General features: G+C 40.1%; 2 protein-coding genes across 4 annotated transcripts; one reads left to right on the top strand and one right to left on the bottom strand.

Moving 5' to 3' along the window:
* Positions 1-4,635: 4,635 nt before the first annotated feature.
* Positions 4,636-11,144, bottom strand: LOC144013285 (uncharacterized). 3 transcript variants are annotated; one of them, XM_077511932.1, is made up of 5 exons: positions 10,916-11,144; positions 9,792-9,939; positions 7,069-7,550; positions 6,896-6,964; positions 4,656-5,443 (listed from the first exon to the last, which is right to left on the bottom strand). In XM_077511932.1, coding segments are annotated over exons 1-5 (831 nt in total). In that variant the 5' UTR covers positions 11,047-11,144; the 3' UTR covers positions 4,656-5,442. The 3 variants fall into 3 exon arrangements, 2 of the variants coding, with proteins under 2 accessions (XP_077368057.1, XP_077368058.1); XR_013282197.1 differs by having other exon boundaries at positions 4,658-5,443; positions 6,834-6,964; XM_077511931.1 differs by having other exon boundaries at positions 4,636-6,964.
* A 4,343-nt stretch (positions 11,145-15,487) lies between these two features.
* On the top strand, positions 15,488-100,742 carry skia (v-ski avian sarcoma viral oncogene homolog a). Its single transcript, XM_077511927.1, has 7 exons — positions 15,488-16,837; positions 91,164-91,280; positions 91,681-91,796; positions 93,131-93,405; positions 93,493-93,812; positions 95,483-95,713; positions 97,372-100,742. The coding sequence occupies exons 1-7, from the start codon at positions 15,926-15,928 to the stop codon at positions 97,564-97,566; spliced, it is 2,166 nt and encodes a 721-aa protein (XP_077368053.1). The 5' UTR covers positions 15,488-15,925; the 3' UTR covers positions 97,567-100,742.
* The last annotated feature ends 11,012 nt before the right edge of the window (positions 100,743-111,754 follow it).

Genomic DNA, 111,754 nt, shown 5'->3' with positions numbered 1-111,754 from the left:
TCTTGGTAAGCTTCCGAATCGTGACGAAAAATCAGATTACGAATTAATAGGAATCGAGTTGTAAGGCATAAGTCCATAATTTACACCATTCAATTAAAAAATATATATATTTTTTTTTTTTTTCATTTAACTTACTGGCCGCAACCCACTTTTGGGTCCCGCCCCGCCCATTAAGACTGCACAGCGTGGTACACACCGACTTGACAATTTCCGAATAAAGTCAGCAAACGATTGATTGTTGTCAGATCAGCGTGATTCTTCCTAATCAGTCTGCTTGGAAACCGATCGGTGGTTGATCAATCATAAACATCTTCGATATTTCCCATCTCAAATCCTTCCATGTGCGGTCAAGAGTGAATTAAAAATCCGTACGTGTAGATGCGCCTCCGTATCGTTTATTTAATATTGCATCAAAAACGGTCCTCAGCAGCACAAATATGCAAAAGCTCATTTTGTGCGTACAAGAATATATTTTGATGATGTTTCAAATGTTCACCGCCATATAATTGTGCTCAGCCATTACATATATGGTTAGTTCATTCGATATCCGTGTTTGTTTGTTTTTTTTGGTGGTGTCAGGGCCCATCAAAAGAAATGAACATGAGCACTCTTTTTAAATACTTTCTCTTATATTGTTATGTTATTCATAATTAAATAATATACAGCTGAACCGCTACGATTGGACACAATTCATTCTGGGACGCTTTGATGTATTTGAATTTCTAGAAAACTATTCACATCATGGATATTAAAATAAATTGATCCATGCCATCAAGTTCAAAATTCAAGACATAATTCACGTCCATTTTTTAGATAGTTTAGGTTTTGGGCGGAATGACGGCAGTTGCAAACATATCTGGAATGAGAACGAAAGTCACGTCATTTGTCATCGGCAAAACAAAACAAAACAAAAATCTCGAATCTACAGGACAGTCTCAGAAAATGAGAATATTGTGATCAAGTCCATTATTTTCTGTCATGCAATTAAATAAGCAAAAATGCCATAATTCTAGATTCATTACAAATCAACTGTAATATTGCATTGCAAGCCTTTTATTGTTTTAATATTGCTGATTATGGCTTTTTTTTTTTTTTTTTACTTGATCTGAGGAAATATTCTAATATTTTGAGATAGGATATTTGAGTTTTCTTAAGCTGTGTAAGCCATAATCAGCAATATTAAAACAATAAAAGGCTTGCAATATTTCAGTTGATTTGTCATGAATTTATGGCATTTTGCTTATTTAATTACATTACAGAAAATAATGGACTTGATCACAATATTCTCATTTTCTGAGACAGTCCTGTAGATTCTGCGTGATATGGCACCAAAACCTTCCGAGGCGTTTTTCCCCCCACGAAGCGTTCAACGAGCTCCCTCGTGGGATTGAACTTGCAAGTTCCGATGTGGTGTGGAAAGAGCAAAAGTCGTCTCGCAATCGTGTTTTGGAACGCTTCAGCGGTTTTTGCATTTGAGCCGCGACTGCGCGAGCATCTGCAGCCGCTTGTAAATTTCGCGCCGTCTTGTGGGACGAGGCCTTCGTTAGGGATTGCGCAACATTCGAATCCCCTTTTGCACTACGGAGTCACATAGATGTCAAAAAGGCGTATCCATAAAAAAAAAGAAAAAAAAAGGCGCATCCGTGATAAACGTTTCGTATCCCCAATAGTAATATTTCGTATGTTTGTGTGTGTGTGTGAATTATTTTTTTCTCGTGGCTACGACTCCTGCTGTGGGTACGAATCCAGAACATGCAAATTAGGATGACATCACAGGTGAAACTAGTTGAGCCGTGATTCCTTCACATGTGCATGTGCCAAGAAGTTTTTTTGTTTTGTTTTGTTTTTGCATGCGCCAAGAAGATAGAAGATCGCAAAAATTTGTATTTGAAAAAATAAGAAAATAAAAAAATTAATTGGATACTGACGTTAACGTTACCTGCTGCGATGGCGCTTTTTATTTAATTTAATTTCATGATTAAAAAAACAAAATTCTATCACATAAATTGGATACCAACGTTAACATTACCTGCTGCGATGGTGCTTTGTATTTAATTTTATAAAAAAAAACAAAAAAAACATTTCCATAAAATAAATTGGATACTCACGTTAACGTTACCTGCTGCGATGACGCTTTGTATTTAATTTTATTTTATTAAAAAAATAGATAAATAAACATTTCTATAATATAAATTGGATACTGACGTTAATGTGACCTGCTGCGATGACGCTTTGTATTTAATTTTATTTTATTAAAAAAAAATAGATAAATAAACATTTCTATAATATAAATTGGATACTGACGTTAATGTGACCTGCTGCGATGACGCTTGACCTGAGCTGTGAGAAGTCCCGTCCAAACATTTTGCGCTTACGCCATTTTTGCAATCTTCTATCTTCTTGGTGCATCCAAAAAAAAAAAAAGAATTATGGCACAGGTTGAGGAATCGCTGCTCGACTAGTTTCCCCTGTGACATCATCCTAATCTGCATGTTCTGGATTTGTATCCACAGCAGGAGTCGTAGCCACAAGAAAAAAATTCATACACATTTTTGACACGAAACATTACTATTACGGATATGAATTGTTTATCATTATATGAAACGTTTATCACGGATACGCCTTTTTGATCGGGATCTTCCGTCATACTTACACTCGTCGTTTTGGATCATGCGAGCTGATCTTTTCACTTGTTTTCGTTCTCAAACTGTATGGGCGGAGTTACAGTTGTAAGCAGAATCATCATGGCGGGTGAGTCCTAACTTTTATTTCCAAACACGCAAGCGCGCTCGGAAGACGGACCGGCCCAAGGGGGTCCCGGGCTGGAACGGCGGCGGCGCGCAGGTGCCAGAAATTGGCGGCGTCCGTGCGAGCCAGATGTTGTGAAGCAGCTCTCACAAAGCCAAATATTTGGAAAGCAATAATCTCCCAGCAGCTTTTAGTTTTTACAATGAAAAAACAGACAGTTACCCTTCTGAATAGTCAAATATTCCGACCTCAATGAAACACTTTGCTTCCCAAGTATCAACAAAATGACATTAAAATGAGGTATTATCATCGTTAAAAGTTTTCAAGTAAAAGTATTCTTGAATACGGAATTGATCTTTACACACTATTGTGAAAATACTGATCACAACTGTAAGTACCAATTAAGCCACTGACAGCGTCATTGATTACACGTACAAAATATTTGTCTTTTTTTCATCCATGAGTTTTCTACAGGCCAAGCAAGAGTGCAGGTCGTCGTCCGTTTCCGTTTTTAAGTGATCTTCAGACGGCTGCAATGCATTTATGATCGGGATGCGCGATAATATCGGTGGCCGATCATTATCGGCAATTATCAACCGATTTGATTTCAAACAGATAAACCAGATAATAGAGAAATCCGCCGATAATTATCGGCGATTATCGACCAATTTGATTTCATACAGATAAACCAGATAATAGAGAAATTTGCCAATAATTATCGGTGATTATCGACCAATTTGATTTCATACAGATCAACCAGATAAAGAAATTTACTGATAATGAATCGACAATCATCGCCCTATTTGATTTCATACAGATAACCAGATAATAGATATCGGCCGATAATTATTGGCAATTATCAACCAATTTGATTTCAATTGTATTCAAATGAATTTTGCAAACAGTTATCGGCATACTTATCGGTTATCGACATCGGCACTTTCTAAAAGATTGCTTTATCGGTATCGGTTGAAAATAGCATTATCGTGCATCCCTAATTTATGATCAAGTCAAAGTTTTTGTGAGTTTTTTGGAAGTCACTTCTAGCCGAGTGCTTCACTTTTGGAACTCCCAACACAAACACGCACAAGCAGGTTTTTTTTTTTCGTTTTTTTTTTTTTTTTTTTTTTTTCCCCCATTCAGCCAAAAGCTCTTGTGGGTTCTTGGTTGTCATAACTTCCACATGCTGACAAATTGTTTGTGAGGTTCTTCATTTTCAGCACATGCTCGAATGTTCTTTTATGTTTTGTTGTTGTTCGATGAATGCAGACTTTAACGCTTGACATGTTTTTTACTCATAAATGGTTTGTTCCATTTGAGCTTTCAAGGGAATTGAAAGTGTCTGTTGGCAGCGGTATTGTAAATTGGAGGTGAATGTTTTGTTTTTTTGTGCAATGTTCTCACTATTGCACCTTTTATGTCCGTCTAAATTCGGAGTGAGCACAGTTTGGTTGACGGGCCAAATACGGCAAACGTCACGTTTGCATTGAAAACGAGTCCTACAATGTTAGCTGCAAGTCTCCCCACCCCCCCCCCCTCAAATTGATTCATTGAACACGTTTGTGTTGTAATATGAATGTATTTAGCATTAATTTATTTGATTACATTTGTTGATTTCATGTAATTAATTATTTTATTATTAAATGAACTGTTTTACATTGACACTTTTTTTTCCGATCCTCATCTGTGAACGCATCTGTCCATGTTTAAAAAACAAAAACAAAAAAAAAACCTTATCAAAATCATTTCAAAGCCCTCTGTTAATTCTCCATCAAATCAAACACTTCATCAAAATGAGGTTTTTTTTATTTTTTTTTAATTGCACTTCCTTTCCAAGCAAATTGCCTCACTTGGCTGAGACGGATTTGATGAAATGTGACCCTTGATTATGATGTGAACCACATAATAGGATTAATTAATGGATCCAGAGTCAAAAGGTTCTCGTTTAGCTTCGGGCCTTTGACATGCAGCAGTTAAGCTAGCACGGGCAGCCATAATGAAGCAGTTGGAAAAACACTGAATAGACACTTGAACGTTTCAGCAATCTTGCTCATCTCATTTTTTGGAGCGTTTCTTCTCTTGGATATTCGGATGACTGAAATATCAGCGAGGACCAAAAGAACAACACTGTACGTGGATCTCATTTTTTAAAAACAATAATAATAATAATGAAGGACACGTCTCCAGATTTGTTTGAATTTCATGCTGGTTTGATTGTTTATTTTTCTTCTCAGCATCTTTGTAAATATGTGTAATAATTAAAAATACTGCTTTTCTGTGACTCCATCTCTCATTTGAACTTGTATCGCTTACAAAACACGTCAATGATTGGAAACGTTTAAAGTTTCTCTCGGCTTCAAAAGACGGAAAGTTACATTTCGGCGAGGCTGATTGTGTTGTGGAGTCGTGACGCGATACGTGAATCATGATCAGACTTTTATTTGCAGTCACTCGCTCAAAACGTTCTTGAAGGTCATCAGCGCTTTTACTTGCTTTATGAAAACCTTCGTGACGTTGTGAGCTTCGGCAAAATCCATTTTGGATGAAAGAACAGCACACTTCTTTCTTTTTCCCCCTTTCGGTTGAATCGCTTTCTGCAAAAATGTCCGATTGGCTATTTGGGTTTTCCATTCTCTGCCTGTCGCTCCGATGTGCTCATTCGTGAACGCGTCCATCAACGCCGCTCACACAAAATCTTGAAAGAAAGTAACTCAAAGTAATTAGCAATTACATGATCAGAACTTTTTGGCTGATGAGTGAATTTGAGAAAAAAAAAATACATACATCATGATTTGATCAGAATATGGAGTAATACATCTACTTAAGCGATCGGTGCCATTTGCGGGGGATACGAACCGGACCGGCCAACGAATAGCCCCCCAAAAAAAAGAAAGAAATGCATTTAACCCCAAAAACTCTTCAAAAGCATCGATAAACATCGACGCAATGTCTTGCTTCACTGAGCTGATCAATGACATCATTGATCGATTAGGCAAATAAAGACATTACATCACCATTACATCCAACCGATCAGATCGCCGTAAAGTCGACAAGTACGGTAAGATTTTCTTAAAGGCTGAAATAAAACACGATAAAGTAGGGCTGTGCAATTAATCGAAATTCAATTACAATTTCAATTATTACACTCCACGATTACAAAATCAGCATAATCGTTAAAAAAAGATTCATACTCATTTTTTAGTTCTAATTAATACATTTGCACTTGTTTTTAAATTTTAAAATAACTAATTTAATACATTTTGTTTCATCCAAAAGGAACTTCCATAATTTAAGTGTTTCAAAGAATTTTATTTCTCTTAATATTTATTTGTATTTTAGTTTTTGTTTTGTTTTTACGTTTAAACATTTTTTTTGTTTTGAACAAAAAAAAAAAGAAATTACTGTCCTGCACAGTGGACGTTCTGCACTTCAACTTCAAGTTTTTGCCAACGGAAATAAAAATATATATTGTTACAAATATATAATAAATTTTGTTTGGTCAAAAATGTACTTGCATAATTATAGTGTTTCTATTTTTTTTTTTTTAAATTGGTCTTAATATTTTTAATTGCTTAAACTTTTTTTTTCTTTTTTCACTAAAAATAAACAATTGTTTTAATAATCGTGATTCAATTATTGCCAAAATAATCATGATTATTATTTTTTCCATAATCGGGCAGCCCTACGATAGACAAATAATATAACTGTATATGATTACTATAATAAGATAAGAAGTAATCATTGAGACTTACTGTATTATAGTATGAATATACGGGACCAGTGCTGCACAACATGGCACGTACATACAAACATACATATTGCGATCGGTTGGAATTGCGACATGTTCAAAATGACACGTAATAACTGAACCGAATAATTGTCGCATGCTATTCGCTGCAGGAAGGTGGCGAAATCAACTGGTGTTTATTTTATTTTGCTTTTCCAAACATCGATATTGGCTTGCCAATTATAAATTCTTCTAAATTGTCTCCTGTTAAGTTTTCAGAATTTCAGTAGCACCTTATGACAAATGTTCTTTCTTCAGACAAACGTTAATCATAAGAGAAGCCTTGAACATCTCTTGCCTTTTGGAAGTGGAAGTAACATGAAAAGTCGCGCGGGCACATGCGGGCCGCTCGGAGCTCACCAGCTCATGTCCACGTTCATCTCCGACAGACACTGAGCAAGATGGCCGTCGCGCTCCAACTGGGAGGCCCTGCGGGCGCACAGGAAGCTCACAATTCATAGAATCAAACTTTTAGAAATGAAACATTTTGAGTTTTGATGTTTCATTTGTTCCTTGTGGACGTCCCAACTCACCCAACAGGGAAGAGCAGCAAGCACATCGGGCAGCTACTCAACGTTTCTTGAGCTCCTTCTGTACTTTTTGCGTCACTGCACTTCTTTTCTCCGTCCTTTTCAGTCTCCATTCGCTCCTCAATGATATTTTCTTCCTTCTCGAGAGGTTGACTGTCCGAGCAAACGACTCGTGCCGTTGGTCTGTTTTCCACGTCCTGTTTTACATCCGGTTTTCTTCCTTCTTTTTCGACACGCGACGGCCCGGCGACGGCGTCGGGAGACGTCTGATCTTTTTCGGAGCGAGCGAGCGCAGTCGCAAAGTTGCTCTTGCGCCGCTCTTGCTGGACGAGAGAGGAGAGCGACGTGTTAGTAATGTCCAGTCCGGTTTCGGTCCGCTGGGAAGAAGTGGCCGGGAAATCGGGACACTGTTGGGATGCTGGAGGCGGTTGGGGGGAGGGAGGAGCCTCTCCGTTCAAGTCGCACCGGCGTTCTTCATCCAGCTCCTGTGGATCAAGATGATGATGATTCCATCTGAAGTACCCACACACTATAACCACCACTCATACTCACAGTCAACACTAGGGATAGACCGATTATCGGCTGGGCCGATTATCGGCGCCGATATTCAGCATTTTGAGAAATACCGGCATCGGCCATTTTGAAGAATCATATGGCTGATAATAGATCCATTTAAAAAAAATTTTTTTTAAGTGTTAATTTCAGGGAACTAATTTAAATGTAAATTTAAAAAGAGAAATATCGGCATCGGCCATTTTAAAGAATCATATGGCCGATAATAGATCCATTTTTTTTTTTTTTAAGTGTTAACTTCAGGGAACTAATTTAAATGTAAATTTAAAACAAAAAAAAAAGGTTTTATTTTCATTTTTGTCGACCCTGGGAACTCTCTGCACCTTCTGTTTTTGATTGAAATTAAAACTAAGATAAGTAAAAATTTAATACTTTGGATATTTTGAAATTTTGGAAGACTTTTATTTTGTGTAGAAAATAATTGTTTGTTTTTATTTAACTTTTGAAAACATGCTACTGCGCCTGGGAGATCCCACAACTTGTCTATTGACTAAGATTTTGAAAAAAAAAACCAAAAACCTTAAAAATATTTTATTAACCATAAAAATTTCTCAATGAACATATACTTTAAAATAAACAAATAAAAATTTAAAAAAAGATAAGAGCTGGAGTTTGTATTTTTTCCAAATTTTGATGTCCCTTTTTAGTGAAATTGAATATCGGCTCCAAATATCGGTTATCGGCATCCTTCACTACTAATAATTGGTATCGGTATCGGGCCCGAAAAAACCTTATCGGTCTATCTCTAGTCAACACCGAGGGACAATTGGGAGCACTCAATGAACCTGCTATGCAAATCTTTGGAATGCGGGAGGAGACCAGAGTACCCGGGGAAGACGTCAAATTACTCACCTGTGCAATATGTGCATCGCAAAGACATGCAAGTTTCATATGGAATTGTACGTTTTGTAGACTTTGACCAATCTGATGCAACTTTGTATGGCCATCCAATAGGTGAACAATATCTGGGGGCATTATTAACACTAAATAACTTTCAAAAACGCAAATATAAAATGTAGTGTTTTTCCGATACCGTTTTTGGCTCCCGATACCGATACCCAGCTTTGCAGTATCGGCCGATACCGATACTTAAGGGTTTTTTCCCTCAACATGAAAAAGCTGTCCTGCCACTGGTTCAGAGCATTCAAGGGCCAATAGGATTTCTTAGATCGGCATGCAGTGATCATGTCACATATCAGTAGTGAATGTCGTGCACGAGCAAGACACAAGATGCTGCATCCAAAATCCAATATTCGCGTTGGAATTAACGGTATCGGCATGTTACTTGTGAGTAGCCACCGATACCGATACCACTGTTTTAATGCAGTATCGGCACCTCTGCCGATACCAGTATCGGTATCGGAACAACACTAATAAAAAGGTAGCACTTATTACAATTACTTAGCTAAGAATACGTTGAACCTGCTCATTTTGTTGCATGGGGGAAAACAAATCTTTCATTAGATAATAAAGTAGAATTTCTTTTGGTACATGTTACACACATATCGCATGTTTTTCCAATGTTGTACAGCCCTCATTTAAATGATATTTTTGCTATTTCAGATTTTCACTTTTGCTGTTTCAGTCACAATCCAACTGTTGCCCAACCCAGGACAAAAAAAAAATAATAAAAATAAAAAATCACTCTGTCATCTTCCATGTTGCACATGCTACACGGACTTTTGTGTTCCTAATAAGAGCTTCTGTTGACCAGGAGCGTACGGTCAGAAATCCTTTGAGCGTTTTATGTCAAATTCATCTATTGTAGCTACTAGTATTTTATTTTTTTTATCATTATTAGTATTAATTAATTAATAATAGATTAATTATTATTAATTCATTGATTAATTTTATCAGTCAAATTGTCAAATGGCTGTCGTATTCCCAATAAAATGAGACCCTAAAATTTCTTCAATAATAAATTCTTGCCTATTAAATTATAGTTCATGGAATAAGCATTGTTTACTATGTACACTTAAAAAGGTTCACTTTTCTCTAACCACGATGCCTGTTTTTATTTTTTTTTACCCTAATTTCTGCATCAGAAAAAAAAACGAAAGAAAGAAAAACAATTTGGGTGTCATTTATATGAGAGTCTAATCAGTCCAAATGACGGCATTCTCCACAAAAAGCATCGACGTCGCGTCACATACTGCAGCAGATGGACGAGGAAGATCAGGAACTGGTTCCCAATGTTGCTGGTTCAGGTACGGCAGAGCGGACTTGAGCGTCGACGCCCACAGAGCTTCGGCAGGAGGGAGGTGCTCCTTGGTCCACCACGGGGAGACGCAATCTGTTGACCTTCAAACCACATTTCTCAAATGAGCTACTTAAATGCATTTTAGAACGAACAATTATGCTCTTTTAGAAAGCTACATCAGCAGTTACCGAGCAATTTCCTTCAAAGCTGATACACAGTAACAACATGCACATGAATACGCTCAATAAATATTTGCGACATGATATATAAGGTATATTCAATCTTAATATAATAATAAAACTATATATATATACACATTGTTCGTCTCTGTGTGCCCTGCGATTGGCTGGCAACCAGTCAAGCATTTCAGTAGGTTGTGTGAGAGGAATATATATTAAACGCAGCGGAAGTCCTTTCTTTACGTTTTTCCAAGTAAAACACCGGCTGGACAAAAAGCATTAAGTAACCCTAACTCAAGCCGCAGCGTAACTTGGTGACATGTTGTATAGTAAATGCACATAACGATCCATCTATTTGTCATTTACTTATTGATTATTGCTTTACCATAATAACATTTTGTTAATATGAAAGCTTTTAATTTGAAAGTTTTCATTCATTTTATAGGATATGACGATTCGTTCGGCCAATAGGAAGCTGTGTGGTAGTCATTTGACGTATGTAATGGAGCCGAGAAAAAAAAAAAAGAAAAAAAAGAGGCACCCACTCTGTCTTTGACAGGATGTGCTTCAGTACTGTTTGTAAGAGCAATTGAGTTGTATTTATGAACGGATTTCACTAGTGTGTGTGAGCAAAAACGTTTCAGTACTGTTTATAAAAGCATTTCAGTGGTGTTTATGAGCATATTTCACGAGTACGTATGAACACATTTGACTAGTGTGTATAAGCAGCAAACATTTCAGTGGTGTTTATAAGAACTTTTCAGTTATACGTGTGAGAGCTAACGCTGAATTATGGCCCAGACGGCCCCTCATACAATGTCACCTAACTTTAACCACACATGCATTGTTTCATTCATCTTTATCAACGTACTTTTTTTTTCTTTTTTTTTACACTTACCTGCTCACATTAGTCTTCTTTGCTGCTGTACGTTTCGTCTCCAGAGAGCCACCGGATTGACTGGAACTTATTTCTATAGTATCCTCGACGAAATACTTGCGTTTATTCATGCTTATTTGCCCGTGAGACATTGCACAGACGCGCTGCCATTGCCTTCACATATTCGCGCGTTTCTCGACTTCCTTGTTTGGGATACGACGTCACTGAAATCTGTCCAATCCGACACCGTCTATTTCAGAGAGAGAGAGAGAGAGAGAGAGAGAGAGAGAAATTTCTGGTTACACTAGTCAAATTTTGTTTTTGTTTTTTTTTACACAGGCCCTAATTATTTTAATGGTTATCTTCAAATTGTCAATTGTCATGTGACTTTTTTTTTTTTTTTTTTTTTTCACATACACCGCTGTCACAGACTGTGTATATTCAGTCGTCCTGTATTCTTTTGTTGCAATCACGTGTGACGTGACCTTACAGGAAGTGATTTACTGTATTGAACCCAAAATAAAGCATGGACGTTCCGAAGTTTGTAACGAGTCATAACAGACTCAAAGAAACACTCCTACATTAACACAGACACTTGACTTAACTGTTTATTAAAACATAACAGCACGTTATTCAGCCTGTGGATCACATTGACAGCCATTGAGCACATACTGTATGAACAAACATATTTGATTGACACGTGAAGGTCGAGCGGAGCGTGTTTTCACTCGCCCACCGTATCTGAAAGCCGGGAGGAGGTCTCTATAAGCTAGTATTTGGGCTCTCATATATATATTAGGGGTGTTTAAAAAAAAATCGATTCGGCGATATATCGCGATACTACATCGCCCGCTTCTTGAATCGATTCAATTAAAAAAATATCGATTTTTTTTTTTTTTAAGAGCTCAGAATTGTTCATTCGGTAGTCTTACCGATTCAACATCTTATCATCATTGCCTTTTTTTGTGTGTGTGTGTGTGTGTGTGTGTGTGTGTGTGTGTGAATCGATTTTTAAACTTCCATTTTTAATGGAAAAATATTCAACAAAACGTCTGACTTCGGGTTAGGATTCACACCTTGAGCATGGAAGAATGTTATATGAACAGAACATTAAGCCTTAATATTTTATTTTAATGCTGTTCAAACATGAAACAGATTACAACCTCTATAAGACTGAAATTTCAGATAAATAAATAATACATTTTCATATAAATCTTACACTCTACAAGCTTACTGATTAGTATTTTCTAAATTTGAATGAAAAAAAATTGCAACAATCGACTTATAAATTCGTATCGGGATTAATCTGTATCGAATCGAATCGTGACCTGTGAATCGTGATACGAATCGAATCGTCAGGTACTAGGCAATTCACACCCCTAATATATATATATATATATATATATATATATATATATATATATATATATATATATATATATATATATATATATACAGTTTATTTATTTATAAATTTACATTTATAAATATATAAATATATATATATATATATATATATATATATATATATATATATATATATATATATATATATATATATATATATAGTTTATTTATTTATTTATTTTCAAATTTGGCAGGCTTAACAACACTTTTCACACACACGTACAGCATTATGCCGCTCTCTCTTTATGATGTCCTCCTCTCCATGTATGACAGGCTACACAAAGAACACCAGAATGCAACTACGCTATAATGCTCTGGTGGAAATTTAACAAAATAGTGGTGGGAATTTCTGAGCCCTCTTAAGTTTTTGGCTACCAGATAGGGACAAATGGAGCTTGGCTAGGCTTATGCAATGGAAAGGAAAAGGGAAGACTTTGAAAACAAAGGAGAAAGGGGGTTACTAGCAAAAAAGGAAAACAGTGTTATGGGGCAACCTTCCACTTTCAAATTTAGTGACCACATTATCTGGCAGCAGATGTATGAGATCGGTATTCCAGAAGGACAATTACAGAAGTGCTGGCATGAGTCGAGCTGTTTTTCGAGCTTTACAGTGAAACAGTCAAGCAGACCAGCGGCCTGGTAATGTGCTACATTATACATAGCGCTACTCTGAGAAAAAAAAAAGGAAAAAAAAGACAGCCAGCGCCAGGAAAGAAACCTGATGTCATTCATCCCATGTGATGCTGTTTGGTGTTCTGCTGCCATGGAGATGGTAGCGACGACGAGTAGAGCAAAAGCAATGTGAAACGCCAACAACCACCATTATGACCACTTGCACAATATAATAACCGACAAATGGAACACACACGCTCACACTTTTCCAATGTTAATAATGCTTTGTGCCTGCAATGAACGACCATAAAAAGAAAAAATATATAATAATAATAATAATAATAATTACCCTGGATTGGCTAGCAACCATTCAGGGTCTACTGCCAACTTCACAATACGATATCATCACGATATGAATGTCACGATACGATAATTATCACGATATTGTGGGGGCGTTGGCGATATTTAAAAAAGATCACAATATTGTAAAAAAGAGAGCTCATACTAAAAAAAAAAAGCACAATATTGTGCTTTTGTACACAACAGCAACGCATATAAACCACCTACAATCTCTAATAACAATATTGAGGCACTTACTTGCTAATGCAAGCACACATTGATCGCTTCACAAGCAAATTAGGTTCCACTTTATCTGACAGTTAGCATAGATTTTAAACTTAGAAGGCCAAAACATCCCTCATGAAAATTAAATTGCACTAATTATATAGCCACTAGAGGGTGCTAGAACTGCACAAATGGAAATCAACCTGACTTTTTTTTTTTCACAAATGTGGTCATTTTAAATATTGTGAACATGACGACGACGATATTGTGGCAGTTTTAATATCGCGATATCACGATATCACCTTTATCGTGACATCCCTACTGCCCATAGCCAGCTGGGATAGGCTCCAGCACCCCCCGCGACCCTTATGAGGCGGTTCAGAAAATGGATGGATGGATGGACTTTCGTGTCGAATACTTATCTGGGCAGACAGTTCTTGGAAAGTCTGGTAATTATGACAAGACAATTAAGGTTGATTGGTCTGACACGATCACTGCGACTGGCATCCTGTCCACTGCTTTAGCTGGGATAAGCTCCAGCTTACATGCAACCTAAATAAGGGGCAAGCAGTATAAAAATAGATGGATGCTTCGACACAGGCACATTTTCTTTTCAGACTTAAGATGGCATAGGATCACGAATCTTTGACCTAGAGTGCAAACCAAGGAGTCAAAAGGCCTAAAAATGCACTTCAATGGCCACTGCGCCCACGATCCACCGCAAACAATGAGTGCCCTTTGAATGACTGTCAGACAGTCCAGGTGATGTCTACCTTTCACCCAAAAGGCAACCTGGATTGGCATGCATGGTGATGGGCTCCCTGTTACTGTTTTGGGGTAGGGAGTGATCAGCTATACATTCTTTGATAAGTGATTAAGTAAAGTCTTGTCTTTAATAGTTTATTAATTTTAATATGATGCTTTGACACAGCAATTAGGTTTTACTATCACAATAACAACTGGATGACCAAACTTGTCAGGAGTTTTTATTATTATTATTTTATTGCAAGATCACTCTTCACTCACTATTTGCATTGACAGTTCACGTTTTGTGTCCAGTCAACATGCCTCAAGTTGCAGTGACAGCAGTGCCCGGCTGGGGGGCGCCACTAGAGCTGTCAACTCCAGTACTTCCCTTGAAGTTGAACTTGTCACGTTGAGTCACTTTGGTTTTGGTTATTCGTCGCCAACTTTCACTGTCACACTTCCTCTATTAACATTCAGAGAGAAACTGAGTGGAAGTAAGGACTTTTGAGTTCACAAGTCATCCTTGGCCAGTCACATCAGTCACGCGGATGTGTTCAAATCAAGTGGGCAGCCTAAAAAAAAAAGGCATCACTTCCTCAGACAACAACAAAAACATTCTCCTCAAATCCATATAACATCTCCAATCTGATGCCAGACATGAATTCCAAGCTGTGATTGAGGATCTTGTGCAGTTGGAAATATGAGCTAAGAATTCATTTCTGCGTCTCTTAAATAGAATCGAATTCTACACGGATAATTATTGGTATCCAAGGTAACTTTTTACACAATTCCTAAGAACACAGTTATGTACAACTATGTAAAACTTGAATACCGTTATTTAGTACAACTGCAGAACCTCTGATAGCACAGAAATTGACTTTATTTTTAGCTAGCTAGCTAGATAGATAGATAGATAGATAGATAGATAGATAGATAGATAGATAGATAGATAGATAGATAGATAGATAGATAGATAGATAGATAGATAGATAGATTCCTCTGCCTATGTGCAGGCCAGCAGCGAGGGGGTGGAGGCTTGTTCCTGGAACAGCCGTGCCTGCAGAGTCACTCACATTCCTGGCTGGGATTCAGTGACTGAGCCAGACACACAAACACGGAGGGGAGCGCGCGTGCGCGCGTGCGTGCGACCGAGAGACTCAGACTGGGCGAGAGAGAGAGAGAGAGAGAGAGAGAGAGAGAGAGAGAGAGAGAGAGAGGGGAGGGGGAAGAGAGAGAGCTCATCTCCATACAGTCACAGTGAACTGCGGGGGCCGACGGAGCGGTCCTCGAGAGCCGAAAGAGCCGAAAGTAGGATTTGAATCCAACTAATATTGACTTTCTACAAGCGCTTTTAATTTCTTTTAAATCGATATCTTTCGGAATTAGGCGCAGGGAACTTTTTGTGGGGTCTTTTTTTGAAGAGTTTGGAAAGCCAGACCCCCTTCTATCCGACATGGACATGGGAGCCGCTTCAGGGAGCCACTGACCGGCGTTCGTTCGCTCGTCACGGGAATACAAGCGCGAACTCGCCCACGGAGCCTTTTTTTTCTTCTTTTTCTAAACTAAATGTTTGATGAAGTGCTTCGGAGTTTTGGCCAATTCTCGGACGCGGTGGATTTATCCGTTTCAGGCGCGACCAGACTCTCGCGGTCCCGAGTCGAAGACAAGAGGGCTGTTCGCTGGTAAAGTTGCAGGGGGAAAATGGAGACTGTAAGTCGGCAGAGCTTCCAGCCTCATCCGGGACTGCAACAGACTCTCAAGCAGTTTCACCTCAGCTCTATGAGCTCTCTCGGGGGTCCGGCCGCCTTCTCTGCCCGCTGGCAACATGAGCTTCTCTTCAAGAAGGACGGGAAGGAGCCCGAGCCGGTCCTGCAACATCTGCCGCCGCCGGTGATGCCCGGGCCGCTTTTCATCCCGTCGGACCGTTCCACGGAGAGGTGCGAGACCGTCCTGGAGGGCGAGACCATCTCGTGCTTCGTGGTCGGAGGGGAGAAGCGGCTGTGTCTGCCCCAGATCCTCAACACGGTCCTGCGGGACTTCAGCCTGCAGCAGATCAACTCGGTGTGCGACGAGTTGCACATCTACTGCTCCCGGTGCACCGCCGACCAGCTGGAGATCCTCAAGGTGATGGGCATCCTGCCCTTCTCGGCGCCCTCCTGCGGCCTCATCACCAAGACGGACGCCGAGCGGCTGTGCAACGCGCTCATCTACGGGGGCGCCTTCCCTCCTCGCTGCAAGAAGGAGGCGAGGAGCGGCGGAGGAGCGCTGGAGCTGGAGCTCACCGAGAGGAGCTTCAAAATCTACCACGAGTGCTTCGGCAAGTGCAAGGGCTTGTTCGTCCCCGAGCTGTACACCGGCCCCAACGCAGCGTGCATCCAGTGCATGGACTGCAGACTCATGTACCCCACGCACAAGTTCGTGGTGCACAGCCACAAGGCGCAGGAGAACCGGACTTGCCACTGGGGCTTCGACTCGGCCAACTGGAGGGCCTACGTGCTCCTGGGCCAGGATTACACGGGCAAGGAGGAGAAGAGCCGCTTGGAGCAGCTCCTGGACGACATCAAGGAGAAGTTTGACTTCGCCAACAAGTACAAGAGGAAAGCGTCGTCCAGGGTGAGTTGGCGTGATTCAGGGGGGGAAAAAAAAACAAAAAAAAACAAAGCTCTGATCTGTTTTAACAAGATGTCTGTGCACGTTTAATTGCGCTCGTAATGGAGCTCATACTGTTAATCAAGGGAGTGGCACAAATAATGACATTTGCAGCAACTGTGATGGGTGGCTTCAGGGTGCATGTTTTGTTTTCCACCCAACGACCCCAAGAAACTTATTACTCTTTGGTCAAATGGAAAGTTACCTCTTGCTAATGCATTGGTCAAAAGTTGCGCGTGTGCGTTTTAATGAGCGTTAGGCCATCATTGGCAAGTTATTGCTAATTATGCCCTATACAAATGATGACACTAAAACACCTCTGGTGGCAATAAAGCCATTATTTGAAAGGGGAGCACCTCTCAGGCTCTGTTTTATTGGGCCTTACTGTAAATACAATCCCATTGACCAACAAATGCCTCACAAGGACTGTGTAAACAAAACGTCTGTTTCAGGTGAAAGGAAAGAAACAAAACGAAAGATGATATTTCATCTTCCTCTGCATGCCAGTGGAAAACCTTTTCAGTAGCTTTGATTTGTGTGTCGTAGTTGGAACTCTGGTGGCAGTTATTATGGCGATCATCGCAAAATATAAGATATTTCGCCGTGAGTGAGGTCGCATTGACGATAAATGTCAAGTATGAGCAACTTGACAGACGTGTATTATAATGAGACAACTGATGTGCCGGTAGGAGTTTGCGGGGAGGAGAAAGAGAGAAGTTTGTGTGGGAGATTGATAAAAGAATCCCACCCCCATCCCACCCCACCCCTCGGAAAAAAAAAGAAAAAAAAGACTAGTGATGCCATTTGCATGAACTGTTACACATGAATGGGGTTGATGAAGCGGGCTTTACAAGTATTGTGGTGGAAACATAATATGATCCCAACAAAGAGCAGCATTCAGCAAACATCGGGCCCGCCCCTCCCCCAAACATCCACCGACCCCAGGCCAGCAAGCCACCTCTGACACACACAAACACGCACGGTCCTCCCCCTCCCTTACTTTCATTTTACTCCAGCCTGTGAGTGGACTCGTGGGGCAAAACACTCGGTTTGATCGGACCGAGGAAGCAAAGTGTTTGTTAGCATCTCGTCTCTTGATTCTCTCTTTGGAACATGCGAAAGAAAGGGAAACGCGAGAGTCCCTTGATGTCCCAGAGAGTGCCAAAGTCCTGCCACGCATGGTGAATACCCACTCTTGGCACACACGTTCATTCGAGCTCGAGTGGGCGCACCTTTAAGGACCCCACTTTCGAGGGCCTCTTCTATTTTTCATCGAAGAGCCCACAGGGCACCCGAGTGTTATGCCAAAGGCTCATTTGCTTTTTAATCTGACTCCTTTATCCAACCACCATCCCCCCTAGTACCCTGTTTCAAGAAACGCTAATGAGGGAATACATGCTGGGTAGGAGTTGAGGAAAACTGTGAAACTTACGGCAACAGAGCTCCCCTTTGTCAGCACATTTAAGCGAAGACGCTTTGAAAATGCTTCTTGGAGCACGCGAGCAGAAAGTGCCAGACGACGACGACGACGACGCTGCTGCCTTATGCCTTTTTAGCTCCCAAGAAACAACTGACTGCCATCTGCGAGCTGTCGGCACGCAGCGGAACTGTACAGGCCTCTGTGAATATTCATGAGTCTGTTACAGCAGCGTTAGCAGCAGTCTCGAATGCAGACAGACACAGGAAATGATATTGCCACACTCCTCCCTTGCAGACACTCCTTTAAGAGCTTCCTTCCGAGACGCGCTTGCACAAGTCTCAATAGAAGAAAATAGTCCTTCACTTTCTGGAAGCTGAGTTTGAAGCTCGTCTTTTTGGAAGTACATTAAGGCCACATATGCCATATTTTCCGCACTATAAGGCGCACCTAAAAGCCTTCCATTTTTTCAAAAGCTGACCATGCGCCTTCTAATCCAGTACGCCTTATATATGGATCGATATTGAGCCGCAGCAGGTCTCGCTGTCAAGACGCTATCGGTGACCCTGCGCGATCGGAGATGCCGCCATCTTGGATCGCTGGCTAATACTAATACTTTACCTGAGAGAAAATAATCAAACAGCTGTTTATTCATTTTGGAGTTGTCAGAAAGCTGCTTTGTAATCTATTCATAAAGTTTGACTGACCTATCTGACTGTTTTGTTGACATTCCCTTTAGCACAACACCATCTAATGGATGCATAACGTAACCCCAGCCTCTACTTTAGCGACTTCCATCCATCCATCCATTTTCTTGACCGCTTATTCTTCACAAGGGTCGCGGGGGGTGCTGGCGCCCATCTCAGCTGGCTCTGGGCAGTAGGCGGGGGGCACCCTGGACTGGTTGCCAGCCAATTACTTTAGCGACTTTATATGGAACAAGTTTTAAAATATGTCATTCATTGAAGGTGCGCCTTATAGTGCGGAAAATACGGTATATAAAAATATATTTTTTAGAGGGGGGGGGGGGGGGAACTTTACGAGAAAAATCTTGCAATTTGTGACATTATAAAGTGGCTAATTTGAAAACAAAACAAAACAAAAAAACGTAAATTTATAAGAAATAAATTTGCAGATTTGTGAGAAAAAAAACTGCTAAACTTGCGAGAAATACACGTAACACATTCAGATGTTTGTGCCAATACTTTTCAGTCAGGTTTTCAAGTCACTAAATTGATGTGTTGAATCTGCTGTTGTCAGTCATTGACTTGCATTTACATAAAGTCTGCTAGCTTCTGATTGGTTAGTGTTAGTCAGCTGACAGGAGGTCAGGAAGTGTTGTCTCCGTAGCTTGCCATGTGTAACGAGTACAGTTTAGAAATCCGTCTCCATCCTGCCTTTTCATTTTATAAAGATTGTTCTATTAACAACCAATGAATCTTCACGTTATATAACTTTTGGTGGACAAAAACCAGTACCCCGTCCAGACAGTAGCTCCGCTACGTCTTGGAAGTTTTTTTCTCGCAAATTTGCCACTTTATAATGTCACAAATCTGTGAATTTATTTCTTGTAAATTTCTGATTTTTTTTTTTTTCTTGGAATATTACATGAGCTCTAGGAAAAAAAACTATTTCTACAAGGCCCTTGTATTTTTGTAATGAAAATACAGCATTTTTTTTTGTCAAGATAAAACAGCTGCGGAGATAAGCTAATGAGTTTGAAACAAGCGAAGTCTTTGTTTTATTTGTTCATTTTTCCTTTCGGACAAACCGAAAATTAAAAGAGCCGGCGGGAAGAAGCTGAAGCTTATGAATTCCCGCCCCCATAAGTCAGTAATAGACGAGAGTTCTCTCTGGTTTCTTGCTAGTTCACATGTGGGAAACACTCCTAAGCTGTGTGTCTAGTAGGGCTGCACAATATATCGAAAAAATATCGACATCGCGATATTGGCCTCCGCAATAAGTTTGATATGGAATTTGATGCTTTTATCTGAATTTGACCAGTCAGACTGTCAGGTTTACCTGTTTGACATGTATTAAACATGACAAAAAAGGAGACAAGACAGTTTGAGGAGAGGAACTGACTGATACAATTCACTACTGCATTCTCTGGAAAAAATAATAATAATAATCACCTCCTCACCCTCTCTTTTTATTTGGTTTCCATGCCCCAAGTTCCATGGGGGTTCCAACCCTAATAATACAAATGCAAAACATAGTTGGAACACGGTGTACTTAATGAAAATATGCACTGCCAATACATTGAGTTTGATTATTTTGCCGCATGAAAAAAATGCAATTCATACATTAGATAATGAAAATGTAATTTCTTTAGGTACATATTAAATATCGCAATAATATCGATATCGCTATATTCAGCAACTATATCGCATACCGCATGTTTTTCCAATATCGTGCAGCCCAAGTGTCTAGGACAAGAAATGACTTAATATGTTGGTAACATGAGAGTGTTTCTAGAAATGGAGTTGAAAGTTGTTGAAATGTTGCTTTGCCTGACTGCACGTGAGACCAGCGGTTGACCACGGTTTGAATTCCGGCTTGGGGTCTTAACTGCGTGGAGTTTCGCTTCTTTTGGATATTTGGCCTGTATCAAAAGGGGCCGCTTGTTTCAGGGGCGAGGTGGGGCAGTTGGTGCCGCTGGGGGCTCAGAGGAAGCCAACTCCCCAGAGGGGACAGCAGCCTATGTCCGATTTCATATGCAAGGCACAGTGTTGGCTAAGCCTGCTGACAGCCAGCCACGTCCACGCGGTGGACAGGACAACAGCTGGTGGCTGTGCATTTCAATTTCATGGCGGCAGAGGGAATGTTTCCATCCTCCTTTTTGCTGCAGATCAGCAAATGTGACAGTCGCAAACGTCTGCTGCAAAGGCTGAATTTGCGGTTGTGTGGATTTGATGCTGTTTTTTTCTTTCTTTCCTGTCATTTATTTTTCCAGGGAAATGGTAACATTTTGATGCTTTGAAAAGGAGGAAGCCACTAATTCAATTAGCTCTCAGAAATGAGTTGCACGCTTGACGAGGCCGTCAGTCTGTGTTTGCAGTGGAAAACCGTCAGTCCACGTTGGTCGGGAAACAGAAATAAACGCGTTCAAATGTATTTATGTTCAACATGATTGAAGACTCACTTACAGAAGGTTGGTTCGCTCCGAAACAAGGTACAGTATAGGTTAGTCATAGACCGGTACGCTTTTTTTCAGGGCCGATGCCGATACCGATTATTCGTCGTCAAGGAGGCCGATAACCGATATTTCAAGCCGATATTCATTTGCAGTAAAAGAGAAAATAATAGCGTAAAAAAAACAAACAATTCTTTTCATTTTAAACATATTACGAATAGACAGTTTTGTTTAATTAAAAATGAACAGAAATTGTAGGCATTGCTTTATGGCTTCCCATAAAGCAATGCATGAAGCCAGTGATATAGGCAAGGCAAGCATGCGTACGAGCTGTCTTGGATTGTGCTGCACGTGCGTTTCAGGAGCAAAAGAGCAAGTATGGAAATAACGTATTTCCTCCCACTAGGTGAAATTCCTGTCAGAATATTCATAATAACCCGCTGCTAACAAGCACATTCAGCTCACAGGGTCTATTCTTAAATCTCCGAAGGACCTTTAGCACGTCTCATTGGGATTATTGTACAGTACGAGCGGCATGGAAGGAAGAACTCAGTGACCTCCTCCAGGTGTTGCGTGAAAAAGAAGCTCCGGCTCAGTCAGATGGTGCAATTTGATGACTGGACTGTCTGCTGGCTTGTGAACAACACTTGTCACTTTTTTTTTTTTTTTTTTTTTTTTTGGTGAGCATTCAATATTGATGGTAGTTTACCGTAGGCGTTGACATCCAGCTTGTTTATTTAATGAGTTAGTCTTTGAAATATTCATCGACACACATGGTGCTAGAGCCGCAACTGCTCGACACGACATATCTTCCTGCTCAATTAACGCATTTTATAAATAAGTTTTTTTTTAATGTTCTAAGTGTCCCAAAGCCGTATTTATACGTTTTTGTTTTTTTTGTTTTTTTTTATGCTAGAGCATACAGAAGGCTTTGATGCAGCCTCTCAACTGCAAAGAACGGTTGCAGAAATGGTAGTTATTACACAAACGGCCAGCAGGTGGCAGCAGAGCAAAGGAGATCAACCAGGGCCAGCTAGAAAAAAAAGCTCAATTACTTACAATTTGAAATAGATTTGTGAAAACTGATGAAACTTAGCTCTTTTCTATTGCTAATTGCTGCAAAACGGAAACGGATAGAAACATACTTTTTTTTTCCTGATGAAAGAAGAGACTTTAATCTTTCTTTTGATAGTTTCCATGCTTTTATAGCAATTGAACACAATATTCTGTGGGCCTTGCAAAATCAGTCAAAATCCAGTCAAACAGCCGGGAGCGAACGGGATTGCGAAATATGAAAATGGCGGCGAGTGAATGAGTTAATCAACATGGTAAAGCCATTTCTTACCATGAAATGTGGACAATGTCCAAACATGCTCTATGGAAATGATAACGGCTGAGGATTACTCAGGATAAGACACAATTAAACAATTAATCGGTTCAATAATATAATGCTTGTCAATTCAGTTTAATGTAAACCGCCATGAAAGGGTGCTAATCTATACTCAAATTCAACAATTATTGACAAACTTTTGTTCTTGTCAGACATAATGTTACCATCTCAAGGCGTTTTATTTGGTTCAGACAAGGAGTGGTGTTTGGCTGTGCTTATGGGATATTCTTGGGCTTGGATGCTGGTTTTCAAGGGAAAAAAGCTCGCAGCCGCACGATGATAAACAACAGCAAAGCCAGCAACAACAAACTCAACCAACATGGTGGACAAGCTGTGGACAGGCCTTGATGAATAGTATGTTTTGCCGCAATTCCCAAGCCTTTAAACCTGGGGTGTCCAAACTTTTTTTGTTCACGGGCCACCGAGAGAAAATCAGGACACAAGGACCACGTAATGTTATGACGAGAAATTGTGGTTTAGTCCTAAAAAAATGTACATATATATATATATATATATATATATATATATTTATTTGCATATCTAGAAAAATGCTACAGTATTTAACTCATTCGCTCGCCGCCATTTTCATATTTCGCAATCCCGTTCGCTCCCGGCTGTTTTACTGGATTTTGACTGATTTTGCAAGGCCCACAGAATATTGTGTTCTATTGCTATAAAAGCATGGAACCTATCAAAAGAAAGATTAAAGTCTCTTTTCATCAGGAAAAAAAGTATATTTCTATCTGTTTCCGTTTTGCAGCAATCAGCATTAGAAGATAGCTAAGTTTAATCAGTTTTCACAAATCTATTTCAAATTGTAAGTAATTGAGCTTTTTTTTCTACATGGCCCTGGTTGATCTCCTTTGCTCTGCTGCCACCTGCTGGCCGTTTGTGTAATAACTACCATTTCTGCAACCGTTCTTTGCAGTTGAGAGGCTGTATCAAAGCCTTCTGTATGTTCTAGCATAGAAAAAACAAAAAAACGTATAAATACGTCTTTGGGACACTTAAGACATAAAAATAAAAACGTATTTACACATTATTGGGAGCAAATGAGTTAAGGATTGTAGGTTGTTTATATGCATTGCTGTAATGTACAAAATGTTATCCTAGCAGGCAGCGCCTTAACTCCTCGCAATCCTTGCAAATTCACGTCAGAACAAGTTCTTTTTGTGTCACCATGAAGTGCTGAGACTGCGGCTGACGACGCTGTATTGATATTTGAAAGGCATCACATCGAGATACGCTTAGTTTAGGCAAGTCACAATCAGCCTATTGTCTCCTGCGCGGCTGCTTTTTTTTTTTGTGCGTCAGCAGTCAAAAAGACTTTTGACAGGCACGATACGCATCATCTTCAAAATGAATTCCTTAAAAAGAGACTGCGGAAATGACATATTTTGCGACAGACATTATGCGTTGAAATAGTGTGTGAGTACGTTTTTTGCAGCATCAGCCCATTTGACAGCATTGCTGCCCCCCCCCCCCCCCCCCCCCCCCCCCACATATGTTTAGAAGAGCAGTCAGCAACACGCAAGCTTTCCCTCCCCTAATGAAGAGGTGACCCGCTTCACCCTTTGCCTCTATTATACGGCCGGCCCACCAATCGCGTGCCGCCGTGTAACTCCCACGAGGCAGATGGCTGTCTGAAAAACACACACACACACACACACACATACACACAAAACAGAATCCAACAAATTAACATTCACTGGCAAGTGTGATGTCATGGAATTAATCTTTGCATGGCGAAGTTGCACTCAGATTTGTGTTACATTCATATATATGCGTTGTGTTTACTGTACAAAAAAAACATGGATGCAACACGAGGGAACGGCTAACTGACTAAAGCAGGGGTGTCCAAACTACGGCCCGGGGGCCATTTGCGGCCCGCCGTCCATTTTTTTAGTGGTCCGCGACAAAAGCTAAAAATGGCATTTGACTCAGTTCAACGAAAATAAAAACCAAAAAATGTTTGGAGATGGTCAAAGTAAGAAGGGAGGGTGTCGAAAAACACGGGTGCTATTAAAGGTTATTTTAGTTCACTAAAACTAACGGGAAAACTAAAATTCAAAAAACAATTTCGTTAACGAAATAAAATAAAAACAAAGGTGCTTTTTAAAAAAGAAAACGAACTGAAACTACGTTTTATGTTTACAAAACTAACTCAAATAAATCTATAACTATATAGCAAAGATGTCCTTCGTTTTAGTCTTTGGTAATTAATTTAATGCATGAGCCTTTTGGGATGATTTTAAATGTGATTTTTAGTATATTTATTTTGATATAAACCGGAATAAAGACGTCGCACCCATGGTGTTTTTTAAATATTGCGCACAAGTAATACTCATTAAAAAAAACAAAAAACAAACTAAAACTAATACTGAAACTAACTAAACTAAAACTCAGCATTATTTAAAGAACTTAAACTAATAAAAACTAACAGAACTACCCTGAAAACGAATTAAAACTAACTAAATTAAAAAAAAAAAAAAAACTCAAAACAAAATAAAAATTAAAATGAAAAATTCCAAAACTATAATAACCATATTACAAATAAATTGGTTTATATACTGTAGCATTTTTCTAAATATTGCAAAAGCACAAATAAATGATTTGTCCAATTTGGAGGACTAAAGACAATTTCTCTTCATAACATGATGTGGCCCTTGCGTCCTTCTGATTTTCTGTATGTGGCCCTCAAATGAAAACGTTTGGACACTAAAGCATCTAAAGCATCCTGTGCCTCGTTTGGGTGCGTGATTGTGCATCAGTCTGGTCTAGTGTATTATTAGTGCGTGTGCGTGCGTGCATGCGTGTTTGCCGCCCGGATCAGCTGTAGGAGCTGCAGCAGGAGATTAGCATGAGCTCACTGCCTACTCATTTCCATCCCCATCTGCCTGTCTCCCACAGTCACACAGTCGTTCCGACCACACACACACACAAGCACACGCACACTAATGTGCAACACAACATCCGCCTGGAATAGTGTCACGTCACAACCCGGCGGTCCACGGCCGACCGTTTGGACAACGCTCCCGCCGATGGGCGCTTTTGTCTCTTCAATTGAGTCTAATTTTGGAGACGGCAGGTAGATACGAGCAGATGATTTTCCAAGCTAATGCTAAGCTACGCTAATCTCATTTCTGTCTGAACTGACTTGATTCGTCAGAGGACAAAAGCTGCCAAGTCAACCTTACAGCTTTGCAAAATCCCCCCAAAAAGTCAAGTGAGCGGATGGGCTGTTGCCAACTTGCGAGCAGACAGTCCCTTAAATACTGTTCAGCACTTTGCCTTTATCACGGTTTCATTTTGCGAAGCCATGGTGGGAGAAATATTTAGGTCACGTGCAGACATATTTTGTGTGACAGTGGATGGCATTGTAACATTTTGACAACTTTTTCTCAGTACTGGATTTCACTGATTTTCTAATCATAATTTTCACTCGTGCTGTCTTTATATATATATATATATATATATATATATATATATATATATATATATATATATATATATATATATATATATATATATATATATATATATATATATATATTAGGGGTGTTAAAAAATCGATTCGGCGATATATCGCGATACTACATCGCGCGATTCTCGAATCAATTCAATTAAATAAATCGATTTTTTTTTTTTTTTTTTTCAGAGCTCAGAATTGTTCATTCGGTAGTCTTACCGATTCAACGTCTTATCATCATTGCCTTTTTTTTTTTTTTTTTTTTTTTGTGTGTGTGAATCGATTTTTAAACTTCCATTTTTAATGGAAAAATATTCAACAAAACGTCTGACTTCGGGTTAGGATTCACACCTTGAGCATGGAAGAATGTTATATGAACGGAACATTAAGCCTTAATATTTTATTTTAATGCTGTTCAAACATGAAACAGATTACAACCTCTATAAGACTGAAATTTCAGATCAATAAATCATACATTTTCATATAAATCTTACACTCTACAAGCTTACTGATTAGTATTTTCTAAATTTGAATGAAAAAAAATCGCAACAATCGACTTATAAATTCGTATCGGGATTAATCGGTATCGAATCGAATCGTGACCTGTGAATCGTGATACGAATCGAATCGTCAGGTACTAGGCAATTCACACCCCTAATATATATATATATATATATATATATATATATATATATATATATATATATATATATATATATATATATATATATATATATATATATATATATTTATTTTATCTTTGTTAGTTTCAGTATTAGTATTAGTTTTTTTTTAATGTTTATTACTTGTGCGCAATATTTAAAAAACATCATGGCTGCATCTTTTGGTGCTTTTCTATTGGCTGCTGCTAGATGACATCACTTCTGTGACATATACTTTCAAACGTCATTATTCCAGTTTAGATCCAAATCAATCTACTAAAAATCACATTTAAAATCATCGCCAAAGGCTCATGCATTCAATTAATTACAAAAGACTAAAACGTAAACATAAAATGTAGTTTCAGTTAGTTTTCTTTTTTTAAGAAGCATTTTTGTTTTTATTTTATTTCGGTAACAATATTGTTTTTTGAATTTTAGTTGTAGTTTTTTTCATTAGTTTTAGTGAACTAAAATAAGCTTTAATGGCACCTGTTTTTCGATATCCTCCCTTCTTACTTTGACCACCTCCAAACATTTTTGTTTTGTTTATTTTATTTGAAATGAGTCAAATGCCATTTTGAGCACATGTCGCGGGCCAATGAAAAATGGACGGCGGGCCGCAAACGGCCCCCGGGCCGTAGTTTGGACACCCCTGTTTTAAAGCCTACACAAATAACCACAGATGCTAAGAATAATAATGTGATGCGGTCAACTCCCATGAGCTCAGGGAGGTATTGTTTTTCGGTGGGGTTGGGGTTCGTATCTGCACACCCGACCGGTTCTTCTCACCCCTTTTGTGTTTGCTATCAGCTGTGAGTCTATATGATTGTTAGACAGATAGAGGTGATGACCCCGCCCCCTCCCACTGGGTGATCAGGGCTCCCAAAGCGCACGAATCACGAGCTACTGCCCATTGTTTGTCTCACCCCTCCTCCATACTCACTTGCATCTATTTGCCTCTTTTCCTGGAAGCATCACGTTTCCTGCATAGACAAACAGTCAGAAAGTTGCGTGTCAGATTGTGCAATGCGCCAATTGCAAATTCATGCACAATGGCTTTTCCCCCACAGTTTTAGAGAGCATTTCATGTGATCATTGTTTTTTAATGGATTATTTTCCATTTTCAGGGTTTTTAACTCATTCACTCGCCGCCATTTTCACATTTCGCAATCCCGTTCGCTCCCGGCTATTTGACTGGATTTGGACTGATTTTGCAAGGCCCACAGAATATTGAGTTCGATTGCTATAAAAGCATGGAACCTATCAAAAGAAAGATTAGAGTCTCTTCTTTCCTTCTTATGAAGAGACGTTCGTAAGTCGAGGTTCCACTGTACTTCACAGGCATCCACAGAAGATATCGGTGACAGTGTCTGTTTGTTGCGGTGTGTATTTTTCCACCATTTTTCTGGCGTGATGTCCACAAATTTGCTGACCGATTGGTGTATTGAGTCCTTAATAGAACAGATCTCGACACCTTTAATTGCGGATGCCTGGACAGAAAAGTGAAAAAGTCAAATTGGGGCAATGATGGGGAATCTCAATTGACTTCTCAGGAATGAAGTGCTGGTTTATAATGGCCTTAACATCTTTCCTGCATCCTGCCTGAGAATTCTTCCTTTCAAAGTCACCCATCTCCCGAATTAATACGTCCCAGCCGGTGCTCGGAACAATGAAGCATCTATGCAGATGTTAAATAAAACAACACGCCGAAAGGTGATCCCTTCTCTCAGTGTCTCGACTATCTGCCTTCTTGGGTTGCTGCTGTCGCAGACTTTTGAAGTCAGTTCACTTTCATGAAATCTTCTTCTGTCCTTCCCATCAACCACATTTCTTCTTTTAAAGCAGGGGTGTCCAAACTACGGCCCGGGGGCCATTTGCAGCCCTCCATACATTTTTTGGGCGGCCCGCGGCAAATACTAAATATCATTTTTCAATGTTGTTTATTAAAAAAAAAAGAGGGTGAATTAAACATTTCTAGCTACGCAAAGACACAAATTTCAAGCTAATAATTCAGTTCCAGAAATAAAAATAGTTTCATCCACTTGTTTCTTAGTGTCAACGTCCAATTTGTGAAAACATCACATTAATTCATGGTTAATTATTAATGAAAAAAAAATGAAAACATCACATTAATGGTTAAGTGTGGTCAGTTGACGACCGATTGTTCTTGTTGTGGTTCAGAATGTCAAGTTGGGATTCAGCTGCTGCTCAGTGGAGAGGCGTAACTATTATAGTGGCAGACAGGGGTCACTATTTGCCTTGTGACTGTGAGCAGTTTTCAATAAGTAACTGCACATTATATCAACAATTTATAATTGCTTCATTGATTTTTACCATGTTTAACTCATTCACTGCCATGGACGGAAAAAGGCGTCAAATGATGCTTTTTTTTTTTTTGCTGGTCTGGCAATGAATGTGTTAATAAATAACTAAAAAAAAAAAATCAAAGCGGCCCTTGCAGCTTTCTATTTTTCTGTATGTGGCCCTCAGAGGAAAAAGTTTGGACACCCGTTTTAAAGCCTACACAAATACACACAACCGTAAAAAAAGACATGCACTTAGAACACTCTTTCTACTCAGTAGGCGAGTTCTCTACAGAACAGACAATAGACGTCTTCACGGCCGCGCCACGTAATTAATGTAATTTTAGACAAGTTAATGTGTAGACTGTGTAGCCACCAACCACCTTCAAACCACGATGAGCACAAAGAAGTTATTCTCAGCATCTTCCTTCAAAGAATCTCAGCCAAGGCCATCTTGAGCAGTCGGACATCTGTTTATATAAAGCTGACTGCCATTTATATACGTCTGCTGTCGGTGTGTGCGTGTGCGCGCGTGAGGGGGGGAAGGTTGGACAAGCCGACTTATCCCATGTGACCTCTGTCGTCTTCTCAAAGGGCTCATCTGTCTGCCCTGTTTAATTATCTTCCAACACACACGCGTGTGCACGCACGCAAAGGTCGGCGCTGCGGCTGAACTTTACCACACCATCGATACACCCCTGCCGTCACTTCCAACCCCTCCCCCTTCCTCCTCCCCCCCCCCCCCCCCCCCCCCCCATCCCCCAATTCCTTCGCTGGTCGTCTGCACGAACCTCTGCAGAGCATTAAACCAATTTGTCGGGCGTTTGTGCCGCTGCACATAAGTTACCATTTACCACTAGTGTTTCAACATGTTCACAATGACCCCCCCCCCCCTTGCACAATGTGACATATCATGATTGAGAGTCGCTTTTATAAATGTAGAAATAGCTTGCATACGAAACGGCTGAAGGGATGAAAGTTCTTGACGTATGAATCCCATCCTGTCCTAACGAAGCGTGTAAACGAGACAATAATTGCGCAACCCGGCACTGAAATGAACACGCAAACATAACAATCCGATTATAATCAAGCAAAACAAACATAACTTAATTCTGGTGTTACAACACACAGCTGATGCTGACAATTCTTCAACGCATGTAAAGTAGTGGCTGCGTTTACAGGTGATATACTTTATTATTATTATATTAGCAAACATAAATTAACATCTGGCTGGCCCAGATGCACTTTAAAGAGGAAGTCAACCCCCAGCAGCCTCACTGGTCTAAATGTGGCATTCTGGTTCATATTGCGTTAGTGGAATACGAGTCAAGCAGCAAAATCCAGCCATTTTTTTTTATCAATCTTATGGGGCGGCCATTTTGCCATTTGCTGTCGACTGATGATGACATCAATGTTGCTCAGGTCTCAGGTAACAACCAATCACAGCTCAGCTTCAGAAAACAGGTGAGCTGTGATTGGTCGTGGCCTGAGCCACTGAGCAACTGTGATGTCATCATCAGTCGACAGCAAGTGGCAAAATGGCCGCTCCCTGAGATAGATTAAAAAAAAAAAAAAACTTGTGGATTTTGCTGCTTAATTCGTATTCCACTAACACAATAGTAACCGGAATACTATATTTACTGTATTTTTCGGATTATAAATCGCAGTTTTTTTCATAGTTTGGCCGGGGGTGCGATTTATACTCTGGTGCGACTTATGTGTGTAATTAACACTGTGTTGATAAGTTCAACATTGCATCGTCTACCTCCCGAGTTGGGGGAGTTGTTTAAAAGTGACACCGAGGATGAAGATTTCATTGGATTTAGTGATTTGGAGTGAAACTGATAGTTTGCTAAACTTGTTTACCAAAGCAAGCATGTTCTTTATGCTAGAGTTATATGAATAACTTGTAGTGATGGGAACGAAATTCACCCACGCAACGTCGGGACGATAAGGAAGGGAGAGTTCCGGGTGGGAAGGTTTTGTTCTGTGGAAAAGGGGAGTTAGCCTGTTAGCTTCTAGCTGATTGGGGAGTTGCTGTGAAGACCTCAGAAGCTGACGTCAATAAAAACGCCAGCCTTTGGCTCCGCCCTTCAACACTCCGCCTCCGACTCCCGTCACTGCTCGCTACAAACTCTTAATATGTTACGTCGTTACTGACATTACCGTTACATGTCAGTCATGTGACGTTAGCATACCGGACGCTTATTCAGCCTGTTGTTTTATTTTAAATTGCCTTTCAAGATGACATGTCTGTTTTTGGTGTTGGATTTGACCAAATAAATTTCCTTCAAAAATGCGACTTGTACTCCAGTGCGACTTATATATGTTTTTTCCTTCTTAATGATGCATTTTTTGGCTGGTGCGACTTATAATCCGGAGCGACGTATAATCGGAAATATACGGTAGACGAATGAGGTTACATATACCATAGTATTGTCAAGAAATGTTTAAGGTTGACTTCCACTTTAATAAGCAGAGTTTAGACCAAATCAAGGTCCAAGAGACAGTCGTGAGTTGGCTTCATTTTCCTTGCAGCGAGGTTGTCGTTCGGAGAGGAAACTAAGCTGGGAGGTGGTGTTTAGTCTTGGCCCAAGGACAAATCTTGAGGTGTTATGTCTCGCTGTCGCTTTGTCTCTCAGCCTTTCACGTTTTCATGAAGCGGTTACTTCCCCTGCGTCACATCGTCTCCCCGACCATGCCGGAATTTCACATCTCACTAATTTCACTGTCAGTGGGCAAAGCCGTCCACTCAGGAAGCACCGTCAAACATCAGATTCAACTTCCTGCGACAATCAATACAATCTCCAGCAGACACACACACACTCACAACTGCATGCACACAATGCAGTCACTCTTTTCGTACGACGTATTTTCAAAATTCACACTTCATGGATACGTCACTGTTAGAAACATTGAAAAACAACAGCTGGATCAGACTCTTTCAAAAGAGATGTTCCAGAGTGACGTGTCGTCAGCTGTCCGTGTCCTAATCAATCAGCTGGATGATCATTTGTCAGTCAGCCGCCATCTTGAAGTACTTAGTGTGGAAGCTGTTGCTAGTGGAGCTCAAAGTCATCGTTATGATATATTATATAGTCAACAGATTTTCTAAGATGAGCACTAGGGATGTGACGATATCCAAACATCACGATACGATAATTATCACGATATTGTGGGGGCGTTGGCGATATTTAAAAAAGATCATACTAAAAAACAAAACAAAACAATATTGTACTTTTGTACATAACAGCAATGCATATAAACCATCTTACAATCTCTAATAACAATATTGAGGCACTTACTTGCTAATACAAGCACATATTTATCGCTTCACAAGCTAATTCGGTTCCCCTTTATCTGACAATTAGCATCGATTTTAAATATGGAAGGCCAAAACATCCTTAATAGAAAATTGAATAGCACTTATAAACTAGCCACTAGAGGGTGCTAGAACTGCACAAACGGAAATCAACCTGCCTTTTTGAACAGATGTGTTCCTTTTAAATATTGTGAACATGACAATGACGACGATATTGTGGCCGTTTTAATATCGCGATATCACGATATTGCCCTTATCGTGACATCTCTAATGAGCACAAGACCTTAGATGGCCCCCTCTAATGCTAAAAATACATGTTTGGGATGTTATCAAGTGTTGCAAAAAAACATTTTATTTTCATTATAGTTCACCGTAAGTCCAATAAATAAATAATAAGACTAATGTAATATATATTAAAAATGACCACACATTTTCAACTCTCACTGCCTTTCAGCATTGCTAATTGTCATTCCACATGAGTCTTCCAGCATTCGTTGTGGATAAACGGACGACTTAACTCATTCACTGCCTTTGACAAGTATACTTGTCAATTGTATTTTTTAGAGCGGTGCTAAATGGGGGCGAATCTGAGCATGCTCCACTGTAAATATCAAACTTGGAAACAACTTTACTGATGCCCAACCACCGGTAGATGACATCATTGCCCCATTTTATAGGAAATAAACACAGTTTCAGAGTCCATGGGAGAAAGGGCTGTATTTTGGCAAACCTACATTTTTCTGCTGTCAATTATAAAAGAACGGGACGGGACAAAAAGTAGGGAGTCTATTCTGTTATTTGGTAGATTCGGTTTATATATAATTATTGAATGTAATATCACGTGAGTATTGGAAATGTAAAAATGTTCTATAATGACTGGCAGTGAATGAGTTGATTCGGCCGTCGCTCCTTCCCTCTTTCCTCCCTATGGCAGTAATGAAATGATGGATCTTTGATGTCGATGGAGGCAGAAGTGAAGGCATGACCTCACAGCCACCTAATCACCGCAGAGGGACAAGCCGGCGGCTAATGCGTCCATTAGCCTCGCCTCTGACGGAAGAGAAACCAGGCGAGCTGTGAGGAAGGATTGAAAAGGAGGACAAGAATCTTCACAGCAATCAGTTCGGTCCCTTGACAGATCGATGCTTTAACTCGACTCCATTTGATCCACAGACTGTATATTCGGCTACTTTTGGGCATACTGCCTTTTGTTATTGGCCGATATTTTTGCATTTTTATCAGGAGTGTTGTTGACTCCAACTCAGTATTACGTCTGTGAATATTCTCAGCAATCAAGTCGTTTCATTCTCAGGTCATTGAATGAATCGTAACTGCACAGTAAATTTCTGTTTAGCAAATTTGACTCGATTTAGAGCGGGACCAAATTGACTCAGTTTGACTCAATTTTATTTATAACGCACTTTAAAACAAAGTGCTCAACCTTTGAGTGACTCCATTTGTTTTTATTCTACTGTCTTCCGAGTGTCTTCAAATACTCTAAAACAGAGTCTATTTGGTCCCTCTCTAAATAGAGTCAAATTTACTCTTAAGTAGAGTCAACTGTACTCTCCAGAATTTGCTGTGTGGTCTTCGAATCTGTGGTGGCTTACGACACAACTTCTCCCCCCCACATACAATGTCGTTCTTTCGTCTATTCCAAACAAACTCAATGATTTTGCCTCCAACAAATAACAAAAACAGTTTCTTTTGACTTCTTGCGACAGCTTCACTACCTTTTTTTTTTTAACAATTAAATGGAATATTAATAACAATTAACAATGTATTCCAAAAAAGGGCGGTTGAGTGGTTGGCACGTTTGCGTCCATAGAATCCCATCCCTCTCTTTATCAGGTTGTAACACTGGGATGACTGTCACATTGATCACATTTTTTGTCAATAGAAACAATTGACCCTTTTTTTTCCCCACTACTAAGACAGATGAGTACAGTGCTTGAGTAAAAATCAACAAACGAATAATTATAATAATAACAGCAACAATAAAACAGCCGATACATGTGTCCATAAAGATGAAAATGTACCAAAACCTGGGCGCTATTTGCAATTTTCCAGTGAAGTAGTGTCAGTTCCACAGACCACTGAATTTAAAAATGTCTGTTAATCGGAGCTAAAGTCAGTCGAAAGAAGTAAGTCAGAAAATGATGTCGATTGCCAAGGGGAATGATGTGAAATGCTTGCTAAATTCAATAAACTTGGACAAACAGCAGACCACCGCCCCCCCCTTTCCATTTAGAAGCCATGTGGTTTGACTACCGAGTTAAAGCTCTCCCTCCTTCTCCACACGTCTCTTTCGCACTTGCTCAGAGTTCAACAGTGGAACAAAATGTCCGGCTTTGGAGTGGAAAGTGCCAGCCAACTCGATTTTGAGGCTTCCCAGCAACCTGCATTGAACCAATGGGCCTCTTTGTGCTCTGCATTCACAAAGATATACGCCACGCTGAAAAACAACCAACCAAACAAACAACAAACACTTCTAAAAATGCAGGTGGGGGGGACCGCCTGAATTCATCCAAGGGGACCTGCCAGAATAGGAGGTTACAAATAAAAGCCAATGAATGAGGCCAAGGAAAACAGGAAGAACGTTTTCAGTGTGAACTGAAAAGGCCCCACGTGGTTGACTTCCCCTTGTTTCTCTTCGTCATCTAGCAGACCAATGATGGCTGGGCAAGTACATGGCCAAAGTACACGCTCACTCTCACCTCTAGAATAATAACCGTCCGATATGATGGCAGTTGAATAACATCTAATCAAGTTCACTTACGTCCGTGATCATGTAGCATTTCTTAGTCGTTCACGGTGGAAACAAATCTCAAATGATTCATTCATCATATTTTCAAAACCGGTCATTTCAGCATAACTGTGTAGAGTGTCAGACTGTTACATGGATTTCCAAAATGGGGACACGGCCTGGAGATACTTTGACACTCAAAGTTTTCTCAAAGTTTCCAGACATAAAAAATAAATACATAAATAAATAAATAAATAAAACAAAAATCATAACTCTCTTTTGAACTCATTTTTATTATTATTATTATTATTATTATTATTATTATTATTATTATTTTTTTTTTTTAATGGGGTGGGGCCAGGATCAAACCCACAGCTCCTTCTGGTTTGTGAGAATAGAGTATTACCAGTGAGCTAAACAGCTGGAAAACTGCCAAAGGAAAGTATTTGAACGCTCAGGAAGTGAAGTACAGAATCGCTGACCTACTTTATTCTTAGAAAAAGAAAATACTTTTTTCAATAAACAACAATAATAACATAATTAACTCATTCACTCGCCGCCATTTTCACATTTCGCAATCCCGTTCGCTCCCGGCTGTTTTACTGGATTTGGACGGATTTTGCAAGGCCCACAGAATATTGTGTTCTATTGCTATAAAAGCAAAAGAAAGATTAAAGTTTCTTCTTTCATCAGGGAAAAAAAAGTATGTTTCTATCTGTTTCCGTTTTGCAGCAATTAGCATAAGAAGAGAGCAACGTTTCATCAGTTTTCACAAATCGATTTCAAATTGTAAGTAATTGAGCTTCTTTTCTACATGGCCCTGGTTGATCTCCTTTGCTCTGCTGCCACCTGCTGGCCGTTTGTGTAATAACTACCGTTTCTGCAACCGTTCTTTGCAGTTGAGAGGCGGCATCAAAGCCTTCTGTATGCTCGAGCATAAAAAATAAAACAAAACAAAAAAACGTATGAATACGTCTTTGGGACACTTAGAACATTAAAAAAAAACAATGTATTTACACGTTATTGGGAGCAAATGAGATAATAACAAAGCCCACCATTCTTCTTTCCCCACATCTCTTGCGATCGACATTGGAGCAGTCGCGGTAACAACACGTTACCCTTTGGCTCCTTTTTGTTATGTAATGAAAAAAAATAAAAATACCTGAAGGTGATGTAAAAAAGTGGACATGTCCAGGCAAGGAGGACATTTGGTCACCCTTATGGTAGCCATGCTTGTTGTTTTGAACGAGTGTTCCAGCAATACATGAAAACCAACATTAGATTTTGAAACACGTTTGCAATTTGTTCCATATTTTCTGGATTCTGCATCGACCTCTGTGACTGGAGATGAATTGTTCGATTAGTCAACAGTGCAAACAAGGTTGAAACCGCCGAACAAGAGCGTTTTCGTCGGAATCACAAAATCCCTTGTCGACAAAAGCGCCTCTGAAGAGATAAGCGGACGCAATCTATCATGTTCCCGCCGCTCAGACTGGCCTTTATTGACTCCGAATATGTTTGTGCGTCTTCATACGGTGGCGCTAATGAACTTTGAGCCTTATTACGAGGCCTCAGCAGCCGCCTGCTGCGTTGATGATGTTTTCCGCCCTTGACCAAACAACCCGACTATTTCCGCCCAATATTGTTGACTGCCGGCCGTGCGCGAGGGCGTGTTGAACAAAGTCCCATTCAGGCGCTCGGGACTTCCTTATAAGAAAATAGCGCCGAGGTCTTTCCGAGACACGCTTAAAAATATTTGTGTGCTGTTTGTGCTGCAGAGAAGAGCCAAGAGCGACAACCGCTGACATTTCGATTTCAGTCTGATTAGGTTGATTGGGGAGTGGGGGGAGGGGCTTGATGCTGCAGACAGTCAGACACCACAGTAGCATAGAGAGAGGCAGGGAAAGAGCGATAATGGATTGACTTGAGAGCGTGTTACAAGGTGCCAGACAGTCTCGCTCGCTCGCTCTCTCAAAGTGGGCTAGCTGGAGCATTAAGGCAAGGCCGTCTTGCTTTCATGCTCGGAGAGAGCTGAAGCATTAAGCGAGGGAGACCAGCGGCGAGTGCGAGTGTGTGTTTATGCTCGCGAGCCTAATGCATGTGGCCCCGCATTATCCCGAATGCTGCCGCTGTGATTGGAGCGCTGATGTGGTTGCTAAGCAAGTGGACGAAATCAGAGTGGGGGAAGAACTGCTTTCCCGGCCGGCTTGGCCGCTGGGCCGGGCCTCAGCTAACGTGACTCAGACGCAACTTAAGATCAGTGGAAGAGTGGTGGTCTTGCAACCCGGAGGTTGTGGGTTTGATCCCATGCCATTCTGACCACGTCCAAGTAGGGGTGTGAATTGCCTAGTACCTGACGATTCGATTCGTATCACGATTCACAGGTCACGATTCGATTCGATACCGATTAATCCCGATACCAATTTATAAGTCGATTGTTGCGATTTTTTTTTCATTCAAATTTAGAAAATACTAATCAGTAAGCTTGTAGAGTGTAAGATTTATATGAAAATGTATTATTTATTTATCTGAAATTTCAGTCTTATAGAGGTTGTAATCTGTTTCATGTTTGAACAGCATTAAAATAAAATATTAGATATAGATATATAGGCTTAATGTTCCGTTCATATAACATTCTTCCATGCTCAAGGTGTGAATCCTAAAAAAAAAATAAAAAAAAAGGATCGCGCGATGTTGTATCGCGATATATCGCCGTATCGATTTTTTTTAACACCCCTACGTCCAAGTATCCTTGAGCAAGTTATCAGTAGGTGAATGAGTAGTCAAATGTAAATCGCTTTGAAGGCTTTTTAAACTGGAACAGCACAATATCAATGAAGTACCATTTACATGTACAGCAGCAGATGAACCTTAGAAATGAAAGGCGTGTAGATGTGTAGACTGAGAGAAAGTTCAAGTGTGTACATCCTGTATTTAAAAAGTGTATTTTCCTGAGTGAATCCGGCAGACAGCCCCTTTAAGGGAATAAGTTAGCTTATGCTACAAAGCTATATTTGGAAGTAGAACCCACCACTGGTCAATGAATAAGTGAACACGCACTTTTTGTGACTGATCTTAGATTGCAGAAAATCCCAAATACACGTTTTTGCACATATTTCAAGAAATTATATTCTCACAAGTAAAAGTACTCTGCTTGGGAAGTGAAAGCAGACGAAACTAGGGATGCACGATAATATCGGCGGCCGATAATTATCGGCAATTATCGACCTATTTGACGTCAAACAGATCAACCAGATAATAGAGAAATTCATCGATAATTATCGGCAATAATCAACCAATTTGGTGTCATACAGATAAACCAGATAATAAAGAAATCTGGCGATAATTATCAGCAATTATCAACCAATTTAATATCATACAGATAAACGGATAATAAAGAAATTCACAGAAAATGATCAGCAATTATCGACCAATTTGACTTCATACAGATCAACCAGATCATAAAGAAATTTGCCAATAATTATTGGCAATTGTCAAACAATTTGGTGTCATAAAGATAAACCAGATAATAGAGAAATTGGACAAAAATGATGGGCAATGAGCGACCAATTTGTTTTCAAACAGATAAACTAGATAATAAAGAAATTGGGCAATAATAATAATAGACATGCCACATTGGTCCATTTGTTGTGGTTGTGGATCATATCAATAAAATTCAGCTTCATGGTGCTTTACACAGTTTGAAACATTGCGTCAAGTTTACACAATGTTTCAATGTATTTGTACATGTTAGACTTATAGGAGGAATTGAGAGTATATTTGTATTCAAGTTCATTTTGCAAACAATTATCGGCTTACTTATCGGTTATCGACATCGGCACTTTCTAAATGATTGCTTGATCGGTATCGGTCGAAAATAGCAGTATCGTGCATCCCGAGACGAAACACCAATGCGAAGCTTTCAACCACCCTTTGTTATATATGATATGTGGTATTATTTTTAATTGTACCCTCTTTTGGTTGCCCTCCAATAACATCCATAATCCGAACTAAATTGTGGTATCTACAGTTCAGGTTTTAATCAATCCAAAGAAGATATAGTAACATGTTGATCGGTCCTGCACTCTGGTTACCTTTCGGCCCGTCTTATTTCTCAGGCTCGACTGTCCGGCCGAGTCGGACGTAAAGGTATAAGATGGCGGAGCGGTTCGGGTTAAGGCTCGGGTGCTGAACGTGGCTTCAATTAGAGCAGCAACCGCTAAGGTTACTCGTCAGCACCACACATTCTTGTCAGATTCGCGAGAGGTCTTGGGCCAGCAATTAGCCCGCGTTGAAGTCAAAAGGTTGTGACGAGTCGGGCCAGGAGGTTCCAACATGGATCCTCTTTCAACATGTTTGCGGCAGCGGAGGCGTTGTGCAGAAGAGTAAAGTGTCATCTACTTTTAGCTTTACACGTCGAGTGTCACATTTCCTAACCTTACGTCCAGACGACTGGCTCAAGTTTTTAACACTTGAGTGGAGATCTTACAAACACATGCAAACATTGAGTTCCTTTACATGCGGGCAAAAACTCTTTCGAAAGCCGAATATTGGCAATATTGGTGTTGTGCAGTGTAAACATGCAAACATCTGTTTTCACCCCTTTCGTAACTGGAATTCTTGTTCATATAATCACGTTCGGAATTCCGCAATTGAACGAGACATTGGTTTGCCTTCTGCGGCTGATGCTAGCTAGCTAATATTTTCCCAGCGAGCTTTTAAATCTTTGACCGCCAAAAACGTTTCATAACGATTAGTAAAATCACGATGTATGCTGCCATAAACGTGAAATGCCGTCATCCATTTCTTAGTTTTTTTTCTTAAATGGACGGAGCAACGTCTAAGTGCAGCGCTGCCTGGTCAATGGGTTGTGGAATCAAAAACACCACCTAACTATGGCCAGCAGATGGCAGCATTGTGTCTCTTTTCAATGGGCTGCTGGTGCATGGAATTACAATGAAATGTGACGGAATCTGACGGAATCTGATGAATGCTCGCAATTGGCGAAATGGCACTGTGGAGTTTTTTTTTTTTTTTTTTTCCATAACGTGTGGCAGTGAAAGAGTTCATAACGATCAGTAAAATCACGACTTATATTGCCATTAAATCACGTCAACAATTCTTTTTTTTTTTTTTTTTTCTCAGTGCAACATCTAAGTGCAGCGCCGCCTGGTCAATGGGTTGTGGAATCTAAAACACTCTAAACTATAGCCAGCAGATGGAAGCATTGTATCTCTTTTTGTCAATGATCAAAGCTTCTGTCACATCAAAGTTTTTCTTTGATAAGGTGTGGCAGTAAAAGAGTTAATAAGAATGCATAAGCTTTGGTGAATGTTGACTGTGCATATAGGAAAAAGCAAAGAGTTGTTTTGATCACAAATACGACAGACGCTAATCGCATGCTGTGTGTGCAAATGTTTTTGCATAGTAGTAGCGTTAACTCCCTTCGACGAACTATCCAATTTGCAAATATTGCAAGTTGCCCTGTTGTTAGCTTTTCTTGTAAGATGTCACCAAACTTTTTAGCTTGTTTGTTGTTCGACGTGCTCGTCATTTTATTTCGTTTTCGAGTCCCATCCCCCGCTAACCTCGTGTTTTAGTGTTGCGTTTGATGCCCGACTGTTTATTGAGTGATGATATGCAAAACTTGTAAAAACAAATATTCGTGTGTTTTGGAGATCATTCGGCTCAATCAGCTGTGTCCAAACTACGGCCCGGGGGCCATTTGCGGCCCGCCTTCCATTTTTCAGTGGACCGCGACATATGCTAAAAATGCCATTTGACTAAGTTAAAAAAACAAAAAAACACAGGTGCTATTAAAGTTTATTTTAGTTAACTAAAACTAACGAAAAAACTAAAATTCAAAACTACAATTTCGGTAACAAAATAAAATAAAAACGAAAATGCTTTTTAAAAAAAAGAAAACTAACTGAAACTACATTTTATGTTTACAAAACTAACTATAATTATAGCAAAAATGTCCTTCGTTTTAGTCTTTGGTAATGAATTGAATGCATGAGCCTTTGGGGATGATTTTAAATGTGATTTTTAGTAGATTTAGTTTGATATAAACCAGATTAATGACGTCGCGCCCATGGTGTTTTTTAAATGTTGCGCACAAGTAGTACACATTTTAAAAATATATATAATAATAAAATAAAAAGCATTTATTAAAGAACTAAAAGGAATCAAAGCTAACAGAACCACCCTGAAAACGAATTAAAACGATTACTTTTAAAAGCAAAACTCAAAACGAAATAAAAACTAACTAAAATAAAAAATTCCAAAACTATAATAACCCTACTACCATATTACAAATAAATTGGTTTATATACTGTAGCATTTTTCTAAATATGCAAAAGCACAAATAAATGATTTGTCCAATTTTGAGGACTAAACTCGATTTCTCTCCATAACATGATGTGGCCCTTGCGTCCTTCTGATTTTCTGGATGTGGCCCTCAAATGAAAAAGTTTGGACACTAAAACACTTCATGCTTATCTGTCTTTTCTATATTGTTCAACAACAATATTGTACAATTGATACATTCATAGGATATAATAGCCAATATTACACATTATGGCTGTTCTGCGGAAAACTCTAAAGAAAAATAATATTTAATGATATTAACTCATTCAATCCCAAAGACATATAAATATGTTTTTAATACTTTCTCATTCACAACCAAAAACATATTTATACATTTGTTTGTTTTTTTGTTTTAATGTTTTTTTTTTTTATGCTATAGCAAACAGAAGGCTTTGATATAGCTTCTGACCTGAAGAAGTCGCTTAAAGCAATGTCAGTATTACAAAAAAACGGCCATCAAGTGGCAGAAGAGTATAAGAGATCAGCCATGTTCCAGCAAGCTTTTTTTCCCCCTGATGACAAGAGAGTCTAATCTTTCTTTTAGTCGGTGTCCATGTTTTTATAGCACGAGAACATAATCTGTGGGCCTTGCGAAATCAGTCCAAATGCAATCAAACAGTCAAAGTGGGCGGGAGTGAAAGAGTGAATACTTGATGACAAGGTGAGTGTGGAAGTGTCCTGCGAGCCGGTCCCACGTGATGCCGAAGACGCGCGCGTTCTGCTGTATGAGCGCCGACGAAGGCCTCGCTCGTGTGGGCCTGACCTGATTCCGGCAGAGCATCGCGTGCCTGACCGGAGCGTCTCTCTCTTCTTCTCCTCTCTTTCTCTTCGGCATCCCCCCATCCGACCCACTCTGGCTTGCCCACTCTCCCCCTCGCTCGTCCATTCTTCTCTCGCTCTCTTTTCTCCCCACATTACAGTGTGACTCACCACCCATGCTGCTCAATTCACTTCAACGCACACGCGTGCTCCCACGCGCGCACACGCACGCGCACGCACACACACATTGGTTCTCCGGGCTTGCCGAAACCAAACGAACAATTTCACAGGAGCGACGCAATGGACAAAAAAGAAGGTTTCACTGTGTTTTAGGGCTCAAGAAAAACAGAATGTTGAAGATTTTTTTTTACAGAAAATGTAATCAATCAATAAATTAGTGGTGTGAATTGCCGAGTACCTGACGATTCGATCCGTATCACAATTCATTGGTCACAATTCGATTTGATACCGATTTGTCCCGATATGAATTTACAAGTCGATTGTTGCGATTTTTTTACTCATATTTAGAAAATACCATTCAGTAAACTTATACATGTAGACTGTAAGATTTGTATGAAAATGTATTATTTATTGATCTGAAATTTCAGTCTTATAACTGTATTTAACAAACAGGTTGTAACATTTTTCATGTTTGAACAGCATTGAAATAAAATATTAAGGCTTAATGTTCCATGAACTCATTTGCTCCCAATAACGTGTAAAATACGTTATTTTTTTAATGTTCTAAGTGTCCCAAAGACGTATTTATACGTTTTTTTGTTTTTTTGTTTTTTGTTTTTTTTATGCTAGAGCATACAGAAGGCTTTGATGCAGCCTCTCAACTGCAAAGAACGGTTGCAGAAATGGTAGTTATTACACAAACGGCCAGCAGGTGGCAGCAGAGCAAAGGAGATCAACCAGGACCATCTAGAAAAAAAGCTCAATTACTTACAATTTGAAATCGATTTGTGAAAACTGATGAAACTTAGCTCTCTTCTAATGCTAATTGCTGCAAAACGGAAACAGATAGAAACATACTTTTTTTTTCCTGATGAAAAAAATCTTTCTTTTTATAGCAATGGAACACAATATTCTGTGGGCCTTGCAAAATCAGTCCAAATCCAGTAAAACAGCGAACGTGATTGCGAAATGTGAAAATGGCGGCGAGTGAATGAATTAATATTACATTCTTCCATGCTTAAGGTGTGAAAGTTAGACGTTTTGTTGAATATTTCTTCATCAAAAATGGAAGTTAAAAAAATCGATTCAGCTGCCTATTGAATCGATTCGAGAATCGCGTGCTGTAGTATTGCGATATATTTCTGAATCGATTTTTTTTAACACCCCTACAATAAATACATGACGTGAAAAATGCACGGGATCTTATCTTTATAGCGCTATATAATAGCATGTGTAGCGTATTCAATGAAGTCTTGAGGCCCCAGTTTAACTTGCCAAGTTGCCACTGGAAGGTCGCCAGCTTGAAAAGGGGGAAGCGTGAATACTCACGATTGTCACGATTCAAGTTTCACTGGGCAGGTGGAAGGATCGTGCGCGTGTGTGTTGGAGCCGTAATCTGCAGCGGCGGTAGATTTCCAATGTGCCAAAACGTGCCCACACACACGACACACAGTCACCAATGACGTTGATGTTTAAACCACAAGAAGCTGTCGCTCGGATTCGTAAAGGTTTTATATTTTGCAAGCCAGCACCAACGGTCATGCATGCGCTTCACATTCTGCGAGTGTTGCGACTCCAAATCCAAGAAGCGGCGCCACGGTCCAGCTCTCACGTTGCGTCTGTATGGAGGACCAAAACCGCCACAATTCAAAATAAATAAATAAATAAATAAATGTCTAAAAGTGAAAATAAAAATGAATATAATTCCAAAATTCTATCTAAAAAAATACATTTAAATGGAAATTAATCTGTTTTTATTTTCACTTTTCAGCATTTATTTATTTATTTAGACATGTATTTAATTATTTAGTCATTTATTTATTTCGACTTTTATGTATTTATTTCGTCATTTATTTATTGATTGATTTATTTTGAATTTTGGCAGTCGAAATATTATTCAAATGAGGGGGCGGTCTGCTCTCACTTGTTGTGTAACAACTCAAGTCGCAAGTTGAGGTGAGACGGTGGACACGATCGTCGTCCATTGCTGGAGCTGCTCGCTCGGCCAATGACGGGCAGTTTGCAACGGCGGAGTCCAACCCAAGACGCGCTTAGGACCGCCCCCTCATTTCAATAACATTTCCACTTGGCTGTACGGCCCAAAACTACTAAATAAATGACGAAATCAATCAATAAATACATAAATAAATGACTAAATAAATAGATAAATAAGTAAATAAATAAATAAATACTAAATAAATGACGAAAAGTTAAAAATAAAAACTGATTTATTTCCATTTATATGAATTTTTTTAGATATAATTTTGGAATTCTATTTTTTAGATTGATTTTTATTTTCACTTTTAGTCATGTCTTTATTTTGAATGTTGTCAGTTTTGGTCCTCCATACGTCTTTGTTGCGCCTCATTCCAAACATTCCGGAAGCCGTTCGCCCGCTTCATCTTTCCGAGGTCCTGTTGTTGGGAGGGATGATCCAAGGCCTGTCGTCCCCAATTACCCAGATGTGGGCCTCTATCCCTCTCTCTAATCCTCCCTTTCTCTCTCTCTCTTTCTTTCCTTTCTGTCTTGTGGTTCGGACACAGAAAGATAACAGGGCATCAACATCATCGTTTGCGAGTCTTATATAAGGTTCATGAAGGTACATACTTTTAGATGCTGTCTAATCCCGCCGTTTTTCATCAACTCCTCTTTGATATAGTGTCATTTAAAAAACCGATTCGAGCGGGTATCATTCGTCAAGGTGAGCTATAACGACCGTATCGGTTAGCAGACTCCTCAATCGACACAGAATCCTTCGATACATTGCTTGTAAAGCTGTGGACCGGCTACGAATCGGTTGCGTGTGTGAAGCTTTATTGGTTTTCATCTTTTATAACAAGCGCAAGAGCTCTGCTCGTTTTGTTTACATTTCAGTAGCGTCGCTAGTCAAGCTACTTCCGTGTTTTCAGAGCTAGCATAGTAGCGCTCGCCGACGCTTCATTCCCTGGATGTTGTAAATATAACGCAACGACACATGATGCAACTTTTTTTTGGGGCCCCCCGTCAACGGCGTGCAAACGTCACAGCCGGATGACAACGTACAACTGGAGACAATAGCAGAAATACGTACGTCACCGCGTTTCCAATGGCCGTCAAGTCCACTTCTACGTTCCCGTGTTGACCCCGAAGAATAACTCCCGTGACTCTCCGATGCAGGGATTCAAACTTGACACGGATATGTCGCAAAACAAACACACCGGCGCCATCTAGCAGCTTGCGGCTCCCTGCCAACGTACGCAACTTGGACACGAAGCAGATAAGAGAATTGAGACATGGCCGCAATTATGTCATCAAAGTCAAATCTGTTGACCAACATGAACAATCGGGATTGATTGGTGATCATCGAGTCTCAGAACTTATTAAAAAACATCATACATTAACCAAATACAAAAAGGAATGTGACAGCAAAAGAAAAAAAAAATGTTGTTAAAAAGGGAGGGTCACTTTTGGCAATATTTTTGGATATATTAAGTGGTTAAAATGTGTTTGATTGATTTATTTTTCCCAAAGGTGTCTTGATATTTCTTTTGGCTGGACAGTAGATTTATTTCATGTCTTAAATGTTTCTGAAATACTTTGCACTGTGCGCATATTTTGTTCAATTGTGTTGGTGTCTTTTTAAAGGTGAAATATTTATATTTCAAATGAAATTATCAGCCTTTTTTTCCCCTGATCCTTATTTTGAATAGAAAAAAAATATATATGTGTCAAAAATGACTAATAAATACTTTAACTGTGATACATTTGTCAGCGATATTGCCCAGGCCTTTGTTGCCATCGATTTAAATAGTTGATTCAATATATGAAAATATAGAAGACATTTTTTGTTGTTGTTGTTGTTGTTGTTTTTTTTAATGTTTGAAGTAGGGCTGGGCGATACGGCCAAAAAAGAAAATCTCGATTTTTGCAGTCATTCAGGACAATTACGATTTTAATCGATTTTAACCTAATACATCCAACAAATGTTTATTGAAAGGTTTCATTTATTCAAAAAATAATTCCTGTGCAAAATGTTCAGACATCAGTAATGTATACTGATTCGAGATGACTTTTAACATACACTTAACATTCATAGTTTGTTTGCCACAATTAAGTAGTTGGTAGCTATTGTAAACAAACTCAAATTTTCAACGATTCGATTAGTTTAAATGACGCTGTATCGAATTAATTCGATTAATTGCCCAGCCCTAGTTTGAAGATACCGTAAGAATTTGTGGTGTTTTATGATTGTCAACAAGCAATACATGACAATTATAATTTTGTTTTGAATATTGAAATGAATCAAAAATTGTATCGCTCCGAAACTTACTCTAACCGTTCTCTGAAAGATATTTTTTTTCGATGACTTCTCTTTAGTGGATGCAAATGGAAGCAACAGGTAGCGGCCTCAAAAATGTTTTGTATCCGTTGGAAATCCAGATGGCAAAATCACGACATCATGTGCTCATTTACTAAAAAGCAAAACAATCAGGCAGGCGCGGCACAATACTGTACGCATGCTTCAAATGATTTGCTAGGTCGCATATTTCCTGTCACGATTGGCCAAGTCAAATGATGTTAAACTCATCTGCATTATTTAAGGAAAAAAAAAAAAAAGGCACAGTTTTGTGAGATGGAACAAGAGGACATAGAATGTGCCAGCAGGACGTTTTTCCACCCACAGACTTTCACCTTGGACGACACATCATAAAAGTTTATTGCTTTGAAAGATATGGATGCTTTTTGCTCTCATTTGAGAGTCATTTCCAGGTGCAAGTCGTCTTTACTGTCTCACGGGAAAAAAAACGAAGGTCGGCAGCGGCACCCAAAAATAGTGACGTACCTGCACGGTGGAAATGTACTGAAATGCTGATGTGGTGACAAAACCAAATCCGATTCAACTGATGCTTTCCTTTCGGCATCGTGTTTCCAGAGGAGCCGCACTTTCCTTACCTGGCATTTTTGCGCACCACCTGCATGGACTAATATGGGCGGCCGACGAGGCTGACCGATGCCGGTTAGGTGGGGAGAGGACAGACTGCCACCAGTGCTGCGTCTTTAAAAACTCTCCCCAAGCTGCTTTTCAGATTACCAGGCCTGCAAACTAGGTAATCGCCCCTCAGCACGAAGGGGGCTTATATGCCGACCGCAAAGTACACACAATTCATTTCCAGCGCCACCTCTCCCTGCTTGCCGCTTTAATCCGATTCTTGCTTTTTCCGTTTTGTTCGAGCGGCTGCTGCTGTTGTTTACCGCCCATTTGCGTTTTGGATGCACGTACGCGTGCCAGTTTCGTACGCGCGAGTGCCGTGTTTACTCGGGCTGGGAATCTTTGACGGTCTCGCGATTCCATTCGATTACGATTTTTGGGTCTACGCTTTGATTCAGAATCGATTTTCGATTCAAAATGATTTGATTGACAAATGATTTGTGCTTCAATTTACAGATATGCACAACATTGTCATGATCGACTCCAGTCTGCTTTGCGAGACAAAATGACAAATAGAGACATTAAAGTGTCTTTTTTTTTTAAACATTTATTAATTTTGTATTGTAAGTGCGAGGGGTGTGAATTGCCTCGTACCTGACGATTCGATCTGTATCACGATTCATAGGTCACGATTCGATTCGATACCGATTAATCCCAATATGAATTTACAAGTCGATTGTTCCGATTTTTTTTTTTTTACCCAATTTAGAAAATAGCATTCAGTAAACTTGTACATGTACACTGTAAGATTTGTATGAAAATGTATTATTTATTGATCTCAAACTTCAGTGTTATAACTTTGAGCCACTGCATTTAACAAACAGGTTGTAACCTTTTTTCATGTTAGAACCGCATTGAAATAAAATATGAAGGCTTAATGTTCCGTTAATATAACATTCTTCCATGCTTAAGGTGTGAAAGTTAGACGTTTTGTGGAATATTTTTTCATCAAAAATGGATGTTAAAGAATCGATTCGGCTGCCTATTGAATCGATTCGAGAATTGCGTGCTGTAGTATCGCGATATATTGCCGAATCGATTTTTTTTAACACCCCTAGTAAGTGCCTTTTTCCACAAAAACAGCATGTGGGCTACAACTGCCTTTTCCCCTTCTTCTTCATTTCTAATTTAACTCATTCACTGCCATTGACGGACAAAGACGTCAAATGATACATTTTTGCTGGGCGGGCAGTGAATGTGTTAAATAAAATCGATTTTTGGATATTAATATCGATTTGATGAGAATCTGGATTTTTTGGCACACCCCCAGTGTTTACCAGCTTTGGCGTGGTTTCCGAAGTATGCAAAGTTCTGCCCCCCCCCAAAAAAAACAACCAAACTACACTATTGAAAGAAAAGTTGTATTATTGTACACAAATAGTAATAGCAAAGGCAAGAAGAATCCTTATATTTACTATATCTTCAAATGTTGACACAGGAGAGCAGCAGTGGCGGGTTAGTTTTGGCACACACAACAGTGCTGCTCTGGAAAGGGAAAGTGAGCCAAAAGATAGTGGCTAGGCAGGCATTACATTTTCCTTCTGGTGCCAAGGCAAACTCTTCAACAGCTCCCTTCCATATTGTTTCGCAAGCTCAAAATAATTGCACACGCAAGGAACGATTGCTCTAAAAGCAGCATCGGGTTTTTGGTAAAGACGAGAAATATATCAGTAAAACTAATCGTCTTCGTTGCTACCTCGTCACCGCTTGCTCTGGTTTCGTGAACATTTAAGAGCTGCTGCCCAATTAGAAAAAAAAAAAAACATCCAGGAAAAAGTGATCTTATTTTCTTTCTTGTGTGTTGTGGAGACAACACCCGCTTCCTCAATGTTCCTCTCTCAGCTTCATATGCTTCCCATCAGGCAAAGTGATCTGCATGACGTCAGCGTGTTCGTGCGTGTGGTGTGAGTGCACGAAGAATGGCAGAAAATCCAGCCCTGCTTTCCAGATGTGAGGACAGGATGGACCAAGCATAAGCCACAAACTGTCATGGAAAAAAACGCTCGCCCCTGTCGTTTCCGTTAGTTTTGCGATCAATGCGGAGGTAGCGCGGACGATGTCACCGAACGGCGTTCAATCATCTGCAGCCACAACACGACTTTCTCAACAGCCGAGCCTGACGCCATTCGTCAAACCTCATTTGCTCACTTTGCAAGGAATCTCTTCGACAAATATTGATTTTCCTTCCTTCCTGCTCCTTCCATATTCGGAACAAAAATCCGTCTCAGAATCCACGACGGCGCTCCAGTGTTATAACCAGCCGAGACCAGAATCGTGACGGCTGTGAGTGCAGCCCCCCAAAAAATTTGTGTTGCCACGTTGTTCAACCTGACCCCTCGATGACCTCGCTTTGGCCAGGGCACTTAAATGGCCGTTAAATGAGAGACGTAAAGAAGAGCGGTGACCTCCAGTCATCAAATGACATTTGGCGCAATGAAGCCTTTGAATGCCCCGCCCCCTTGATGACTTCTCAAGACAGCGTTTGTCCAGCGAGCCCGCATTACCAACAGCCGCGGTCGACCCACTGTGCTTCTTTCCATTTTCACAGTCAAGCAGCTTCAGAAAAGTGTCAAATTCTGCGCGCAAGGCTGGAAATCAGATGGCAGAGTATTAATAGGTTCAGTTTTGCGCAAAAGTACGCTGGTAATGGAAACACCGGATTTGCCAAAAAACTCTCAAATATCGCCAAAAAATGTTTGCGCTCTCATGAGGTGGTTTTTGAGACGTATCGAAAAAGAAGCATTTTGCAGAAACACTTTTTGCGCATTAGTAGTCATGTGACACCCGCCCGCTCACGGAGGAAAGGAATGTAACATGTTGTTTATGTGCATTTTTAACAAACTTGCAATTACTATTTGTGTTGAGAAATATCAATTTCGGTTTTGTATTTTAGTTTTACATGCTGAAGTGATTTGTACCGGCTACCGCATGTCAAAAGAGAGAGAGGCGAAATCGAGCGAGTCTCCTTCGAGAAGTTGAAGGAGAGCTTGAAATCGTTTCCTGCCATGTCTGGTTCATTTAGCAGAAAACATCAGAAACTTTTAACAATTTGTAAACCGCCTTTTAGCCAGCTTCCGCATGGGAACAACATTTGAGGATTACAGGAAGTAGGAAGGAGGCGGCACGGTAGTCGAGTGGTTAGCACGTCCGCTTCCCAGTTCTGAGGTCTCCGGTTCGAGTCCAGGCTCGGGTGGAGTTTGCATGTTCTCCCCGTACCCACGTGGGTCTTCTGCGGGTACTCCCGTCTCCTCCCACATTCCAAAGACATGCGTGGCAGGTTGATTGAATTGTCGCTTAGGTGTGCTTGTGAGTGTGGATGATTGTTTGTGCCCTGCGATTGGCTGGCGACCGGTCCAGGGTGTAACCCCGCCTACTGCCCAGAGCCAGCTGAGATAGGCGCCAGCAGCCCCCGCGACCCTTGTGAGGAATAAGCGGTCAAGAAAATGGATGGATGGAAGTAGGAAGTACGCAACCACTCGCTTTGGTGTCAGAACTGCTTGCCGACTGCCGACGAAAACACACAACAACACTAAACGCCCGAAACCGCCCGATGGGGGGTGCGTGTTTTGAAAGTAAAATAACTACACCGGCTACACAACCGCGAGGTCTCGCGAGACGGGACATTCCCAGAATTGCGCCTCAGAAGCGAAACTCGTCAATGGAAACGCCGACAATTCCAAATTGTACTTTATCCAAATAGTACAATATCACTTTTATTTGTGCGAAAAAGTGGACACGGACACGCACCTAATGACTCCAATGACTTGATGAGAGTTGCTGTTTGCAGCCTTGTTGCTTTCGACTCCGTGTTTATACGGCTCCAGGGTCAACTGGTCGCCGTTTTTCAGGGGTGGAGGCGAGTTCAACAGGCAGCTCAGGGCCCACTCGTGCCATCTGGCAGTCATAAAATCAAGCCAGTAAGACTTTTGTACCATTTCATGGGAGTCGGTGGTGCTGAGCTAAGACGGAAGAAGATGCACGACGTACTTTTCTGTATTTTGTCTTTTTGTTTTGCGTATGCTCGTGGACACGCGACCTGGCCTATTGTCACTACACATTTTCCTTCCTAACGTCCTTTCTTTCCTGCTCTGTTCATCAATTATTGAGTTCAAGTGGCAGAACGCCCGATGGCGTTTCAGTGGATGACATTGCTGCCATATTCAACTCAAATTCAAATCCTTATTTTCCATGTCTAATTTTATTTGCTCGTAAAAAGAGTGAAATGTGTCAAACTAATTCAGCGATGAACTGGAAGAGCGCCACAAGCAACGGGAGAATATAAACAAATAGTATTCACCATTATTAAGCGGTTTAGTACATTAAATATGACGGCATGGGGAAATGATTAAAAGCATTAACACTACCATTTATGGAAATGAAGTCCCATTAATGTGAAACGTCCTAGTTGTATATGAACTAAGGTTCAAGTAGCCTCCTCCTCGAGTGTTTTTCCACAACAAAGTCCAGAAGCAACAAAAAGACTGACATCAGCAAGCATGAGACCAGAATTAGATAACACACGTTTTTTTTCTTTCTGTACTTGGAGCTACTTTTTCTTTTTTTTGACACTTCCTCTGCTGCGTTCTCGTGGAATCACTTCCACATGCAGCCGCGGTTAGCAGACACGGCAGATAATAGAGTGAGAAAGGAAACTTTGGAGTATTCTCAGTGCCACTAGAAATGACGTCTCCAAGCAGCTAATAGGTCACAGATCGCAACTTCTATTCTCAGCCTCAAAACAAAACTACAGTGGATGATAACGTCAACTATGGATTCATTTCTTGAAGCACGGAGTCTTCTGGCTCCTTCAAGCTGTTGTGTGTCGCCGCAAAGGAATTCAGATGCACTCCGAGCAGAACAAATTTGACCAGTCAGAAATGAGGAGATTCCCGCAGAGGAGCCGACTGTCGTCTGCGGCCTTCCAGAGAGGGAGGCCCTGAGCGGGGGAAAAAAAACAGAAAAAAAGCTTGAGGACAGTGCTTTTGTCACAATTACGGCTAATCCCTTTAGCTGCAGAGAAAGTGAAGACCCCCTGCGAGCCCACTCTCACATAAGGGGAGCTACGTGGAAGGGGAAATCCAAGCTAATGGGGGGATGGAGAGAAGTGAAATTCAGGAACTCTCATCTGCCTTTTGTCTTTGCAATCATCCGCCCTTTCAAATGAAAACGTGCCACTTTGCAGCTCGCCTCGGAAACGTGTTAAGCAGAAAGACATTAGCCAGACCAATCCTGTTATGAGCATCGGCGGTGCAACGGGGGCGGGCGCAATCTTCTTAAGTGATTAATCGCCATGTGAAAGTGAGACCAACTGAGGGATTTCACCGCCTCAAAACATCAACCGGCCTCATTTCGCTATTGTTTACCAATTGTACTCATTGTGTATCAAAAAAATAATAGCTTGACTTTATTATTTTTTAACTCTTTGACTGCCAAACGTTAACCAAAAAACAACCCCGAGTGTGCCAGCTAATGTCGGAGCATTTTTGCACATCTTTCAAGGCAAACAAAATATTGTGCGCTACAACTACATAAACTTACAAAAAAAAGTTTGTTTCTACCTTATTCCGTTCTTTAGTAATCACCATTTCAAAATAGGTCATTTGAGTGGCATTGAGCGAAAATGGAAAAAAAATAAAAAATTGAGAAAACAACCTTTTTTTTTTTACACAACAGCAACTTTGACACTAATATATTTTGTTTAGGGACACTGTGAATTAGATCGAAAGTGACAAAGACTTTGATCGTTCATGTCATCGTTGAAAACGTTCTATTCCATCAGATTTGTCAGGTTTCATTGTAATTTTCATACATAGTCATCCCATTGACTTAGTAAACGTCAATTAACGTTTATGGCCGCATTCATTAGGATTTTGGCATACGTCATTAAACGTTTTTGGCGGTCAAAGAGTTAAAAATGTGCCATATCTCTGTGTGGTCGTCACTTGTTGAACCTTTTGAAATCACGTTTTGTCGGAAGAATTGATCCTCTCCAAGGAGGACGGGAAGCTACTTTTGATGAGGTCGAACTTCAGCAAAATAGAAAAAGTTCAAATGCGTTTGGTACGGGAACAATTGGATTTGAATTGTCATTTATTACTTTTATATCAATGATTATGCTTGTGTGTGGAGTCAATCCCGAGGAAAAGAGCCATTTTTATTTTTATTTTTGCCTTGAGCGATGTATATAGAAAGATGTCAGTGAGGCTTGGTGAAGAAAAGCAGAAAAATGAGGAGGTGCTGTATATTGCACTGGGGGGGTATGGGGGGGGTTATCGGGTCATAACTGTGTGTGTCATTGCAAAGTCACATTTATTGAACTACATTTAAAGAGGAAGTCAGTGTTAAACATTTCTTGATCATAATGTGTTCGACGTGACCTCACTAGGCTAAACATGACATTCTGATGAATCTGTTAAAAAAAAATCGATTCGGCAATATATCGTGATATTACAGCTTGCAATTCTCAAATCGATTCAATAGGCAGCCGAATCGATTTTTAACTCATTCACTCGCCGCCATTTTCACATTTCGCAATCCCGTTCGCTCCCGGCTGTTTTACTGGATTTTGACTGATTTTGCAAGGCCCACAAAATATTGTGTTCGATTGCTATAAAAGCATGGAACCTATCAAAAGAAAGATTAAAGTCTCTTCTTTCATCAGGAAAAAAAAGTATGTTTCTATCTGTTTCCGTTTTGCAGCAATTAGCACTAGAAGAGAACTAAGTTTCATCAGTTTTCACAAATCGATTTCAAATTGTAAGTAATTGAGCTTTTTTTCTAGATGGCCCAGGTTGATCTCTGCTCTGCTGCCACCTGCTGGCCGTTTATGTAATAACTACCATTTCTGCAACCGTTCTTTGCAGTTGAGAGGCTGCATCAAAGCCTTCTGTATGCTCTAGCATAAAAAAAACAACCAAAAAAAACAAAAAAAACCCCGTATAAATACGTCTTTGGGACACTTAGAACATTTAAAAAAACGTATTTATACGTTATTGGGAGTAAATGAGTTAAAGACCATTTTTGATGGAAAAATATTCCACAAAACGTCTCCCGAAGCATGGAAGAATGTTATATTAATGGAGCATTAAGCCTTAATATTATATTTCCATGCTGTTCAAACATGAAACAGAGATTATAACCTGTTTGTGAAATACATTGTCTCACAGTTATAAGACTGAAGTTTCAGATCAATAAATAATACATTTTCATACAAATCTTACAGTGTACATGCACAAGTTTACTGAATAGTATTTTTCTAAATTTGAGTTAAAAAAAAAATCACAACAATAGATTTACAAATTTGTACCGGGATTAATCGGTATCAAATCGAATCGTGACCTATGAATCGTGATACGAATCGAATCGTCGGGCAATAGGCAATTCACACCCCTAAATAGAACATATTACATATTATTGTGAAGAGATTTTTTTCTTAACTTCCCCTTTAAATCTGACAAAATAAAAGGCAATGTCCGTGCTTGTGCTAAATCACGCTCTCTTTTTTCTTGTCACTTTTCTTCTATGGTCCTCTGGCATGTTCCTGGCATTGCTGACCAATAGGTGAGTGTCCTCCTCTTTTTTTCTTTTTTTTTTACCTTCCTCTCGAGCCCAGCACCTCTTCTCACATTTTTCCATCGCTGCAGTCTCAACACTGTGTGAGATGTCGCAACGGCGAAACATTTTCACCTTGATAGCACATTACGCATGCTTCCACAGACAACTGCTATCTTTCACGCGCTGGTCGTTTACTCGGGAGATGCGATAAAAGACATTTTACAGTCGGACTCTCGCTACATGTTGACTGCGGCATAATCGTGCGCTTCTTTGCCGTCTCGCACGCAACAATCACCGTCAAGTGAGATTTTTCTGGTCGTTTTTGGAGAGTTGGTGAGGAAGTGCGCGAGTTCAAGCACCATGACAGACCGATGTGGCTTTAACCAAAATGGCTGCCTGCCACAGTGTTACCACATGCTTCAGCTGTCTTAGACATGCGACGGACTCTTATACATGTACAGTGGAAACTCGACTTAGGAACGTCTCTTCATACGAAATTTTCGAGTTACGAAACGCCTCAACGGGAAAATATTCCCTCTTGTTACGAAAGAAATTTCTCGATACGAAAGGTAAAAATACATGACCGAATTTTGGTTTCTATGAGCGTAAATACTAGATCGGTGTTTGTGCATCGTTCTGGCATCCCATTGGCTAAGAGGAACCTTTAGCATCGGTATCTTGGTATTTCCTCCTCACTGTCTTCCGTCTGGTTTAGAATCGAAAGAATGTTCTCATCTCTGTTTGAGCGATTAGAGCATCCGTCGGCCGCTAACAAGTCGCATTGGCAGCTGATTTATCAACTGTTTGAAATATTTTCTAGCTCACACTGATTGTTTTCCAATTCACTCGCATTGACGCGCTGACCACCACCACTAGGGGCGCACTAACATGACGTCACACTGGAAGGGTCTCTCGCAGGGGGTGCCCAAGTCGGGTCGTCGAGATCCAGCCTGTTTTCCACGTCTCCCTCCTCCAACGCAGCTGAATCTAACGATCAGCTCGCCAGCAAGCTTTGCAGAAGCCTGCTAACGATCCTGATCATGAATCAGGTGTGGCGGTTTGGAGAAACATGGAAAACAGGCTGGGTAGGGGCTCTCGAGGACCCGACTTGGGCACCAGCGTGTCTCTTTGGTACAACACGTCAAGCTGAAGCTTCTGGACATGCTCTTGTGTGTGCAAACATACGTCTTCGCCATACATGTAGATGTCACGTGTGTCTATTCCCCGAGGTACTTTTCCACTCCACCCAGTGTGTGTGTTGGCAATAAATGTCTGCGTGTACGTGGCGGACGACACGACACGCCCTTGCAGTTTTTCCTCCATCGCTCATTTCATTCATTTTTAATTGCTTTCTCCGCCCGGCACGCCGCTCGACTCGGGTTTTTGGTGAGCAGAAAGGAAGTGGAGATGAAAGCAGAGAGAAGGAAATGTGGGAGGGACGGCCAAGGATATGCAAAGACAGAACGAGACGAGCGGGAAGGGAAATAAAACGGAGGAGGCAGAAGAGAAAGTGGCCGCGAACGCAACCATCACAAGCCAGATTGGTCACAAGCCGCCGTCGCAAACTCTCCACAAAGTCCATCTGGCTTTTCCAGTTCCGCCGCTGCTCTTCCATTCTTTTCTGTCGCGACTGCATCCCGTAGTCTCCTTTATCGCTGTTGGCGAGCAAACGAAAGGGAAAGCAAATCCAGCCTTTGATGGGAAACCGGAGAGTTTCAGCACACTCGACAGCCTTCGCGACCTTGGAGCTCAGAGCGCAACGCAGCCTATGAAACATCAAAGACGGAGACCTGAACAAGGTGCTGCTGCACCGCCAGCAATGTCACATTGCTTCATCCTTGTTTAAAGTCGCACAACATTTTATGCGCTCGCTCTTCTTTTGCCTGCGGTCGACCGAGGATTCGCGTCAGGACCAAACAGGAGAAGACCGTACAAAGTGAACACAATTTCTATCAAATACAGCGGAAGCTCGACTTACGAACAAAATTTTCGAGTTACGAAACGCCTCAACGGGAAATATTTCCTCTTGTTACGAAAGAAATTTCTAGATACGAAAGGTAAAAATACATTACCGAACGCAACATACTTTCGGCTATGGCTATTTCCGACCACAGGTATCCATGAGCGTAAATACTCGATCGGTGTCTATACAGCGTCGTCATCATTCATCCGGCGGCCCACGACGTGTTCCCAACTAACGGCCAACGAATTTGTGCAAAAATTCTAACAATTGGTGACTGATGAAGGCACAGTAAGTTTTTAATTGCGACGAGACGGACCTTTTTTTGAAAAAAAAAAAAAAGATGCCTCGCCATACCGGAAGTTTCCATCAAGCTTCAGAATTTGTTTAAAAGAATCACCCAGAAAAAAAGTGTTCACCAGTCGGGCGTTTGCTCCCTAAGATGATGTTTGCATTGGACATTAACGAAGCATTGTTTAAAAAAAAACAAAAACAAAAAAACATCCTTAGATCAGTTCATTACAAAACACCAGGCAAAAAAAAAAAAACAGGAGAAGAGGAGAACATGAACCAAAGAGGGCAAAAAAACAATGAGGACAGCAGTTAAAAAGGTAAATGAGCATCATTGTTATTCCTTACTCTAATCTTTGTTTTTTACATTATGCACAACTCTCATTTATTGTGCAATAAGCTAATTGTAACATGTATTTGTTACATGTTTTGCTGCATTTTTATGCTTTATAAAACATTTACGTCTGAATTTTGGGAGGCTTGGAACGGATTAGGGCGTTTACATGGAAAATGCGTCTCTACTTACAACATTTTCGACTTCATTAATTCATTTCGGAAGTCGAGGTACGACTATTTGGTATTCCAAATAAAACGTGGATCACTGCCGAATGGGCGAGCTGTCATGCTTCACTCCGATTGTTGGTTTATAACCTGGAGTGGTGTTCTTGAAGAATATTGATCAGATGTAAGGCGATACCCATGTGAGCCAACGGCAGCGCTTCCCCAATCGGGCAGCTGTGAGAGGGCGCGGATGAGCCGTGCTGCTCCGTGCCTGCCACTTTGAGGGAAAAAAGACTGAACACGCCGCAGAGCGAGCGAGAGAGAGAGAGATGTGGGTATTAGTGGAGGGGAGGGAAAGGGTGGGAGGGGAAGCGCCAGGATGGAACAGCTGCAGTCTGGGATTCCAGCCTACTGGCTAGACTGCTAAAAGTTATTATCGAGCTCCTGACCAGACTGCCTCCATCATTTGCCCATCCCAACATCCCGAGGGGAGGAAGCGAACAGCAGCAGCAGGCCGATGGAACTGCGTGAGACGACTGTGTACTCAAAAGTACAAAGATGTGTTCTGCATTCTTCTCGTCACTTTTTGCATCAAGGAAGCCGAAGAATGTCGCCGACGCTCGTAATCGCGAGTTGCTGGCAGCGCGCTCCAACATCTCATCTTGTTTTGATGTGAAGATGAAAATGCAAAGCCAACGTTCCTTGTCAAAACTCCACGCGAACACCAAGAGAAGACAGAATGATTGCTCGAGATGCCTTTTCGCTCACATTAAAGTTCCGTACTGTAATATCGCTGATAGGTCACAAGACTGAAGACATCATCCAGAACGCATTTGACTGCTTAATAGAGCGGCCAAATTTAATTGGCAGAATATGACATCGTTTCTCAATGGAGACAGCGGCAACACTTCGCTTTTCGACGAGGGATGCACGATCATGCTATTTTCGACCGATACCGATAAAGCAATCTTTGAGACAGTGCCGATGTCGATAACCGATAAGTCAGCCGATAACTGTTTGCAAAATTCATTTGAATACAATTGAAGTCAAATTGGTTGATAATTGCCAATAATTATTGGCGGATATCTATTATCTGGTTATCTGTATGAAATCAAATTGGTCGATAATCGCCGATAATTATTGGCAAATTTCTTTATGATTTGGTTTATCTGTATGAAATCAAATTGGTAGATAAATGCCGATAATTTTGGGCAAATTTCTTTATTATCTGGTTTATCTATATGAAATCAAATTGGTAGATAAATGCCGATAATTTTGGGCAAATTTCTTTATTATTTGGTTTATCTGTATGATGTCAAATTGGTCGATAATCGTCGATAATTATTGGCAAATTTCTTTATTATTTGGTTTATCTGTATGATGTCAAATTGGTCGATAATTGCTGATAATTATTGCCAAATTTCTTTATTATCTGGTTTATCTGTTTGAAATCAAATTGGTCGATAATCGCCGATAATTATTGGCAAATTTCTTTATGATTTGGTTTATCTGTATGAAATCAAATTGGTCGATAATTGCCGATAATTTTTGGCAAATTTCTTTATTATTTGGTTTATCTGTATGATGTCAAATTGGTCGATAATCATCGATAATTATTGGCAAATTTCTTTATTATTTGGTTTATCTGTATGATGTCAAATTGGTAGATAATTGCTGATAATTATTGGCAAATTTCTTTATTATCTGATTTATCTGTTTGAAATCAAATTGGTCGATAATTGCCAGTAATTTTCAGCAAATATCTTTATTATCTGGTTTATCTGTATAAAATCAAATTGGTGGATAATTGCCGATACTTTTTGGCAAATTTCTTTATTATCTGGTTTATCTGTATGAAATCAAATTGGTCGATAATCACCGATAATTATCGGCGGATTTCTCTATTATCTGGTTTATCTGTTTGAAATCAAATCGGTCGATATTTGCCGATAATGATCGGCCACCGATATTATCGTGCATCCCGATTTTAGACTGTAGGCTGAAAAACATATTTTTCATCAAGTTAAACCTAAAGAGAAGGACGTGAATCTCAGATTTCCGCAACACGTTCTGCTGCCTTTATCACAACCTTCCAGTTTCGTTTGGAAAAATCCGCCTGCCGGTTTCAAAGCTGTCAGAATCTCTGCTGTTATCCGTGCCCGTCCGTCTTTGCCTCTTTGGCCCAAGCAGATGGCCGGTGGCTTGTGAAAGGGCAGCTCCCACCAATCCCCCGCCTGCCAACGCAGAAGCACCCACCTAGTCGCCACCTGCTCCTCTTGCACGTTTGACCCTCATGCCAACACGCTCACACCAACGGACCACATGTATGAAACGAGAGAGATTTTACACCCAGACTCCCTCCGCCGACATTCCCTTGCCAACACTCTTTTAGTCTGCTCTGAAGAAGTTCAAAGTGAAGACCCAAAAAGAATTGAGAGTCGCAAATTGTTGGTTTTGCAGAAGGTGTGCGTCGTTAGTTGTTACTGCTATCGATGCTTAGAAGGTGTCCAGTGTCTGCTAATTTGCTATTGCTAGCTGAGTCTGATCTTCCGCACACTTCAAGGCTGACCTACATTCAGTAGACGTGTTTTTGTTGTCTCCAACTCACCCACACTGCCTCCCCCAAGGCTTCGGCATTCAGACGCAGTCCTATAGGGAATGACGGGCTCCTTTATGTTGCGATGCATAGAACAATGTTAGCCATTGATACAATAATTCGTCCGTTATTTGGGTGAATTTTGCCATAATCCATTTCCTGAGAAGCAAAGCTATTTTCTTGATAACCCAGCAAGTTGGTCGATGGTTGACTAGATAAGTCGAGTCTTGCACATCTGACATGGAAAAGCAGAAATCATTTGTCAAGCAAATCATTTTGAATCGAAAATCGATTCTGAATCGAATCGTAGACCCAAAAATCGTGATCAAATGGAATCGTGAGACAGTCAAAGATTCCCATCCATTTGATTTAGACGACATCCTTCTCAGCGAAGTGATGTTCGATGGTCTGAAGCACTATTTTAAGGGTTATCTTGAAATGACGTCTCATCTGCAATCTCCCCCAAACATTCTCCACCATCTTCCTATCTCCAGTTTGCAAGTGAAGCAATGATGCATTCATGCAAGGGATTCTTGTTGCAGGACATTACATGAATTTGAGGTTCTCTCCTTCACGGTTTGATTTTATTTTTTTTTTACAAGGGAGGCGTGGATTACCTCAGTGTGGGCCTTGAATCAGACGACTTCTTCCAAAACAGATGTGGTGTGTTTGTGCGGCGCTCAAGCAGAGAATGAGCTCATTGTTTACAGTCCAACCTGGTGCTAATCTTTTCTCAAATGCTAACAGCTGCCCAAGTGGACCCCCAAGCCAGGCTTCATATTGACTTTCACTCGCTGTGTGCGTGTACGTGTGTGTGTGTTGCAATTTTTGACAACCAAGTTGGGCTTACTTTGACTCATGAGTACGCATCTTGTTATTTAGCTCTGTTAGCAAAAGCCATATTCACTTGCTATTGTATACTCTGCTGAAGTACATGTACATATTTCATATTACACTACAACAGGTAATGCTGCAATGTCCCCTTTCATCCTCTTATTGTGAAATTTTTTTTAAATGGTTTCACAGATCCCCCTGACACGCAATGCTAGTACGGCTAATGTTGATTTGGACTCAAAATTGGACCAAATTGAGCCCGAGGCAAGTTTGATTGGACACGTTGTAATAAATCGATTTAGGTATGTCAGTTAGACGATGAAAATTGCACTTGGTACAAATTCAGCTGGACTAACCTGTTTAACTTTTAGGTGAATGAAACAAAATGAAAAAAAACAAAAGTTAATTCCTTGTGTGGTTGCGAACGAAGGAAAGAGTAGAGAATTTGTAGATTGTAAGCTTCAAACATTGTTTTGAGATACACACAATTCTTTTGAGCCTCAACACATTTTTAATGAACAGTTAAGGGGTAACAAGGGGGTCTTATCAGCGCTAGTGCAGTTCCCTCATCTATTTTTTTTTTTTTTTTCTTTGTACATTTATTTGAACATATAAACAGATGAACAGCAGAAATAAAACAGAAAACAACAACAATCAAAAGAGAAGAAAATCCCAATAAAATAATCATTCAATCAATCATAACTTACATGTTCAAAAGGGAGTAGGAAGAAGTTAAAAACTTATCTAGTCCTACCCCTTTTACTCAATATATTTAAACTTATTTCATTATTAATACAATTTTAATTGACTAATTATTAAAAAAAAATAATAATAATAATAATAATAATAATAAATGATATATATAATCCAAGTTATATATATATATATATACATACATACATACATACATACACACATATATATATATATATATATACATATACACATATACATACATACATATACACACATATACACAAGTGCACTTAACATATTGGCATTTACCAAAAACATATATACATAAATTTACTAAACATATACCATAATACCTATCTAGATCATTTACACATACATGTACATTTTTCATATTCTGGTCTGACATAGATAATTTTTTTGAACTTTACTTTTAAACATTTTTTTAAACTCCAGCATTGAGTCACAATTTTTCAGAGCAATTTCCAGATGATTCCACAGATCAACACCTTTTACAGATACACACCTTTGCTTAATATTTGTTCTTATTTTGGGGTTTTTGTACACACTTGTACCCCTTATATCATAAGGACTGTGTCTAATTTCAAATAACTTCTGAGTACTGTGGCAGAGTAAATTGTTATAAACTTTATACATTATTTGTGCTATTTTAAAATCCACCAAGTCATAAAATTTCATTGCATTTAATTTAATAAATAGTGGATGTGTTGGTTCTGTATATTTTGATCCATTAATAATTCTTATAGCTTTCTTTTGCAATTTGAAAACGGTGTTAGTATTTGTTTTATATGCCATTCCCCATAATTCCACACAATAGGTCAAATATGGTAATAATAGTGAACTATATAATATATATAATGATTTCATGTTTAAAACATCCTTACTTTTATAGAGTATCCCTATAATTTTTGACATTTTCCTTTTAACAGTTTCTATGTGTGGCTTCCAACATAATTTATCATCGATAATAACTCCAAGGAATTTATTTTCATTCACCCTTTCTATTTCAATTGAATTCACCATAATTTTAACTTGATGAGTGATTTGTCTAGTGCCAAAAACTATGAACTTGGTTTTATTTAAATTCAATGATAATTTATTTACATCAAACCATTTTTTTATTATATTCAATTCATACTCCACAGTAGTCAGAAGCTGCTTCAGGTTTTCTCCTGAACAATAGAAAGTTGTATCATCAGCAAATAAGACACTTTTCAATATTTTTGAGACATAGCAAATATCATTTATGTACAGTATAAATAATTTAGGGCCAAGCACAGACCCTTGGGGAACTCCATGAGTGATCTTCATGTGTTCTGATTGTACATTATTAAACTGCACATACTGATATCTATTTTCCAAATAACTTTTCATCCACTTATAAGCTAAACCTCTTATTCCATATTTATTTAATTTATTCATTAATATAGAATGATCTATAGTATCAAAAGCTTTTTTTAAATCCATAAAAATCCCAACAGTAAATTTTTTATTATCTATTTCGGTGGATATTGCTTCTACAAGCTCCATGACTGCCATTGAGGTGGTCCGTTTTTCTCTAAACCCATATTGGGTTTCACTTAAGAGCTTATGTTTCTCAATAAAATTATCCAATCTATATGAAAATAATTTTTCTAGAATTTTTGAGAACTGTGGCAACAATGATATTGGTCTGTAGTTATTAAACGTGTGTCTTTCTCCACTTGCACGACTTTCTCCTCCTTTAAATGCATTTTTTTATTTTCCACACAACACTCGCCTTTGCATTATTCTCTATGAAGTTTCAACCAGTATGTGGTTTCGACGTGATGATGGCAGCAGCAAAGATGTGCGACTTTCTCCTCCTTTAAATGCATTTTTTTATTTTTATATATGTATATATATATAGTTTAAGAAGGCAATTGGCTGAGGTGTGGCCCCTTGTTTGTGTTCAGCTTTTGAGCTCAAGAGGGTTTGATGTTAATTTCCATCCACTCGAGCCCAGTGGCAGTTTCATGCTTTCATTCTTACCTCTCGATGCATTTTTTTTTTTTGTGCCTCCCTTTCCCTTCCTCTTTTTGTTTAGTTCTTCTGTTTTCCTCTTTTTCTGGCATTGGATAAGTGAAGAAAATGGCAGCTTCCCTTTTAGCTACAGCGTCAGAATAAGAGCAGCCTTCACACAGTCCGTTTTTCTGCCATTTTCATTTTCCTCTGCTTTATTTTTTTGCACGTCGAAAAGATAAAATGGTGACTTCTGTTTACGGGGAAGGAAAAAAAGCAGCAAAAGCGAGTACGAAACCCCTGAGCAACACTTCCCTTATTTCCCCAATTGCAGATGTTTTTCACATTCCGCATTCTACTACTCATTGTGGCAAAATTGCCCAAATTCTAGAATAAACGTGGAGTTATTGATTTCAAGTTTTTTTTTCAATGCCTCAAGCAAATTGCTTCAGGTATCATTTGGACAGATGTGAAGCTGTCAGCTTCGGCTATGCAGTTTTTGTAAGAATATCATCGCCCTTCCCAATTTCTCAGCAGCGTTGCAAAAATTGCAGACTGGCGAGAAAGACTTTTGTGTCCCCAACTACAGTCCGGAGCCAGTTGGACAAAATTTACGGCCATCACACGTACAATTTCCACCATCCATGGAAACTTTTATTGTAATCTTCCTCGAATAGCCTTTGAAAAACGTGTTGTTGGTCCAGATCAAGCTTAATCACCACCTGATAGATTTTTTTCCCGGATTTCAGTGTTTTCATCAGCGATTGCACGAGCATGCCTTCCTTTGTGTAGTTTATGAAGAACACAAACATAAAACTTCTCCAACTGACACAAAACTGCATTTGGGGACAGAAAAAAATGTTTTGCAACGAGATGTTCCAATGTCAATTGACGACTGTGCTTTACAAAACTTGCAGTTGAAACTAGATACGATACGTATCGCGATACAGGGGTCACGATACGATACGTATCACGATACGTATCGTATCCCAATACTTGATCTTCAAGGCGATACGTATCCCGATATATTACATTCATTTTCTTGCATTTTATAATTACAGTCACATGTTTACCTAAAGGATATGTTTGTTATGCTGACTAACAAAAATATTTTTGTTTACCGCCTGTTTTTTAAATGTGTACGAACAGCAGAGCAAGGAGCAGCTTTCACAGACACACCGGGAAACTTTTTGAATAGGCATGAGCCAATTTGAGCAAAAATATCAAAGTATTAAAATTACAGCTCTAAAATGTGCTTATTTGAAATATTTGGGGAAATAAAAACAGCATTTTTTTTTTTCATGTAACACATTCTATTTCGTTTTTTCAACAAAATATAGGAAAACTGGTACATTAAAACACATGTGCCACGTTAAGTTTATAAGTAAATAAATGTTGATATTCTTCCTCTGCTTTCATTTTTCTTAGCCAAGACACGTTGTCCAATCACTGGTGAGCTATTTTTGCATTAATTGAAGGCAATTAACTTCAAAGACGCTGCAGGTTTTTTATTTTTAGGTACAATGCAAGCTGCAAAGGCAAACGTTAACTGCCTATTTAAAGTTAATGAGCAATATCGATTCTGACACCCGCGTATTGTAATGATGGTTGCAACGATATATTGCCGTATCGATTTTTTGAGCACACCCCTCGTTGAAACTGGCAAATTGTGATGGCCTCACACCTGTCCAAATGATATCTGAAACAAAATAAGAAAAAAAGGGGGGAATTTATATTGACTTTTGCCACACCATGTATATATTCTGTATATTATTGGCATGTTATTCATTTTTGTCCTCATTCAAAGTGTTCTTGAAGGCCTTCTTGTTCCTGTTGAAATGTAACCGAAGCAAAAAGACAAGCAGCGAAATCTTGTGCGTGGTGGTCCTTGTTTTGTGTTGAAATGATGATTAAAGAAGACCGTGTGAGATTATAGCATTGAAACATTATCTGGACTTTCTCAGCGAGGAGACGTCAGTCTGCACATTCGGCATTTGATTGGAAGTATTATTGTGTGCGTGTGCGTGCGTAAAGCAATAGATGAAAGCAACTTGCGTGCTCGGCAGTGTCGTAGCAAAACAGACTGTGATAAGTCTGTCTGGGAATCTCGTCTTCTCGGCCACAGACATAACAGATGAACGCAATGTGAGATTGGAGAGAGTCGGGAGGAGGAGGAGGAGGAAATGGGGGAATGTCACATCGTTTGCAAAATACAATTATGTAACTGTGTCACGATGCAGGGAAAGGCGAGTACGGCGAGTGTGGGGGGGGATCTGGAGAAGAGTAAAACTCAAAAGCTTCGATTTGACAAAAAGAAATGCATCATAAATGGCGTCGTAATTAACTGCAGGCCTTTTCCAAGGAAGCATGTCAGCAGTAGATGTTTAACTCATTCACTCGCCGCCATTTTCACATTTCGCAATCCCGTTTGCTCCCGACTGTGTTACTGGATTTTGACTGATTTTGCAAGGCCCACAGAATATCGTGTTCAATTGCTATAAAAGCTATCAAAAGAAAGATTAAAGTCTCTTCTTTCATCAGGAAAAAAAAGTATGTTTCTATCTGTTTCCGTTTTGCAGCAATTAGCATTAGAAGAGAGCTAAGTTTCATCAGTTTTCACAAATCGATTATTGAGCTTTTTTTCTAGATGGCCCTGGTTGATCTCCTTTGCTCTGCTGCCACCTGCTGGCCATTTGTGTAATAACTACCATTTCTGCAACCGTTCTTTGCAGTTGAGAGGCTGCATCAAAGCCTTCTGTATGCTCGAGCATAAAACAACAAAATGTAGAAATACGTCTTTGGGACACTTAAAACATTAAAAAAAAAACGTATTTTCACGTTTTTGGGAGCAAATGAGCTAACGATAACGCCGTGGGCATAAAGTAGCCAGTAAGTGACCGAATCCAGAGATAGCTGACAAAGCCCGGGACGTCGTCTGCTCGAGTCTCTCTGGCTCCGTGTGTCACGTACACTTTTGTCATTGCTGCGATCGGTGCCCCCCCCCAATCCCCTCCCCTTTTCTCTCCTGCCATTTTCCCAGGCCTGACATCCCAGAGGGCCAGCTGGGGATGGCTTGGGGCAGAGGGGCTTCTTGCCTATTGGCCTGACCTGCCCGTTGTGTTTTTTTGTGTGATGTTCCGTATTTGTACAATTATTGGCAGTAGTGACAACTAAAACATTCCTACACCAAAAATTACTGTTGAGTTTTTGTCAGACGTTACAAAGCTACCCGTGCATGTAAATTAACCGATCCATCCCATATTTTGACACCCTCCTGTTGGGTGGAGCTAGTCAAACATTAGATTAGATTAGATTAGATTAGATTAGATTAGCCTTTATTGTCATTCTATATCTATTCATACTGTAAAGTGTATAGTTAACTCTGTCCAAAATTGATGCAATGGAATCGGAAGACAAAAATGCACCAATATATCTGGTGCACGTTATGTACGTAATATTTGTTTACATTTCCGATCCAGCTATTGGTATCTTGATGGTGAAATTCTGATCAGGCTTCACCGTTCAAAACTGTACTACCGTGAACATAAAGATACACTAGAACGTTAGCTTCAAAATCTGGTCAACCCATATGACTTGAAAGTTTTTTTTGTTTTTTTATGTCACCCATTATTTCCTCACATTGAACACGCAGTAAATCCAATCCCATCTGTCAGCAATTACATGAATGAGAAAGTCAGCTGACTTTTGGGAATCTACAGCGTTTACATAAGATTTGGCGAGTTAAAACGTTGTCATAATTTGTTGCATTACATCGCGCGTTCCCGACAGAAAGAAAACAAATCATAGTTTCGCCGCACGATGCAAAAGTTGCTTCCTTTTACCTGCAGTTGTTTTTTCCACTGATTGAGAAAAGCTTTCATATGTGTGGGCTTCAATGAACAGGAAATGGCTTGGAAGTCAGCCTTCCCGTGTCTCAGGCCAGGAAACGCGAAACGTCTGAGATTCGTCATTTGCTCCATCTGGCAGTGCGAGTGGAGGCTTTTTGGGGGGGGGAGGGGCAAAGGCTTACATAACTCAAACAAATATCCAACATTTTCGGGGATTACGTCACAAGAACGGGATCAACTCGCTAGGTTTTAGTTCCACCCGTGAAGATGCAGTGTTAAAGCAAACGAAAATTGTGTCCCAAATGACGCCTTGTGGCAGTTTGTCTTCACAACAACAAATGATTCAACATTAGCATTGTCAGATGCATGTCAAACTCTGAATACATTTAGCAGACTTGCTAAGTGACGTCTTGGTTCAAACCCTCCTCGTCCTGGAATTGCATGAAAATATGGCTGATGAGGCGCGAGGGGGGTCATTCACACACACACCAACTGAATGATGGATTTTATTTGGTCTCTGTTTGCTGAGCCTGAACTTGGCTGCGTCGGTCTGTTATGTCGGTTTCTATGGAGAAAAACACGGAACATGCCAGACTTTCTGAGTACTACAAGGAATAATGAAAAAAATGTGTGCAGGGATGAGGAGAGGGGAGGCAATGTGGTAATGGTGAAGGGAGTTTCAATTCCAAGAAGTCGGAGGGTGTGGAATCATAGAGCAAAACATAACAGAAATGCATTAAATATCTGCAGCTGACTCAAGCACTGACGTAAAGACAGATCTGCAAAAACCTGACCTATGTCCTGTACCGTATTTTTCCGATGATACGGTGTGAATCTTGCTTTTTAGCGTGAAAAGAGCTGTTGCCTATTCATCAAGTTTCGCGTCCGTGAATGAAAGATGAGGCGCATTAGCGCACGCCGTCGACGCGTGATTGATCGCGTGTCGACGGCGTATGTGTGAAGGAGAGACGGGCGACAACACTTTGATTGATGGAAGGAATTTTACTTCAGAGATCGAAGTGAGTGAAAGGTCAGCTGCAAGTGTGTGGCTGATGCTTCGACTTTGCCATTTCCTTAATGAGTGTCCACGAGTACGAAGTGTGTGAAAAGAGTCAAAGTGCTCTGGTTTCGTTTCTGTATAAAACTCTTTAGTGTTTCATTTAACATCTGTCTGTTATCAGTCTATCCATCTTCTGTGTGCCTTATGGAATGCAGCTGACGACAGTAAAGTGCCCATATTCACATCTGTGCCAGGTGTTTTGGCACGGTAGCGGGTGTGTTTACCGAAGCCGTCAGTTGGGGTAGTCGGCCCACTGGCAAACAAAGGCACGGCAACGCGCAACAACGCACGGCGGCGTTTGCACTCGGATTCGCGCTTTTCATGGCTGGCGTTGCCCGTCTGCAAACAGCCGAGGTGAGTCGCTTGCGGCCTCTTTGGCCCTCCGTTTGCGTGTTCTGTCAGCCCACACGCACGCCAAATCCGTGAGCAAACAGATGTCGCTTTGACCAAGAAAAAACAACAACAACAACAGTGTACAAATCTTTGCTTGCAGGTCGCACTGATCTTTTATCTTCAGCGTGTCTTGTGAGCCCATCGAGTAAATCGGCTTTGTGGAGGGTCCATTACGACATGCTCTTGTTTTGACTCTGTAGCAACAGTTAAGTCTCCACTTAACAAAAGCAACGGCTTCAACGGTTGCCTTGGTGACGACGCTGGACGACAGCCTGATTTGATGCGTCCATCATTCATTGGCTGCAAGCTGGAAGTGCTTCACGTTGTCCTCTGAGGTCTGCCTTGACCCCAGCCAGAAGGCTTATCTTGCTTTGCTGTGGCCTTTTATTGCAACGAGAATAAAGTACCCTTCGGGCGTTGCTGGCTTTTCTTTTGACCCTCGCCCGACCTCTCAGACTTTTGCCCCCCTCGAACTCAGCATAGTTTCCTCGTAAGCATAAGCCGTCATTTAAACATCGTCCGAGCGTAAGGAATGTTGACTTTTGAAGGGTTCGGACTAAAATGCATATAGTCAAGGGTCGTTCGTGTATGAGGACAAGAAAATGCATAGAAGTTGCTACCTGATGCTCATGAGGACGTTAGCATAACTGTCTGAAATATTAAAGTCCAAATGTCAAGACGGTCTTTATAGTTGGAAGTAAGTCAGATGGCCAGTCGCTGTTTTTGCAGGTGCCAGACATCCTTTTTAAAGCGAAACCAGTCTGACTTCTGAACGGTCTGCCACTCGGAAAGGCGTGGCCCAGGTGTTTGTCTGACGGGGGGGGCATGTAGCATCTGAGGAAGGCACTTGACACATGACGCCAAACAAAAGTGGGTTGATGAGGCAGCAGTCAATCTGACATTCCAACTTCGATAGGCACAAGATGAAAGGCTGCACTGAATACAGTAAACCATCCATCCATCTTCTTGACCGCTTATTCCTCACAAGGGTCGCGGGGGGTGCTGGGACCTATCTCAGCTGGCTTTGGGAAGTAGGTGGGGGACACCCTGGACTGGTCGCCAGCCAATCGCAGGGCACAAACAATCATCCACACTCACAAGCACACAATTCAGAGCGCCCAATCAACCTGCCATGCATGTCTTTGGAATGTGGGAGGAGACGGGAGTACCCGGAGAAGACCCACGCGGGCACGGGGAGAACATGCAAACTCCACCCAGGAAGGTCCGAGCCTGGACTCGAACCCGAGTCCTCAGAACTGGGAGGCGGACGTGCTAACCTGTCGTCCGCCGTGCCACCCGACATTTACTCTATTTACGTAAATATTTTTTGGGATACATACCTTTACTTAGCTGCTACTTTTTTTTTTTCATCAATCTATTTTCTTTGCTCCGTCAGACGGGCTTCTGTCACATGTCTCTGATCCACCAATCCAACGTCACCACCGGCGACGTCAACTCAATTCCACCAATCAAATGAGGCCAGGCAGACCGCAAAGCCTCCATGGCCCCGCCCACTCAGAAATGAACTTTTCCAAATGTCTCTTATTTACGTGAAGTACGGCAGAAAGGTTGAAGTTATATTGTTGGGTAATATTTAAATGTGTACATTCCTATTTTGCATTTTTTTGACATTCATGCTCTGGTAAAATGTACGATATATCAGATGTTTGACTTTTGTACTTTCTCACTGAATCTTTATAGTATTTCACGAGCAATTATTTGTTCGACTACTTTTGACTTTTGAGTCATGACTGTAAAGTCTCTTGAGTACACTTCTTGCTACTCTCCCCATCTCCCGACTGTCATGTTTGAGAATCAGCACCAACTTCTCTCGCTCTTATAAACGGGAAACCCCCAAAAATGTCTGCAGGACAAGTTGTTTTAATGCATAAAAATGATCCGACTGCAGATGGATCATTTTTCGAGAGGATGATTGTAGCAGTGCGAGGCCATCTTGGACAAACTCCTATTGCGTAAAAGCAATCCTTGTTAATGAAGACGTTTTCCTGGCTGAGTGGAAGTTGCAGCTTTCCCTCAAACATAATCACACGTGCATCCGCAGCACCCTATCATTTGCTCGTGTTCAATTTTCTTCCTTTCTCATTGCCGCTTTCTTTTTTTTTTATGAGTTATTCCTTCCCAAGTTTGGTCTTTTTCTGTCGAAGGCTTCGAGTAAATGACACGCTGTAAACGACTGTAGAGCGGTGAACACGTGATTGACAGCCAGAGGAAGAGCTAAAAAAGTACGATGGAAGCAATACGAACTGAAAGACGACAATCGAAAAGCTGCACCCTGGTTGACCCTCGATTTTAGTGGTCAGTTGACCTCCCCGCGAGACAACCTTCCCTTTGTGTTTTACGGCGTCCTTGTGTTTCTTGTCCCTTTTGCTACCCCCTTCCGCAACGCACGCACGCACACACCCTTGATTAGTCGACAGAATGGAAAACAGAAAAACAAATCCCAATTGTGGCTATAAACTTCAGACTTGTTTACGGCGCGGGTCTGCTGAGTCACCTTCGTGTGAACTCCCACCACAGACACGGACGGAGGAAAGAACAACGCGACCCCAACTTCACCCTTCCCAAACTGACCTTTGGGTGACTCGGGACTGCAGGTTGGCGCCACCGTGCAATACTTGCCTGGAAATTGATCATTTTCAACTTTTACCTGCATGCGTTTCCTTTGCCCATTTTTGTCAACATGCTAATCCGTGTACCACATCATCATGTCGAAGACGCTCGGCGGTCGCAGTTAAGTTTCATTGACTAGACATTTTTGTCTAAATCAGGTTTTCCTCTTCATTTTTTTCCAAATGATTTGCCAGGACGACAGCGATTGGTGCAGAAGAGGCTGGCAACACCATTTGCGTGTGATTTATTGGTAGAGGTCGGGCGCCAATCCTAGCAGGAGAGTGCTTGTTGGTGTTGTCCCATCCTTTTGCTCTCACGGGAAATAGCATCAGGCTAGTAGGGGTGTGAATTGGCCAGTACCTGACGATTCGATTCGAGTCACGATTCATAGGTGACCATTCGATTCAATACAGATTAAACCCGATACGAATTTATGTCAATTGTTGCGATTTTTTTGCTCTAATTTAAAAATGCTAATCAGTAAACTTTTCCCATCTACACTGTAAGATTTTTATGAAAATGTATTATTTATTTATCCGAAACCTCATTGAAACAGCATTGAAATAAAACATTAAGGCTTAATGTTCCATTATTATAACATTCTTCCATGATTAATGTGTGAACCCTAACCCCTAATCCGCAATAAATGAAATCCGCAAAGTAGTTAGCTTTATGTTTTACAACTCTTATAAATGTTCTAAGGCTCTAAAATCCCCTACCACACAATTTATACACTTTTCTCATTGAGGCATTTACATGTTCTCACATTTCTCTCTTGTTCAAACATTGACAATGTTCAAACCTTCATAAATTTTATAAAATGGGTATATTACTGTAAAAAAATATGCAAAATTGCACTTAAAAAAAAAAATCCGCGATACAGCGAGACCGCGAAAAGTGAACCGCGTTATAGCGAGGAAGACTGTATTTTTCCATCAATAAGGAATGTTTAAAAATCGATTTGGCCGCCTATTGAATCGATTTGAGAATTGCGAGCTGTAATATCGCGATATATTGCCGAATCGATTTTTTTTTTTAACACCCCTAAAGGCTAGCGTTGAAAAGGGGCCGGGAATTTTATGCAACTTTGCAGAAACTTTACGTGAGAACTGCAGCTGCAGATTTCTGCAAATATTCAAAGTTGGGCACTTTCCCTGGTAATATATGGAAATGAATTGTGCAAAGTAATATACGTTTGTTACTTTAAATGATTTATGGAACTTAGTATTTACAATAGGCTAACTTGTTTTGAAAATATATTCACATATATACTGGTAAATTTCCGTTGAAAGTTTTCTTTCAACTCTTGAAAAAAAAATGTCCGTCTGCTAATCTCAATAGCAATTACAGCAAAGTGAGATGGTTTCCTCACCAAGTCATTTCAAACAGGGAGCTCGTTTCCTTCACATTTTCCACATCTAAACACAGTTTACAACAATGTTTTTGTTTCGATGCCTTCCTCCTTTCTAACTTTGCATGCAAATGTGCCATAATTGCCTGAGCTCTTCTTACTTAAAGTTTTTTTCTTTTCTTTTTTTCTGTTTTGACATGGAGCTAGTGGCTGAGATTTTAATCTGCTCACCGAGCCACCTGCCTGTGACGTCGGGTTGCATATCTCTGGGATTAAATCAAGAGGATGTGCAGCACGTGTGTTGTTCTCGAGCACGCCGGCATACACAGTCTTCGAAGCGCACACTTATCCAGCCGCAACTAAAATAAACGACACAATTTGTCCTGCACATGCTGCCGGGCATGCGCGGGAATAAGTGCACACATGTTGAGCAACGCACAAGCAAAGAATGTGGGCCACTGCCATTTCCCCTGCAGCGCAGACTTGCCAAACGACCCGACCATGCCTGCAGTTAAAGGGCTGCGATTACCATTTTATTACACGATGCCATTATTCTGATGCTATCAATGGAAATGAATTGGCCGACAATTGATTTACTATAACCCGCCCCTCCTCTTCGTTGGCCCTCAGGGAGCCTCTGGCGCGCATTGATTTGTTCACCCTATCACGTTGAGGCATTGCAGAGATTAACAGATTGCTTTCTTGATTTCCGATTGCTCTGTTTTATGATACGGTAATCTTGGTAATTGATTACAATCAAAGAGTGTATTCTGCTTATTGCTCATTAACAGCAACCTGTAATGATCTGTAGTGTAAAAACACAGAAATACAAGCTTTGCGTGCTCATTTGTGTACTGTATTTATGTACCGTATTTTTCGGATTATAAGTCGCACTTTTTTTCATAGTTTGGCCGGGGGTGCGACTTATGTGTGTAATTAACACATTATTATTTCATTTCACATGTTATTTTCACACGAAAGAGGGCGCAAGAGGGCGCTCTAGGCCTGTGTTGATAAGTTCAACATTGCATCGTCGACCTCCCGAGTTGGGGGAGTTGTTTAAAAGTGACACCGAGGATGAAGATTTCATTGGATTTAGTGATTTGGAGTGAAACTGATCGTTTGGTCAACTTGTTAGCATGTTCTTTATGCGAGAGTTATATGAATAACTTGTCGTGATGGGAACATCATTCACTCAAGAAAAGTTCCGGGTGAGTTCCGGGTGGGAAGGTTTTGTTCTGTGGAAAAGGGGAGTTAGCCTGTTAGCTTCTAGCTGAGTGGGGAGTTGCTGTGAAGACCTCACAAGCTGACGTCAATAAAACGCCAGCCTTTGGCTCCGCCCTTCAACACTCCGCCTCCGCCTCCCATCACTGCTCGCTACAAACTCTTAATATGTTACGTCGTTACTGACATTACCGTTACATGTCAGTCATGTAACGTTAGCATACCGTACGCTTATTCAGCCTGTTGTTCTCTCTTTTATTTTTATTTTAAATTGCCTTTTAAGATGGCATGTATGTTTTTGGTGTTGGATTTTATCAAATAAATTTCCCCCAAAAATGCAACTTCTACTCCAGTGTGACTTATATATGTTTTTTCCTTCTTAATGATGCATTTTTTGGCTGGTGCGATTTATAATCCGGAGCGACGTATAATCCGAAAAATGCGGTACTTTATATGCTGACAGCTTCATCAAAATTGTATTACTATAAGATGCCTGTCTTATGAAACCAGGGCAGGGACAGACTGTTGATTTTGTACTTTTATTAGCTAAACCATTTCAACCGACTCACTAAATTTGTCTGCGCTCAGCACGTTTCGACAAGTTTGCACGGCTGCTGGTAAAAGTGTTCAGCAGTCTGATTGGAAGGAGAGAGAAAAACTCGCAGCTGGCCACGGGCCATGCAGAACATCATTATAAGCAAGTGTCTAAAAGCTGTCGAAAACATTCTCATCACAGCGCAAGCAGAGTGCTCGCTAACAAGCGGGACCATTATGCCGCCGCTCGCCGCGTTGGCACTTCAGCACACGTTGCACAAGTCGAGGCAGACATTTTCTGTCACCTTCGTCCAGTCCGTCAAAATCTCGTGCTAGTTTCTCGAATGTGATGCTTGTGAGATTTGTCATTTCATAAAATCCTCTATTAAAAAAGCAAAACAAGCTGTAGCACTAGTTAGTTAGTTAGTTAGTTATTGCCTTCACAGTAAATTTCGTAGAGTAAATTTGACTCTAAAAAGACTATATTCGCTCCCACTTTAAACTTTACACTTGGAAGAGAGTCAAATACTAAAAAAAAAAAAACACACTCACAAATTCAGGAATAATCCCACATTTTATTGTTGGCTAACAATAGGATAGCAAAAAATGGAGGTACAAGGATTGCATGTGACACCGACGATATATTGACACAGGGCAGGAGTGGAATCGGTCAGAGGTTCGTTCGATCGGCTGTCTGCCAACATGAAGGTTCTGTCATCGCTCCTCAACTGTTGAGTGGTTTTCTTCTGAATATTTTACTCTCTTCGGAGTATCAAGTTTACTCTGTTTTGACTGGGATCGAATATAATCTTTCTCAGAGTAAAATTTACTGTGTTGGAACTGCACTGTGTGATATGGACCAAATTTTATATCCCGATATACAGTTGGTCTTTTTTTTTTTTTTTTTTAAATCTGGATTTATAATATGTATCCCAATAGAGTTTTTTTTAAATTACATCAAAATGACATGAAACGAACGGCAACTGTTTTCTTATATTTTATGAATTTATTTATGAAATCACATTTTAATTAAAAAACAATAACATCAGAATAGAAATGAAAATGAAATATCTTAAACATCTGGAATTCAATAGAGTGCAAATGAACGTAAATAGAAGAGCAAAGTTCTTCAAGTAACATCAAGTCTGCCTCACAGTTTCAGACTGTCGGAACACAAGCGTGTCACATTGTTCTGCGAATAAAATGAGTGAAATGAAACTTGTTGCTTTTCGTTGAAGTTTGGTTTCAGGTGTTTGACAGGTCGAGCGATCGGAACTTGTCGGCTCTTTCAGGCCGGATATCCTCGTAGACGGCACGCGTGCGCTTTGGCATCAAAACGGGCACATCTTGATTTTCTTGCAGGTGCAAGCCTCGTTTAGCGTGTCGGGGAATTTCATTCATATTTCATTCAGAAATATGACCTTGGCGCCTCAATCATTCTTGAAAGCAGTTCATTGAACGTGTTATTATGAACATCTCCATTACATTTTTTTTAAATCGCCTGCGTTGGCCGGCACAGCTGCGTAGTTCTGCTGCAATTTGAAAAATAGATTCTGCTCCATAGCGATGTTGATTTGAATTTGACAACATTTTCAGTCCTACTTAGGGATGCACGTTAACATCGGTGGCCGATAATTATCGGCAATTATCGACCAATTTCACGTCAAACAGATAAACAGATAATAAAGAAATTCGTAGAAAATTATCGGCAATTATCGACCAATTTGACTTCATACAGATAAACCAAATAATAAAGAAATTTGCCGAAAATTATTGGCAATTATCAAACAATTTGGCGTCATACAGCTAAACCAGAAAATAAAGAAATTTGCCGAAAATTATTGGCAATTATCAAACAATTTGGCGTCATACAGCTAAACCAGAAAATAAAGAAATTCGCCAAAAATTATCGACAAATATCAACCAATTTAATTTCATACAGATCAACCAGATAATAAAGAAATTCGCCAATAATTATTGGCAATTGTCAAACAATTTGGTGTCATAAAGATAAACCAGATAATAGAGAAATTGGACAAAAATGATGGGCAATTAGCGACCAATTTGTTTTCAAACAGACAAACGAGATAATAAAGAAATTGTGCAATAATAATAGACATGCCACATTGGTCCATTTGTTGTGGTTGTGGCTCATATCAATAAAATTCAGCTTCATGGTGCTCTACACATTTTGAAACATTGCGTAAAGCAGGGGTGGCGAGATCCGGTCCTCGAGGGCCGCAGTCTTGCAGGTTTTGGATATTTCCCTTCTTCAACACAGCTGATTCATGATCAGCTCATCAGCAAGCTTTGCAGAAACCTGATAACGAGCCTGTTAATTGGAATCAGCTGCACTTTGAGTAGGGAAATCTATAAAACCTGCAGGACTCCGGCCCTCGAGGACCGCAGTTTGCCACCCCTGGCGTAAAGTTTACACAATGTTTCAATGTATTTGTACATGTTAGACTTATAGTAGGAATCGAGAGTATATTTGTATTCAAGTTCATTTTGCAAACAATTATCGGCTATCGACATCGGCACTTTCTAAATGATTGCTTGATCGGTATCGGTCGAAAATAGCAGTATCGTGCATCCCTAGTCCGACTGACTACTGTTCATAACTCGACCAGCCATGTCAGAAAATGCCTCAGAACACACTTAATGCCTGTGTACAACAAACGGAGCCATCGGTGGACAATCGGCCTTTTTTATATTCAGTTTATAGTGCGCCGCTGTCATCGTTTGCGAGGGTCCAGTGAACTCATCGGCTCGTTTGTGGAAATGAGCGGCAGCGTCTGTCATACGAGAAGCCCAGTCAGGAGCGTGTCTGAAACAGCTGACAGACCCAACGAATCGCACCACGCAGACAGGAAGGAAAAAGCCTCCATCGGATCTCTGCTCATTGCAAGATGATGTGCTTTGTGTACAACATCCGACATTTGCCTGTCACTTCTATTGGTCTGAAAGTGTTATTCATCTCCAAGTTATTCTTCCAATTGTGGATTATTTGGGCCATCGCGCTTGATGCGGAAGTCATACGCGGGTAGAATGGAATTTTGCAAGATCATATTTGACCACAAGCAGAGTAATGAAGTTATGTTGAGGCACCGGTGAGCATCTGCCTCCAATTTATCGGTAGGTATTTTTTTGGGAGAAACGATTGCTTGGAGGATCATATTGTAGCGAGAGCGTTGAAAAGCGCAAGACCAACAGAGAACACATTTGCAGGAGATTTTAAAGAAAAGGTTGAGGGAAGTGAGGAGGCAGCAGGGAGAAGACATTAGCTTCACTTGCTGACCTCTGCTGTCAAACAATCGGAATCCCACAAGTTCCTGCCCCCACAGTTCGATTACATGCCTTAAACCTGAGCACGCTTGGGGGGGGCGGGGCTTGTATTTGGGATATTACGAAGAATCCAGCAGAGAGTAGCGCTGGATGGAAAATTGTTGCCTTTTACATGAACATGAGCATTGACTGTTGCTGAAATGCAGCAGCCATGCTGGGGGTCGGAATATATCATCTGGATCATCTGGAGTGCCAACACTTCATCTTCCAAAGCAAAAAATGTGCTTGGACTTGAAATGAGTACCTAACGAAGGGACATACGGGACAATAGAGAAATAATGCTGACCTGGGGGTGGTGTGAATACCGTATTTTTCGGATTATAAGTCACAGTTTTTGTCATAGTTTGGTGCGACTTGTACTCTGGTGCGACTTACGTGTGAAATTAACACATTATTATATCATTTCACATGTTATTTTCACACTAAACCGCAAGAGGGCGCTCGAGGCCTGTGTTGATAAGTTCAACATTGCATCGTCGACCTCCCGACTTGGGGGAGTTGTTTAAAAGTGACACCGAGGATGAAGATTTCATTGGATTTAGTGATTTGGAGTGAAACTGATACTTTGGTAAATTTGTTAGCATGTTCTTTATGCTCGAGTTATATGAATAACTTGTCGTGATGGGAACATAATTCACCCACGGAACGTTGGGACGAAGGGAGAGTTCCGGGTGGAAAAGGGGAGTTAGCCTGTTAGCTTCTAGCTGAGTGGGGAGTTGCTGTGAAGACCTCACAAGCTGACGTCAATAAAACGCCAGCCTTTGGCTCCGCCCTTCAACACTCCGCCTCCGACTCCCGTCACTGCTCGCTACAAACTCTTAATATGTTACGTCGTTACTGACATTACCGTTACATGTCAGTCATGTGACGTTAGCATACCGGACGCTTATTCAGCCTGTTGTTCTCTCTTTTATTTTTATTTTAAATTACCTTTCAAGATGACTTGTATGTTTTTGGTGTTGGATTTTACCAAATAAATTTCCCCCAAAAATGCGACTTATGCTCCAATATATGTTTTTTCCTTCTTAATGATGCATATTTTTTGGCTGGTGTGATTTATAATCCGGAGCGACGTATAATCGGAACAATACGGTGAGTGGTAGAAGTTGTAGGTTCAACTCCCTGCCATTGTGACAGCATCAAAGTATCCTTCAGCAAGATACAGAACCCACAATTGTTCCTGACGTTATGTTTGCAGTAGTCGAACGTAAAGCGATATAAATGAAGTGTCATTTAGCGTTCTTTGCTATCTGCGACTCCTTCAAGTATCTAATTGTGACCGGGACGCACACATTACTTGCCTTTAACCTGTCGCCGTCACTTTCAATTATCCTCTAAACCAGCAAAAATCCGATTGTTTATTCATTCACATCTGAACAGCGGCAGAACATTTCATCTGGGAATTAGCATAGCACCTCTTCTTACCATATGATGATTTTCAAAGGAATTTCACATTTTTGGCCCCATCCTTTCGAATTGAATTTGATAGATGCAAATGTTACTTTCTTAATCATATGATGCTCAACTACAATTGCAGTCTCAAGTGTGACTTAATGGTCAAGCGACTGAGACACGTCAACGGCGTGCCCACGTGAATCAACACTTCCTCTTACATTGCAGTCATGCTAACACTACAATTGGGAGCACCATTTGCGCCTCATTATCAATCTTTAAAGTACATTTGTAAATGGGATCAAGAGAGAAAGTGCAAGCGGGTATAAGACTGCAATTGGTGGTCTGCCTGGGGGTCCCTCGATGGAAAACGTTTCAGCAGGCGTAACGATGCCTGTAAGATGAGAAGGGATTCGACTGCAGGCCGCCGCCCTCATTTCAATCCTCTTCATCCGCTACTCTGACAGGAAGATCCGAGCAGGGCAAGTTGCCAGCGCCACGACACACAATAGCAAACTGTTATTAGCCGTCTCATTTGGAGACCAGCAGGCATCGACTGTGCCATTCAAAACGCACACAAAAAAAATACTCTGGAAGTTGGATTGTAAATTGTAACACAACACAATTATTGACCGCATCCAATAAACCTCCTATTAACTCATTTGCTCCCAATAAGGTATAAATACGTTTTTTTTTTCATGTTCTAAGTGTCCAAAAGACGTATTTATATGTTTTGTTGTTTGTGTTTTTTATGCTAGAGCATACAAAAGGCTTTGATGCAGCCTCTCAACTGCAAAGAACAGTTGCAGAAATGGTAGTTATTACACAAATGCCCAGCAGGTGGCAGCAGAGCAAAGGAGATCATGTAGAAAAAAAGCTCAATTACTTACAATTTTGAATCGATTTGTGAAAACCGATGAAAGTTAGCTCTCTTCTAATGCTAATTGCTGCAGAACGGAAACAGATAGAAACATACTTTTTTTTCCTGATGAAAGAAGAGACTTTAATCTTTATTTTGGTAGGTTCCATGTTTTTATAGCAATCGAACTCAATATTCTGTGGGCCTTGCAAAATCAGTCCAAATCCAGTAAAACAGCGAACGGGATTGCGAAATGTGAAAATGGCGGCGAGTGAATGAGTTAAGATAATTGTAGTGAAGCAGAAAGTTAAAGTTCAAAAGCTCTAAAACTGACTTGTCACAATCACAGATTGTTGTGCACAGTACACGAGTGTACATTTCTACAATTTTATAATGGAGCAATATATCAACCCCCCCCCCCAAATACTTCTTGTACAACAGTCTGGAGTGAGGTTGAGAAGTCGGTGCCGTTGTTGCATCCAGTGCTCCTTAAGTCGTAATTGGGGGGAAAAACCAAAACCTGTCGCATTGCATGTGCACGCATGCCCTTTCCCTCCTTTGCCAGCTGGCACGCGTGTTCATGCCCACACACATTCCCCACCGCTATTTACGTACTCGCTCAACCGTGCGACTTAACCCTTTCGTGAGCGACCTCAACCTGAGGGCATGTTAAACGTCAAGCGGAATTACGGCCCGTGTTGCGCATTTCCACATCTTGCAACATACAACAGACACATTCCTCCTCTTGTTAACCATAATTCACATCTGGCCTCTTTTAAAAGGATATTTGCACTGATGCAAGGCGAAGAGCCAGCAGCATATACTGACCCCGCCCCCACCTAACCTTCGACAACTTTTATGAGGGCTGTAAACAAAAGCACTTTTTTTTTCTCCCTCTCATCTGTTATTCAACAGTTTCTATGCCAAACGTCATCCTTGTTTATCACCATCTCCCAATTAGGGTGAAATATAAAAACGACTCATATCGATACTGCAAGAATCAGGCGAATGATTTACAGGACCATTTTAAAAAGCAAAATGTTTTGTATTTGGAAGAGGAAAAAAAAAAGTTTTTAGGCTTCAATTTGTAATCTTATATTAACAACAAGCCTTTGTAAATGAATAAGCAAAGACAATAGAAGTAACAAAGTTGTAAATAACTTTTGATTGATGATAATAATAATAATAATAATAATTTCCAAGAAAATACTTCAATAATGGAATGTGTAACTACATATAACATAGTCAAAATCCATTCATTTATTAATGCAGTCAAACTTGATCCAGCTGGTCGGGCAGCTTATTTGAAAATTACACTACGCACACACAAACACACACAAAACGTTTCAAAATTCAACATTGCTGTTCAAGATGGTTAAACGTCTCGAGTTCACTGAAATTGAAATAGTCCACTTTGAATTGCTAAAATGCTGAAATAAATGTGTTAAGTATAACCAAAAACGGTTTGAACCAGAAAAACGTGTTTTGATTTAAAAGGTGCGAGTGAATCGAAATGAATGGTTTCACTTTGAAATATATTGAGATATGTATGGAATAGTCGTTTATTTGAGATATACAGGGTGACCCAAAAAGATGCGTAGCCAGATTTTATTGGATCAAAAATGCATTTTTTACCGAATGTCTTTTGTGTTGCAGGACGTGAAAGGTGAACCTATGGATGATCATTTGCAGCTATAGTTGCCCTGAAAATGTCTTGGACAAATCAGCAGAAGATATTTTCCCTGGAGACCGATTTTGCGACAAAATCATACCAGAGTGTACAGATTCCGTTTGGAAAGCGTTTCCATTGTCGCAACTTTCCCTCCAAATCAACGATTGTTAGTTGGATTAAGAAGTTCAGAGTTCAGTTCTGAGAAGCAAACGTTGTCAAGAAAGTTTTCATCATTTTCAAGCACATTACAGAAGCATTCACACATTGTTACTGGCTTTTCCAGTGAATTTTTGCTTGATTTGGATCTTGTATGGGTTTTGGTGCAGATCAGACGTAAGAACACGCCGCAGTGATTCCGAGTTCTTGGCTGCGTCCTACTGAGTCCCTCACTGCAGCAATGTTTTCTCCTGTCCTTGCACTCTTCTTCCTGCATTCCTGAATAAGTTCCCCCTGTGGCTTTAGAACATAGGCCCACTACAGTCCCATGCTCTCTGAACTTCTTCATCCAACTAACAATCGTTGATTTTGATGGAAAGTTGCGACAATGGAAACGCTTTCCAAACGGAATCTGTACACTCTGGTATGATTTGGTCGCAAAATCGGTCTCCAGGGAGAATATCTTCTGCTGATTTGTCCAAGACATTTTCAGGGCAACAATAGCTGCAAATGATCATCCATAGGTTCACCTTTCACGTCCTGCAACAGAAAAGACATTCGGTAAAAAATGCATTTTTGATCCAATAAAATATGGCTACGCATCTTTTTGGGTCACCCTGTATATACCTTAGAAGGAAATTCATATTTACAGAACTGACAAATGTATTCAAACGTATGTAAAATGGCAACAAAAGAATGATTGCATCCCCTTTTGAACTGATATCGTATCAAATTGAATCGTAATCCCACTAAGTCGAACCGAATCGTTCCACTTTCAAATCAAATCATCTTCTGGCGAGAGATGAACAGCCCAAATATTAAGTTATTCGTTGTAATCCAATTAGCTTATTGTCCAAGATGGGATTTGTTTGACGATGCCACTTTGAGTTTACCTGTTAGAATGAAATAAATATGATTAACTATAACTGTGATAATACAATACTCAAATGAGAGTGCCTCGTTTGACATTCATATTAACTCATTCACTTCCAACCATTTTCACTTCAGTGTTTTCCTGGATTTTGACCAATTTTTCAATTGCTGTGCAGCAATTAGCAATAGAACATAGCTAAGTTTCATCGTTTTTTACAATTCTGCTTAGAACTGTGGGGAAATCGGCTTGTTTTAACATGGCCTGGTTGATCTCTTATACTCTGCTGCCACTCAACCATTTTCTGCAGTAGAGAGACTGCATCAAAGCCTTCTCTATGCTCTGGCATAAAAAAAACAATAAAAAAACAACAAAAAACGTATAAATCCGTCTTTGGGACACTTAAAACATTTAAAATATGAAATATTTATATGTTTTTGGGAGCTAATGAGTTAATATAAATGATTTCATACTAGACTTTCAGGTATGCTACAGCAGTAAATTGAATATTTCTGCTGGGCACTATTGGTATCATATTGCCTCTTGCGTCAAGAGCAATCCAAAAAATTAAATCAAATAAATTCTGCATTCATTTCCCACACTGGTCATTGTGTCATAAGTGTCATAACATTGAAGCCATGAAGTGGTTGGAAGCATTTCTTGTCACTTGGGGCTAAGCGATGGAAAAGGAAGAAGGATGGAAAAGTCCGGCTGTATTTACGTCCACCGTCACTCTTCTGCCCGTCTCAATCTTTTGGTCTTTGCGCTTTCCTTCTCCTTGATAGGCGGATCCGTGCCTCTCTCGCGGTCTGAGGAGAGCCAGTCTCGCGCCATTCCCACGGAAACTGTTGCCAAAGCAAATTTGGCGAGAGGATACGGAGACCCGAGCTGCTCTCTTTCCAAACCTTCCGTCTCTTCTCTTCTCTTCTCTTCTCGTCTTTTCTTTTCTCTTCTGTGTTTTCCAAGCCTGCGGTACGAGAGTCATTCTATGCCCGCTCACTCGTTTATTACATGACATTATTCCTTCTCCTACAAAATGTCCGTGTTTTCTCACTTAAGCTAGACGGAAATACTTTGTTGATTGAGATTTTCGGACGTGTTGGATAAATAGACATGCAGTGATGTCATCAGTTACTCGGATGTCTTTCTATCGAAGCAAGATTGTGCGTCTTTGAGTGTTGATTCACTTCCTGGACAATCTCAAGCTTTGCTTCTTTTCTTTTTTCTTTCCAGCCCTTGTGACCTTTTTTTCCTTTTTTCTGTTTTTCCTGATGTGGCTGTGAGAGTTGAACTTTCCTTCCTTTCGGGACCGGGAGACTCGTGTATCTTCTTGTCCTCTCATTTTGTTCCACTGCTTCCCTGAAATGTTTGTTGAGTTTTGTTACATTGGATGGCAAACACTGTTAGCCAGTATTGCAGAATATCAAATGAGTCGTTGTGGTCAATCCAGCGTCTGATAATGTTTTCATCGGAGATGTTGAACCTTTCGCCCGTCGTACGGCAGCAGTAGCAGCTCTAATTTCTCTTCTGTTTTGTCTACCGGCTCACCGGACGCTTCCTGGAAAAAGTTGTAAAAAAAATGTACTGGGAACAAAAGGATGTGGAAATACATGTTGAAAGACGAACAAGATGAAGCTTTTTGTTTCTCGGGTTGCGGCGTCCCCGCAGAAAGATACGTCGAGGTTATTGGAATGACGTTTTCAACGTTGCTGTGTCACGTTGAAAGACGTGTCGATGTTTCCCTGATAACGGGATCAATGATGGGTCAGTTTACGTTAGATTTAGGGATGCACGATACTGCAATTTTCGACCGATACCGATCAAGCAATCATTTAGAAAGTGCCGATGTCGATAACCGATAAGTAAGCCGATAATTGTTTGCAAAATGAACTTGAATACAAATATATTCTCGATTCCTACTCTAAGTCCAACATGTACAAATACATTGAAACGTTGTGTAAACTTTACGCAATGTTTGAAAGTGTGTAAAGCGCCATGAAGCTGAATTTTATTGATATGAGCCACAACCACAACAAATGGACCAATGTGGCATGTCTATTATTATTATTGCCCAATTTCTTGATTATCTAGTTTATCTGTATGAAAACAAATTGGCCGCTAATTGACCATCATTTTTGTCCAATTTCTTTATGATCTGGTTTATCTGTATGAAGTCAAATTGGTTGATAATTGACGATAATTTTCTGTGAATTTCTTTTTTAGCTGTTTATCTGTATGATATTAAATTGGTTGATAACTGCTGATAATTATTGCCAAATTTCTTTATCTGGTTTATCTGTATGACACCAAATTGTTTGACAATTGCCAATAATTATTGGCAAATTTCTTTATGATCTGGTTTATCTGTTTGACGTCAAATAGGTCGATAATTGCCGATAATTATCGGCCACCGATATTATAAAAAAAATATAGAAAAAAAAACAAACAAAATAAAAAGCAAAAATATTCATCTTGTATTCTATTAAAGTGTTAAAAAATGAAGAAAAGCCGAATGAAAGTGTTACATGTCGTTGTTTATGAAGCTACTGATTGAAACGCATGAGATGAAGCTCCACGCCCTGTTTTTTTGTCGTTTATTTTGATCTTTTTTTTCTTCTTCTTTGGTCTGGTTTGGTCATGCCATTGTAGCATCACGTTTGTCTTTTACTATCGCGGCAACACATCATTAGTAGGGTAAAACTAACCTGTCTCACGTTCCATATTAGTTCGATTGAGTGGTACGGACAAGCACCTTTTGCTTGATGCAGTTACCGAATAGCCTCGACGTCTGTTTTTACACTGACAAAAACACTTGCAGATGCTTTCATCTTCCAGACGAAGCGTGTTCGACAACAAGTTGGTTTCACAAAGTTCGAGTCGTTGCTTATGTGCTGAGCAGAGAAAACTTTGTGACGATGCTTTATCAAAGTGAATTCTAGATGAGGTCATTTTAAGTGTAGTCAGCAAATCAGTTCAAACCGACGTCAGGAAAAAGCCGAAGCAACACAAGTCTTGAATAATAATCGTGCTTAACATTGTAGTGTGCCAGCGGTTTTCTGGCGACGACAAACTGCGACTAATAATAATACGGTCACTGGCTCTTTTCCTTGGCGAATCGCAAGCCACTGGAAAGATGGCAGGAGGAACAAGTTGGCAAAATTGTTGCCGTGCATCTGCTTAGAACCGAAAAGCACGGATGAGCAAACTAACTCCGAAGGGGGCGCCGTTTTTTCCCTTTCTTTTGTTTTTGTCGGCAAAACTGTCCATAGAACATTCGTGCGGTTCTTTATGTAAGTCAAAATGGTATCCCGGCAACAAAACGTATGAACTTTACTGAGCAGATGTTAAACAGCTAACATATTCTTTGTCAACTCTCTTGGCCTTGCCAAATTGATGTTAAGCGGCGTAAGTACACGCGTGAAATGTGTTTGCCGATGAGCAAGAAGCAGCTCTTCCGATTCCCTCCGTCCTTTTTCCACAGCATGACGGCCCCCCATAGTCAGACAAGTGGAGGCCAATGTTCGGTCACAGGCCGGGTGTGGCTCCTTTCACCCTCCGGAGTCAAGAAAGAGAAAAGAAAGCAAGTTTTGTTATGTTGTTTTGGCCCTTTCACCTCAGAGCTTCAAAGGGGCATGTTAAGCAAGGCAACCAGTTTAGCACCATACCAGAAAGGCTGTTTGCCAATTCCAGTACAGTCAGGCAACTTTGAAGTCACATTATGCGGTCAAAGCAAGAATTGTTTCCTGTTTAAGGAAACAGTAAGTGCGCTCGCTGGAATTTTCAAGCGTGCTCGACATTTACAGACTTTTAAAGAGCATCTTGGGTCACTGTTCAATTCTCTTTTTGTAAGAGTACTTTGCGACTTGAAAACAAATGTGATGTTACTTGCTTTCTGGACAGACAGAATCGTGCTTCTTTGTCAAGGACTTCCTGTGAATCTATGACACAGGAAATGGAAATGGTCTCAGACAAACAGACAACTACATGTGGGAGGGGACGTCATGGCGGAATATGAAGCAAGAAAGGTTGTCGGGTGACAGAATGCGTCAAGGAAGCGACTCAGCGTTACCTCATAAAAAAACTGTCTGTCACAAGAGAAGTTGCGAATGCGTCTGGGATTGGACGTCATTTTTCTCAAGTGACACCCCGAGCAGTCTGCAAAGTCCTCATTTGGGAACTTTTCCTTCGGCAAGTCTCAAGCATCTTTTCAGAAAACGGGAAGATTTTCTCGGGCCCGTTTGGCATTACGCCAGCAAAAGTGGAACCTTTCCTGGCAAGTTTCCGACGGATGGCAAATCGGACTCAATTCCAATTCAAATCAATTGTCAACACCCTCGATTTCTGTCTCTTTCATTTCGGTCCCACCCACATCCCATATGCTGAATAAAATTCCATATTCACATAAACTAACAAGCAAACTGGTTGTGCAGTCTCGTGTTTACTGTATCGATGATCTTCCTGTCTGCCCTTTTCATCCGTTGCGTCGTATGTCTCCAAAAAATGAATGTACTATGTACTTGTATCGTTTAAAAACACCCCTTTTATATATATATATATATATATATATATATATATATATATATATATATATATACACAATGTATCATACTGAGGAAATGTATGTATAATTTTCTTCAAACCAAGCAGACATGACATAGTAAAGACATAACATGCCTTTTTTTTTTTTTTTTTCCCTCAAACGGTCGACCTTTGGCAAACATAAGTTGTTTTTCAGACAGAGGAAGTGTTCTGAAACTCGAAAGGTTTCAGAACGCGCAGACAATCTTCTTACTGAGAAGACTGTTATCACCCCACCCAACCTGTCATCCTGTCCTGTCTCACACGCAGACACACAAACATACTAACAGACATCCACTTGCACTCCACATATTTGTCCACATATGTCGTCCCATCGCCGCGACTCGCTTTCTCAAGCAGAACATATTTGTAGGCCCCCACATGTTGTTTTGCTTTTGTTACAGTAAAAAGCCACATTGGATCACGCTAATTGTGTCGCTGTTTTAAGGTGTTTTCTTGCCGGTTTGAGGTGTTGAAGTTCAATATACGGTGCAAAAAAAAAGAAAAAAAAAAAAAGAAGTCCTGTCTAACACACGAATCGGAAACTGTTAATCTGAGAAGTGTGACATCCTGTCTATCTTGTGTAATTCATACCGGATCATAAAAGGGTTGGGCTGATAACAGCACACACACGCATTCATGATTTTGTGTGTCTTCTGCACACTTGATTATCATACAACACAGAACCACAAACACTCGTTGGATTTGAAGTGGCCAACATTTTACTATCATGAATTATAGTGTACCACTCTTGATTCGGTCCCTTGTGCTTTTTGAGTGAATGTTACAAGCAAGGCCAAAACTTTCCAAAAACAATTTTCATATCTAAGTCACTCCGCTCCGAATTAGCGCCATGAAATTCTGCTGATATTTGCTCGCCACCACCTCCTCCTCCGAATGGAGTTTTGGATTTGGCACCGACGCCCGGCAACCCATAATAATCGGCGAGAAGGGGGCGGGCACGTGGCACACGGCGGAGATTTTGCCCGGAGCGCGCTCGCACCTTGCTGGCCACATTGGAGAGCTTATCTGGACGCACACGCCTCCAGCCCGAAATTCTCGAGACCAATATCGTCTCATCTATATCGTCTGATCTCGCCTGCAGTGCTGCAAACCACAGACAGGGGTCCCCCAAGCTATCGCCTGTCTGAGGTCATGAACCAAATCAATTAAAACATTAAAACATTTTTACAATTTTACAACAATTAATTAAAACATTTAAAAAAAACGCATTTACACGTTATTGGGAGCAAATGAGTTAATGGGCTCTACTTTTTTTTTTTTTTTTTTTTTTTTGTGCATTTGGTTGACATCGCCCACAAACTGGTAGTTGGTGGACGAGATCGTCTTAAAAAAAATAAATAAAATGATTTGGAGTAAACTAGACACAGCGTGTGCGTGTTTGTGGCAGCTGGTGACAAGCTCCACTTTGCAGAGGCTGAGCTCATTGCCATAAAGAACAGAAAGAAAGAGAAACAAAACATTATTTGTCTGTCTGCGTGTGACAGACAGACACACACGCGCACGCGCACGCGCACACGCGGTGCCCCGGTGACCTCTTGCCTTCACTCTTGGCAACTCTTTGAGCAAACACGCCTTTGCTAGATCGGTTTGGTTGGTGCGCGACAACCGTGTGACACATCGCCATCGTCTGGACTGCGCGTGTGCGTCAGTTGCTTCCGGATTAGCACATCATCAAAGTCACCCAAAGTCAATCGCGAATCCAAATTGAAACACGCCGGCACTTCCAGTTATCAGTAACCTCCTCTGTCAGTCATCCCTGTTTACACACAAACACGTTAGTTAGTTAGTTAGTTGGTTTTTCTGGCACAATGTGGCGCGTTTGCAGTTCACTGACCTTCGAGTGTGACAGTTGTTGATCTGGTGCCAACATGGGGACGACCCTTCTCATCATGATATTAGGGAACGCACATTCGTCTGATTTATTTTTACTTTTTTTTTTCCATAGAGTGTAAACGAGGAAGTCTTGGTCATAATTTTTCATCATCTATATCAGGGGTGTCCCAACTATGGCCTGCAACATCCTAAAAATGGCATTTGACTCAGTTCAAATCAAATCCATCCATCCATCCATTTTCTTGACCGCTTATTCCTCACAAGGGTCACGGGGACTGCTGGCACCTATCTCAGCTGGCTCTGGGCAGTAGGCGGGGGACACCCTGGACTGGTTGCCAACCAATCGCAGGGCACACAGAGACGAACAACCATCCACACTCACAAGCACACGCACACCTAGGGACAATTCGGAGCGCCCAATGAACCTGCCGTGCATGTCTTTGGAATGTGGGAGGAGACCGGAGTACCCGGAGAAGACCCACGCGGGCACGGGGAGAACATGCAAACTCCACCCAGGAAGGTCCGAGCCTGGACTCGAACCGGAGACCTCAGAACTGGGAAGCCAACGTGCTAACCACTCGACTACCGTGCCGCCCAAATCAAATCAAATAAAAACAAAAATGTTTGGAGATGGTCAAAGTAAGAAGGGATATTAAAGGTTGCCATTAAAAGTTATTTTAGTGAACTAAAACTAACGAAAAAACTCAAATTCAAAAAACAATTTCATTAAGGAAATAAAATTAAAACGAAGATACTTTTTAAAAAAAAGAGAAAACTAACAAACTACATTTTATGTTTACAACACTAACTAAAATAAAACTAACTATAGTTATGGCAAACGTGTCCTTCGTTTTAGTCTTTGGTAATTAATTTAATGCATGAGCCTTTGGGGATGATTTTAAATGGGATTTTTAGTGATTTTTAGTTTTTATTTTGATATAAACCAAAATAAAGTAATGAAAAGTAATTAAAACTAAACTAATTAAACTAAATTAAAAACAAAACAAAACAAAACTCAAAACAAAATAAAAACTGAAATGAAAAATTCCAAAACTATAATAACCCTACTGCCATATTACAAATAAATTGGTTTATATACTGTAGCATTTTTCCTAAATATGCAAAAACACAAATAAATGATTTGTACAATTTTTTTTCTCTTCATAACATTACGTGGCCCTTGCGTCCTTCTGATTTTCTGGATGTGGCCCTCAAATGCAAAAGTTTGGACACCCCCGATCTATATTAAGCCTGAGAGCAAAAATAAATACTAATAATAATAACAACAATTATTATTCTTATGATTTTGCACATGTAAAAATGTCAATGTGTGGCATCATGAACCAATCAATGTCCTTTTGTTGAAGGTGTCGGATGCCGTTCCAATCAAAAAGCCCAAACATGAAGACATCCCAATTCAATCTCCCGTGGCTGACAAGGAGAAGCAACTTGATTGGCTGCAGTCGCTTTCCTTCCCCAACAAGGTCAGTGTTATGATATACAAGATCATATGGATTTCAAAATACCCTGACTGGTCGCCAGGAAATTCACGGGGCAACTCCGATAATTCTTTCAGCATATTCTTCAATCCAGTGATCTTAATGTGGGATTGTCCAACCACATTTTTAAGTTTGGCATATTTCCCTTGAGAAATGGCCGTTCAGATTTTTTGGGGGCTTTGGGAATCAGAAGTTGGCAGTTTTATGACTCGCAACGCAGTACAAATATGAACATTTATGTTGTCTTTCTGAGCATCTACAATAAATATCCAACTCCTCATTGGCCGACACCCGCTATAACTCAATTGTCTCACGTTTATGTGCTTGTGCAGCCATCCTAAATTGTGGAACATTGAATAAATCCCGTTTCCGGCATTCTGGGCAGGGCCTCAACTGCATTCAGCCGAGACAGAGGCCATCAGCTTTCCGACCGTGGTCGCCACACATCTCTGCCGGCGAGAAGGAAGCCCCCAGTCACCCCCTCGCTCTGCTAAGAGACAAGTAAGTCCGCATCTATTTTGGAGGGGGGGAAATGAACACAAAAAAATCGACTTTGCAAATACTTAATCATTGCAGCCTTTTGTATTTTTTTTTCCCCTCTGGATGTGATGAACTCTTTCTGACTGTAGCACAACCTCCCACACTTCAACATGAATAGACATTTGACACACTGGTACTGTTAATACCCACTTGGCATGCTGCTGCCTGGAACATCACTGTCGATCTGGCCTCGATTCTCATCAAGTGGGAGTAGGATGGGATGCGAGTCCTGCACTGCATTTTCATCTTTCTTTACGCGGCTTGATGTATTGCCGACTATGTTCAAAATTAACTTTATGGTACCAACTTGGATGTAAAAATCAAGATTTTGACATCGGGCTGTGAAAGTAATCAAAATTCAATTACAATTTACATTATTGTACTTTACAATGACAAAATCGGTATAATTGTAAAAAAAAAAAAAAAAAAAAAAAGATCATTAATACTAATTTCTTAGTTGCTTAAATTGATACATTTGCACCCTTTTTTTAATAAATAAAAAAAAGAAGTAACTATTTTAACTCATTTGCTCCCAAAAAACGTATAAATACGTTCTAGTTTAAATATTTGCTAGAGCATATAAGAAGGCTTTGATGCAGCCTCTGAGCTGAAGAGAATGCTTCAAGCAATGGTAGTTATAAGAAAAACAGCCAGCAGGTGGCAGCAGAGTATAAGATATCAACCATGTTGAAAACAAGCTGATTTCCCCACAATTCTAAACAGATTTGTGAATAATAATGAAACCTAGCTATATTCTAATGCGAATTGCTGCAAAACGGAAACAGATAATAATACTAAATATAAATATACTTTTTTCCTGATGACAGAAGTGACTCTAATCTTTGGTTTGGTAGGTTCCATGTTTTGATAGCAATAGGACACAATATTTCGTGGGCCTTGCAAAAATCAGTCAAAATCCAGTAAAAAAAAAAAAAAGCGAAAAATGTGCCGGGAGTAAATGAGTTTCTTTTTGTTTCATCCAAAAGGAACTTGCAGAATTGTAGTGTTTCAAAGAATTGTATTTGTCTTAATATTTTTTCATTTGTTTTTACATTGAAACATTTTCTTGTTTTGTATCAAAAAATAAACGATTGTCCTACTAAACAGTGCACAAGCTGCACTCCAATTTCAAGTTGATAAAAAAATAATAAATATATATTATTGTAAATGTTATTTGGTCCAAAAGAACTTTATATTATAGTGTTTCTATTTTTTTTTGAATGGGACTAAATATTTGTAATCGAGCAGCCCATTGCTCATATAACACCGGTTCTGCTTGGTCTGGCTTCTTCCAGCTTCTACAACTACAAGAGCCTGGAGAACGCCGTAGCCCCCAACGTTGCCCTCACACCGTTGCCCCTGGGAAAGGTGGGCCCCATGTCCCCGACGGTCCCCAGCACGTCGCACCCGAGCGCCGGCGAGGGCGCCAACGCCGGCTCCAGACCTCGCAAGAGAAGAGCCACGGAGGAGCTCCAGCCGCCGGCACCTGACGGGACCGCCGCCGCCGGCAAGCCACCTCACGATGACAAAGACTCGGAGGTGGAGATTGAAGTGGAGAGCCGCGATGAGCGTAAGTTCCCATCGTATTGTCCCGGCACGACGTCTGAAGCCACTTCAGCGATGTCTTCAACCCGCGTCGTCGTCTTTGTCTCGACAGTCACGTCGTCTTTGTCGTCGCTGTCGTCGCCGTCTTTCACTTCGTCCAGCTCGGCCAAGGACCTGAGTTCGCCCGGCGCCGTCGGGCCCCTCTGCGGCGTGGCGACGGCCGAGGGCGCCGCCCCCGCCGCCGCCGCCCCCGTCTCGGCCCCTCCGGAAGCGGGGCTGGAGTCGGAGCTGGAGAGCCTGCGGCAGGCGCTGGACAACGGGCTGGACTCCAAAGAGTCGAAGGAGCGGTTCCTGCACGACATCGTCAAGATGAGGCTGAAGCAGGAGGAGAAGCTGGGATCCGCCCTGCAGGCCAAACGCAGTCTGCAGCAGGTACGAGCATCAAAAGACTGCAAATGGGAGGGCTGCTTTTACATTTCGAATTTCTAAAAAGTTGATATTAGTTGCATATTGCGATACAGAAGTGGATCGCAAATGCTAATCGGTGCCTGCAAAGCTGAGCACGAGTTGGCAAGTGATAACAATGAGAGCGGATGTTGCCGCAAAAGGAAAGGCCAGACTTCCATTTTTATATTTTGGTCTTGGACCGGGAACAAGAAAACGCAGTTGAAAGCGTCTTGCGCGTTTGTGTGTGCACAAAAATAAGTCTCCAGCAACCCAAAGCTCCTCCGGTGCAACGACATTCCACTCGAGCTGCGAGGAGGCGGAGGCCAAAGCGCAACCGACAGGAACGAGAAAGCAAAAGCAGCCAACAAAGCAGCTGCGGGCTGAATCAAGCGCGGCCTCACTTGAAACCAACACCGTCGCTGCCGGCTTTTAGCTGAACCGACACCAGACGGTCCAGATGGGAAGTGTCGAAAGTCGGCCCGAGTGTCGAGAAGGGCGTGATCGGCGATCGGCTCTTTTTCTTGGAACCAACAAAACTTGATGACAGACGTGTTTGTTCAAACTGTGAAGTTCCCATAAGTAGGGGCGTGAATTGCCTCCTACCTGACCATTCGATCCGTATCACGATTCCATTCGATACCGAAATCAATTTACAAGTCGATTGTTGCGATTTTTTTTTTTACTCAATTTAGAAAATACCATGCAGTAAACTTATACATGTACACTGTAAGATCTGTATGAAGTTGTATTATTTATTGATCTGAATCTTCAGTTTTATAACTGTATTTAACAAACAGGTTGTAACCTTTTTCATGTTAGAACAGCATTGAAATCAAATATTAAGGCTTCATGTTCCATTAACTCATTGACTGGCAGCCATTTTCACATTTCGCAACCCCGTTCGCTCCCGGCTGATTTACTGGATTTTGACTGATTTTACAAGGCCCACAGAATATTGAGTTCGATTGCTATCAAAACATGGAACCTACAAAAAGAAGCATTCGAGTCTTTTCTTTCATCAGGAAAAAAAATTGTGTCTGTTTCCGTTTTGCAGCAATTAGCATTAGAATACAGATGAAAACACTATCAAAAAGAGCTTGTTGGTGATCTCACTCTGCCGCCACCTGCTGGCCATTTTTTTGTAGTAACTACCATTGTTTTAAGCCACCTCTTCATGTCAGAAGCTGCACCAAAGCCTTCTGTATGCTCTTGCATTAAAAGTAAATAAATAAATTCAATAAAAAATAAAGTGAGTGGGAGTGAATGAGTTAATATAACATTCTTCCATGCTTGGTGTGAAAGTTAGACATTTTGTTGAATATTTTTCCATCAAAAATGGATGTTAAAAAAAATATTGAATCGATTCGAGAATTGCGTGCTGTAGTATCGCGATATATTGCCGAATCAAGTTTTTTAACACCCCTAGTTACTACTAACAAACGCACACGCACGCAGTCATTTAGATGAAGGAAATGTTTTTTTCAGTTAGCCTCCACATTGCACTAACCCTCAACTTTTTGAACGTAAACACTGAAGCTTACTCCGTTTCTAGAGTCAGCAACATTTTTTTCGAACGCCAATCTTCTCAATGGCAAAGAGGAAAACAAAAACATTGTTATTAACTATTACCTACTAACGAAAATGTCCATTTCCAGGAGCTGGAGTTCTTGCGGGTGGCGAAGAAAGAAAAGCTGCGGGAGGCGACGGAGGCCAAGCGAAATCTGAGGAAGGAAATCGAGCGCCTGCGAGCCGAGAGCGAGAAGAAGATGAAGGAAGCCAACGAGTCGCGCGTGCGTCTGAAGCGGGAGCTGGAGCAGGCCCGGCAGATGAGACTCTGCGATAAAGGCTGCGAGGCCGGACGTCTGCGCGCAAAGTACTCGGCGCAGGTCGGTCGCCACGGGAAAACTTTGCCTGTCTGCGATTCTGCATGCAATTGCGGCGCTTCGTGGTTTCGGTCTTAAAGCCTTTTCAAGGTTTGCGGAGAAGGAAGGAAAGAAAGGAAAAAAAAAAAAAAACACATTTCCTTTTCCCCAGTCAAAAATAAAAGGGCGTCGCCCCAAACGCAGAGAGCGAAGTTCCATCCCCCCTCGGAAAGGAAACAGGAAGACACGTCGACTTCCCCCCAGGCATCATGGGAAATGCAGATTAGACAAAACAAGAGCGAGTTTGTGCTCGCCGGCTTGTCGACGCGTAACTCCGATTTCAGAGCTCGTCTTCCAAAAGGAAAAGGAAAAGGAAAAGGAAAAGGGAAAGGACGGCCTCGGACATTGGAAATTGAATTTCAAGTGTTTTGACCTGTTAAATCGCTTTAAAATGTTTAATATTTCTTATATTATATATTATTTTAAATTAATATTTATTATATTATATTTTTACCTGTTAAATCTGTTTAAAATGTTTAATATTTCTTATATTATACATTATTTTTAATTAATATATTATATTTTTACCTGTTAAATCTGTTTAAAATGTTTAATATTTATTATATTATATATTATTTTTAATTAATATTTATTATATTATATTTTTACCTATTAAATCTATTTAAAATGTTTAATTAATATTTATTATATTATATTTATTCATTAATATTTCTAAAAATAAATATTAGTAGCACTCAATAAAAAAAGCACAGTAGAGATATTCAATACCACTTTTTTTTTTTTCCAGACCGATACCAGTGCGAGTACTCTTAATCTTGAGTAGTCACTAGTCATACCACTTGTGCTTTTGATTAAAGGGAAAAAACAACAGATTTAAAAGAAGCCCTATATACATATATATATATATATATATATATATATATATATATATATATATACATATATATATACCATCATTTTAATGAATTAATTGTAATGGCAATTTTCTATTATCTTTTTTTCCCCCATGTATATCGAATACATACCATATTTTTTACGACCTTATGACGCACCCTCATAAAAGGCACAGCCTCATTTACGGGTGCCATTTCTGTAGTCAACACGTACATAAGGCGCACTAGCTTAAAACTCGCACTAACAATCGAAACTAAAACTAAACAAACTAAAAATCACAACAATCAACTTATAAATTCGTATCGGGATTAATCGGTAACGAATCGAATCGTCAGGTACAAGGCAATTGTATCGACTTCGGTTTGCCGACCCGGATTTTCCAGGCCCGCTCTCAACCAATCAATGGCCAGCAGCATGTTTAGCTCCGCCCTGCCACACGATTATTGTCCAACAGTTCACATGAAATATGGATTGCTTACAATGGAAAGCCACACGGAATGGAAGTGACCTTCAAGTGCATAGTACTGAAGTCGACCTTCTGCCGTCTCGTCCTCATTCGATTCGATCCGATTTCGTCTTCTTTAATCGTTTCCTGCATCTGAACTCATTGCATCCGTCTGTCTGTCTGGTCTCATGTCACGTGTCTGTCCTGTCTGGTCTCGTTTCGTCTTGTTTCTTTGCCTGTCCGTCAAGTTTGTCCGTCAGTGAATTGCATCATCGCTCTCCCCTGGTGTCGGATTTCACGCGAGCGTCGTGATGTTTTCCAGATCGAAGACCTCCAGATGAAGCTGCAGCACGCCGAGGCCGACCGCGAGCAGCTGCGGGCCGACTTGCTGCGGGAGCGGGAGGCCAGGGAGCACTTGGAGAGGCTGGTGAAGGAGCTGCAGCAGCAACTTTGGCCCAAATCCAACAGTGACAAGGACCTGACGGCCAAGGACAAGGACCAAAAGTCCAAAAAGTAATCCGCTCCCCAAAAAAAAAATAAAAAATAAAAAAAAAGTATCCACGCCTCCGCCGCAGAGAACAACACTTTCCACAATAACGCGACCTGCAGGATTCGGATCCTCATCATCCGCGTCCGCGGACCGACAACGGAAGACGAGCGATTCCACGGCCACCATGCGAGAAATGCGCCACTTGAACATGTGGGCGTGTCTGTCTCTGGCAAGACAGTCTGTCATAAAAAATACAAATCAATAGAAAAATGTGATGGTCGTATTCCATTCGTCAAAGGGGCGGAGCCTCCGCCTTTGCAAAACAATGAGGACGGACGATTTTGAAGACATAAGCTACATAGACTGTAAAGAAACAAACATGCAAATAAATCTGAAGATGAACAATACAAACAAACCAACGATCCACATGTGCCGCCATGTTTTTTTTTGTTTTTTTTGAATTCTTGCTTTTCGGGAAGCCATCCCAAGCGACAGGCAAGAAATAATCAAACGTTATTGAAAACGTCTTCACACAAATGAGCAGCTTACAAATTGATGTCATCGAATTTTGGATTTTGGTTTTGGGGCGGAGCGGACCGCCGTGGCGAAGACAGCCTCCACGAGTCAGCACTTGATTTTCAATAATCAAACGACGTCCCAGTCCAACGAACACGGGTCGGGTCGCCAGCCATATTTGTGTTTGAAGCATTTGGGTCAAAAACCCACAAGCTGTCCAATCTTGTAAAGATGAAATATTCCACATGTGGGCGTGGCCTTCTTTTCTCATCTCATTACAGAGAAAGATGGCATTTATTTGACTTTAATTAATCATCATATAAAAACTTTACGACTGGCAAGAACCACAAATGTTCATTAAATTAAGGTATGTAAATATATATTTTTGGGATTGAACAATAATGAATGGCACTTTGTCCTAACAACAAACTGTTTGTATGCGTTGTACTCCAACTTTTTTTTTTTTTTTTTTCAAAACACCATCTTATACATGAATGCTACCATATAAATCCAATTAACATTTTGTTGCTTATATTCATCCATTCTCTATTACATATTGTTCTGTTTACTTTTAAGGCAAAGTATTGTAAATAAAGCAGAAGAAAAACAAAAACCTGTTACTGCCTGATGAAGTTGATGGAATCGGTTCAAAACATACAAACAGACGACAAATCAAGAGGGAAACTCGTGGCTGCCGATAAATGACGCCTTTGAAAACGATGTCATCGTTTGTGGCAGCATCTCGTCGCTTGACTTTTATGGGATGTTTAATGGCGTCAAGCAAGCTCAACACTTTTGCTTTTCCCTTTTCATTTGTCAACAGTCCGTATGTTCATAAGAAGATTTCTTTAAAAAAAAAAAAAAAAAAAACTGCACAAACAATCACATTTGGATTTTTATTTAAAAAAAAAAAAAAAAAAAAAAAAGTCAGGAAGATGCCGTTGCAGTGGGTACAATGCAATCAGAATGTACATTATGTTAATGCTTTGTTCCCTTTGATTGTTAATGTTTGAAATGAGATATTTTATTGCTTGTCTGTTATGATGGTTTTTTTTGATAGAAAACTTTTGCCATTCATATCGTCAAATATCGGGCATTTACAGTATACTGTTCATGTTTGTTGTTTTATGCAATTTGAAGCAATTTGTCTTTTCTAGGAGGAGAAAACTAAAAGCAACAAGCTGTATACATGCATAAATAATAATAATAATAATAATAATAATTCCAGAAATATATCAACTGCAATGCTGGACAACCTCAAGTGCCTGACACTGGCGAAAGGTTTCCAGAACAGGAAGAAGAAGTTTATGGCAGATAACGACTTTATAAGAGAAGGAAAAAAAGGTTCTCGCTTTCTCAGCAGCTCTTAAAAATCCAAATCGAAGCAGTTTAACGTTTCTTTTTCAATTTAACACAATCACTATGAACACGTAAAGATTTTTTTTTTTTCCACCCCGGAGTTTGTGCTTTTTATTCTTCATTTGGATTCGATGATATGCATGAGCAAACACTTTTTGTAGATGATCTTTCTTGGAAAAAGAAAAAAAAAAAGCCACTTGCATTGGTAAGTTGTTGCTATTGGTTGTACATAAGGAGTTTTAGGTGTTGAATGTCAGTTTGTGGACATGCTTGTGGGAAGGCATGTTGAGGACAACAAAGAGGACGTTGTTATTCTGGTTACTGTGAAAGGCCAGCTCCAATCAATCCAATCCGACCGACCGACCGACCGACCGACCTCAGAGAAGGACGCTCGCGTTTGCCACTTTGGCACGCCGACAAATTTTTTCTAGTTGCTTTTACACTCTTAAAAAAAAAGTTGGTAGCCTGTGTGGGTTTTGTTGATGCATGTTTTTTTTCTACAGCGGAGACGATAACGTCGTCGGCTTTTCATTCTCCCGTGGAAGCGAGATCGTTTGAGCGTCTTGTTTTCCCAAACGATTTTGCCCGAAGAGCAATAACGATCCGCATTAATAAACAAATACTTGCCAGTGTATCAATTTCAACAAGAATTTACAAAATGTAAATATTTTTTTCATTAACAATATTGTATAATATATGTACATGGTGTTTCCTTTTGCAAAATGAAATCTTTTCTTACAATAGATGTCTTGTTTTATTGTTTTTTTAATTTGTGTTTGGAAATGTTTCAAAAACAGTTCATGCAGTGCGCAAGAGACGATTCTACACATCAACAAGTTGATTCAATTCTTTTATGGTTTTCTTTTTTTTTTTTTTAACTATAGTGTTGGTATTGCATTTTTTTTCCACCAATTAATGTTTTTAATTGTCTGGTATGACATAGCAGAATTCTGTCTCTCTTTTTCACACGCACGCACGCACACAAGCTCATCTTAATGATTGTTTCCCTCAACGTCCTTTTGTATCCGTTTAGCCCTTTGCTGCTGCTAATGCTATATAAAACGTGTAGAAATATTTTTTATGTCAGAGGCAAAATGGAAGCTTCCCCATTTATCAATGCCACATATGCAGTACGAAAAGCTGGCGTGATCCTCTCGTTTCCGCTCATCTTTCCCCAACTCGCACGACACCGACAATATTGTAAAGGAAAAGGACTTTATGAGATTATGTTGATTATGAAAATAGCTATGCTTATATACATACTGCAGTGACTGAATGTACAGTGTATAGATGCATTACCAGAAATAAAGTTGTTTGTCCAGATCGAATGGCCCATTTTTGTTTTTTTTCTTTGCTGCTTATTTTGCGAAAGACAAAAATAATAAACATTGCACATAAAGTTGCTGAATACAAATTGTGATTCATAGAAAATATTTGGTTCAAATATCAAACCATTTTCTGTGGTCTCCCCTGAGTGTTACATTTACCGTCTTTCATTAGAGGGCAGGAATGAAGGAATTAAAAAAAAAAAGTGCAACTGGCCCACAATGAAAAAAAAACAACAACAACAACAAACTAAGTAAACATCTGCATATTTAATAAACATGTCAATTGACCAAAAAAAAAAGAATTTGAGAAGACTTCAAGAATACTTTTCCACGGCACTGCCGATCCTTTGTATGATATTTGTTTTCTTCAAAATTCACACTACATTCGTCCGATTTCAGTCACGCAAGCATCTTTTCTATTATGAAGGAACGTTTAACGCCTCAGTGCAAATGTCAGTTGCTCTCGTATCGAGACAAGATTTCACACAAAGATTTGGTTTTAGGGCATGCGCTCGAGAAAAACTCCATCATGACTTACTGGACACAAGAAAAACAAAATGCAAGCACTTAACTAGATATGAATTTGCACTAGTTTTCCAGTTGACGCCTACTCAGCTTGACAGCACTTCATGTAAACACACTGAAACTGAACATAAAGCCCCCCGTCCCCAAAAGTAATTTGTTTTGAAAAATAGAAAGAAGAAGAATAGTGAAACATTTTGTAAATGTTTGGTATTGCTATCGTACTATTACGTTAAAGATGATAATGGTCCAATTATTCAATTTCTACGATGATTCAGAGGCTTCGATGATGTCTTATATTTCTGAATGAAATATGATAACATCCACCACATGCACCTCCTTCAAATTCACCAAATTTGCAACACAAGCATTGTGCCACAACCTCGACTTCCTACTAGCAGGCGTAAAATGTCGTCTACGTTTAGCCACCAAATTGTCAGGTGCAGCGGGCGATTCTCAAACATGCTAAACAAAGCACGAAAATCACAATGCGTCACTTCCTTGATCAATTGCCCACAAAAAAAAATAAAAAAAATAGAGCCCTCTCCGTTTGGATCACCATCCATCCGTTTTCCAATGGGGTATATGCCACGGAAGAGGCGGGACTTCTGACTTTCCATGTTTTTGCACATTAGCTTTGATTCCGGTTCCGGTTTGTGACGTGTGGGCCGCGTCCCAATACTTGTGCTTCCGACTTTGTGCCCCTCGGTTGCGCGTTTCTGTCAAGAAATGTTCAAGGTTGACTTCCCCTTTAAGGTAAATAGCTTGAACCATCACTATAAAGGGGATATAAAAGACTGCATGAAAACTGATTTTCATACATTTTGACTTCCTTTTATCAGATTCAAGTGATTTCTGCGACCACGATGAGTGTGATGAGAGTGGTACCGACGATTTTGTCCACGTGTGTACAAGATTGTCGACACAGGTCGAGCTGACCGATGACATACAATAAAGAAGTAGACTCGAGCTGAAGTGAAAATCCAGACTTTCAAATTGTTTCCACAGAGCAAAGAAAATGTATACAGAGTGAGTGTTTTTACTTTGAATTCAGAAATCCTTGTGTCCTTGTCTTCCCACAAGGAAGTGTTCTTTTAATTTAGCTAGCTAGGCTAGTTGTGCTGGACTATAACTTGCTCAACTTGCCTTGAAATTGCTCACTCGACTCAACTCTATTTATAGAGGACTTTAAAACAACCACCGCTATTTTCTTAAGATGGAACTGAGGGGCAGCCGATACAATGAAAACAGCAGAAGCCTCAGAATTGAACCCTGTGGAACACCATACGTTCCGTTCTTCCATGTGTATTTATTAGGGGTGTTAAAAAAAATCGATTCGGCGATATATCGCGATACTACATCGCGCGATTCTCGAATCGATTCAATAAAAAAAATCAATAAAAAATTTTTTAAAGCTCAGAATTGTTCATTCGGTAGTCTTACCGATTCAACGTCTTATCATCATTGCCTTTGTGTGTGTGTGTGTGTGTGTGTGTGTGTGTGTGAGAATCGATTTTTAAACTTCCATTTTGAATGGAAAAATATTCAACAAAACGTCTGACTTCGGGTTAGGATTCACACCTTGAGCATGGAAGAATGTTATATGAACGGAACATTAAGCCTTAATATTTTATTTTAATGCTGTTCAAACATGAAACAGATTACAACCTCTATAAGACTGAAATTTCAGATAAATAAATAATACATTTTCATATCAATCTTACACTCTACAAGCTTACTGATTAGTATTTTCTAAATTTGAATGAAAAAAAATCGCAACAATCGACTTCTAAATTCGTATCGGGATTAATCGGTATCGAATGGAATCGTGACCTGTGAATCGTGATACGAATCGAATCGTCAGGTACTCGGCAATTCACACCCCTAGTATTTATATTGCACATATTCGTTCCATCACTTTCTCTTTTGCTCGACATGCTATGAAGGGATTCCAACAATAAAGAAGAGACTAGACGTACCATCATAACAACCACCACCAACGTGCACCAAATTCCAATCCGGTTGTGCCTCTTGACCTCTGCCCAACCGCTGGGCTTGGATCGAACTCGTGTTAAGAATCACTTGCTATATATTCAACTGACAATTGAACAGACGCTTTGCATCAAGCCTGATATCTTGTTGAAGACTTCCAGCTTGATGTAACTGGACGGCGTGAGAAGCGTAACGGGAGGTGGCCGGCGTTGATGAAGTTACGAGGTGGCCGCGCATCAAAGCGCCTTGCGGCACCGCGCACAAACTGAACTTTCGCACCTTTTGCGCATGAATTGTCCAAGGAGCCTGCGGGCGCTTCGGCTCTCGCTCAATCAATATTTCAGCGCGCCGAGGCGTCGCTCAGCCTCCTTCCAACCTGGAGCGCTGCCAACATCCAGTTTCGTTCCTACCAACAGCCGGCCTACGCGCACAACCACGGCAGCATTAGCAATCAGGACGCCGCGTTTCGCAACGCTTTGTTCTGCCTTGCCAGGTGCAAGCATGAATAATGCCACCGCAACGATCGATATACATAGTTGAAAAAGTGCTTGTAAAATCATCAGAATATTACGTTTGGGTTTTTCGTTTTCCTGTAAACGGGCACTTGACTTATGGCCCTCTCAAGACAGGACAGGACAGTTCAGATGAAGATCATCATACTGTTTGTTGCACAATCAAAATACAATAAAAACAAAAATACTTGAAAAAAAAACTATATATATATATACACACACACAATAAAACAATAGAAATAAAAAAATCAATAAAAATACAATACAGTCATTTAAATTTGCAGATTCTTTGCTACTGACTCATATAAGATTTAAATGGGCCCTTTAATTGACCTCCTATCTGGTTATACTTGCTTAAGTGGGCTTAGCTACTCAGTGTATCAAAATGTTATTTGTCTATTTTATTTTTTTACATTTTACTTTTGTTCATGCAAATGCAATGAAACTTCAATAGTCAATAATTTGCTGATATATCGTTTTACATCCAATTGCGCCTTTGAACCACCCGAGCCAAAACGGCAACTGAAAACCAAGAACTGTACGTTTGCAAAACCGACCTGGCTGCCACCGCAGACAGCAAAACAAAGCAAATATCAATTCATATACAACCAACTGTGCAATGTGATATCATTACATGATTACATTACATCCTGTATAGGACATATGGTGGGGGTTATTTATGTGATTGAATCCATTTGGAAACATGAAACAATTTGGCTAAAATAGATGCCATGCTAGCCTCAAGCAAATATTAAGTTTTTATTTTTTTAATGCTTTCTGTCTGATTATGTTAATCAATCTTTGACAACGGAGACCTTCAATGGTGCAAATGATTGACTTGAAGGACTGCATGCTACAAGCAGACCAAGAGAAGCTCATCCATGCTTTTATCTCCAGCAGACTCGATGACTGTAACGGTCTTCTGACTCGACTCTCTCCAAAGAACAATTGCAGCTCATTCAGAACGCTGCAGCTCGAGTTCTGACCAAAACAAAGAGATCAGAACACATTACTCCAGTTCTTAAGGATTTACACTGGCTCCCAGTCAGCTGTAGAATCGATTTTAAAGTTCTGCTACTTGTCTATAAATCACTAAATGGTTTGGGTCCTGAATATATCCAAGAAATGCTGATTGAGTACAAACCCAGCAGGGCTCTGAGATCGACTGACTTGGGCCAACTAGTGGAAGCCAGACTTCGAAGCAAACATGGTGAAGCTGCATTTAGATGTTACGCTGCACACAGATGGAATTAGGCTACCAACGGAAGTGAAGTCAGTCCCGAGTGTAAATGCTTTTAAATCCAGGTTAAAAACTTTGCTTTTTTCTTACACCTTTGATTAGGGACTTTTAAACAGTTTTTTTTAATTATTATTATTATTTTAAACTTCCTTATGTTAAATGTTTTAAAGTTTGTTGAATAATGTTTTAAGATTGTTATTGTGTGTCCTTTTTAGTAAATGTTGTAACCTATTTTCATTTATTTTTCTTCCTCTGAATGTTTACTGTTTCTTGATGCTTATTTCCTTGTGTAAAGCACATTGAGTTGCCATGTGTATGAAATGTGCTATACAAATCAACTTGCCTTGCCTTGCCTTGGGGAAGTGGAAGCTCTCTTTGTTGACTGTAAAAAGAATGCAACTGTCAGTAACCTAAGAAGAAAAAGTAGTATAAATATATTTTCGTGTTAAAAGTTGCAAAAAAAATTAAAAAAAATATGGCTATGTCGAATGACAGAAGTATTTTATACTGAAGACTAGAAGTGATATTAGTGAAAAACTTTATGCGTGCAAAATTCACAATTTCAGAATTCAATTCAATGCATGAATATGATTTTGAATTGACCGAACCGCACAGGATGTTAAGTTACATTGGAATATGTCTCCTTCACATCCATTCCAATTCAGTTTTTAATTTGGCGGTACACAGCCCCAAAATCCGTCAAGCTCGTCAGCGCACGCGGCGAACATCTTTGGACGGAAACGGCCGCTTGATGGCCGAGAGGCAGACGCGTCCTGCGGCGCCCACCGACCGACCGACAGTGACAGCCACTGACATAATGATGCATGCGGCAGCCGCTTTGACAGGCGGCACGCTGAGACGATGATCACTTTTGTCAAGCTGAGATGGCAAAATGCACCAGCGACCCATAAATATTGAACCGGCCTGGTCGGGGGCGGGGCAGTGACCTGCATGGGCCGATTGGGGCTTCTGCAGCATTTGCATGTGTGTGTGTATTAGCCATCAGGTTAGGATTCATTTTCAAGTCTGGAATCAAGTATAAAGACAACATTGTCATTTTTTATTTATATTGTGAGGATATTGTGGGGGAAAAAATGTGCGTTTAGATCAGGGGTGTCGAACATATGGCCCGCGGGCCAGATCAGGACAGCGATTGGATTTTGTAAAGTAAAAAAATAATTTGTAATCAGTTATCAATTCATTTGTAATTTCACAAGCAGTTCTCAGATGAGCAATGCAACTTTTACGGGGAAATCGTCATTATTTTACACACAACTTAAAGTTACGGCTCATTTATTTATTTATTCATTTTCAAATCATAGACCGACAATTAATTACTGGTAACACAATAAATACGACAAGGATTAACATCCTTATAACGTCCTTAACTCATTTGCTCCCAAAAACGTATAAATACATTCTGTTTTAAATTTTAAACGTGTCCCAAAGACATATTTATACGTTGTTTTTATTTGTTTTTGTTTTTACGAGCATACAGAAGGCTTTGATGCAGCCTCTGAACTGAAGAGAACTGTTGAAGAAATGGTAGCTATTACAAAACCGGACAGCAGGTGGCAGCAAAGTATAAGAGATCAACCAGGGCCATGTTGCAACAAGCTGTTTCCCATCACTGTTTTAAATAGATTTGTGAATCAGGATGAAACTAAGCTATATTCTAATGCTAATTGCTACAAAACGGAAAAAGATAGAATGTTGAGGATTCAACCTCTGAACTGGTTATTTAAGATTGATTAACCACTACGGGGTGCTCCGGTAAGAGAGAATGCAGAGTCTTCAAGTGAACTTGAACATATAATCAACTCAAAATGTAGCCTTATTTGCATGTGCAGATTTACAGTATCTGGAGAAATAAAGTAAAGAAAATAATCACATTTCAAACAACTGTCTGTGCGCTTCTATCATTCAAAAGCAAATGACACTTTGAATGAAAAATAAACTCAGATATATGAATGTTTCCAGGCTATTTTAAATGAAAACGTAACTGCATTTTTGGTCTACATGACTCATATTAGCAAGTTACTAACAGCCACACATTAGCAGTTAGCTATCAGATACTGTTAACAAAATGCAAACACTTGCCAAAAAACGAACACATAAGTGACACTAACACTCATACTTCCTTAGTAAACACAAATAAGAATGTATCAGCACAAATTAGAATTTGGAACGAATCGGAATGAACACTCACGTTGTCACGATCTGAAAGAGGCAGGGAGGACGGAAAACAGAAAGCGGAAATAAAGCGCGGTCTTTCAAATTAAAAGCATAATTTTCAAAATAAGACAGAAGTAAACAAAGCAGAACAACTTGAAGAATTCTTAACATAGAAATATACTTTTTTTTTGTTTTTTCCTGATGAAAGAAGAAACTATAATCTTTCCTTTGGTAGGTTCCATGTTTTTATAACAATTTAGGGCTGGCCCACAAATAGTGAAAATCTGTTTGTAATTTGATGGCAATTGTTATTGTAAAGTTATTTGCCAATATTTTACCGATCCGGCCCACTTGGTAATATATTTTCCTCCATGCAGCCCCTGAGCTAATAGTTTGACATCCCTGGTTTGGATGAATCCGACCTTGCATGAAATATAATGTTTTCATTTCTCTTTTCATTTTTTAAAGAAATTACTTTATTGGTTAGTCAATTTATTTTTGAACTTTTAATTTATGGAATGTGTTGTTTCACAATAATAACGTGAACTGAAGGGTTCAACTCATCATATGTCAAATAGTTTAGAATATACATTACATTTACTGTGACAGATTAAATATTGCCTCCTGAGGCGAGGAGCTTGATTGTTTTCATTCAAAGCTTTGTTCTTCCACACCATCACATTGTGTTACCATATTAACAACTTTGACCTTGCTCTCGTTCTAATAGCATTCAATAATAATAATTGTACATCCTGTCTTCATTACTGAGACCTGCGAAGACATTGTTGTCCCTAAAATGAAAGGAACATAATCATTCCATTCAATAGCTTGGATGTCAAAGATATCAATTTTATCGGGTCAAAGTCTATAAATGAAATCAATTTGGAGACCCTCCCGAGGGTGTCACAGTCAAGGCCTTGAAAAATATGCCGAAAGGTCATAGAGAGGTGAAAGAGTAGTTTTCCTCTTGAGTGGTCTGATGAAAGTACAAATTTTGTCTGGATTTCAATGCATGCACTTTGCGCAAACAATTTCACTCATTTGATAAAGATCAGGTTTATCATAATTATTATTATATATAATACAGTATTGGACAAAGTACTTGAAATTTGAAAACAAAAAGAAATCTACCTTTCTTGGTAACTTCCTTTTGTCTTCTAAAGAAGATACACAATTACTGATAACGAGGCCAAAGTTGGGAAAAAAATTGTACCAAACTAATGTTGGAATTAACTTGTGAGACAAGCTGAAATTTGCAACAACTAATAGAGGGACTATTATTTTTAAATCATGCACTTTTAATACAAACACCCAATGATATGATTTTGCAATGTTTGATTTTCTTATGCAACTGAAAACGTAAAATTCATACTATATATCTGATGAGAGATATGTGGCAAAAAATTAGAAAATACTTAAAAAAAAAATGTTTCCATGAATGAAACATGACTTAGTTTTTTTTTTTGTTTTTTTAAAGAGCGCAGAATTGTTCATTCGGTAGTCTTACCGATTCAACGTCTTATCATCATTGCTCTTTTTTTTTTTTTTTAAATGAAACATGACTTTGTAATTGACTGTGCATTATAAAACAGCAGGTGAGGCGACGTGGAGGCTGAGGAAGACGAAGAGCTGCAGAGAGACTGGAGAGACTAACGAGCTCACCGTGGGGTGTTCTTCCTCATGTGACTGCCGTAATTGGGTCAGTCACTAGACCTAATCATGCTGCTGCCTGACGCTCCGGACACACCTGCTCTGCTGATGGCATCAGTTGTCGGAGTTTTTAACATATTCTGTAAAATAAACTATTTCTTTCACATCAACATCAGGCTACAACAAATTTTGAGCATATTTAAAGGGGAAGTTCATCTAAAACTGTTCTTTACAATAATAATAATATGTTGTATGTGTCTAAATATAGCATTCGGATTAATAATATGTTTGTGGAATATGAGTTCAACAGCAAAAATCCACCCGTGTTCATTCATCTCAGGGGGGCGGCCATTTTGCCACTTGCTGTCGACTGAAGCTGATATCGGAGTCGCTCAAGGTCAAGTGGAACGACTGATCACCGCTGAGCTGCTGAAACAGGTGAGATGTGAAGGGTCGTTACCTGAGCCTTGAGCAGCTGTGATGTCATTTTTAGTCAGCAAGTGGCAAAATGGCCGCCCCGTCAGATGGATAAAAATGGGTGGATTTTACTGCTTAATTCATATACCACAAGCACAATATTAATCCGAATACCGTGTATATGAAAATATTAGGGGTGTCAGGCGATTAAAATTTTTAATCGGAATTAATCGCATGACTTCCATAGTTAACTTATGATTAATCACAAATTTTATACCGGTTTTAAATGTACAAAAAATATATTTTTCATTTTTTTAACTCATTCACTGCCATTGACGGAAAAAGACGATGCATTTTTTGCTGGCCTGGCAATGAATGTGTTAAAATTAAAGTGGGGGCAAAAATGTTAAACTAATACAAATATGGCTGCATCTTTTAGTCATTTCATAATAATTCATAAAATTGAGTTAAAATTAAAAAAGATGCACCGTAAAAAAGACGAATGAGCTATCTAATCTTTAAAATTTGTGAAATTCTTCACATTTTAAAATTGTAAAATATAACTTGACCCCAGTCTCCACAAATACATGCATATTATTATTATTATTATTTATTTATTTATTTATTTTTTATTTTGATGTTGCATTTGGAATTCCCCCAGTACAGGCTTTCCAAATAAGTAAGTTAAACTTTCTCATTGCATTTAAAAGGAACAAAAGGACTCGATTGGATTAGCAGAAAATGAAGGCAGCTTTATTTTTATATCACATTTCATACACAGGGCAACTCAATGTACTTCATATACCAAAATACAACATCTAAAAACATTCATAAACAAAATAGCTTATTAAAAAAAAAAGCAGCTTATTAAAATTTCTGCAAGAAGTACTGAAGTTTTTTTTTTTTTTTTTTAATGTTTAAAAAGCAACATAAAGAAATAAAAAGTAAAAAAAAAAAAAAGACCATATAGTGAAATTAATTTTGAGTCTGCGGTATTCACACCCACAATGATGCAAAAAGTAAAATCATTATCCCGTTTGTCTCTTTCTCAATCCAAAAAAAAACATTTTTTGCATTCCCATGCAAGAGGTTCCATTACTTCACATCCAAAGTTTTGTTTTCAAAGTCTTTGTAATGATACTTGGTGGCAAACGAGCAATTCTTTCTGCCTCTGTGCCTCTCACCCACACAAACTATTGATTACAATTTCCAGATCCGGATTGCAGCCAGACCAGTTTCTGTGTGCATTATAGTGTCCTAACACCCAATTAACCCCCCCAGTTATCTGCGGAAGCGGTACAAGATGAATTCTCCAGAGTTTGTGAACTCACTAATATCACGAGAATTCATCTTGCGAGAGCAACGTTATAGTGATTGAATATGAGTTTGAGATAAGAGTTGTGTTGATGTTGGTCGCAACTTTAATGTTACCATAAACAAATCCTAAATGCCTAAAAGTAGCCATCACGCCACAACGTGGGCCAACTTCAACTTCTAAGGCTTTTTGCTTGGCCGTTCATGTATTATTTGTCAAACTTTATTTTGAAGTTAGCCTGAGCGCAAGCGTTGTGTTACGTTTTTCAGCTTCCTTCACATGTCAGAATGGTGTCGTCCACTGTGAATGTGCACTTTGTTGTTGTTGTTCTTGTTGTTCTTCGACTTCCCCACCAACCAATGTGCGGCTCGTAGGGCCTGATCCGAACCGACCACGGATCAATGATGATCCGTTGCACCGCTAGCTCATTAGCTTCCACAGAGCACGACAGCATCAGTGTGTACTTTCTCTCCGTCATTGACAGTCACTCTCGATGTTCCTGCTTCTTCCATGTTGCTCCCCAGTCAAAGTGCTGCTGCTGAGTTCTGTGTTTTTTCAATGGCAATGCCAGTCGGCCTTTGATTCATTTTTTAATAGATCCCCGAAGCCCAAAGCATCATCCTTTGCCTTTTTATGCTTCCCCTCTCCTTTGCCTTCCCCTCATCGAAAAAGTCAATAGACACTTGCAATTTGGTAGCCAAGAATCGTTTTTGTTTCATTCATTTGTCCTTTCCGACATATCTTTGTGGCAGTCTCAACAACATAACATATATTCATGACATGTGAAAAGAAAAAGGGCTGACGGGAAGAAGCCGAAACTTGAATGAAGCCGAAGCTTTGCCGTTTGTGATGCGTCATTTTTGTTTGTCTTGCTCCTGCGCAGAGCTTGCAAGGAGTCCGTCGTCGTATGCTCATGACAAGAGCGCAGTAAAGTATTGGCAGAAGTAGTTGGGATGCAGCGACGGCTTCATTTGTGGAAATGCTGGCCTGCGCTCATCTTCCTCCATCTTCTCTGAGACAATCAGAGACGGTCGGAGGAGGAGGAGGAGGAAGGCAGCCAGTTCATCTCGTCCCGCTCTCGTCCTACTTCTCTTTTCATCGCCCTCCCTTATTCCTTGCGCTTTTTCCTCCCAGTCTTACGCCCACACCAGTCGTACGCCGTCGCCTGCTACAAAGCTCCGCGCTGTCG

The sequence above is a fragment of the Festucalex cinctus genome, chromosome 2 (genome assembly GCF_051991245.1).
Source record: "Festucalex cinctus isolate MCC-2025b chromosome 2, RoL_Fcin_1.0, whole genome shotgun sequence".
Lineage (NCBI taxonomy): Eukaryota > Metazoa > Chordata > Actinopteri > Syngnathiformes > Syngnathidae > Festucalex > Festucalex cinctus.
This window is presented reverse-complemented; position numbering and strand designations above follow the sequence as displayed.

What these genes read in the sequence shown, in the direction of transcription:
- LOC144013285 (XM_077511931.1), bottom strand. Translation starts at nt 11,046, where the DNA reads ATGTCTCACGGGCAAATAAGCATGAATAAACGCAAGTATTTCGTCGAG. An exon ending in AAGAAGACTAATGTGAGCAG is followed by an intron (nt 9,940 to 10,915) that starts GTAAGTGTAAAA and finishes TGTGGTTTGAAG; the next exon opens with GTCAACAGATTGCGTCTCCC. An exon ending in TTCCTCGTCCATCTGCTGCA is followed by an intron (nt 7,551 to 9,791) that starts GTATGTGACGCG and finishes CTTGATCCACAG; the next exon opens with GAGCTGGATGAAGAACGCCG.
- skia (XM_077511927.1), top strand. Translation starts at nt 15,926, where the DNA reads ATGGAGACTGTAAGTCGGCAGAGCTTCCAGCCTCATCCGGGACTGCAA. An exon ending in AGAGGAAAGCGTCGTCCAGG is followed by an intron (nt 16,838 to 91,163) that starts GTGAGTTGGCGT and finishes CTTTTGTTGAAG; the next exon opens with GTGTCGGATGCCGTTCCAAT. An exon ending in AGTGGAGAGCCGCGATGAGC is followed by an intron (nt 93,406 to 93,492) that starts GTAAGTTCCCAT and finishes TTGTCTCGACAG; the next exon opens with TCACGTCGTCTTTGTCGTCG.